The sequence below is a fragment of the Parasteatoda tepidariorum genome, chromosome 10 (genome assembly GCF_982258835.1).
Source record: "Parasteatoda tepidariorum strain Cologne lab strain chromosome 10, Ptep-v5.0, whole genome shotgun sequence".
Lineage (NCBI taxonomy): Eukaryota > Metazoa > Arthropoda > Arachnida > Araneae > Theridiidae > Parasteatoda > Parasteatoda tepidariorum.
In genome coordinates, this window is record NC_141764.1 from 22937040 (window position 1) to 23081218 (window position 144179).

The 144179-nt window shown below is 28.8% G+C and overlaps 6 protein-coding genes across 11 annotated transcripts in view; 4 read left to right on the forward strand and 2 right to left on the reverse strand.

Moving 5' to 3' along the window:
• Window positions 1–3408: 3408 nt before the first annotated feature.
• Window positions 3409–12123, forward strand: LOC147802443 (uncharacterized). Its single transcript, XM_087152693.1, has 3 exons — window positions 3409–4839; window positions 5056–6907; window positions 11336–12123. The coding sequence occupies exons 1-3, from the start codon at window positions 3409–3411 to the stop codon at window positions 12121–12123; spliced, it is 4071 nt and encodes a 1356-aa protein (XP_087008819.1).
• Window positions 12124–14276: 2153 nt separating this feature from the next.
• Window positions 14277–53424, forward strand: LOC107449760 (apoptotic protease-activating factor 1). Of its 3 annotated transcripts, none has more exons than XM_087154111.1 (17): window positions 14277–14415; window positions 18191–18338; window positions 21867–22695; window positions 24525–24784; window positions 27249–27419; window positions 31100–31354; window positions 33319–33488; window positions 33905–34025; window positions 35407–35557; window positions 37831–38009; window positions 38086–38718; window positions 43637–43762; window positions 45291–45416; window positions 45525–45644; window positions 46957–47088; window positions 51206–51343; window positions 52814–53424. In XM_087154111.1, the coding sequence occupies exons 2-17, from the start codon at window positions 18213–18215 to the stop codon at window positions 53081–53083; spliced, it is 3807 nt and encodes a 1268-aa protein (XP_087010237.1). In that variant the 5' UTR covers window positions 14277–14415; window positions 18191–18212; the 3' UTR covers window positions 53084–53424. The 3 variants fall into 3 exon arrangements, with proteins under 3 accessions (XP_087010237.1, XP_042911801.1, XP_087010238.1); XM_043055867.3 differs by having other exon boundaries at window positions 14387–14660; XM_087154112.1 differs by lacking the exon at window positions 14277–14415 and adding an exon at window positions 14541–14660 and having other exon boundaries at window positions 18195–18338.
• A 9190-nt stretch (window positions 53425–62614) lies between these two features.
• On the forward strand, window positions 62615–67786 carry LOC107456494 (uncharacterized). The gene is made up of 3 exons (XM_071184421.2): window positions 62615–62938; window positions 64644–65312; window positions 67259–67786. The coding sequence occupies exons 2-3, from the start codon at window positions 64686–64688 to the stop codon at window positions 67733–67735; spliced, it is 1104 nt and encodes a 367-aa protein (XP_071040522.2). The 5' UTR covers window positions 62615–62938; window positions 64644–64685; the 3' UTR covers window positions 67736–67786.
• Window positions 67787–78457: 10671 nt separating this feature from the next.
• On the reverse strand, window positions 78458–136877 carry LOC107456488 (homeodomain-interacting protein kinase 3). 2 transcript variants are annotated; one of them, XM_087153154.1, is made up of 24 exons: window positions 136600–136877; window positions 117417–117490; window positions 116304–116473; window positions 114459–114740; window positions 112603–112737; window positions 110319–110495; window positions 107341–107495; window positions 107132–107255; window positions 105575–105694; window positions 105387–105473; window positions 102589–102773; window positions 100591–100744; window positions 99526–99745; window positions 99353–99444; window positions 97405–97470; window positions 97150–97326; window positions 95697–95917; window positions 94112–94291; window positions 92757–92888; window positions 89500–89624; window positions 87910–88090; window positions 86509–86854; window positions 82045–82178; window positions 78458–81966 (listed from the first exon to the last, which is right to left on the reverse strand). In XM_087153154.1, exons 6-24 carry the CDS (start codon window positions 110430–110432, stop codon window positions 81555–81557), a joined length of 3225 nt encoding a protein of 1074 aa, XP_087009280.1. In that variant the 5' UTR covers window positions 110433–110495; window positions 112603–112737; window positions 114459–114740; window positions 116304–116473; window positions 117417–117490; window positions 136600–136877; the 3' UTR covers window positions 78458–81554. The 2 variants fall into 2 exon arrangements, with proteins under 2 accessions (XP_087009280.1, XP_087009279.1); XM_087153153.1 differs by having other exon boundaries at window positions 89491–89624.
• Window positions 136862–144179, forward strand: part of c12.1 (spliceosome-associated protein CWC15) — a 29583-nt gene continuing 22265 nt past the window's right edge. Inside the window, exon 1 of one of the 3 annotated variants that reach the window (XM_071184425.2) lies at window positions 136862–136931. The gene's annotated coding sequence lies outside the window, so the exon portion shown is untranslated. Of the gene's footprint in view, window positions 137245–144179 lie in introns of all 3 variants that reach the window. The other 2 variants (XM_071184423.2, XM_071184424.2) reach the window with 2 other exon arrangements.
• Window positions 140777–141610, reverse strand: LOC147802444 (uncharacterized). Its single transcript, XM_087152694.1, has one exon. It carries the CDS (start codon window positions 141608–141610, stop codon window positions 140777–140779), a length of 834 nt encoding a protein of 277 aa, XP_087008820.1.

The window sequence follows — 144179 nt, forward strand, 5'->3', positions numbered from 1 at the left end:
ATATTATAGTTCGTACACGAAATTAATTAATTTAGTTAGCTTACGATTTTATTGTTTATTGATCATTCTATTTTTAACTCCTTTTTGTTGTTATTATGTGTTTAAAGTTAATAAGGCTTCTCAATTTTTTCATTAATAAGGCTTTTAAATTTCCTGATTAAAGTCGAAGCAATTTCTTAAAGTTATAAATCGAAACTATATATAAAAATTTGACAGCTTTGTTTTTATTTTAATAGTGTGCATTTAATTTAATGAAATAAAAATAAATAAAGAAGTGGAAAAAATGTAAATAAATGACTGAATAAAATAAAAAAACTTCGTTGTCATATCATCTTTTGAATAATTTGAGTATTAATAAGTTATATAAAAATAAGCAAATTTTTAGTTTAAAAGGTAAAAAAAAAATTTGATTTGTTAAAAGGTAATTATGCTCCATCATTCTATCATGAGACTATTTAATATCTGTTCCTAAGGATCAGAATTCTTTTTCATTTCACTTTATTGTAAAAATGATATATACTTAATATTTTCATGTGATATGCTGCAGTTTTAAATACCTAAGAGATGATTGAAATTGTTAATTCAAAAATCAACTAATATTTAAACAATTAATACGTAAAAAAATAATTGTCGCAAGCAAATTAATATTAAGTAAGAAGGAAACAAAAATGATATCAATATATGCTGAATCACTAGTGAGACAGGTGGGATGAACGACATCGAAACCAATTTGATTGAATAGTAAAACTAGAAGGTGTTTCTAAAATCCGGAAATCAATCAAGCTTCAATTTTTTTTTCTTTTTTTTGTCACGAAATTTATCAGGGGCTATTCGTTAGATTTCAATATGTGTTATGTTTTTTCATAGATTAAATATTAAACATTAACAAATATTTGTCTTTTAAAACCTTTCACTCCATAATAATTATTAATTCTATAATAATCTTATAATAATTATTCTGTAATTGTAATTCTAATACTAATTGATATAAAGCGTTAGTGTGTATATATTAAATGTCTTCCATCGGCGGAACCCCGACATTACGATTAAAGTTAATTAAGGTAATTACGAATATTATAACCTAAAAACAGACTATTTTTAAAATATTTAATTCGAGGAATGTAGATTTTTCCTCGTTTTACCATTTTCAATCTTAAATAAGGTTTTAGATCCGACAGTTAAGTTTGCAGTCCTTGAGTTATATCTAATCTAGTTTTGAATAATTTTTGGTGTATATACATAAGCTGAAAATGAATAAGATAAGCCGAATTATGGTTTACTTCTAAATGAACTGATCAATTTGGAAAGCATTTTTCAAGAATGTTAAGTATCCAAATGACTTAATTTATTGAATTTAAAAAAAAAATTTAAAAAATATCCGCAAGGCAGGTTTGTATATTTGGGGCTGATGATTATGAAATCTAACACAAAACTGTGAGATCGGGGGCTCTATTCCAGCTGATGGCAGTTTTTAATTATTATTTCTTAATACTGAAAAATGTTTTTCGTATTTTTTTAAGTATGCATGTTACTAACTAGTAATTTAACAATTATTTAAAGAACTGGAAGGCTCCGCTACCTGTTCATTTTGCTCACTAACCCTCGTGGTTGCTTCTGCATTCATTTCTGGTTTAGAGGAAAAACGGTTTATTTCCCTTTTTTTCTACAAAAATTACGATTGAATTACCATTTACATTTTGAAGGTGATTAAATTTAAGTAAATCAATAAAATTGGTACCAATCAATAAAATTGGAAAATTGGTACCTGCCGCAGAGTTAGTACTCAATAAAGTTGGACTCAAGGGATAGAGCATTCTCCTCCGAATGAGGTGCACCGAGTTCGAATCCCAGTGATGGCTGAGTGATATGAATTCCACACCCGGCTTTTACCGACCACAGTGCTGACGTGAAATATCCTCAGTGGTAAGCGGATCATTTCTTAGAGTTCCCTTGGTATCAGACTAACCGTAGGAGGATTTCGTGGGTTTCCTCTCCATGTAACTCAATCGCGGGCTATCAAAACGTCCTCCACGAATGCAAAAATTTCTTCCACTACTTGATCCTGGAGTTCTCTTGTCTGCTGGATTAGGTTCAAAATTACAAGGCTACGGAATTAAACATTAGTAGTAGTAAGCTCGAATTTTTGGAATTTTTTCTAGTTGTGCATAAATTTTTTATTGTTTGAGTTGCATTGTTTGAGTAGAATATTTAATTGAGAACACTGTAGAATCTTATGATGGATGTGCATATATTGTTTATTTATTCAGATATCACTTTTATATTTTTTCTTTGTTAATATTTGAATCATGATAAATTTTTTATCAGAACAAATATGTCTATGTCATATTAATTATTTTTCGTATATTAAAAATTATTGCTTATTTTCAAAATTATCTTAGCCCCCCTGTCGGGGCATTGCTGACCCCCTGTCGGGCTAAGTCTAGCGCCACTCTTGCAAGTCCCCAATTAGGGGAACCTTTCCCATTTTTTTGGTTTTGATGGAATTGGACGATTTAAATCAACAGCCGGCACACTGGACAGGTGTTGTGATTTGAAGAATGTTTCCATCTGAGGTAGCAAACCTCATGGAAACGATGTCCACAATTTGCCTATAGGCTCTGGTATGATTTCCTCTTAGCAGATTAATACTTCGTCAAAAAACCATCTTCCAAGCGGCTGCGAAAGACAAAAGTTTCGTATTTCATCAGCCATTCTGATGCTTAGTTCTTCAGTCATTCTGTAGACGTCGGAAATATTGCTTTTTGATAATATTCTCCAGCTAGTCGATTCCAAACGATCAAAATGCCACTTACTGATTCATCATATTCTATATTAAGTCATAATCTGTAAAGACATATTTATACAGAAAAACAAGTTATAAAATATAAAAAATAGGGTTAAAGAAAACTTCATTGTCAAAAATTAATGATATTGGGCAGTTGAAAATGATGGGATGAGCAGAAATAATTGAAATAATTAAAAAAAAAATTACAATATATATACATAAGTATGTGTTGTTAGTGTTCCTCTGCTAGCACAGCGACCTGGCTGTCCTGGTGATTACCGCTCGTACCGGATTGCTCACCCAGTGTTGGCGCCTCTATCGGCTTTGGCTTCGTTTATCTTTTCTTTTGGCGAAAAGAAGAGCTCTTGTTGTTTTTGTTTTTGATATCGTCGGACGTCTTCAAATGGCGTCATTCATCGTTTCGTTAATAAATTGTTAAATAGTTATCGTTTGTACTTAATCATTCGTAATATACAGTCCGCATATCGATCCCCTCAACATGTTCCTGTCTACCCGGAATTCAAACCTGATATAATTTCGAAAATAACAATTTTGATCAACTTTCGTTTTCGTTTCGTCATAACTTCGTTTTGATTTCGTTTGATACATTTTGATTTGCAAAAATGACTGATACTGAGGAACAATATGAAAAGAGCTTAAAACAATTGAATCGTCGTCGTGGTAGCTCTAAAAGCAAAATAACTAGGTTGGAAAGCTTTATTTCTACAAATGGAAATGAGGCTGATTGTCTCGAACTGCAATCTCGTATCGATAGCATAGGATTAATTCTTCAAGAAATTGAAGTTTTAAAACTGGATTATTATTCAATTTTGAAGGATGAAGAATTAGAAGCTTATCAATCCCATTTTGATGAAATGGAAGAACAGATAGAATCTTGCAAGGTAAGCTTACAAAGACTTTTTCATTCAAGAAGTTCTAATATTTCTCATTTGCATAACAATGAACAATTAAGTAATAGTAAAATAAATGTTAAATTGCCAGATATTTGCTTGCCTTGTTTTGATGGAAAAATCGAAAATTGGAATAACTTTAAGCTTCAATTTGATAGTTTGATAACTGAAAATCAGTCTTTAAATAGCATGCAGAAATTGTTTTATTTGCGTTCAGCTTTAAAAGGTGACGCTAAATATATTGAAACACCAGAAGATACTTTTGAATCCTTGATGAAAATCCTAAAAGAAAGATTTGAAAATACTCGTTTAATTGTAAACAATTATATCTCGAACATTTTGAATTTTGAAAAAATTTCTGTTGAATCTTATAAAGAATTGAGACATTTAATTGATACTTTAAATAAAAGTTTAAGAGGTTTAAAATTAATGAAATTGGAAAGTAATGATCTTGTTGAACAATTAATAATTAACATAACTGTTCAAAAATTGGATAAGGAAAGTCGCAAACAGTATGAAATGAGTTTAACTTCTACTGAACTTCCAAAATTCAATACATTTATGGAATTTATTCAAAAAAGATGTCAAACATTAGAAAATCTTCAGGGAAACTTTTTTGTGAACAAAGCTAAGAATATTCAACATCAAAACAAAGCACGCAACTTTGTTGTGAAATCGAATTGCAATAAATGCCATTTGTGTTCAAAGGACCATTTAATTTACAACTGTCCCTCTTTTTTAAAAATGTCACCAATTCTCAGATTTGATGTTGTTAAGAAAAATAATCTGTGCATTAATTGTTTAAATGCATCACATAAACTGAATTCCTGTCCATCGAAATTTACATGCAAATTCTGTCAAGCTAAGCATAATTCCTTATTGCATCGCAAGGAAAATAATTTTCGCCAAACGGAGATTAATTCGGGATCTCTAATAGAGCAAGAATCGCAGGTGCCAGTCTGTAATCCAACTTCTCAGGACATAAATAATGTTTCAAATGATAATTTAATATCTCATGTGTTCGCTACTACAAACACTTGTAGAAATAAAAACATAATTCTCGCAACGGCTCTAGCTTGGATATGGAATCCTGTGAGTAACTGTTTCGTTCAAGGACGTTTATTGTTGGATAGTGGAAGTATGGTAAACATTATGACTTCGGATTTCGCAAACAAAATCGAATTGAAAAAAGAAAGAATAAATATTCTAATAAGTGGGTTAGGAGGAAATGAAACAAATGTTAAATATAAATTGAATGCTCTTGTTTCTAATAAAAATTCATCGTTTTCGCTTCGCACTGAATTTTTAGTAATCAATAAAATGACGGATTTAATTCCATCTAACACTTTGAATTTACAGAACATTATTATTCCCAATCATTTAATATTAGCTGATCCCTCTTTCGCTAAGGCAGGAAAAATTGATATGATCTTAGGTGCTGAACATTTTTTTGAAATCATTAAAGAAAATAAATATCGCACTTCAGAAAACTTAACATTTCAAGATTCTGTTTTTGGTTTTATTGCTGGTGGTTCATATGAATCCAAAAACCCCAAACATTATTGTAATTTAGTTTATCGTGCAGAAAACATTGAAAATAGCATTAAGAAATTTTGGGAAATTGAAGAAATAGATAATTCCCGAAATTTGAGTGATGAAGAAGCATTTTGCGAAAGTCACTTTCAAAAGAATCATAAAAGAGTAGAAAGCGGTCGTTACATGGTCAAAATGCCTATTCGTGAGGAAGCGCTGGAAACTATAGGCGAATCTCGTTATTTAGCTCAGAAACGCTTGAATCAGACCGTGAGAAGATTGAACACCAATCCTGAAATGAAGAAACTTTATTGTGAATTCATAAATGAATACGAAAATTTAAATCATATGGAAAAGGTTATAGATGAAGTTTCACCTTCTTTATCATATTATATGCCACATCATGGCATTTTTCGCCCCGACAAAACTTCTACAAAACTAAGAGTCGTATTTAATGCCTCTACGCCTACATCGACAGGACAAAGCTTAAATGACATATTGCTAACCGGAGAAGTGAGAGAAAACGTTTTTGATTTGATTGTTCGATTTAGAAAACACAAGATTGCCTTAACAGCTGATATTAGGAAGATGTTTCGTCAAATATTAATCGATCCGTCTCAAAGAGATTTATTGAGAATTTTGTGGAAAACTCAAGAAGACGAAGTGCCTACAGTATTCAGAATGAAAACAATTACGTATGGAACAAAAAACGCTCCATTTCTGGCCATCAGAACATTGAAGCAGTTAGCAATGGATGAACAGTTGAATTACCCTCTTGCTTCAGAAGTTGTTCTTTCTGATTTATACATGGACGATGTAGTTACTGGATCAACAGATCTTGAATCGGCTTTAGAGTTAAAGACTCAATTGGTAAAAATGTTTGATAGTTGTGGCATGACCTTGCACAAATGGAACTCGAATTCCAGGGACTTGATCAATGACAGCAACTTTAACGAAGAATTCTCTTTCGAGACTGAAGAATCTACTAAAACACTAGGTATAATTTGGCAACCGGGACAAGACAAGTTCACTTTCAAAGTATGCGTGTCCCAGCAATCAACCTATACCAAACGAGATATATTGTCAGTCATTGCTAGGTTGTATGATCCAATTGGCTTTCTTGGACCCGTCATCAGTAGAGCTAAGATAATGCTTCAAAAACTTTGGACTCAAAACCTTAATTGGGATGACACTTTGCCGGATCACATTGCTCTAGAATGGAATCGTTTTGTCAGTAACCTGAAAGCTTTAGAGAACATTCGAATCGACAGATATGTTCTAACCTCTAAAGTTAAGAAAATTGCTCTCGTTGGATTTGCTGATGCATCCACTTTGGCTTACGGAGCTGTGATATATCTTCATCCTGACAGTTCTAACTCTGCCTTTAAAATCCTAGCCAGTAAATCTAGAATTGCACCTCTAAAAACAATATCCGTACCTCGTTTGGAGTTATGTGCATGCCTTTTACTTGCTAAGTTAGTTCAAAAAGTTATAGCTGCTTTAAGAATGGATATCAAAGAGGTCACTTTATTTTCAGACTCTACCATCGCATTGGCTTGGATTAACTCTTCTCCGCACCAATTAAAAACATTTGTTGGAAATCGTGTATCCAAAATTCAAACACTTTCAAATAATTTTCACTGGAGACATATACCATCTGAGGAGAATCCTGCTCAGGGCCGGATTTACGTATAAGCTAAATAAGCTGTAGCTTGGGGCCCCGAGATGATAAGGGCCCCCAGATCCAACTTTTTCCTTCTTTTTTTAAAGTTTTATTCGGAGCTGGAGCCCTCTGAAGCCTAAATTAATTTTTTTTTCTTTATTACATTGGCAACCGCTTTTTAAAATCTAATAGAAGTGTTTACAAGTATAAAATAATTGTTACTTTTTTAACCAAAAGAGCAATAAAAAGGCCTTTTGACTCATAAGAATATCCTGTAGCTTTCGTAGCTACCAGTGATGGGAGTAGACCATGGATCCTTAAAAGCGGTACTCCATGGAGTAGTCAAATAGCCGCCTCAATTTGCACTGTGGGAAAGCTTCTAAGTTTTCAGCTTCTTTAAATTGCTGTGGGCTCTTTTGTCCACAGAAACACCCTTTTGTCTGATTTCTGGGCAAAAAATTTCTAGGGCTATGGGAGAATCTTGTTTAGGGTCACTCTGTTTCGAGATTTCCGTTGTGTCTCATTGTCGTTAAGGTGCTTCTCGTTTAATTTTAACTTTTCTTTTTTGCAAAATATATGTTTTCCAATTTATTACAAAAGCTTTTTTTCCTTTTAATTATCCTAAATGTTTTAACTAGCTTAATTGTTTAATTTACTTAATTATTGTAATTGATTTTAATTTGTTATTTTCCAAATTAATCGTGCATGAATCCGTGAACTCCTTTCTTTATTTATTTAAATGGTGGGCCACCATTCAATTCTCTCTTTGACAGGCCCATCTGCCAAAATTCTTGATTTGGTTTATTTTGGATGAAATTGAGATAACAGATGTGGTAATTTTACTTACTGCTAATAGACAGAAGCAACATGTGATATTGCTTGATAGAGCATTGAAATCAAGTGATCATCAGCTAAACAAATGTTTAAATATATATGTAAAAAATATTGTTCAAACCTCCTGTCTGACCAAATTTTCCATGTATCCCCGAAATATGAATTATGTTTAATTTGTAAAATATGATATTTCGTACACAGAATTCATTTATTTAGTTAGCTTATGCTTTTATTGTTTATTGATCATACTTGTATCTGTTTTTAACTCCCTGATTTTTGTTGTTATTATGTGTTTAAAGTTAATAGGGCATCCAAATTTTTTAATTTATAAGGATTTCAAATTTTTAAAGCAAAGTCGAAATAACTTCTTAAAATTGCAAATTGAAACTACTTATAAAATTTTGGCAGATTTGTTTTTATTTTAAATCTGTGCATTTAACTAAATAAAATAAAAACAAATAAAAAATAAGTTTAAAAAATATAAATAAATGGCTAGATAAAATATAAAACTGTGTTGTCAATGAAAAGGAACATATCTTTTAAACAATTTGAGTATTAATAAATTATTTAAAAATAAACAATTTGAAAAGGTAGAAAAGTTTTTTGATTTGTTTAAAAGGCAAATTTTGTCCCATCATTTGATCAAGAGACTATTTAATATCTGTTTCTAAGAAGCAGTAGGTCATGTGTGGGTGTGTGGATGATGTAAGTAAAAGAGGCATATCAAAAAAGCCAATTTAACTTCAGTTAATGCCCTCGATATTATATTTTTAAACTCCTCGCAAAAATGTAGTAAAAAAGTTATACAAATTAATTGTCGCAAACAAATTAATATTAAGTAAGAACGAATCAAAAATGATATCGAAATATGCTGAATCACTAATGAGACAGGCGGGATGAAAGACATCGAAACCAATTTGATTAAATAGTAAAACTAGAAAGTGTTTAAAAATTCGGACATGTATCAGGCTTCAATATTTTTTTTACTGCCACAAAATTTATCAGGGACAATTCGTTAGATTTCAATTCGGGTTTTTCTTTAATTAAATATTAACTAAAATTTGTCTTTCCAAGCTTTTCATTCTGTAATAACGAATGTCAAGCATTTAAAGCATCCAGTTCAAGAATGTCAAGCATCCAATTAACTTCAGTTATTAAATTAAAAAAAAAAAAATAATAATAAATAAATATCCGCAAGGCAAGTGTGTATATTTGGGGCTGATGATTATGAAATCTAACACAAAACTGTGAGATCGCGGGTTCTATTCCAGCTGATGACAGTTTTTAATTATTATTTCTTAATACTGAAAAATGTATTTCTTATTTTTTTAAAAGTATGATTATGCATGTTAAAAACTAATAATTTAACAAGTATTTAAAAAACTAGAAAGCTACACCCCCTGTTCATTTTGCACACTAACCCTCATGGTTGCGATTGAATTTCTATTTACATTTTGAAAATGACTAAAATTTGGCAAATCAATAAAATTGGTACCTCCTGCAGAGTTATTACCCAGTGAAGATGGACTCAAGGGCACTGAGTTCGAATCCCAGTGTTGACTGGTCGATACGAATTCTACACCCAGCTTACACCAGCCACTGTGCCGAAGTAAAATATCCTCAGTGGTAGACGGATCATAGGTCCCCTTGTTGTCAGACTGACAGTGGAAAGCTTTTGTGGTTTTCCTCATCATGTAACTTAAATGCTGGGCAGTTCCATCAAAACGTCCCCCTCCAAGACGAAAATTTCTTCCAATACTTGATCCTGGAGTTCCCTTGTGTTCTGAATCGAGTTTAAAATTAGAAGTCTAATAAGTTGAACATTAGTAGTCGTAAACTCGAAATTGGGTTGGCTGTTCAATGTCTATTATAAAATAAACTAATAATTTGGCCGGGATAGCCTGGTTGGCAGGGCGTTGAACTCGTGTTTGTGAGAATGGGATTTCGAATCCAGCCGGCCGAAGAATACCCATGCATAAAATGGTGACTGGTGCATGTTAAATCTGCAGTGGTCACAATGTCCTCTAAGTTCTCACCACAAATCAATACCTCTGGGTACTGATTCAATTCTCTTGTCTTCTGGATTGAGTTCAAAATTATAAGGTGATTATTCAATATTATACGGAGTTAAACATTTGTAGTCGTAAGCTCAAATTAAGTCGGTTGTTCAACGGCGGTTATGAAAAAAAATAGAACTAATAATCAAATTGTATTTTCTTCTGTTCTTTCTAACTCCTTGCTTATTTTTGACACAGCTTCATAATTTCATGTTTCTAAGTCATAGAGCAGCAAAGCGAAATGTAACGTTTAAAAAAGAAACAATTTAGAAAAAAAAAAAAAAAAAAAAAAAAATCATTAAAATTTCAAATAACATAGATTCAGAATTTCAAGAAAAAAAATTCTGTTAAACATATAATGGTTCTTCTAACATATCAAATCTTTACTCTGTGCTTATGATGTTCTTAAACTGAGTTTCTGTTTTTTTCCTCGTTCAAAAAATATGTGTAATAATAGAAAGGCTCTACATTATAGTCCCATCACAATCACTATATTTAACAATCAAGCAATATTATCAAATTTTTAATAATATAATGTTAATATTCAGCAATAAAAAATACGACAGTCTACTTTAGGTGTATAGAAATAGAATTGAACTTAAAAAGGGCCCCATCATTTTCAGTAGCTTAGGGCCCCGCCAAGCTTAAATCCGGCCCTGATCCTGCTGACTTGATTTCGCGAGGAATCGATCCTTCCGAATTGGTGTCACTGGACTTGTGGTTTTCTGGACCATCGAGTTTAGACATTCAACCAACAGATCAACAATCCATTGAAATTTTGAACAGTGAACTTTATGAGCGTGAACTTAAAAAATCATCGAATATAACTCTTACTTTGTCTTCCAACTCAGACTTTGTTAATAGTTTTCTCACTTTAAGTAATCATTTTGTAAAACTAATTCGTATTTTGAGTTACATTTATAGGTTCATATCTAATTCTCGGAAACAGGAAAGGCTGTTTGGTCCCATCACTAGAGAGGAACTTCAGCATGCAAAGCTTTCTCTAGTAAAGTTAGTACAGGTAATTGTATTTAGGAAGGAGATACATGCATTAAAAAATAAAAATAGATTAAAGGACAGCCACGTAAGTAATTTAAATCCTTTTCTTGATTCTAATGGTTTGGTTAGAGTAGGGGGCAGAATCAACAATTCGAATTTATCTTATGATCAAAAGCACCCATTGCTAATTCCAAGAGATCATAAAATAACTACTTTAATTTTCCAGTATTTTCATTTAAAAAATTTGCATGTTGGTGCGCAAACTTTGCTTCATTGTGTTAGACAAGAGTTTTGGCCCCTGAATGGTAGGAACACTGCTCGAAAAATCGTTCACGATTGCATAACATGTTTCAAAGCCAAACCTAAAATAGAACAGCAAATTATGGCTTCTTTACCGAAAGAAAGAGTTACCATAAGCCCTCCCTTTTCAAAAACTGGAACCGATGCGGTCCCTTTCTTATTAAATATAAAAATCAGCGGAAGGGAATCTTAAACAAAATCTATGTTGTAATTTTTGTATGTTTAATTACCCGTGCCATTCATTTGGAAATAGTAAGTGATTTGACAGCAGAAGCATTAATTGCCACCCTTAAAAGGTTTTTCGCGAGAAGAGGTCTGCCTTCTATTATATTTTCTGATAATGCCACAAATTATACTGGTGCTCAATCTGAATTGAGAAAATTGCATGATCTTGTTAAAAATTCAGAAAATCTTGCTTCTTATTTATCCCATGAATTCGTTGTTTGGAAATTTATTCCTCCCAGATCGCCAAATTTTGGTGGCATTTGGGAGGCGGGAGTTAAATCTTTTAAGCACCATTTGAAAAGAACTATTGGAAACTCTAAATTAACATTAGAGGAATTTTTAACGGTTATAAACCAAATTGAAGGTGTATTAAACAGTAGACCACTTTTTCCCCTTTCTTCGGACCCCAATGATTTTGAGACCCTAACTCCCAGTCATTTTTTAATTGGGCGACCCATAAACAGTATTCCGGAATTTCCTGTTGTAGACATTCCTGATAATCGACTCTCTCGGTGGCAAAGGATACAAAAAATCAATCAAACTATTTGGAAAAAATGGTCAAGAGATTATCTAAATAATTTACAGCAAAGAAGTAAATGGTTATTCGAAAAAAACAATGTTAAACCAGGAACACTAGTTTTAATTAAAGAAGATAATCTACCCCTTTGTTCATGGATTATTGGTCGTATCCACGAGGTTATCCCAGGAAATGATGGAAAAATTCGAGTTGTTATTGTAAAAACTGCACAAGGTTTCTTTAAACGCAGCATATCAAATATATGCGTTTTACCTATTAATGAGTCTACTAGTAATTAGTTTACATGTTTATTTTTTTTCATTGTTGTCATAAAGAATGTGATTGTGTGCATTTAGTTTGCTTGTGAAAAATATTATGTTATTTGGTTATTTAGTCATTAATTTTAGAACTTTTTTTTATCATTTGCATTATAAATTGTCATTTATTGTTGTGTATGTATTTGTTTGAAATGGATATTTCAAAGCCGGGCGGTATGTTGGCGCCTCTATCGGCTTTGGCTTCGTTTATCTTTTCTTTTGGCGAAAAGAAGAGCTCTTGTTGTTTTTGTTTTTGATATCGTCGGACGTCTTCAAATGGCGTCATTCATCGTTTCGTTAATAAATTGTTAAATAGTTATCGTTTGTACTTAATCATTCGTAATATACAGTCCGCATATCGATCCCCTCAACACCCAGTTCGGACCCTTTCAGGTTACTCCTTCCCCGGCCTCGCCACATCCTGGTGTTATGATTTGTGTGTGTTCGTGTTGTTCATGCTTTAAAATATCTTGATATTATACAGAGTTCAAAAAAGCTGTGACAGGGCTATAGTTAATATTGTCCTTAATAATATCAATGTTAAGCAGGGGGTTAAAATCAGAGGTTGTACATTTGGTTGCTTCACTAAAGAACTTTGTGTTTAACTTAGTGATGAACTCATTTATAATTTCGATTTTTTGGTCTTTCCTAAAAGAGTCGTTGCTAATTGCCCTTGGGGCTCCTAGCATCATTCTTAATATCTTTCCCTCCGCATTGGAAAGCCTTTTTTTCTAATTGTTGGTTATAGTTGTTAAAGCAGGGTACGCATACGTTAGTATGGGTCTTATTGCTTGTAGATATATTAGCCTTTTATTAGCTTAGTTAAGCAGGGAATTTTTGCATGTAATTGAACTTAGACCGAAATAGGCACCTTTGGCTTTTATTATTTCATTGATGTGTTATTGCAGCTCAGCGTGCCGGTCATTTTATACAATCCGCTTGGACCGAGTCCATTCGGACCTGACGTCAGATGAAATGAATTCTTCCAGCACAACATGGTCTCTAAAAAGTGACTGCATGGCCTGATCTCAGTCTAAATGGAATGTTCTAGAACGCTTCGGGGTTTCTAAATGTATTTGAAGGGCCAGTCCCGCAGTGGACAAATCGTTAAGACACGGTTCCCATCAGATCACCGAAGTCAAGCATCACTGGCTGCGGTCAGTGTGCGGGTGGGTGACCACTTGGATCAGTCTGCGTAGGGACCGAGGCTGTGAGGTATTGGTGCTCGTTAAACTGTGCTACCGTAAAGTGCTCGATTTCGCGCGCAGGTCGTCGGGCTACCGAAGCGGGGGTGCTATCCCCTCCGCAGAGGATTAAAATTGTGATGGCATGTCTTCGAATCATCCTCAGGGATGTTTCCCAGACCATCGCAAATAGCCCATTGTGCAGCTCTAGTGCGACGTAAATGAACAACAACAGCATTTGAAGTGCCGAACATCGTACCCCGAAACATCCTGTGAACCGCTCTAGATTTGGAAATCATCACAGGATGTGTTTCCGATCATACGATACTCTGTATCCTGTTGCATGCTTTCTTTGTTGTTGTTGTTGTTGTTGGTGGTGGTGTAGTTCATTTACGTCACACTAGAGCTGCACAATGGGCTATTGGCGATGGTGGTCTACGAAACATCCCTGAGGATGATCCGAAGACATGCCATCACAATTTTGATCCTCTGCAGATGGGATGGCACCCCCGCTTCAGTTGCCCGGTGACCTGCACGCGAAGTCGAGCACTTTACGGTAGAACAGTTTAACGAGGACCAATACCTCACACCCTCGGTCCCTACGCAGACTGATCCAAGTGGTCACCCACCCGCACACTGATCGCAGCCAGTGATGCTTGACTTCGGTGATCTGCTGGGAACCGTGTCTTAACGATCAGTCCACTGCGGGACGGGTCACATTCACACAAAGGAGAAAGAACATAGAACACAGAGAGAGAAAGAAACATCTATGCCCTGAGCAGGATTCGAACTCGCAACCATCGGAGTCCAAGGATGAAAAAACGCAATTTGCAGTGCTTCGGTTTGCGTAAAAGGTTTTATTTTGAAGGTGTCGTAATGCTCAGGTAGTTTTTCGTGTGACTGTAATCCTCGGACCAAACTCAAATCCCTCAATCAAATCCCCCTCCAGCTATCCATCAAGCCTCAACCATAAACTACATTACACATGTATATATTATGTAAATATTTATGGCAATGCATTGCATCAAGTAGATTTTGTTTGTTTATTTAGGCCCCCTCTCCCCATCTTTCTGCTCTACCTTGCGCTGTGGTGAGTAGATTTGTACGATTTCCGAGTGTGTCATATTTTGAATCAGTTATTCATATCACTAATCGCTCTTGTTTTTGAGTGCCATGTAATTTCCAAACTTGATTTAAAAAATGCTACTTGAATCGGTTGAATTTAAGATCCTGACGAAAGTTTTATACTTAGATCTGTTATACTTTCAAAAAGATTTTATTTCAATTTTCTTGGGTATGACAAAATGAAGACGTAACAATAAATATCCCTTTTTCGTAAGAAAACTTATTTGCTTATTGATTATTATATATAAGATTGTAAAAATGAATGAGTTGTTTGACTTTATATCAGGGTTGGCAAGATTTTGCCGCAGGTGGAAAAAACCATGGTAAATACCGGTAAAAACCGTCCTGGTAAAAACAGGTTTTTGTCTAACAAATTGGCAAAAATCTATATTTTCCAAGATGTGAGGACAAAAACACATTTTTGATACAAAATTATTCCTAAAATTGCAATATATACTCTAAATATAAATAATTACAAAAAAATTAACAAAATTATTATTCCATAATTAATTATAATGTAATAATATATCATTTTAGTAGTTTAAAACATTATTGAGTGGAAAATTCGCGATTATTCTCTTTTTTCCAGTGAAATGGACTTATTTTAAATTAATATAACTATAATTTAAAGCATAAAATATCTATCAAGATGTGTAGTTAATTATTGTACAAATAATAATTTTTTATGATAAATAATAATATTTATTTATTTGTAAAAAAACATTTATTTAAGGATTCTAAAATGAAAAGAGGTCAAAAACTTTCAATCTTTTAAAAATTATTGCCTTTATATTAATTATTAATATGTTAAAAATAATTTTTTCATGTAATGTATCAAAATTATTATTCCTTATGATTGATTTAAATTTGTTTCGAGTATTTTGTAATGATATTTAATCAGCAATTTAGATAATTTGGTTTTTGCCGGTTTTTACCAGGTTTTTGCCACGGTCCTGGCAAAAAACCCTTTTTGCCGGCAAAAACTCCAACCCTGCTTTATATGCACTACTCTACAATAATAGAAGAGATTATTTCAGTTTTGGGTATATCTTCATATTTTTCTAGAAATACTTAAAAAGAATAATTTTATAACTTTAGAGGTATTAAGATCATTCAATTTCTCATACGTATCAATAAAGTTTAGAAATTTTAGGAGTTTGCAGAATTTGCAATAAATTACGAACGGAAAAGTGTGTTTTTGAGCTCTATACTGAAAAAAATAGTCACAAGCTTGCAACTTGTATCAATACTTTGGTTTTTATATGCAGTAACTGAAAAAACCTCATAAACTTAGCTTAATAAGGGTAATTTTTAATTAATAATAAATATATCATTTTAAAGTTTGAAAAAAATATGCTAAAATTGTGCAAGTAATTACTGTGCACTAAATTACTGTGTACTAAAATTGTGCAAGTAAGGACATTTAAAGTAATCTGCACAAACACAGAAAACATTTTTAAAAAAAATTCATTGTTTCATTCTAAATTGTATTTGGTAACTTATGAAAAAAGTTCAATTTAAATATTTAGAAAATGTTAAAGGTTTTTGTAATTTTTTACTTTACTAACTCTTTAAAAAATTGCTGTTAAACACTAGAGGTTTTTCACAAATTTCATTTTGTACAATATAAAATAAAATTTTATTATAAATTATAATACCCTGCAATGATTGTTCGTACAAGACAAGGTTGGCAAGTTTCTGCCGCGGTAGTTAAAACCACTGGTAGAAACCGGTTAAAACTGGCATGGCAGAAACCCTTTTCTGCCGCATTTGTGGCAGAAATTCAGAAAATGGTATAAAAGTAAGTACTGAGATTGACATACAATGGATAATTCATAGAAAAAACAATTAAATGTTAAACAAAATACAATTTATTTACAAAATTATCACCATTCAGAATCAAATATTACATTGTTTGCACTCTGCAGTAATCTATAACAAAAGACAAGTTTTGATGCAGTTTCTAAACCTAAACAATTTCTCAATTTGCTATGCACGAACGAGAAATTTGAGAAGATTCTCTCAAGTCCAGCAGAACTAGCAGGCATTGCCATCGAGGAACAAGCAAGATTTGTGAAACTTTCATCTATGGCATGTTTTTTAAAACTGGATCACCATGTAGCAGCCGGGGTAGTTGTCAAAACTTGACTGGAAAAATAAATTTCAGGAAATGGGGCCGATTCGTTTCGCAAAGCTATGACATAAGGTACAAAATCTGGGTTAATATTGGCGAGTAGAATTCTTGCACTTTCTTCGTGAGCACATGATAATTTCAATCCCAAATACTTTGGATGCAGCATATAAATGATAATCAGTAACTGCCTGTTTAAACCTGTATGTCACTTCTTTTTTATAAACAGCCATAAGATTCTCTTTACTTAATTTATTTTTCAGTTTACTTAAACAAAATGTCATTAAGCAATTACTGGAACTAATATAGACGTTTTTTTAGTTTCTGCCAGTTTTTGCCGCTTTTTACCGGCCAACCCTGGTACAAGATAATATTAAGGCATAGGGAAATAAAACGTTTTGGGTTATTATTTAAAAATTACTCTAAAATTTTTTCTTATTTTATTCAATATTTCTACAGTCAAAATAAGAAAATATTAGAAAAAAGAAAGTTTTTTCTTGTAAAAAATTTCATATTTCGACGAATATTGAAGCAAAGTATGTGACATTATATGCCGTAATTACATATAAAAATTATGCTATAATTACATGTAAGGGTAATTCATACAAGTTACAAGCTTGTTTTTATATTTCTTGGCATATGGGTTTCGAAAACACTTGTTTTCATTTGTAATTTATTGCTGATTTTAATTCAAAATTATGAAAAATGATTTTTTTTAATGTTTTCCACTTATACTAAGTATGAAAGTATTGCTTTAAATCCTCACATCTTGCACAATTTTTCATAATTTGAACAAAAATGAATGACATTTTGGTTATTAATTAAAAATTGCAACAAAAGTTGGTCTAATTTTGTTCAATATTTCTGCAGTTACAGTAAGAAAACGCTAAGGGAAAAAGTAGTTTCTTTTATAAAAATGTTCCTATTTCGCTGCATATTTAAGCAAGGTTTACGAAATTTCCTGCTGTAATATGTATATACATTATTATAATTAAGAAAGGTGTTTTATTTAATCAATTTAATATATTATCTGTTTTAGTAAATTGACTAAGTATTGATTTTGCCTTAGTTGCAATATTCAGCCGTATTGAAGACTAAACTTACCAAATAATTTTTTATACCCATTGAATACTTCATTTCATAATTTGTGTATAATTTTCCTCTCTATGTAACTCAAAGGCAGCTTAGTTCCATCAAGAAGTCCTGAACGAAGGCAAATTTCTCTCAATACTTGATACAGGAGTTCCTTTGTTTTCCGGATAAGGTTCAAAATTACAAGGCGAATGAGTTGAACATTGGCAACAAACTCAAAATTGGGTCGGCTGTTCAACAACAATTATAAAGTAAAACAGAATTTATGTAAAAAAATATTTGTACAAAAAAATTTCTTTAGGAAGAAAATTTTTTGTCTTGAGCTTTGTATTGCAATACTTTATATGTAAAATAACAATCAGATGAATAAATCAAATTCAATAAATAAATTTGCTTTTTTTTATGTATCTATAGTTTTAATATAATAATTATGAATTCAAAACTGTTTAATTTGTTTAGTAATATGTATATTCATTATTGTATATTCTTGACTTATGTACTTATTTTCTTATTTCAGATAGTAAGTGACCTTAATAATCATGCAGGACTTTTCAGCTGCAGATAAGCAGGCATTTCTGAATGACCTTAGACCAAAATATATTTTGTCATCGCTTTTGATAAAAAGAGTAATAACTCGTGAAGAGACAAAAGAAATAATGAATGCTGTAAGTATAATGACATCCTTAATTAATGAGAAAACTTATTTTTTGCTTTCGATGTAAGCAATAGTTTGAAATGATATGTAAAGGGTACTTACCCCTTTCTTTGGTACTTTTGACGCCGGGGTCTGTGAAAGATTTCTTAACAAAATAAACGATCTGGAAAAACATAGATATATATTTATTAACACAAGTAAATTACAGAAAAAAGATAAGCCACTAGAAGACAACTGACATGCTGCCTTTTTTAAGTGTGTGAAGACAACAACTCCTAACGCACATGCATTAGGAAAGTTCTATTTTTGGCGTTGCATTTCCAACACTTATATTTCCTTTAAGCTTATAAATTTTTTTTTTTTTAATACATGTGCTGCAACAAAAATTTAATTTTCACTACTATCACAAGCTCTGTTTTATTATGATTTTATTCTAGTGGTGAGAATCTCTTCACTACCCAACCCTCATAATTGTGTCTTAATCATTTTTGTTTCTTGTTAAAAAACAGCATTTATTCTATTGTTACCTATGACTCGTTATGGTTTTTTCTACTTATAAATATACAATTGTTAATTGGCAACGAAACTAACTTATCTTGTTTAAAACAATGTCAGAATCACACCACATTTATGTATATAAAATTTAGTCAGTATTTAGTAATCATGTCGGAGAAATACTGTAGTTCGTGAGTATGGATTTATTGAATAAACTCCAAAATTATACTTAACAACATTTATTGAAAATTAGGAAAACAAAACAGACAAATTATCTTAAGCCGGACAACCTCACTCGTTGCTGGTAAAAATATATTAATGACTCCTTTTAGGAAGGAGGTAACTCCCAAAAGCAATGTGATGGCAGCGCCGTCTCTAAATTAACACAAATATTAGGCAAAATGATAAATTCTGATATTACAGCTACTTTTTGAAGATAGATTCAAGTTAAACATCTTTCTTAGTCTTTCTCCTACACTATTCTTATTTATCTAGTTCAGGGATGGGCAAATGTTTTTAGGTCGAGGGCTAAAAATCGCAAAAAAAAAAAAGTTTGGTGGGCCGAGTAAAACCTTCTAAAATAAAATGAACGCATGGCATCAACTTTACATCTTTTAGTTGCCATTTTTGGGTAAGGAAAAACTACCAATTACTCAAAAGAGCAAGAGCCATTTTATGCATTTAATAATTTCACCATTATTTACAATGACGTTGTTCGTGTGCAATCTTTCCATATGCAGTAAGTGATGTTAGAACTCGCGTCGGCAGAAAAATTCGTTTGTTGGAGCTTAAAATTCGCAGTCTGCAACATGTGAAGTACAATTCGCCTATATCACATTCCATGTGTCTGCTCCTCGAGAAAGACAAATGCTCGTTGGAGCCAATCTACGGCTATTCTATAAAGAACTTCTGCTTCCAACATTTTACCAATTGAAACTGTCTGTGCTAACTATTTCCATCAATTTATGTTTTTCAGAACAAAAATAGAGAAAGTAAAAAGGTCATCAGTACTTTGTTAAAAAAGAAAGAACAAAAATAGCTCTAAACAAAGTAGACAAGAAAATGGATAGATTATGTATATTGTTTATATTCGCCACGGATTGGCAAGTTCAATTCTGTCAGCGGGCCGGATAAAACCTTCTGGCGGGCCGTAGTTTTCCCACCCCTGATCTAGTTTAACACCTTTCTAATCAGCCTAATTTTCCAATACACTCAGCATATTAAGTCTGTTATTGAAAAGAGTTGATTAGTATATTTTTTTAGCTAATTTTGTAAGTACAAATAAATTTCAGAAATGTTGTTAGACCGATTTTTAAAAGCTGGAAGAAAGTTCAATTCTCGAGTGATGTAGTTTTTACTATTTTTTTCTTAAATATTTAATTTTCATTTTTTGATACTTTGTTTTTAGAAGCAAGCACTTTGGTGATGCAATACACAGTGAAACCTCTAAGAATGGCCTCCTCTATTTGCAACCACTTTTTGAATTTTTTCCTTAAACTTTATGTTAAAGAAAACCTTTAGGAAAGACCATCAAAACTTTGACTGGGGAAGCCTCTGCACTAAATGAGGAAACACGAAAATAAAATATTAAAATTAAAAATATTAACAAAAAAGTAGATTCAAATGTATTCAAAATATTTGTAAGTGGCTCTTATTTAGAGAGCTGTTTTTAATAATCCCTAAAGGAGATCAACCACCTCATTTTGCAGTCAGAGTGCACTAAAAACTATGCTATCAATGATTTAGTTTTAGAGTTGAAAGTTAAATTAGAAAAAAAGTTATTTTAGAGAAAACTAATCATCTCAAACAAACCTCTTCTCATTTTTTAAAGCTAACTAATTTTTATGATAGAACTTAAACAAAAAAACATGATTGTTTATTTATTTCAAATAGTTCTATCTAATAATATTTTATCTAATAATAGTTCTATTCTAATGTTGTTTTTACACATAATTATATCAGTGAAGGTCATTTTTATTAATTCTAAATTTTATTCATCAATCTGGTTTTCATGATGCAAACAAGTCTCATTTTTGCACCAAGAAAATGGCATTGGGTAAAATTAAAATTACTTGCAAAAAAACTTATAACCTTCGATAACATTTTAGAGGTGATGAAGATAACTCCTAAGAGTGACCAATCTCTATCAACGATCATTTTACCGTGGAATGGAGAGTGATCGCACTTGAGAGGTTTCACTGTATATAGTAATTCTTATCAAAAGCAACGCTCCAAATTAATCCTGATCCAAGTTCACTTAAATCATATTTGGATTGATATGAAATAATGAACAATTGTCCCTCTGGGCAAAGACTGTCAACAAAGGGATGATATGTGCATTTGGTTATTTAATTTTATTGTCTCTTGTTTTGAAATGTGTTCCAGTTGCAAAATCTTTGATTTGTTAAATCTTGATTTTTATTAGTTCATTTTTTAAATTTTAAGTTCATCAAAGAAGTGTTTTTATGGAGTAAAAATCCTGTAAGGTAATTAAATTTTCTTCTTTCTCTTGCCACAAAGAATAAATGATTCAAGCAAAGAGGGAGAAAATTTTTTCTAAAATTGCAAAAAATAAAATTTTATAAGTTTTTGCGCAAATTATAATTTTAAAAAGAAGTATGAATGTTGAATTTATCAATAAAAATAGCTCTTTCAGCACATCAAATTTCAACATTGTAGCTGTATTTTTCTGGATTGCAGAATGGTTTGCTTGATATATTTTATTACATGTTTAACCATTTATAATTCTCCAACTAGTTACAAGTTGTTAAATATTCTGAGAAGTACATTTTCTCAAAATCATCTGCCAAAAATAGTCTTCATTTTCCTAAAAAATGACCCAAATTGTTGTGCTGCAACGAACACTTAAGAAAATTTCTTTTCATAAGCTTTCACCAGTAAATCTATATCTTAATGTGTTAAATGGGTTGTTCTCTTATCACTTTTTGAAATAATGTCATGTGATTTGCATCTGAATTGTATCTTTTCTTAAAAATAGCATTTTATGCTTTGAATTAATTCAATATTTTACATTATATTCCAGGGTGAAACAACTGCACAAGTTGAAAAACTTTTTAAAATTTTAGTTGAAAAAACACCTGATGCCATGCACGAATTTATAAAAGTTCTGAAAAAAGATGAAGATGGATGTGAAACATACCCATGGCTGGCAGAAAGATTAGAAGTGCATTTTAACCAGCTAACTAATGTTCTAAATGAGACGTTAGCAAACGGAGGTGTGCCGTTTCAAGTTAATTATCACCTTTTACGTGAAACGAAAGTTGTCAGAGTTCGTACAGAATTAAAGCAAGCAGTTATAAAAGCGAAGCTAAATGAAAATCGTCATTGGATTGTAATGTTTGGCCCTGTCGGATCTGGAAAAACCGTTTTAGCAGCTGACGCTCTAAGAAACTTAAAGTTGTTAGAAAATGAGTTTCCTGATGGTATTTTTTGGATTCAAGTTGGTTATCTTGATAGTGAAGAAGAAGTTAAACTTAAAGTTAAGAAAATGTACAAGTTTTTAGATGCTTATCCTCATATTAAACAAAATGATTCTTATGGAAACGAACATCTGGCTCATGAAAGTTTATTAGAAGATTTAAGAAGGAAAATATCAAAACTCCCCAGAATTCTTCTAATTCTAGATGATGTTAGGTGTTCCAGGATTATTAGGGCATTAGACGTGGGCTGTCCTATTTTAGTAACTACAAGACATAAAAATGTAGTAGATGATGTTTCTTCATATGTTACTTACATAAATTGTCAGGATGACTTGGAAAAAACTGAAATCAAAGAATTATTTTCTCTTCATGTCAAATGCAAACTTGAAGAGCTGCCTGATGTAGTTGATGATATTTGTGAAAAATGTAATGGTTAGTATTTATCGAATTTAGTTTCTTCAAAGTTATTAATAATAACTGTTTTTTTTTTTTTTTTGCTGGAAATTTCTATTCTGATTTATTTTATTTATTTTTATTATTTTTTTCAACAAGGTTTTAATTATTTGCTCCCCAAGCATTTATTATTTTGTTTTAAGTTAACATTTGACCCTGTGTTAGTTTGTAGTCGCAATGAATTCAATTACTATATTAATTGATGACGGGATTTTTAATGCCCAAATGTTTTAAAAAAATAAAAGACAAAGTATTTGCATATCATTTTTAAAATAAAGACCATTTAGAGTTTTTCTTACTTTGTCTTTATTAGTAAAATTAAATTAAAGCTGGTTTTCATTTGAACATTCCCTTTTTCTGTATTAAATTTGTCTGAATACAGGAAGTAAAGTTCCTCATTGTTTCAAAGGCTTTTCTTCGAAACCTGCATCGGTATCACTGCTTAGCTTCAATCATCTCTTGGGCTGATAGCATCACAAATTTCAAAATTTTAATGATATCAAACATGATAAGATATCTGTTTTTTTTCTTCTACAGGGTGCATAGCGTTTTTAAAAAGTGCTTTTTTTGGACCTGCATCGGTATCACTGCTTAGCTTCAATCATCTCTTGGGCTGATAGCATCACAAATTTTTAAATTTTAATGATATCAAACATGATAAGATATCTGTTTTTTTTCTTCTACAGGGTGCGTAGCGTTTTTAAAAAGTGCTTTTTTTCATTGGATGTTTTTAAAAAGTGCTTAATTTTCCCTTTTTTAAAATGAGATTTTTCCTTTACTATGTTGATTTTCGTTTCGAATTATGCAAAAGGACTCAGTTCACATTGTTCTATTCAACGTTTTCATAATTCATTCAACCCCAATCTATTTCGGCGTACCGTCGGTCCTTAGCGTATGAAAACGCCATTCGTTTTATGATTCAAAATTACATGATTTTTGACAATTGTCAAAAACTATGCCTGCAAAACTAAAGTTTTTTTTTTTTGACATGATGGTTAAATCCGGATAAAACCATCAATTGTCAAAAACTTGCCAACCCTGCCTAATTATATATTTTTTTAAAGTTCTTAAAAATATTTTTGAGTGCTTGAAAAATGCTTAAAAGGTGCTTATTTTTTGTTGAATAATTTGGCTACGCACCCTGTTCTCAATTCAATTTTTTTAAAAAATATTTGTAGAATTTCAGAATGATAGACATGAGAATATGTTAGTTTTAAAAAATAATTTTATCGGGTAATATTCTAAGAATAGCATTTTTGGTGGAACCCTTAAAATGAGGTAATATGGACAGGAAAACTAAAAATACTGGGGCAATAGATAAAGGTCTATTGTATATCAGTAAAAAGTAGTTAAATGATGGACGAAAGTGAAATAATATTTTCTACTATGTCAAATATAACACTTTTCAATCTCAATTTGTTTATTTATTTGTTTAACTTTCTAAAGTTTATAAGTTTGACCTTAAATTTCATTTTGTTGATAATTAATATTTCAAAATATTTTAAGTTCTATTTTTAACACTTATGCTAGTCTATGCACGAATTCATAAAAATAGGGCATGCCTGATATTTATGCTATAACTTTTTTTTAAATAATTTTATAACCGCATTGAACAGCCGACCCAATTTTTGGGTTTGCGACTACTAATGTTCCACTTCAAATTTAGGTTATTGCTTTAAAAAAATCTGGAAAACTTGGCAAAATCAGTTTAAAAATAATCAGTCAAAATTTAGCAATTTTTTTGTTTGTAACCACACTGAAAAGATCGCAAAATTTTATTTAAAGTAACAGAAATTTTAACCTTTTAGGATCACCAATGATTGCTAATCTGATTGGAAGTATGATGCAAGATTTTAAAGTGAAGGAGAGTTTTATGGAGCTGAATAAGAAACTCGCTGAGAGTGTCAACAACGCTTTTCGTCAGAGGTCTACCTCTAGAGACAAGTGGGATAAAAATAAAAATATGATTACTTTTTGCATAAATGAGCTTGAAAAATCTCTTCCAGATCTAAAAAAATATTTCTTAGATTTTGCAATATTTTACAGAGATTTCCCTGTTCCTCATTCAGTAAGTAGTAAAAATTTCTCACTGTATGCGAAAAATTTGCATGCAAATTTTTCGCTCGCAAAAGAGAACCTGATTGGTGAAAAATTTTCACCTGTGGTCAAAAATTTTCACACCCCAATCAAGTTCTCATTTGTATTAATTTTGTTTTTTGCATTCAATAAAAATTGCCCATTAAGTTTTAGAAGGTTAAAATTAGTTTTTGATTGGATGTAGGAGAAGTGTTTAAGTGCGCCAAAACCTATAAATTTGAAAATAGTTAAAATAGTACTTAAAACTCAAAATGCAATCTAATTTGCATTATTCTTTTTGTTACTGGTATTTTATTTTAGCTCAGCATCAATTGACATGCCACTATTTCTTGCATTTTAAGATAATTTTAATAAACTTTAAAATACGTAAAACTATAGACATATTACTTATTGACTACATGACTTTTTTACTTAAAAGCTCATAATAGTTTTAAAATATTAAGAAGACAAATTTGTTTTTTATTTATTATCTTTACTTTAAACTTACATTTATTATACAAGAATATATATATTTTTTCTCTTTACCTGTTATAGTTTATTTACCACTGTCTTAGCTATTTATTGTTAGTTAATATTGGATGATTTTACTGTACCTTTTTTATCACCACTTCTATCACTAACTATTTATAACTTAATTGTTTTTATTTAAATTTCTTTTAGATGCCCGAAATCACATTACATAATTGTTTAAGTAATAATTTAATACTGTATTTTAGTGTTATTATCAGTTTTTAAATTTTTTTAGTTTTACTGAAATAACATTTCTACAGAATCTAGTCATGATTGCACAGTTTTGTATAGGAAGGATTTTGACAGTAAAAAGCAAGATTTTTACTGTTCTGTCAAAATCTTTCTGATCTAAACTTCATCTATAAATTTTATATGATTATACCAAAAAGTCAAAAATCTTGCCAGAACTAGTTTTTTTTATTAAAGTTTAAGTTTTTTTTATTTGTTTGTTTATTTATTATTTTAAATGAAGTACAGAAGTATATTATCATAACTTTTTTGTATGCATATATATATATATATATATATATATATATATATATATATATATATATATATATATATATATATATATATATATTTATATATATTCTAAACTAAAGATTTTAGACTAAATTAGCTATATCTGAATATCTGACATGTTCTTAGTTGAAGTACTTAGTTAACTTGATGACAATTTAAATTTCTTAAAAAATGTAACTTATCTTTTTTTAAAGTATCAAATAAATATTTTTTAGTAGTAATAAAGATAAAAATCTTTCATTTTATAAAATTTTACATAAATAAATTTTTGTTGAATTGAGTTTTTTTACTGTTTTAATTTTTTATGAGCAAAATTAAAGGTTATTTGTTGTTTATTATTTTTGTAGCTTAAACTTCTTTCGCATTATACATGCATTATCTTATTATAAGTTTTAAACTTTATTTCATGTCTTACTTCAAAGAAAATTAATTTTTATTTAATCTTATTTAACTTTTTTTTGAATAATTTTCTAAAAGAAGTAAAGTGGAACTCCAATATAAGGAACAGCCTGCAGATTCATCAATAAGTCCACTATAGATGAATATATCCAAATTCTTTACGAAATTACTTTTTAGCACATGACAAATATATTGTTGGAAATAGTGATTATGATAGTTCATAATTTTTTTTATAGATTTTTAACTGGTTAAATATGAATTAAATATTTTAAAAAAATAGTTAATTTTTACATTCTATGAAAAAAGTTAGTGATTTTTGATTGACTACAATTCAATTTTAAGTGCAGTTCAGAAGTAGTAATAAGTCAATAATTTTATAGTTCGGTAAGCTTGGTTGGTCTTCGTTGTTTGCTAAATATTGTTAGTAAAATATTGTGTCACTAAAATTGAAATGATTGAGATGCTTTTTGATAATTTTGTACATAACTAAACGTAGCTAAAATTTTACTAAGCAAATTTAGGATCATTTTCTTCTTATTTTAATAATATAGCAATCACGTTATGTATTTATAATTTATTTGTAATGTAGTGTTACTTTTCAATTTATTTTATTATGCTTTGTTAAATTATTCATAAAAAGTTTTACTGATGTCAGTGTTTATAAGTTCGCAAGCATGAGTGAAGATCATGCAATAATTAGATTTGACCTGATGTCTTAATGTGAAGAAATTCCATCATTTGCAATCGCAACTCCTGCTGTTAAAAAAAATAAAAGTAGCTCTGAGAAAGTAATGCAAATCTGTGGTCCAGTTTAAGAGAACTACCAATTTTTCAGCTGTTCACTATAAGTGTATAAAATACCATTAGTTAGATATAAGCTCTGAAGGGAACACTAAAAAGTTTGCTATATCGCAAGTTCCTTATAGTGAGTTTTGACTGTATTTTAAAATTAATTTTAAACTTTATTTTATGCCTAACAGTAAAGTAAATTCAATTTATTTAAGGTTCTTACTCTTCTTTGGGAAGGCTGTATGAGTCCATTTGAGATCGAAGGTTTTATGAACGAACTATATTCTATGTCTCTCGTTCAGACTGAAAAGGGAAAAAATGGTGATTCCTACAAAATCCAAAGCATTTGTCTCGAGGCCTTAAAAGACATGTGCACGGAAGAGGAAGTAAGTGTCTAGTGTGAAAGTTTTAATAAATTCTTTTGTAAGTCTATTTTCTTATTTTTTTAAATATATATATATAATTCAGTGTTTTCATTACAGAAAAAAAATGAGAGAGAATTTCTCACCCTTTCTCAAAAACAGGGTGAGATCTCAAAAAGTTAAGTGAGATTTCTAAAAATTAAAAAAACGCGAATAGACTTGGAAAAAAAATATTTCTTTAATTATAATACATTTTTAACATCTTCTAATTTTTAAAGCATTGAATATTTTTGCTGCATCGTCATATGGAAAACGTTCTATATCTACTTTTTCATCACCTTTTCTCATTAGAATGGTCAAATGTTTATCAGGCATTTGTATACGATATTTTGTCTTAATTCGATTTTGAGTGCTAAATGACCTTGCAACAGATGCTGAACAATTCGGAATCACTTAGTAAATTTGTAGCATTGAAAAAAATGTAAACGTCTTACATGAAGAAATCTTACCTTCCGTGAACACGTGTTTGCAGAAAAATGTGTTCTGAAAGGTGTTCCGTCATTCGGGGGGGGGGGATTATTCTGCTGTTCGCGCCGGTTCTGAACTATACTGGTAAATAGGGAAGCTAGATAGCAGGGATCCATATTGAAAATAATGAAAGATCAAGGAAGAAAAGTGAAACGGATTTTATTCAAAATAGCAGAAGACGAATTTTTTTCCAAAATTCGCTCATTTTGAAATTGATTAATATAGTGCGCGATCTTCTCGCATTAATAATTTTTTAATGCGAGAAAAGAAAAAAATAAGTGAGATTCTCGCGCTGTAGTGGAAACACTGTAATACTTTGCAACTGGCATTTTCGTTTTTAAGCCATTGCTATTATAGCAAAAGTTCGACTCTCCTGAATCCAAAAGAATTAACAAATTCCGAATCGCAAAAAATTTTAAATGCTCGAGCTTTGAAAATCCTGGTTCTTTTTTTATTTGTTCATGGGAAATTTAACCTTTATAAATGTAAGAAAATAAGAGTAAGTTTTTTTTTTTTTTTTTAACAAAGTTTTGTTAGTGATTATAAAAGATTGTATAATAAATGTAACAATTGCAGAAAAAAAATATCAAATAACATATTTAAAAAAAAGTATTAATGAGGCACAAAAAAATAATTATGATTTTTTTTCAAATTTGCAATAGATTTCAAATTTGAAGTAAAACTATTTAGAATACAAGCCCATCAAAATTTACAATCAAATTTGTAAAGGTTATTACAGGGCTGATTGTGCTCCAGAAAAAATCCGGATTTCCAGAATTTTCGCTAACAGTGATCCGGAAGTTTCCGGAGATCGAAGATCCAGACGTTTCAAAAAATCATTGATCACAGAAGTTTCCGGAAATCAAATTTTCAAAGGTGGAACTTAAAAACACAGTTTATTTTATTTGTTTGTAAGGGAGAGCCAGAGAGATACTTTATAAGCTTATATCCATGATTAATTTTCATTTTTTATCAGTAAATAGTTATTATAATCATGAACTCAAGAAAGAAAGACATGTTTGTAAATTTTAATTACTTCTTCAGGTATATGTAAATGGTATAGGTATGGGTAAAATTTTAAATATTTTTTAAGTAAACCAAGAAACATTGAGAAAAAGGAAAAAAAACTTGCTTAAATATTTTTCTAGTTTTTCAATTTAAATTGTTTTTTTTTTTTTTTTTTTTTTTTTTTTTTTTTTTTTTCTTTAAGCAAGGAATTTTCCGGAATTTTGACTTGGGCTCACAATCACCCCTGTTATTATGAACAATTGATCTGTTTTGTTGAATTGTAATAGTATCTATGTTATTATATAGTCATATTGCAAATTAGTTTCGTTATGAAGTAAAATGTGTTTTGCCTACTATACTAGCTTTCTCATTCAGACGCTTTTCTCCTCCTTACCAAATTCAGCGATCAGAAGAAACAAATTGAAGATGAGAAAAATACTTAGATATGCTTTTAATCATCTTTGCGAATTTTTCAGGGTGGTCACCCATCTGAAAAATCTTGAGAATACCTGAAATTATGTGTTTTTTTTTAAATATTTTTATTCTGGATGAAACCTGGAAAAATCAGAGAATTTTAAAGTAAAACTGACCTATTTTTTCTCAATTTTCTTAATTTTACAATCCTTTATACCCACTTTTTCTAGGTACAGGTTTCTAGTTGAAAAAACAAATAACAAATCTAAACTAGAAGAAAGCATGTGGATAGATAAAAATATAAAAATATTTTAATTTCAAATTGGAAAAAAAAAAAAAAATGAAATTTGAAAAATTTTATCTATTTTTTTAATGGAATGCATAACAAAAAATTTGACAGTTTTGCTTTTGTAACATTCTTTTTTAAATACTTAATATCTCTGTTAATAATAGTGCTACTTCAAAACAAATAACATTATTTAATCATTTGACTTTAGATATTGGTTTAAAGAAAATATGATCAATAAATTTCGCAAAGAGCACTGTTTGCATAAAATACAGTGAAGTGGCTCTATATTTGAATGTAAAAATTGTTAAATTTCAAAACAGAAAGATAAGATATTGATGCAACGATATTAATGGCATGCAAAAACTACTTAAACACATTGCAGTATTGAAGTAACCCGTTGAAATATTTTACATTCAATAAAAACAATATATTTTACGAGCTAAACATATTATTTTCTCCACATCCATCTTAATTTTTTTAATTAAAATTTTGAAAGAGAAAAAGCAAATTCTGACTTAGTTGTCCAACTAATTTAACTTTTTCATGGTTGTATACTAAAAAAATTACATTTTAAATAAAATACTTTAGAATAATGACACTTTTCTTGGGGGTTAAATACCCATTCTATACTTTGTGAGGGGGGAAAAACATGACATAGAAATTTAAAAAATTTTTCCTGAAATAATCAGGGGAATTTTAAACCTAATTTGAGTGACCACCCTGTTTTCTACAAATGGATTGTTGTGAGCTATTTATATATCCTCTTTCCCTTCAGAAAAAGTAAAATATAAAGTTTGTTTAGCCGTTAGTATGTGAGAGAGATTGCAGTCTTTCTATTAGAATTTCTCTAGATTTTTTTTTCCTCACAAAACTATACCCAGACAATTCTGCAGTCAATATTATTTTTAGTATTGTTTTAGATTTTAGAAACATTTATTTCAAAAAAAAATTTTTTTTTTCATTCATTTGTTTTTGTCAGTTTTTACAAAATTAAAGTAAAATTTTGAATAATCTTAAAACAAACTTATAGTATTAGCCAATTATTGATTCGAAATTAGTAACCAAATAATTTTTATTTCTTTAAAGTTTTAAGAAAAAATCTTGCCTTGGGCCAAAAATGATCAAGTATCTTTGCTCACAATCTAATAAAACAAATATATCTTACCTTTTTTTTTCTTTCTTTTATTTGGGTATCATGTTATCAAATAATATAAAAGCATCAGAAGCTTGTTAAGAGCAAAAATTATTAAGAAAAAAGTTACTAACCTTTTTAGAAAATAAGGGAAAATGGCTCTTAAAGATTATTGTTATGTTTAAAGTATAGTAATTAAACTAACATAAAAGTAGAGTTATAATATTAATCAATGAGGTAAGTTTTTATTGTTAAATCCAAAGTTAAAATAATATGTAAACTAATTTTTTCCATTCATCTGTATTGTACTGAGTAATAATTTTTCATTTGCAGATAATAGAACGACACCAGATATTTGTAAACAAAGTAATGAAAAAATGGGTAATTGATGATACAATTGATTTTTCATTGTTAGATGATAAAGACTACATACCTTACACTATTAGTTATCATTTATATAAGGCTGAGAGGTGTGATTTGCTGGAAAAAGTTTATTTTGACTTGAATTTTCTGGAACAGAAAATTCGTAGATTGGATCCTGATTATTTATTTCTGGATTTTCAAAATTATGGAGAATTCTTTCCAAACGTGAGTTTGCATTTTATTTATTTATTTGAAAAGTTTATAACAATGTAAAATATGTTGGAATTTAAAAAAAGTTAGGTATTAATATAATTTCTGTCCTTTTATCTAAAATTTACAAGCTATGATTATTCATATTTCAAAATGCTAAGACCAACTTGCTTTCTAATTAAAAACATACTAATGCAGAGTATTTTTAAATGAGTTCTTATTTGTGCTAACTTTCAAGAACTGGCATTTTTTTTTCTTTCTGGGGAGTAAAAGTAGTGGAGCTGAGAGAAAATTTATTATGTTTTATTTATAAAATGAAATTTCTTAGAACTGGTATTTTTTTGTAAAACCTGCTATAGATATAGCTAGAAACATTTCATATACTTTATTTAGATGATCTGATATATAAATCTTAGATATTATGTGCCTATTTTGCCTAGGGGTGATACTATTATGAAGTGATTGACTACTAGGACTTAATAAATTAAGGGAGCGGCCCCAAATATGCTAATTAATTACTGCAGAGAATATTTTGTGTTACGAAATCAGACACAAAAATGTACTTTCTGTGAATAAACATACCTTTTATTTTTCAACAAATTTGGATTTTAGATCTTCAAAATATCTTATTTAGCCGCAATCTGGAAAATATGAACCGAATAGCTTGTTTAAGTAAGCAGTCGAAAGTTTGGACCCCTCAAAAGTTAATTTTATTTTTTATTTATTTCACCATATTTCGAAAACTTTTTAAGTAAATTGAAACATTTTTACATGCAATTTAAAAATTCATCTAGCCAAAATTAATTACATGCAATAAAAATTTTATTATAGGTTTTTATTTATTTAATAACAGTTAAAAAAAAAATAAGAAAATTAATTGTAAGGTATACAAATTTTTACATAATATTAAAGAGTATAATTTAAAATGGCAAAATACAAACTTTTAACAAAATCAGTAGAGAGAAATTAAAAAGCCAGATCCAAAAATATATTTCAAATTAGATACCAGAGAAATCTAATTTAAAATATAATTTTGGGTGTGAATTCGTAACTCTAAATATCATATGCATGCTTTATCTGCATTAATTTAATAGCATATTTGAAGCCACCCCTTTAAAGATCCTATCATTAGATCAAAAGTTTTCCATATAGATTTATTTTCATGACCTATATTTTTAATTTTTGTTCTCTTTAACTTGAAACTTTTTCTGCAATAAAATTTCTATTTTTTGCTTTTTTATTTATTTGTTTCAAAATTTTCTTTTAAATACAGTCTATTTTATATTTTTTGCTTTTTTTACTCCAAGTAATTGCTTCAGGTGCAAAGAAAAGAAAGGCTTTTTTTTTTGTTTCGACCATAAGAGTTTTTGTTTTAGGCTAATTACTGGAAAAATCTTTCATCTATGACATACTTTTCAATAAGTTCTGCTGTTTGCTTTGCCCATTTCTTCCCAAATCAAAATGTTTCAATACTATTTAGTAAAGTAATATTAAATGTGCATGGGAATTGGCAAATGGGACATATATTTTTAGGGGGAGCACTGTGCAATATATGCCTATATATGGTTTTTGTTTATTTAATTCTAAATTTCTGTTAAAATAGTCCAAAAATAATAAATGTTTGTATTGTTTTAGATTTGCAATATTTCTTTGAAGGATTTTTTTTAATTTGGTTACGCAATTTCTAATTGACCATTAGAAAATAAATAACTTCATAATTCATAAACTTTAATGATTCTTTAATTGTTGTATAGACTTTTAAATTGTGTAATTTTTTTAGTGGGCAACCACTTAAATTACAAAGTTTCCTTTTATAAAAGTTCTGAAAAGTTAATATTTTATCAAGCAATCCTTATATATTATTATTATTATAAGCATCATATATTATATTATATATATATATATTATAAGCTTATTTATACTAATGAATTTCTTTAAAATATCATTGATGTACAATTTAATTGATTCTTATTTTTCAGAAAGATGACATTGAGATGTTTAAATCATTTTTACATCGCTATGCTAATGAAATATGTTCTGTAGAAAGTGACATTGTCCAGTTAGCTCTTTTTGAACCAAATAATTCTGCTGTTTATCAAAAAGCTAAAATAATAGCGCAGAAAAAAGGCAAGCCTTATTATGATTGGTTGTAAGTGGACATACTTTTGTATTATTTTGTTGTTATGTGTACATTGTATTTCTTCTAAAATAAAGATAATTTAATATGTGTTCATATTGAATCTAAATATTTTATTTAAGTACTAAAGGCTTATATTGAATATAAATATTTTATTTAAGTACTAAAGGCTTTGCTTCTGCTCATTATCACTTTTGATAATATTTAGACAGTTTTAAGATGTAAAATTTTGGAAATAAATCTGAGCTTAGAAGAAATTCTTTGGTGTTTGAATGTCTCTGCTGATGATGAAAATAAATATTAAAAAAATGTCCTGTATTATTTGTCTAATTATTATATTAATCCTATATTATTTGTCTGTTGTATTATTTGTCTCTAAGATGTTATTTCTCAAATTAGTATTTTCTTTTTTCAAAATTTGTTTTCAGTAATAAAGAAGAGAGTAAAATGAATTTATTTAATTTCCGTCGCATGCAAGTAGAGAAATTGTCGCACACAACTTACAATTCCAATGCTTCCCTCCTGGCTGTTGTTGGAGACAAGGCTCTGGTAAGTAATACTACTTTTTATTCTAATTAATAGTTTACTTTTATTGTAATTACTGTTTACTTTAATTGTAATTGAAAAATTTGTTATGGTGTATTTAGTAATTTATTCATTACACAGTTTTGTATTTTATAATTTTTATTTATTTTGTACTACTTGTAAACTAAGCACTGTTCAGGCTAAGAAAATGAACATAATGAATTTAAACAATATGTATTTGCAGTTTTTGAATGATTAAATAATGTTTTCAAATTAGTACTTTTTTCGATCTATTTTCAATTAAAAAATTTGGTTATAATGAAACAGAGCAACATGTTACTTAAAGATAAAAAGAGTTTTATTAATTCAAGCAAGCCTTATACTTAAGAAGATGCTATATTGCGAGCGATCCCCTTCGAAACAATTTCTCTTTTACCCTTATGTGTAATTTAAGGTTATCTAAAAATGATTTAAGGTAAATCTAGAGTAAACCAAGTTTCACTTGCTGGAAAAGTTTTTTTTTTTTTTTTTTTTTTTTTTTGCAAAATGCAAACTAATTATGGCAGAATTACTTATGATTAAGCAGTGGGGCACTTATTTTACAATTTAATTAAGATAATCTTGAGGTCTAAATATTTATTTTGTTCGTATTCGTTTGATCCATAGTATGGAACTTTTATTCTAAGTTGATGTGTCGAGTTATTACAATCGATGCATCCACTTAGTATAATGATACAGTGGTTGAATCGGAACTGTATCAATTTTTTTTACGTATCAGTCGCATAGCACACAGCACCATCTATCAGAAATACTTTTCACATTACTCCCCCGATAAATTCTCAGCTCATTGCAAATTATGAACAGTTCAAAACATTAATCAAAATTTCATTTCCAAATGTGAAGTAACAATATTTTTAAACAGAAATTAGATGTTTACATTTTCATATTCTGAAGAAAAAAAAATTAATCATATGAAACTTCATGATTTACAATAGGTTTATCTGAACTCAATTTTTCTCTACTTAAAATTTCGAATTATCAATGGAAATGAAACATTATCTGCCATGGAAAGTTTCTCTGGCGGTATCGTATCCTCTTAAATATTTCAATTATAGGAACATTTCAACTGAGCAAACTTGACATTTTCAACAGTCACATTTCCATATCTGGAAATAATCATTGTGGTGACTGTTGATATCAAGTATTTAATGCTTTCAAATGGAGACTGTATTATTATTAATGTATTAATTCAACTTTTGACACTTAACTCTCATTAGTTTTAATTTGTTTTTTATGAATTGATTTAATTGGTCTATATTTTTCAAACAGTGGTCAGTCTCATACTTCAAAAAAAAAAAAAGAAAATCAAATTTTAAATTCTGTTTCTTAATTTAATTTTTTTTAGATAATATCTACTGAGACCTCTGAGGTTGTGCAAGAGCTATGTGGCCATTCAAGTACTGTAAACTATTGTGCTTTTGATCACAAAAACCTGAAAATAGTTACTGCGTCTGATGATAAGACTGTTAAAGTCTTTGCAATCAATCCTATTGCAGGTAAATAAATTTTCATTTAAATTTCTGAATTATTTAAATTTCTGAATTGTGAAAAGTAAATAGAGTCCAATGAAAGCTGTACTAATGTTAAATAATAAGAAAGTTATTATGTTGAAAAATATCTTTAAAATTTTGATAGTTTCGAAATGTTTCTATTATTTTTCTTTTTATAAATTGAATTTCTGTGCTTAAAATAAGTAACATTAATAGTCAATGCTCAATTATTACCACTCTGATTTGTACTTAAAATACATAATACTATGCATTTAGAGCAATGCTGCAAAATGCAGCAGGGTTAATGATGAACCTCAAAGAAATGAGCTAGTGAAGGCACACATTAATTATAACATATATTGTGGATATATGTTATAATTAATGTGTTGTTTTAATATATATTAATTATAACACACATTAATTATGTATATCATTGGTGAGTTTTTAAATATAGACAAAGCTCAGAATGCATATTTACAAAAATGGACAAAGTTTGGAATGCTTGTTTATGAAAATGAGCATAGCATTTCATTCCTTTTTTCAAACTTTTTTTATGAGTATTTTTCTTTTTTTAAAGAGTAAATTTATGAGTCCAAATAAAGTCATAATGTGATTTTATCCTTTTGCTTTAATCAATTGATATATTTTGTTAAATTAGTTTTGTTTTGAAAATACTTTAAAAGTAAACAGTTGTTTTTACAAAGTTGTTACAGATGCTGTGAATTTATAATAGTAGCTGTAAATTTATGTTGTAGGAATTCAAAGTACTCAAATTCACTTAAGTGCAGTAGTTGGAATTATTTTTGTAGTTTTAACAACTGCAACTTTATTACAAATATAGTTAACTACTGCTACAACTAATTTTTCTTTAAATGTAGTAATTACAAGCTATTTTTGAAATGTAGTTACTACTTCACTACTTTTTTAGAAAACCATAATCTATTATTATACTTATTAAATATTATAAATAAAAATGTGTAAAATTGCAATTTATCATCCAATCTGTTAATTTGTTTAGTTATTAAAAGTAATAATACTAAAACAATTGCGTTATAAAAAGTACTATACTTCAAAAATTCAATTGCTGAGCAACTATTAAACCGATTCCCGTCAAATTTTGTATTTTGTAACGTAAAATTACTTTCTTTAAAATGATGTAAAAAATCGTATACCTTACAATTCAGAATTTTATTAAATAAAATTAGAAAAAGTAATACATATTTACTTGTTATGTGGAATTTTGTTTGGGTGAAGGAATTTTAAAATTGTGTGCAAATTTTTTTTAATTTGCTTAAAAAGTTCTCGAGACATAGAGAAATACGCCAAAAGTAAAATAAACTTATGGAGTCCAACCCTTGGACTGCTCTCCTGACCAAATTATGGGTACCATACAGTGTTTTCACTACAGCGCGAGAACGCGAGAATCTCGCATATTTTTTTCTTTTCTCGCATTAAAAATTGATTACCGCGAGAAATTCGCGCATTCTATAAATCGATTTCAAAATTCGCGAATTTCTCGTATTTTGGAAAAAGCTACAAATTACGCCATTTAGAATAAAATCCGTTTCACTTTTCTTGCTGGATCTTTCATTATTTTCAACATTTGCCCCATTATCTAGCTTCCCTATATACCAGTATTGTTCAGAACCTTTTCGAACAGCAGAACACAACCACGGAACCCCTTTCAGAACACATTTGTCTGCAACCACGCGTTTACCGTAAATCTCACTTAACTTTTTAAAATCTCACCCTGTGTTTGAGAAAGGGTGAGAAATTCTCACCCATTTTTTTTCTATGATCAAAACACTGCCATATTTCTCAGATTGCGGCTATACCTTATATTTTGGTGATCAGAAATTCGAATCCGTCAACAACAAAAAAAAGAAAAAAGGAATGCTTATTCAGAGAATTTCAGTTTTTATGTCTGATTCTGTAACGTAAAATATCATCTGCACCAATTAATTAACATATTGGAAGTCAACTCCTTGAACAATGAAGATTGAGTCCTGGAACATAAAGATCCGATCATTAGATTAAAAGTTATTCAGGGTGTTCCTTTTTTTTTTTTGGTACACTGTACCTAAGTGTTAAATGTTTCTAATAAGATTTCAGTTAAAAAGACTGGCTGGTCTTTTTTGAATAAAGTCAGCCATGCTGCCTTTCTTGCAACTTTAATGGTGATGAAATATCTGTTTCTTCTTAATTCAAACTATATTTATTGATGTTATAACTGTTCTCTTCGATTAATTTAATTTATATCTTTTTATGTATTTTCTTAGGCTTCCAGAGCAAGAAAAGATTGTCTTTAAAATCAAGCCCTAGTCAGGAAAACGGTATAGAATCTCCTGTTGATAAATCTGTGTACACATTTTTGTCGCATGATTCTAGAGTCCTTTGCTGTGCCTTCTCAAACAGTGATACTCACATAATCTCAAGTGATGAAGGTGGATTGATATTTGTAAGTCATGTATCTTCAAATTTTTTCTTAATTTCTTTGAGGGACTTAATTGTTTACCTTAATATCTTCTTTCTAGGTTTGGGAGTTATTATCTAGTGAAGCTAGATTCATCCTGCATTATAAGCATAAAATTTCCGCTGCTTCTAGTTGCAAGTTTGTTGCATTTAGCCCTGATGATTCTGTATTTGCCGCAACTGTTGGAGATACTGTTCATCTTTATAATTTTGAGACTGGCCACTTAACCAAAATGTTATTTCATGATGGCATCTTCGTACAACAGTTTTGTTTCGTTGGCCAAGAATTTCTTATATCTGCACATGACAATACCTTATCAAAATGGAATCTTTCTTCATCAGAGAGAGTTGAAATTAATGACGGTTGGAAGAGGAATGATTTGATTGCTAGCTGCTGCGTATGTGCCAATAGCATCTTGTTGGCTTGTGGCACATCATCTGCTGAAGTTATAATAATAGATCTCCGTTACCAGAAAATTGTTGACTTTTTGCTTGGCCACTGCGATGAGGTTGTCTCTGTTTCATTTTCCAAAGATGATTCTAGGCTGCTGACTGGATCTTTAAACCGATATATCATTTATGATACTTCAACAATCAGAAATACACCATTCACCGCCTTCGAAAACAATTTAAGTGTTCGAAAGATGGCTGAAGAGATATTTATTGCTTCATCTGATTATTTCAACCATGTAGAGGTTAGTTACATTTTTATTTTCTTCAATATTTCACTTATTTATTTTTAAAATTATTGTACAGTTGTAAACATTCAGATGTAAAATATTAAATTTTGTCTTGCCTTGAATAACTAAGCACTCTCTTACGAATTTCTGCCTCACCATAAGAGGGCATTGTAATCACTGACAATAGTTCTGCAATCACTTATGTGGCAGGCAATGGATTGAACTGGATGGCTTATTGGAAGGCCCTAATTTGTACCATCATATTGTTTTACTATTATTAAATTTGTTTGTCATTAAATATGGTTTCTTTATTCAATTCACCCATTCGCCACTGAATCATTCTGCAATACACTGTTCTAATGGACTATCCACTTTTGCCAGTTTAAAAATTGGAAATGTTGCCATAAAGCTTTAGTATTGCAATTATAAATTTTATTTATTTATATATATATATATATATATATATATATATATATATATATATATATATATATATATATATATATATATATATATATATATATATATATATATATATATATATATATATATATATATATATACAGTGAAACCTCCTGTTATGGACACTCCTGCAAAACGGACGCCTCTCAATACGGGCATATTGTTAATTCCCCGGGAATCTTCTATGAATAAACCATTACGTACATTCTCCGCAAAGCGGACACTCCCGTAACCGGACGCGGACAGTCATTTTGATCCTGAAATGTTGTTTTTTATCTCTACAAACTGGACACTACTTTTTCTAAATAAATTACAAGCTAAAAAAATGCAACTTTTCACCATTTTTAAAGCATGTAAATAAAACTTTTTGCCTTATCCATAACTAAAAATATTTGTTAAGCTATTTCACCACCAAAAAATCAATCTTTCTCCTGTCACCTTGCCTTATCTTTGTAAAGAAAGGAGAGAAAATGGTACTGCACTCCTGAAATAATTCTGACATCTTTTGATCTTTTCATCTGGACCACACAGGTTATGAGACCCCTCAAGTTGAAATGACTTCTCTCAATGCTTCTTCCCCATTGAAAATTTCTTTCATTTTCTTATCAATTTGAAGACTGTATTTAACAGAACTGGGGTAAAAAAAAGAGAACAGAAGTACAATCTTTGAGGTGTTTATATAAATGAAACATTTATTTAGACACTTGATGATCAATTGTGAATAATCATCTCCATAGGTCCTCATGACTTACAGGTATGCATTACTTTTTTTTCTGTGAATCATGGGAGGTTTATTTTCCAAGAAGGTATTACCCATGTTCCCTATCAAATCATAAGTAGGTGTAAGGGCATGTGAACCTAATAATTGAAACGGACTGAGGACAGTACGCTCCTATTTGGTATTATATGTCTAACTTGAGTATCTATGCTAATAGGAAAATTATATTTATTTATCTGTAGCTACATCCAGAATTATGTATTTATATCAAACTTTTTTATATATTCTTTTTAATCTTTCTTATTGTTTAAATAAATATTCGTGTAGATATTTACAGTATCCTTGTAGATATTATTTAATTATTTATACATCTTTAAGAATATTCTAGAAACAATTTACGGTGTTAAATTTCGCTATTGGGGTACCCTTCCCGTAAACGGACAACTCTCATAAACGGACAAATTTTTTGGTCCCATGAATGTCCGCTTAACGGAGGTTTCACTGTATATATATATATATATATATATATATATATATACAGGGTGGCCACCCACCTGGAAAACCTTGAAAACCTGGAATTATCAGGGAATTTTTTTATACTGGAAAAAACCTGGAAATATCAGGGAAATTTGGATAAAAACCTGGAAAAATCAGGGATTTTTAAAGAAAAGCTGGAAATTTTTCTTTGATGATTTTTCAAATTTCACTAATTTAAATTATTTGCTAATTTTCTTAATTTAAATTATTTCATCCATTATAAACCCACTTTTTTTTAACGGAAATGTATCGCCAAACAGTTGAAATATCATCAACTTAGCGATACTTTGCTTGCATCAAAATTTGCTCCATTATAGTTCTGTTAAACAAGAATGCCATATAAAATTCTTCCACGGTTGCTAAACAAATGTGCAAACTTTTGGCCGCTATGGGAATTTAGGAAAATTTAGGTAAGATTCTGGTGGAAAAAGGGAATTAGGATATTAGCTTCTGTTTTTAAATTCTGTCCTTGGGCTAAATCCATTTATGGCTCAAGTTTGTTCCGATACTTTGGTGGTTATTTTTTTTCTCTATTTTGACAAAATGTTTTTGTATTTTTAACTTTATAAAATTCTCCAAAAATTAGTTGGTTATAATTTTATGATAATAGATTTTATATCGCACTCTTTTTCTGAAAGCTTTTCTACTCCTATTCAAAGAAATCTGTGAATTATTTTTTCTGAGCAAACCAACCAATCACACATTTTTTTACAATCACTAACAGCAATGTTTGTCGACAAATTTTTACAATTGTTGCATTAATGCTAATTTTTTCTATTTCATTTTAACCTCTTATAACATATTTTAATTTTAAACAAAAAAGGCTCCTTTGTTGGTCAATATATGATTTTTGATTCAAAATTTTGTGCCAAAACATTAAAAAATAAATAAAAAAATCTTGAAAATTGTCAAAATAAATTATTTTTTTCAAGATGATATGTTAAAAAAATAACATTTTGAATAAAATATTTTATAATATAGACACTTTTCTTGTACACATCCTATACTTTATAAGAAAAAAGAAACAAAAACCTGGAAATCTTAAGATTTTTATCTGGAAAACCTGGAAAAATCAGGGAAATTTGAAATCTGATTTGAGTGGCCACCCTGATATATATTTAAGAAAAATAAAAGTATTTACCATGCTGTTATTTCAACATTGAGTTTATATTTAATTATCTAAAGTTAAAAAAAAGTTTCTAACAGATTCTCAGTGTTATTTAGCATTAGCATAGAATCAGTTGAGTTAAAAAACAGTATTAAAAAAATTTTTTTTAGAAAAAAGTTGCAAAATAAAAAATAAAAAAAATTTTGAAAAATTTTTTTGAAAGTAGTTTTCTTGCAAAAGATTTTATTTTTCAGTTGTAGCAAAGTTTTTGCTCAGTTATTTGATATTCAGTATAATAAATTTGATTTAAAATTATTTTAACCACTGTAATTAACTAATTCAAATGTGTTTGATAGCCTTGATAATGACTGTGGTGTTAAGTGTCAGTTAAATCAAAAGTAATTTTGCAGACTGAAATATTTTCATTCTGTTTTTTTACCACTTCTTGAAAAAAAATCTTTAGCAAAACATTAATAAAGTTAACACAGCAATAGTATAGAATGTGTGGAACTGGGAACATTATTAGATGAAGTTATAGAAATATATTTGTAAAAATTTTTAAATTGTTAATATTATATAGAATTTTAGGATTTTTTATAAGATAAAGATTCAAAAAGATTGAAAATAAATTTTAAAAAATGTGAAAAAGTTCTTGTCTGTAATTGTATGAAATACTCAAGGTGTTTCTTTATTGCTGCCTTTAATATATATTTTTATTAGTACGTTTTAAACAATGGTATACTTCAAAACAAATCAAATGACATAGGATTAAATCTGAAAACTTTATGCAGTTTAAAGTGACGGAAAATACAGTAGAGTATATTTTCTTTTTCCCTAAATCTATTTAACACTTATGCATAAAAATGGTTGCTAAATGTCTTATAATATGCAGTTGAAGTTGTTAAAAGCAAAATAAAACTTGTTTTAGCTGTAATTATCTCCATTGATGTTGTTGCTGCGCTATGCCTCTTTAGTTGTTCTGACCTGCTTCAAAATTATATTGTTCAAATTATTACAACTTCTAATTATTCAATATCTGTTTTAACTTTCAAAACTGATATAATTCTTAGCAAGTGGCCGGGATAGCCTGGTTCGTAGGGCACTGTGTCTATGTCCAAGAGCTCGTGGGTTCGATCCCCGCCGGCCGAAGACTCCCTGTGTAGTAAATGGTGACTGGTGCACATTAAATCTGTCGATTCACAAAGCCCTTCATGTTCCCATAACAAATCAATACCTCTGGGGGTACTGATCCAGGAGTTTCTTTGTCTCCTGGATGGGTTCAAAATTGCAAGACTGCGCATTTTGCAATCAACCTTTGCGCAATTGCAAGGTTGAACATTAGTAGTCATAAACCCAAAATTGGGTCGGCTGTTCAACGACAGATATAATATAATATAATTCATAGTACTCATAATGTAGTATAATTCATAGGTCTGGGGTTACTGATCCAGGAGTTTCCTTGTCTTCTGGATGGGTTCGGCTACGGAGTTGAACATTAGTAACATAAACCCAAAATTGGGTCGGCTGTTCAACGACAGATATAATATAATATAATTCATACCAAACATTTTTGAGTGATAGAGCTTTAATCCTTTTTCAATTCATTATTGTGTTGTTTGAAACTGCTAGATATTTTTTGAACTATGTTGCTCTAATCCTGTTCCAATTCTTTCTTCTTTTAAACTTCTGAATACTAATAGTGTTTTTGGAAAATTGTTCAATATCTGTGTCAACTTGATCCATTGCAAGCATTTTTGCATTATGAGACTGTTATCCTACTCCAATTCATCCCCCCGTTTGAAACTGCTAATCATTTTTTTCATCATCTTCCATGTATGAGTTTTTTCACAATAGTGCTCTGATACTGTTCCGTGCCAATTTATTTTTGGTGTGTTTAAAATAGTCATTTTTATATACTTCCACTTGCTCTAAAACAGCAAAATTGTACTAAACTTTCGTTTCCGTTATAAAAGTGTTGAGAAATATTAGTTGATGAGTTTGCATATGAGAAACTGTTTACCCATATTTGAAAAAAAGTTGATTTCTGATTATGATTTCAGCTTGAGAATCATTATTCCGCATAGTCTCAATACATTTCTTTTCTTCAGGTAAGAAAAAGTGAAGTAAATGAGTTAGTTTTCCAGTCTGACCCTGAAGAGTCCGATATCTCAGCATGCTCAATATCTTATGATTGCTCAGAAATTGTTTATGGGATGAAAAATGGACACTTGAAGGTAAGTCTTAAAAATTTAAGTTTGTTTTGCACAAAGTATCTTTATTAAATATTCAATGGCATAATTATTAACCCATTAATTTTCAATTCTACAGTAATATTTTGCATACTTATATCTAATGTTAAATAGGGTGAAATCAATTGGAAAATTGGTAAAGTAATTCCTGCTTGAAAACATTTACTTTTATTTGGAAGAAAAATTGCAGAACTTAAATCAGAATTTCAGAAATTATTGTCATCTAATATAGTGCAAGATTCCAAGAATAGAATTAGTATAAAATAACATTTTTCATCTTTCTATTGCCAAAAGAAATAATTTCCAGTAGGATATTAAAATGTTTCTTTATCTAATAATTGAATTAATGTGCAATTAAATATGCTAATGCACTATCCTAATAGCTTGAAGATTTGACCTCAAATATGCTTATTAATTTCTGAATGCATTGTTTTAAGTCATGAAATCAGACACTAAAATGTAGTTTTACTAAATAAATTTATCCTTTTTCCTACGCATTTGAATTTTTGACCCTCAGAAGATTAATCAATGATCAATGACCCAAACAGCATAAAAACAGAAGTAGACAACCGAATAAAAATGGCAAACAAGTGTTTCTTTGGACTAAAAAAGCAATTAAGATCAAGCCTAATCAGTCGAAAAACCGAAATTAAAATTTATAAGACTCTTATTCTACATGTATTGCTCTATGCAAGTGAATCATGGACACTAAATGCAGATACTCAGCGTACTCTTGGTGTTTTTGAAAGGAAAATCCTTAGAAATATTTTTGGCCCAGTACAGGAAAGAGGCTGTTTGCGAATCAGATACAACTTTGAATTATATAGACTCTATGGACAGCCACAGATAGTGCAGGTCATCCGAAGCAATAGATTAAGATGGCTTGGCCATATCTGGAGAGGTCCAGAAAACAATGCAGTACGAATCGCCACCTTTTAAAATCATTCTGGATCTCGAGCCAGAGGATGACCTCCAACTAGATGGCTGGATGGCACTACTAAAGATCTCAAAGTAATAAAGATTAACAACTGGAAAAAAGTCGCCATGGATAGGAGGCTACGCATGGTTGAGGCAGCCAAGGCCTGTAAGGGGCTGTCGTGCTAAAGAAGAAGAAGAAAGATTAATACAGTAGTTTTTATCTCCAATCAATCTGTAAAATATGGTCTCTATAGTTTTGTCAGGAGAGTGGTCGCAAATTTATAACTTTAACTTCTTACCTATTCTGCCATATCTTTAAAACTTTTTGGTCGATCAAAAAACTTACAAACATTTTTAAAACTCGTTTATGCTAAGTTAACTTCATATTAAATTCATTTTTTTAGATTATTATTGTTATAGGTATATTAGCTTTTACCTCATTTTAAATTATGTAATTTTAAAATATAACGTTTGATAGTAAATGAAAAGTCAAACTAAATGAAAGTTATTAAAGTTTTTATTTTTTTGCACTGTACATTGAATGATTCTTCGTTTCCTTTTTTGTTCACAAATAATGATTGGTTTTTGCTTGCAGATTATTAATTTAGCTACTAATGCTTCAAGATCATTATCCCCTTCTCATTTAAAACAAGTTAATTACATACTACATTCTAAAACTGATCTCACATTTTTTTCATGCTCAGAGGATACAACTATTAAAGTAAGTTTCTTTATCTTTTGTCCCCTTTCACTATAATTCAAATCATTTATATTTTAATTTTGTTCACATTGAAAATAATCATTATTTTGTTATGTAATTGTTTTAAAGGTTTGGAGAAATGGATCTCAATCTCTCATTTTAAAGGGTCACACTCAATCTGTTACAATGTGTGTGGCTTTCAAAACCGCAGATAAATTGCTGTCATGTTCCAAAGATGGTAGTTTAAGGGTTAGTATTATTATTATTTTTGAAGTAATAGACCAGGTCAATCCCTAAATGTTGCTGCAAAAAGTTTATTAATAGGCCGTCTTTTTTAACCTTTCAGATTTCAAATCGAATTTTTATTTTATTGTTATCGTTTTTTAATATGTAGTAAAAATCCAGTATTTCGAAAATTAAAACGATCAACTGTTTTTAAATTGAAATGAATTTTATGTTATTCTGTACCTTAGGAAGTACAAGATATTAATATTATTTTTTCTTTTAGTTGTTATTTTTTCTTTTAATTTATAATTCTTACAATTTTAAAACTATTAGGTTCAATTTGAGTTGCAATGTTGTAAACAAAGAAAGAGAACTAATTCTTAAATTAAATTTATTTTTTATAATTTTTTAATACTTTGGAAAATTGAAAATGTTATGTTATTATCTGTTCTTTTAATTTATAATTATTGGTATCTTTAAACTATTAAATGAAATGAATAAAGTGTCTGCATAGAATTGCAATGTGATTTCAAAACTTTTTTATCATCAAAACATCGTTTTTATTTTTCTCAGAGAAACTAAAGCAATGTCCTTTTTCTACTACATTCACTAATCCAAATTAGTCAATCAAAGTTTCCTGCAAAAAAAAAAAAAAGACCTGGACTTACTGCATTGGCTAAAGAATATAATTTACTGTGGGCTGAAATTTTTTAAAGTCATGAAATAATTATAGCTGAAAAGGTAGCAATGATCACGGAAATAGGGAAAAAAACAATTAAAAAATTGTGAACGTTGAATTCCTTTCAATACATTCCAAGAATAAAGTTAAAACTTTAAGCAACAAAAGAACATGAAAAAACATGAGGAGGAAATATGAAAAGAGTGAAGTGACCTGACAATCCAGATGCTCTTTCAGTTCGTATTCTTAAGTGATTTTGATATGCTTCTGTGTCAACTCCTCGGGTGCAATGTTAATCACTTATTCATTTTTTCTGTATACGAAGCTATGTGTCACTTTCAAATATTTTGAATTTTTTCTCTGGTCAATACAACTTTCAATTATGTAAGTTTTACTATAAGACTTAAAGGTGCAATGTTAATCACTTATTCATTTTTTCTGTATACGAAGCTATGTGTCACTTTCAAATATTTTGAATTTTTTCTCTGGTCAATACAACTTTCAATTATGTAAGTTTTACTATAAGACTTAAAGGTAATTGTTATTTTAGTTATATTATATGTTATATTTTGGTTACAGTATAATAATTTTATTTTCAAATGATATTATTTGTTCTCTTTAAAACATGCAAAATATATTTTTTTTATATATATATAGGTATGGGACACAAACTCTGGTCAGTTATGCTTACCACGCATTGAAGGTCACGGCAACCAGGTTATAACTTTCTGTGATATATCACGTGATGAAAAACTTCTTGCTTCAGCTTGTGTTGACAATACGGTGAAGGTATGGATTGTAATAATAACATTACTTTTTTCAGAACAAGTATTATTTGTATTGACCAAGAGTCCAGAATGAATCCTCATTCCGTTGCTTCTCTTAACAGAAGGTTTCTGCCCATTTTAAAAGTCAAGATATTTTTTACAAAAAAAAGTGCTCAAAAGTTAAGACATGAAAAGTGACAACTTTTTATGGATTTTGAGCTGAAGTTGGTTACCGGAATCGTAAAAAAAAAATAATAATACTACAGTACAGAACCCGTTATCCGGAAATCGGAAAACCAAAAAACCGGAAGGAAATATAATAAATTTTCCTGCCATTTAAAAAAAAAAAAATTTGTTTTCCTCATAAGATTTTAGGATTTTTCTTTTTTTCTTGAAAGATGTTTACCTTACCATCATTTTGGAAATAATCATTAGTGTATAACTTCATCGTTTTTTCTTCTTTTTAAGATTATTTCCAAATATATATATTTTTTTAGTTGGATTTAACTATAAAAAAACGGCTTTTTGTAGCGATTCAGAAAACCGGAAAAATCAGTTATCCGGAATAGCGATGGTCCCGATCGTTCCGGATAATTGGTTCCCTACTGTATTAAATTGCAAACAATATCAATTGTTACATTTTTGCCAAGGATTTGTTATTAATTAGGAAGATACCAAACTTAAATACTTCATGAATTTGCTTCAATTTTCATTCTTGCTGTAGGATGTACAAAAAATTATGAAACTCAAATTTTCTTTTCTCATTTCAGAACCAATAATGTAGTTAGTTGTTACTATTAATAGATATTAAAATTTTAATGTATGGCACTGTAAATTTTTGCAATGTTAATAATTTTGAATGTTATTATGAAACTCAATGTTGTTTTTCAGAATTGATAACTGTAGAATAATTACCCATGTGACTGATGAAAAGCTTTTAGTAGAAATTGTGAAATTTAGAGCTTTGAGAAATTAACTTTTGTCAGCATGAATTTCACGCCCAACTCATTCTATCTCAGTCAATGAAGTGTTTCCTTTCCTTTTTAAAAGTTCCTCAGTTCAATTTTTCAAGTTTCCTGACACTTCAAAATGGTTCCTAGATGTTCAGCCTGTTTGCAATATGCATGTTATGTAAAATGTTTGAATTTAGCTACTGCTTGAAGGAAACTACTCAAGATGCCTTGCTGTTTTAAATTTTTTTTTATTTGATTCTACATTTATAGGTTGAGTACATTGTAGATATAGATAGAAAATAATTTTATGTAAAAGGCAGAAATTTGTATATAGTAGAACCTACTTTATCTGAACCTCTTTATTCTGAATATCATTATTAACTTATGTTGATTCTGAAGTTTGTTTTTAATATAATTGAATAGGTATCACATGCGTTAGTTTTAATTTTTCTCAATTTAAAAAAAAAAATAATAATAACATGTCAATTACGCTTAACTTAAGAACTTGAAAGTAAAAACACACTTTGTACTGTGTCCATAGAATTGAAATATATGTTGTTTCATCAGTCTTTTATTATTATTAGTGTAGTTTAAACATCATGACTTTCACTTCTGCTAAGAGAAAACATGCTACGTAATCTCTGCAAGAAAAATATAATTTAATTTTGTGAATGGAATTGGGAGAAAGTTTTTGAAAGGAATATAAATGTATAAAATCAACTTTAAAAACAATTTCAGAATTAAATATTGCATTTGTTCAGATGGTTTAGTGTAGTTTAAACGTCATGACTTTCACTGCTGCTAAGAGAAAACATGCTATGTAATCTCTGCAAGAAAAATATAATTTAATTGTGTAAATGGAATTGGGAGAAAGTTTTTGAAAGGAATATAAATGTATGAAATCAACTTTAAAAACAATTTCAGAATTAAATATTGCATTTGTTCAGATGGTTTATTCAGAATATGCGCAAAGAAGTACGTATTACTGTTTGAGACAATAGTGCAAATGAACTTTCAAAGAGATTATCTTTTTCATGAAAACCCCATTTAATTAAATGGTCTTATAAAATTTAAATCCTATTTAGCACTTCTATTTTTAAAAAAACTTGATTTACAAAATTTATTTACGAAAATATATTAAAACACAATGTTACCTTTTTAATTCAAAGTTGAATTCCAAACGTAACAGAGGGGACATCACATAAGCACTTTATTCTAAAAAATATATTAAATGTTTTTTTTTTTTAAATTCTACTGGAATATGCTGCTTTAGGGTGCAATGTTTAATTAATTGGCATAAAATAATAAAAGAGCCTCATAATTAAATTGAGAGTTAACAAAAGTACTTGTAACAGAGGAGACAAATAAAATCCCACATTTTTGACATGCAATGTTAATTATGCTAAATTCTGTGATTTGGGCCATCCTAAACATTATCTGTAATTTTTTTAAAATTATCGCATTTAGAGGTAAAATAATATATTATAAGACTTTTAAATTTGCAAACACATTTTTTTAAGTCCAAATAATGCATCGTAACAGAGGGGACATGGAATGTAAGAGAGGGGACGTCTTACAAATTTGACAAAAAAGTTAAAGGAAAATATCACTTAAAAATGACTCTTCGGTTATTTAAAGTTGGGGTTGGCAGCACTGCTATAATTGAAACCCGTGCTACATCTTTCTAGTTAAATTTGAAGGTATTTATTTTACCAAACCCTGTTTTTAAAAAAAGAAAAACAAGTGTATTGTTTGTTTCTTAATCAATTTCAGATATTTGGGCAATAAAATTAAATACCCAATTTTTTCCTAAAACATTTTGCACTTGCAAAACTATCTATCGCAACATCAAAAGAATCCCAGTGTTTTAAATGGTGACTGGTGTACATTAAATATGTCAGGTTAAAATGTCTTCCAAGTTCTCAAAACAAATCAATACCTCTGGGGGTACTGATCGAGGAGTTCCCTTGTCTTCTGGATTGGATTCAAAATTACAAGGCTAGATCATTGGAAGCTGTAAAGAACATTGGAAGCTGTAAACTCATATTCGGGTCGACTGTTCAACGATGTTTATAGAATAAAAAGTCAATTAAGCTATTGTCTTAAGTCGCTATATTTAGTAATTCTATGTAATTATTTGTCAAACAACTGTGATTTTAATAGCAAATGTACATCTTTGTGAATAGCACATGCACATTTTATTTGGTGTTTTACCTACGCATAAAATATGGATAGGTCGTAGTACAGCAAACTTGGATATAATTTTTATATTTGGATGCATCTGCTTTGATACTTGATATGCTCCCATCGAGATGCACATTTAATTAGTATACTTTCTGTCCATTTTCTTTGACAATCATGCACTCAGCTCTACCAGAAGTCTGGTAAGAAAGTTAATCAGATGAGTAAAAATTTATTACAAGCTTTTTTTGTTTCATCAGAAACTTTGTTACTAGGCTATTTCTTTTGTTTTGGTAATAAGGTTACAGATTATGCGTAGAACAGTGCAACGTTTTTTCTGGAGATACAGGCATAGTTGCCAACTCTACTGGATTTTCCAGTAGACTATTGGATTTTGCTAGTTTCTCCTGGTCTACTGATTTATTCAAAATTCTTCCGGTTATTGTGCATTTTAGAAAATTTCCTAAAATTGAGTAAGTTTCCTAAAAAAATCCTTCTTGAAATAAAATTTTTGTACAGATTATTGCTTGAATAATTAAATAAATATTACTACTATATAATGAAGTGAACCTCATTTATAGAAATCAATTCAAAACTTTTTTTGTTCTAAAATGTTGAATTTTCTAATGGAGAGTTATTCAATATTTTTGTGCTGGAAAATTTAACATTTATTATTTTTCTATTCTTTAAGCAACTTTGATTTCTTGCACTTTTTCCCTAAAAAAAATCAAAATATTGAATATATTTCAAAAATGAAAATGATCAATGTAGCTTTGTTTTTACGTACGTCTATTTACAGTTGGGAAATTTTGAGAATGAAAAGTTTTCCAAAACTCTTAAACTGGAATATTTATTCCATTATGTTTCTAATAATTAATTTTAAACTTTATGCTTGCAACATCTATTTCATATTGTTTCTCGCTAAAGTGTAAAAAGCTAAAAAATATCCATTGTGCTCAATTTTCTGTGCATATATGTTTTATTACATGATACCTTCATTTGCAGCTCTGGAATTCTGAGAATGGAGAGCATTTCAAAACTCTTGAGCTATCTCAACCCCCACAAGATCATCATGTTAGATGTTGTAGATTTTCTCCAAACCGTGATATTTTGATCTCTGGTCATGACAATGGTGATGTCATTGTAAGTGTACAATTCTGAACCATTTTAAGTTTTATAAAATTTTAAAAATTGAAATGACTTCAATAAAACTATTCCGTGTCTGCTAGATTGTAATTTATAACTTTTAAATTTTTTTTTTTTAGTTGGCAGTGTTTTATTTTAATTTTTTTATTAACTTTAATGCAATAAAAAATCATGAAAGGATATTAAAATATTTTTATTGAAATCAGTGACTATAATGTTACTTTCTTGGTGGCATATAAGTGTGGTACTTTGGATATTTGAATAAATATTTATTTTGCTACTATAAAAGATATGTCTACTGCTAAACAGCTTTCACCATTATAGTGACTAATTATCAGTAATTTCAAAGCATCTTTTTTTTTTATTGATAATGCTAGATGATTATTTTAAATTTAAATGTTTGCCTTTTTTTTGTTGTTGTCCTTTTTGGACATGAGTAATTTTTTCGATTTAAATTTATTATAAATTATTTTTAAGTAAACTCTTCTTTTAAATTGTGTCAAGTGTTTGTTTTAAGATGCAGCCTTTTTCAATTTACAGTTTGACTTGGAAGGAGTTTTTTGAAATATTAACAGGAGATATTTTTTAATTATTTATTAATTTTTTTTATCTATCTTTAGCAAATATTTTAGTTGATACAATTGTAATATTATTTTTCTTATAATATTCGATTTTTCTTTTGTTATTATTTTTATTAATATATAATAATATATATATATATATATATATATCCGTAAAAAGGAATGCTCCTTTTTACGGATATAATCGTGTGAGCTGGTGAAAAGATTATATCTTTTATATTCCATATTTTTATAAAATTTTTTTCTGGTTTTTATATATATATATATATATATAAATTATATATATATATATATATATATATATATGTGTGTGTGTGTGTGTATGCATGCATGAATGTCACATAAAAAGTTTTATTTAATCTTTTTATGTTATTCCTTTTCTGTAAATCCATTTCTTAATTTATTATTCAAAACAAAACACTGTTTCTCACACTTTAAAAGTCACATCCTATCTATTATTGGTTGAAGTGTGCATTAATTAAAAGTAAGACATTTCCCCCTTTGCTCTTTGTGGGAATCACGCTACCTATTTAATAATCCAATTTCAATTGCTAAGTTTTTCCTTATTCCCTAAAATGAAGTATTTTATGGATTTACTTTGCACGATTTTACCTTACTTTTATTGAAGAGCACAACGATTTCGTCTCCACTTTTATAGCTGTTCTCACTCTGACAATTAATAAAAATTTTTGTACCCTCTTTCCCTGCCTAAGACCTATTTTTATCCTTCCACTCAGCAATGACGTTATATATATATATATATATATATATATATATATATATATATATATATATATATATATATATATATATATATATATATATATATATATATATATATATATATATTTGACATTTCATTCAAAAATTCTGTTTTCAATTTTAGATGTGGATTTTCCAGGACAAGGTTAAACATGTTTCAAAACAACCCCACCAATCTATGATTCATGACATTTTATTTAAAGAAGATGGATCTCAATTTTTGACCATTTCTCAATTTATTAAGATATGTGATGTGGCTTCCGAAGACTATCAGACTCTTGTACTGCCTAGTTCAGTCATGGGAGTCAAACAACCCTGCATTTGGGCATCTGATGACTTCAACATCATCGTTGCTGTTGTTAATTACGTTTTGTACATTCTGAAAAAGATTTAATGAGTGTCTTTTATTTTTATTTTTGTAAAACTTACAAATTTTTAATATATTATTTTTGTGCTTGTTGTTCTTGCCTTCGTGGCAAGAAATAGTGTTTTATCATCAGAATTTGTTGGATTTATACCAAGTAAAGTTGGAGTAGGCCAAGTAAATTTAGTCTGTGTTACAGGAAAATAGCTTTTACTTTAAGAGCTTAACAGTTTTTGTTTGAATCATGAATTAGGCAAATCTTTGAAGCTGCTTTGTTAGAGGCTGTGTCACATGTAGCTGCACATTTGTCACAACCGCAAACTGGATGAAAGCAACAAATTTTTTTAACTATAAACACATTTCTTCTAATCAAAATTATGAAGCTGAGTTGAGAAAACATTGTGGAAAAAAAAAAATTCTATTAGTTGATTGCAGTTTTTTGCTGTACAAAGATTTATTCCACTTTTTTTTAGTAAATAAGTTTAAGCATCATTAAGTTTTATGTATAACTTTTAAATACCTTTATTAATTTTGCTACATATCTGTTAGGTTAAACTGAATTTTTACAATAATCTCAATCTGGGATTGGACAATTTTGATTTATGAAAATTATGCTGCAGATTTATTCCATAAATTCTGCTAGTAAGTTTACTGCTTATGATAAATTCACCTGCAACTCTTATGTGAATGAGCAGCACATCCAACAATTTCTGTGAAACGATCATAGGCTAGTTTTATTTGGCCTACCCTGTATCTTTGCTATCTGCAAAAAGTATGTTAATGTTTTAGCCAAATATTATTCTGTTCTATTTAGATGATCCTACAAAAAAGTTTTATTGTTTTCTTGTTGTATTGTCTGTTGCATATTTTAATGGGGAGTGCAGTATGGGAATGGAAAGTGGGAAATTAATACTCATCTGCTCCCAGATCTAAATTTGGGTAGCGTATTTTGTGCATACTCCAGTATTATTTTTTGATCATCAATAAGGAGAAATCTCTGACCTTATGGGTCAATATGGTAACTGTTACTTTAATAACCAAATGAAAATTTAAATTCGTCTGTAATATTTTTTATTACTTTTCAGAATTTGAAGTTATTGTATGCAACAAGTTTTATATCCTTTGTCTTTAGTTTTTTTAAGTCGTTTTTTTTTCCTTCCATTTAATAAAGTCTCAGTGATTGAACTTTTTTTAAAAAAAATATTAAAGTTTTATTATGATTATTTTGTTAGTAATAAAAAATAAATAATTAAATATTAATACCGGGAGTAGGGGTAAAGAAGAGCTCAGTTATTGAGGGTAGGGGTAAAGAAGAGCTCGGAGGTATTTTCTACTTTTTACCCTTACATGCCCAGCCAGACATGTACCTCAATATTTAGTCAGAAATAAACTAAAATATTTAGTCGTGCCTTAAATATGTGATCCTTAACAAAAACTTATAAAACAAAGTAGCTTAGGCTTTTTTATTTTCTTAATCACTATTCATTCACTTAATCATTATTACATATTTTCATAGTAAAAATTAACTTTAATTGCTGTGCATTAATATTAATAGACAAAAATGTTGAAACTTAAAGTGAGAATATTATTTTAACCCCTTCAAGATCCTGACAAGTGATTCTCCTTTCATGTCTCATGTTATTTTATTGAACCTTTCTAACTAGTAGCACAATTGTGATCTTGATATAGTACTCTTGTATTACATTTCTTGTTAGTAAGTATACCTAATCGTATGTGCAGATAAGTGACCTTTTTTTCTAATTATGCTACTCCTGAAGGGGTTAGCAACTCTAAATTAACATCTGCTTCAAATCTTTTAAGAAATTTGACAGTGTCTGAATAGAGGATTTTTTTATTTATGTTAAGTTTGTTAAAAATTTGTTTCTTCCTAATATGCATAGTTCCTTTTGCTGTTTTGTCTTCCGATAAATAAGGAGGCTTTTGCAAGGATAAGTTTCTTTAAATGAATTGTTACTTTCCTATAGGTAGATTTCGATGTTTTTATTATTATACTTTCGAAAAAAGGTGTTTGGGCTTATAAAAATTTTAAAAACTTACATGCTCGATGTGGCATTTAAGAACTTTAACATTTTTCAAGGTTTAAATTATATTATAAGAAAAACCGGCCAGGTGGCCGAGCAGTTAGCATGCCTGACTGCGAAGCCATAGGCTGCGGATTCAAATCCCGCTCTGGGCATGGATGTTTCTCTCTCTCTTTGTGCTGTCCTCTGTTGTGTGTGAGGTGTGAATGTGGCCCACCCTATAAATGGATTTGTGGCAGTGTGGCGAGGGCAATGTTGCTCGCCTCCGTGACTTTGGTTCACAGGTGCCCACTAGGTAACGCGAAATGAGCAACAATTCTGGCATAGTATAGGCAAAGATTTAAATTCAGTGCCTGCCATTGGAAAAAAAAATATTATAAGAAAAGTTCAACAAATTTCAGAGTTTTTATTTTTTATTATAAGGAATGTACCTCAAATAACTTATGTTTCTATAGTTTATTTATATTACCTATCTTAACAATTCCCATAAGAAAAATTATTTAGTTTCGGAGCTTGGTTTTCTATATACTTTTATCTTGCATTACTTATGGTCATTGTTACACTCAAGTAATAAAAGTTGTGCCAAATTTGTTCATCATTAATCAATGGTGACCTACTGAGATGTTAATGAATGAGTGAGAATGAATTAGTGAATGAACGTTGGGTGTAAAAATGTTGTGTAATATAAAATTTCAAGCAATAATGTCTAATTTTTAAAATGTATTCATTCACTTTTAATTTAGTGTCTTTTTTTCCTTGTAAACATTGTATAGCTAATTGAATTATTTTATATATAAATTTAAATTTCATTTCTTATTTATCCCGACTATTAAAATCATTGATGTATAAATTTTCAAAAACTTTGTCATCAATCTTATTCAAATACAATTATAATGAATAAATTATTATCTTACTGATGTTTTTATCATTTGGTCTAAAAAATTATGTTATTATATATATACATATGTATGAGAAAGTAGAGTGTTTAATTATTCTATATTAATCACCGCTTGCATAAATGCTTTTTTTTATAGGTAAACATGTTGTGCATTGTTCTAATTTTTATTTTTTAAAGTTGTTAAATATTTAGACATACAATTAACATTAATTAGCTTACTTAACATTTTCATCCTAAAGCATTCCTTTGCAAATACATATTTAACTCATTTTTGGCTGCCCAAACTTTCTTGCCTCCAAATTCAATCTGCAACTTGTTAATTTGTTATTTTGAACGCACAAAATAAGTAAATAAATGTACAAAAAATCTTTATACTTATATCATGTTTGTAATAGTAAAATTTTTACTCTTTTAAAATGTAGCCTTCATTTAAGACTGACTTTTTATGTTTTTATACAAACTTTTTTTTCTCTACTAAACATTTATTGCAAAATGGTTCTGCGGTATTTTTTTTTATGGGTTTAATTTTTTGTTAATTTTAAAATTGTTGTGTAATTTTTTTGGAACTTTTCTTTAAATGAGATCTTAAACTTTGTGTGATAGTATTTATAGTAGTATAAGATCTTAAACTTTGTGTGATAGTATTTATAGTAGTATAAGATCTTAAACTTTGTGTGATAGTATTTAAATTCATGTTTAACCTAAATAATTTTTTCTTTTACCTCTAACAAGAATCTTTTGCTGAAAATCAACCTTTTTAGTTCAGGCAAGGGGGATATGGTGTCATACCTCCCTCTTCCTGTAACAAAAAAAAAAATATTGGAAATTTTAGCAAATAATTTTTAATTATTAGCAAGTGTTTATTTTCATGTAAAATAGTTTATATTTCTAATTAAATTGTAAAAATCTTGTAGTGTAATAAAAAATGTAAAGGAACGAAGGGAAAAAAATATAATTTTTTATATTATGCATACAATTGCACAGCAGAATTTTTTTTACTTACTGCCATTAAGTGAGAATTTGTTAATCCTTCAATCATGAAAAATTTTTTAATTAAAGTAATAAAAAAAATTTTGAATTCATATTACTCTTTATTCTTGAATAAATATTTATTACAATACCAGAGATGCCAACTGCTTCGGACGTGCCGAAATAATTTAAAAAGCGGTAAATAACTACAAAGTAAATTTTGCAAATATTTAACTATTTTTGTGTGCTTTTTAAAAGGTATAGCATAACATAAGTACGATAAAGTGGTGAATTATGTAAGCCTACGAATTATTTAGAAATAGTGGTGGATAAAGATCTACTAAAATGAATTTATTAAACCAAGAATCACAATTGATAAACTACAACTTTAAAATATATATTTGCTGTCCGGAGCAAGTTGGCATCTCTGCAATACTATGTACTTAATCAGATATTATTATATTTTATTTCTTATCACAATTTATTATTTATTTTTCTATGCACAGTGTGACAATTATTGAGCTATATGAAATAAGAAAATAAAATTTCCTGAAAAACTGTTTAGCTTAAAAACATTATTGTTCTAACAAATACCAAAATTCTGATATGTCAAAAAAGCAATGATATCCTGAATGGCAGTTTTGAACTCAGCAATGGTTTTGAAGATAATTTGCACATTTTTGTCTTCAATATAGCCTCAAAAAAAAATCCCAAAGGTTTAGAACAGGAGACTAAGAGGGCCAAGCTGGTCCTATTTCAATGGTCTCTGATTACCCAATGGAGAAGGGAATGCATTCAGAAATGCTATTTTAACATTTTCTCAAAAAATATAAATAACATCAAAAATAAAAATGTGCTTGCTTAAAAAAAGAGAAAAAATCCCAATATGCTTTGCATCCAGGCAACAGCAAATTTTTTGCTGAATCTTGCCAAAAGTTATCAAATTTTTTTTTCTCACCTAGCTCAATTAGATTGTTTAATATTGTCAATCATGTATCGATTTCATTTTTAAACTTTTATATTGATATTATTTATAAGTTCACTTATTAAATTAAAAGTTATTATATTTCTAAATAATTTTATATAAAATTAATGTTTGAATAATTAATTAATAATATAATTTACGATCATCTTGTTACTTTCTGATCAAGTTATTGCTTCTTTCTATTACCTAAAAACTATCTTAAACAAGAACAAAATATAACATTCATATTCCAATTTTAATAAACAATAGAAATTCTTGAAGACAAACTATTCTAACTTTTTTAAGTTAAAATTTCACTATTCATCAAGGCTTTAAAAAAAAAGTGCATAACCTTTTTGTATGAATTGTTTGTAAAAAAAATGTATGAATTCTCAACTATTGAGACAATTTTGTGATATAAATATTGTGCAATAATTGTTGTGATATATAAAAATGACCGTTTTCATGTAACGGAATACAGTGGCTTATGTATATGAAAATGCCGTTTTTATGTAATGGAGTACAGTGGCTTATGAATTTAAGTGTTATGTATGGATATCAATGTCTAAAACTAAAACTTTGTGAAGAAGAAAAAAAATTGTCGAAAAAGCATTTTATCATTAAATTTGCTTTTATTTTAGATATATTTACAGATTTCAAAATGCAACCAAATTGCTCATTTTATTTTTGAAACTTTATGTTAATGGTTAAAATATTTTAGACTTGTGTGCTTTTTTTATTTATATAAATGCATGTTTGTAATATTTGTTTTCATTTATTTCTCTTCCAATTGAATTCTATCAAGAAAACATGTTGCAGCATAAACTAGGTTTCCTTGCAGTATCGAGAAAGAAATATCCAAAGAAAAATGTGGATAATGACAAAATTTTATCTTTTTATCCGTACGTGCCCTAGTTTGACAAGTTAACTATTTTTTGATCTCAAACCTACTTTAAATACGCTTTTCAAAAGTAGTATTTTTTAATTCAATACTCTTAACTTTTCTTCAGTAAAGAATTATAGCAGGTTCATGCACCGAGAGGAAGGTAGTGGGTTCGAGTATTGATGTAAAGAAAGTTTCGTTGAAAAATGACCAAATTATAGAAGGTTCTGATATCGATAGAAAGTTAAAGGGTTAAAAGGATAGAAAGTATAGATATTTAATTAAAAAGACTGTTTTCGAAAACTGAGCAATTAATAATGGGTTCGAGTTTTGGACAAAAGAGACAGGTTAAAAACACTCGTCACATTATAGAAGGTTCAAGTATTGAAGAAACTGGTTTTGAAAAGTGAACAATAAATAACAGGTTCGAATACCGATAGATACAGTGGGTTCGAGAACTTATCTGAAAAGAATGGGTTATATTAGATAATAGATTGTGGGTTCGAGTATTGGTTAGAAAACTGATTTTTGGGAAATTGTTCAAATAATAGTCGGCTCTTGTACCGATAGAAAAATAGTGGCTTCAAGTCTTGATCAGAAGAGAGTTGCTTTGAACACTGATGAAATTATAGCAGGTTCGAATGCTGATAGAAAGATAGTGGCTTCGAGTAATGAAAACTGATAAAAGGATAGTACGTACCTGAATCTTCTATAATAATTAGGTCATTTTTCAAAACCTAATTCTATTGACCAATACTCAAACATGTTAATTTTTAACGATTCTCGAATCCGCTATCATTAAATCAGTTTTCGATTCCACTTTTGACCAAAACTCGAACAATATTTTTATCGGTACACGAACCTGCTAATATTTGATTAGTTTTCTAAAATCCAGTCTTCTGACCTATACTCGAACCTATTTCTCTTTACTCAAACCCTCAATGTCTCTATCAGTACTCGAACTTACAATTAATTGTTCATTTTTTTTATCAGTCTCTTCAGTTCACTACTCCAACCCACTATCATTCCATTAATTTTTAAATTGCAGTTTCACTTAACCAAACGCGATCTCTTTTGATCAATGCTTGAACCCATTACTTTCCTCTCATTACTTGAACCTGCTTTAATTTGGACTTTTTCCAAAACCATTCACTTTAGACTAATACTGTAACTTACTAATTATTTCTTATCGGTACTCGAATCCAGTCATGAAAGCAGGTTTTCGAACCCATTCTTTCTATCGGTACTGGTCCCGCAGTGAACTGATCGTTAAAACATGATTCCCAGCAGATCACTGAAGTCAAATATCATTGACTAAGTCTATTTTTACTTATATATGAGCAATTATTATTGAATTTATTAGCATACAAATACTATTTAAAAGCAAATAAAAAAAAAGAATGACAAAACAAATTTCCTACTTCATTTCTTCAAAATGATTAAAGAATGGAATTCTTTAAACGTTAAACGGTGCTACGATTTTCAAAATTCTTTTCTTCACTGAATGTTCGTCTCCCCTTATTTTTTAGGGGAGTTGAATAACTTACCATGTAAACACAAACATTAGATTTGACCCTCTGAATTTTTTGAGGAAAAAAGTCTCAAGAAGTTGATGGTAAAATATAAATAAGAAGAACGAGGCCCGTCGTCAACTGGGGGGGTCATCCCCCTCCCAGCGATTTCATCCTGTCTGCAAATTCAAGTTAAGTCGGAAATTTTTTTTTGTGTGCTTGTATTAGTTGTTCAAGACAAACAGATTACGTTTTGAGAAGGGGATAAAAACAACTTAAAGCTGTATTTATATTCATAGGTTCAATCATAGTCTCAAACCAGCCTAAATCTCGAAACCTTGTCTTTGTGTTGTAAGCTTGATATAAATGGATATAAACGTTGTCAGTATTTCGCAAATGTTACGATTTCATCATGGACCGGCAAATCTTGCTGTGAAATGTGAGTTTTCCAATTGAGTATTTTTTTCTCTCCTCCAAGAGTAAGCATTTATGATAATTCGAAGCAAGATGACCGATAATACATGCCAAAATCTCGAAAACCATTTCTATTGTATTATTATTTCCACGACAACATTCTTAAATTTGAAAAATTTTAATAACCTTAATTTTTAGTTAGCTATAGAAATCTAAAAAACTATATTTTCTTTTTATTATTTTGAATAATTATAGACACCATTTAGTTATCAAAAATACCACATTTATCACCTAATGGTGGCTGCATTAAGTGCTGTAAAAATTATTTTGATGAATAACATTATATTTATAACTAGTCGAAATGATTTCAAAATAAACTTAGGAAGCTCAAGTTTAGTGGCGCATTTGAATTTTTTTTATTGATTTTGTTTTACCTTTGATTATCAAGTTCTAGCCAATTACAAATTGTATATAGTCCCAATTTTATTAGCCCAAACAGATACAAATACGCTGGCAAACAGCCTGCAGTAAGGCGGGAAAATACCACAGCTGCTCTTCTGGGAAAATCTGGAATCAACAGTTTATCCTCAACCAGTGGGGTCCATGGCTTACCAGCAGAGTCACATAATGCTTTCTGCCTTATCCTGATGTTATATCTTCCTTTTATCAGGAGTTTGACTGAAAGAAAAGAAAGGCTTCAACGAGGCGCACCCTGGTTAACATTAAATATGCTACGGCTTTGCCTCCTTCCTCGTGTCTTTGGATTCTTTAAAAATATAATTATATTTCTTTGCTTTATATCTCTTTTCTCTCACAGAAAAAAGAAAAATGCCTCCTACCGATCTGCAGATGTTGGATAGGGAGATGAGGAAAAAGGGGGAACCAGGGGAGCAATATATATCATATCCCCTGTATAGGGGATGAGGATCAGAGGTGAACAATGGGGAATGATAATCAGAGCTAAACAATGGGCCAATAGCTCATTATGCAACGTAAAATAAAGTACTCAGGTTTTGAATTTTTATTTTTTAAATTGTTAAGTTGAAATCTTAAGCCACATTTTTTTAAACGCCAATATCCTCTTTAATATCCTGATTTTTTTTTGTCGCTTCATTAGCAGATGGCAAATCAATCTGAAAATATATATAAATAAAAACTGGGCTCCTGTAATTAATATAAAGTTTGAAAGATATAAGAGTTAGGGTCGTATTAAACAAGACCTATCTGATCAGCGATACAAAGCAGAGCGAGGCGCCCCTTAAAATAAAGTGTACATTGTATTCATAACGAAATATTCCTTTACCCATTCTTTAAATATAATTTCTTTAGTTTATATACATCATAAAATGAATTAATTAAAAATAAAGTGATTTTGAAACGCATGCGAAAGTCATCAGAGGCTGATGTTCTGGGGAATAAATGCAAGATTAGCGCAGAGAGTTCAGTTTGCAAAGTTATCGAAACAGAATTCGCGATCGCAACACTCGAATACGCCATCTGGGGAGAGACCGGTTTCATGCCTTTAGCCCTTCTCCCTTCCCTCTCCTCCTCTTTTCAGTTGTATAGGAATGTACTACGATATTTTCCCTTTTCTTAATATTTCTCCTTTTTATTTAATAAGAATATTTTTTAAAATTTCCATAATAGTTTTCTTTAGAACTATGTTTAATGTTGTTTTCAGTTCCATATAGTTTTTCAAGTTAAGAGATTTCAATCTATATGAAAATCAAGAGAGAAACTAACGTACTTCCTTCCTCTATGACTTTCCACACGCTAATGGGGAAAGCATGTGAAGTGTTGCCATAGGAAAAGAGTTCTGCTCTACGCCACCTGCAGCCCATTTCGATCGCCAATTACGTTATCTGTTTCGAAGGCTCTTAGCTTCTTTTCTTTTTTTACTCAGCCCTGAAATTAATTCTCTTGGCCACCCCGGACTTTTTTTTTTTTTATCAAAACCAAAAGTTTATATCAGTTTTTTTTCTTCATCGTTATCGTAAATGAAACCGAAACTTAAACTCACAACTTCTTTCTACTCATGAAGGAAGGAGGAAGTTTGTTTTATTTACTTTAATTCTTCAGATCTCTTTATTCAGCAGTTTTATTTTTGCTTAATACTTTAACAGAAAAGTAGATATTTATCTATTGATGCCTGCACATGATTTATTAATGTTTGTCTATATTTAATTTTCGTGAAAGTGAATAAAGTAAGTTTCTTTTTATGTATTTTTTTATATTTATTTTCTTACTATGAAATTGTTTATTAGCCCCGATGCTATATTCCTTGCAGTCAATTTTACACTAATAGCAAAATAGTATTGTAATATCCGAAAAATGTGACTGAAATATGAAAAAAAATTTATTATTACCGATCATATTTTGTTTTATACGTGACTATCTTTTTATTATATTCATAGATATTGCAGAAACTTTTATTCAAATTTAATTGTTATTGTATGCTTTATTTTAAACACATTTAGTTATTAAGTGTTGTACAAACACTGAAATTTTGTTATAATATATATATATATATATATTAATTAGGGGACATTCCCCTTTTTCAATCCTGATCACGATTCAGCAGTTTTAATTTATTAAACGTTGCTAAAAAGTAATAAGTGTTCATTTATTCTTAATAAATTTATTTATAGGAAAATATTTAAAAATTATACTAATAATTTTTCATTTTTAATTACTTACGCATCATTGAGTTTATACCTTTCTGAGATGTTTTTTAAATTTCTCCCAGGCTACCACCTGGAAGTCTCCAAAACTTTGCATAGATACTGATACAGAAATCTTCCGGGGGTAACCAATTGACAACTGGGGACACTAAAACTTCGAATCTATTACTATTTTATGAAATAAATTTTATGCACACGAATTTTTGACTCAAACAAAATATTCTATGAAAAATAAATTATGTATCAACTTAATGTAGAAAAGGAATTTGAAATATAAATAAATTTTTTTCTCCCAGAGTTAAATGTATTCCTTTTCTTAGTGACATCTCATCAAAAAGTTTGCCTTGATCATACAAATATGCCATTGCTTACTCATAATGTCTTCTATTTCCAATTAAGATTTTGGTATTAGTATATGCGCCAAAATGTTGACTCATGCAAAATTAAAGATATCAAGGACTTAAAGATAAAATCCAGGGTGCAACTCCTAGCACACCTCTACATGTTTGCGAGTTCATCTATAGAAGTTGAAGAACTCTACGACACCTAGGTACTTTCTGTTGGTATAAACGATTGCCTATATCAAGGAAGCCCCCAGAAATTTTCTCACCAGATATAACTTAGAAAAATATTCATTAAAATATTTAAAAAATTGTGCTTAAATATATTTTTTAAAATTCTAATATTTATGCATTAGAATTTTAATATAACAGTATCAATAATTTATTTTAGCTGCTCGACCATAATTTTTTGCCGCATAGTAACTCAAATTTTTAATCACATAATTTCTTTAAAAAAATCATAAAAATTATCCTTTATCGAATTTTAAACAGGGTGTGGTCAGACAAAAGAGCAAAGTTCCGCTATTTTATTTAATCATTTTATTCATTGTGTATTAAAATAATTTTTATTTTATTTACTTTTTTAGTGAGGTACATGAAGCAAGCACATCAATTCATAATAGTATTGGTAAAACTATTAAATTCTTCAAACCTTATATTCAAATTCTTTTTAGGCTCTCTCAAATCCTAATCATTTGTGGACTTAGTCATCTCAAAAGTTAAAAAAAATAAGGGAAATTTTTTTTAATAGTATATTATATTACTTAAATATTTATTTTACAAATTATCAAGTATATTTTATATTGTAAAGCTAATGCATATTTAATTTAATTATGGCCTTATTAACACACTGATTAAAAAAGACCTATTTACTGTTGATTTTATAGGAATTTGATGTTTGTTTAATCTTCATTCTGAAGTCTGCTGTTATGTTGTCATCAGAATTGTATTCGGCTGTTGTCGAGGAAGAAAAGAAAGGTTTAAGTGAGACTAGTTTACAAAAGGCTGCCAAAAATGTTGGTGCTACTTACAATGTAAAAGCTTTAAAAAATGGCTTAGCTTATCTTGACTATAATAAACCTCAAAACAGATGTGCTTACTTATACAAGTATGCTGTCATCCATACGGGCCTTGTGAATAAATTTTTTCGTAAATTAGCTAAGAAGAAAGTTGTTCGAAATATTCTAATGAGGAAGAAAGATTTAAAAATCATTTGTTTAGGAGGTGGACCTGGTACAGATATCGTTGGTATTTTCAAAGCACTTTCAGTGTTTCCTTTTATGCATCAAAGAGTGAGTCAAGCATCAATTCTAGACTTTTGTGTTGGTTGGCATAATACTTTCAATTACATTATGCAGTATTTAATGAACGGGAAACTAAAAGATGTGCCTCAAACATTTGTTAGAGATGATTTCCAAGCCTATTTCTTGGAGGTAAATTTATTGGAGCCTTTAAGTTCTCAAGCTGCTGAAGCTATTAGAAAGGCTGATATTATATGCATGGTGAAATTTGTTTCAGCGGTTTTAGGAAACAAAAGTTCTCTGAGTGCTTTGAAAGTAAGTTGAATGAAAGTGTTGTAAATGTATAAAGAAAATAATAAAATTTTAGATATTTAGATAAAAAAAAAAGTTTTAATACAATAGGTAGAACAAATTTTCTATTTAAGCATTACAAAAGTTTTTGAAATTTTTCCTCTTTAAATTTTATTCTATAGACATATTTAAATCCATTCTTATTTCTAAATTGTTTCAGAATTTCTTCAGGGTGACTACCCATCTGGAATTATCATATAATTTTTATATATTGAAAAAACCTGGAAAAATCAGTGAAATTTGAAACCTGATTTGAGTGGCCACCTGTTCTTTTCTGTAATGCGAAGGATTTATAGCAAAATTAAATATTTTTTGAAGAGTGTGAATAAAATAATTTATCTCAAAACCAATTTGAACTAAGATAATAATATGGCTTAATAAAATTAATAGTATAAGTTATTAAAAGATATAACTTACCAGGTGCGGATTCAGTTAGTTTTCTTGAGGGGGGGGGGTCATAGACTCTAATTCACCCCCCCCCCCAATAAATTTTTTTTTGGAAAAAAAAACGGGGTTTTAATGCTACTCTTCTCATTGATTTTTCTCATAATGAACATTAGAACAATACATAAATAATTCAAGTATTCAAAATCTTTATATAATAAATAAATACATTTTTTAGAAACTTTGGCAAATCTGTCAATGATTTTTTCAACATCCATATCAATTTCTCGATGAATGTTTAATAATGGAGTCCATTTAATCTTTGGTTTAACCTGTTGAAGCGCGCTTCAACATTATTAATGTTTACAATGAAACTATGACGAATTTCGTTTTAATCTTTTGGATTATGATTCTTGAAACAGTGAACAACATAATTAGATTGAAAAAAAAAAAGATTTTTCAGACCTACCTAGGCGTATATGCCCCCTTAAATAATTTTTAAAATATTTTATTTCTTTTGTAAATTATTGAAAAAATTATTTTTATTTTTCCCCCCAATTTTTTTGGGGGGATTCGCCACTGTAACTTAATTATAACTAGTATAACTTAAATTCTCAAGTGTTGGTATTTTTCTGTAAGAAAAGATAGCAATGTATATTTTCTGGCATAAATATATATATTTTCTGGCTTCCTAATAAAAAAAAAGGAAGAGCAATTGCAAACATAGTAAAAAAACTGGAAAACTTTACAGGTTGATATTACACTTTCATTGCTAAAAGTAAATTTATTATTAGAATTTATGTCATCTAAACAGTTCAAGTTATAATGAAAGTAAGTTAAGAAAATAAGATCATGTCTACCACAATGTAATATTATTAGGGTCAGATCAATAAAGTAAATGAAGGGGAGAAAGTTTTAAAATGAACAACTGAATACTTATTGAAAAAAGGAAAACCTCGTAAATTGAACATTTATATTGTAATTGTACTTACATAATATATAAATTTAATGATCAAAATACTATATAATGTATAACCTCGTGTTTCAAGGTTTGTATTATAAAGACCTTCTAATATATACATGCAGTCACAAACCGCTATATTATGAACTCTAAAGGAGAAACTAAAAATTCTGCAAAGAAATTCCTGAAAAGATCTGCCAGCTGTATTGCAGGCTTACATGACTGCAGGGAGTGACATAAATTTATTAATACAACAAGTAATTCCTTTGAATAATTCTTAGTACATCAATCATATTCCCTTAAATAAAAAGTTTTCTAAAGCATCTTTTCTCATTCTTTAAATGTGACAATAGAAAACATCTTTTAACTTCTCACTTATTGTGTTCTAGTCATACATTCTATCAATCAGTTAAGTTTTGCCATTTTGTACCGACACGCTGTCCATGCAATAAGTATAATTTTTATTTTAAATTAAATACATTTTGTTGAATATTTGTAAAGATTAGAATAAAATTAGTATGTGTTTAAATTCTTAAAAACTGAAACTGTGTTATTTATATTATAGGAAATTGCCCATCTATTTAAAATTGGAGCAGTCATCTTATTTATTGATAATTTTCACAGCAATGTATCAGAATCAGTGCAAGAAATTTCAAAACAAACTGGATTGAAAATAGTTATGGGACCTGAAGTAGAAAGCTTTCGCATGGTATCAAAATCAAATCGAAGTACTTTCGGCTGTAAACCTTTAAGGGACGCTCGTGTTACAGTAATCGGTTTAATAAAAACTGATTTGCCAATAAAAGCCATTTCAAATTGTCTAGATTCAGATGACGATTGGGATACTGAAAGTGAAGAGTCGAATGAAAAGACGTCTAAGGTAGGCCATTGCCATAAATTTACACAAACTGATATGAAAGAAGTGACGTCAGTAAATTTGGAGGAACTTAATGAGTTAGTCAATGCATTAGAAGATTTGATGTCAATTGTGGCTAAATTTAAATCAAGAGAAAACAGATGTTGTAATTGTATTAGACCTTAGGTATATAAAGCTGAAAGGTGTTTTGTGAACATTATCAAAATTATACTTGTACTTATAAACAAAACAAAAAATAAAGCTTTTATGGAAAAAAATATTTTTTTAAACATTTTATTTTTAAGAATATGAGAAGATAATGTGTTTATAGAAACATATACAGCTATTTTAAGTAACTAATTTGTCTTTTTAAAAAATATTTTAAACTAAGTATATCATTCAGCTCTAAATAATAAAATAATGCCCAATACTTAAATATTAAGAAAAATTAAATTTTAAACTTTTCTTATCGAAACTTAACAAATTTAAAATTTGTTAAGTTTCTTGGATGAAAAAAACTAAAGTTTCTTGGGATTGCGAAGATAACGAGTCTCCCTTCAAATAAAATAAAATTTATGCATAGAAATCAAACTAAAACAAAAAAGAAAAAAACATTAATGTTCGTTCAGTTCGGGCGTCATCTGTGGGCATTCAAGTTTAATGTTTCACATACATTATGATATGGATTAAACTCTTCATTTTTACTGGAAGAACTCTAATCCTTTCTACTAATCAGGAAAGAAGTAAAAGATAATAGATATTTGAAATATGTTATTACCAGTTAATTGGTTAGATCCTTGGGCTCAGGGTAGAATTAATCTCTCAGTGGGTCGATAAAATGAATACCAAGCCTGCTTGGGAACTAAACACTGGGGGTTCCGCATTGGGCTGACCACCTAACTGGAACATCTGCTCTTGCATCCTAGAGCCCAAAGATCAAGAAAACTGAGATGGGTACAGTAGGCCTTGGTTCTCTAAGGGTTGTTGCATCACTGAGTTTAGTTTTATTAACTATTAAAAATGTTATCTGTAATAAGCTGTTCTGCCAAAATAGTCAGCCAAGTGTGGTCTTTTCAAGAACTTTCTACCAGGCCACTCTTTGGTTAGCCATAGTTTTCCAATTAATCGCTCTCAGGTTGGCCAAATTCTTTCTAGGTAGTTAACACATTTGTCACGTACCTCTTATATATGTAAGATTGGCGAAAAATATTTTTGTGTTGATCATTCATTGTCTACTCTAACATTTTTAATTTGGATTTTTGTGTGTTTTATGTCAGGTTCTTAGAAGGCACAGTATAGTTCTAGATTTGAGCATCAGGTGCAAAACGCACAGATTTGCATTCCGCCAAAAATAGCTTAGTATTCGCTCATGAACATAGTATTAAGCTAATTCAATTTTCTAAAGTTAAACTTGTACAAAGTTATGCTTGTGGATTGAGTTTTTTACAATTTTATTTTTCAAAGTGATGCTTTATAACATATTAACAGTGAAATTGTTAAAAATTTTGCTTTGTGTTCAGCTATGAATAAAAAATTGCTGTTTAATAAAAAAATCAAAATTTTTTTTTGTAGTTTGCTGAAATGAGGGGGGGGGGGTAATTTAAGGGGATGTCTTTATCAGTTAAAGGCAGGAAAAGCATCTCCGAAAAAGAAAACGTTTAATTAAAAAAAATAATACACTGGAGGTTATGTCGTACTGATCGTTGTAGCTTACCAAAAAATCTAAGAATATTTTTAATACATTTTACATATTACAAGCTTGTAGAAAATGCATTCTCTATAGTATGTCATAGATAATTTTAAATAATTGCCACTGATCAAGCACGTTCCTGGGGTTGAGATTGGCTGGAATAGTGGCCAGACACGGATTATACGGGTAAGGGTTTTACTAACCTAGGTACTTATCCGTGTCTGGAAGGAAAGAAAAGTACCTGATTGAATGAGTAAAATTAAAGAAAAATATGTTAAGCTTTAAAATAATAACAACATTTATGTGCACACAAAGCAATTGTAACATTTATTTATACTCAATGCATAAAAATTACACACAGGCATCTGAAATACTGAATTAAAGTCTACAAAATCTAATTTACATAGTAGCTTTCACACACATATAAGCTCACATATTATCTTTGTAGAAGTGGAAAAATTACTCTGAACTATTTACAGTTGTTTTTACTTTATAGATACATTTTCTTTGAGTTATATGAATAGATAGACATTTATGGTTGGACTGGATAGTGATTTATAAATTGTAAATTTTTACTTCTTGGCATTAATTTAAAAGTAGATGATAATCTTTGATTAGTAAAACTTAATTTTAAATGGATGCTACAATTAATTGAAAGTAAAATTTGTCTTTTTAAATTACTCTCACAGTTCCTTTATCTTGTAACTTCTGATTAAAAACAGGATGAAGAATATTTATTTATTCATTAAGCACATTACAAAAAGTTGTTAATATATTTAAAAAAAAAAAAAAAAAACTAAATTGAATACATGAATTGTTGCTATTCAGATTTATAATCATAAATGTTGAAATACACATCGGAAGATGACTGAGTTTAGTCTGGCATGGCATGTAACATCGAGATGAATATCTGGTGATCTCAGCATACAAATTTGTGTCTAGCTAACACATTTTCACTTGTGGTTGAGTAGCAAAAAATACACACAACATTTTTGTCTATTTATTTCGTTTAAGTTATTAATGAAAAGAAAGAAACTTTTTGTAATGTACTTTACAATTAAATAATATTTTTCATGTTTTATTATCAAAAGTAACAAGCAAAGAAATCATAGAAATCATTTAGTAAAATCTTGTAATTCATGATATTAATAAAAAAAAATTAAAACAGTTGAATTGTTTTTGTTACACTCAATTAATGCCATGAAGTTGTAGTTTATGTTTGAACATAAAATGGCTTAAAACCATTGATATACTGACAAATCAAATTACGTTTAGATTCTAATCTAATGCAAACTATAGTCTAATATATTAATGGACAGAATGTTTTTTTGAATTCAAAATTTAACATGAATAAATCATAAAAAAGTATCCACGATAATTTTTGCTTGTTTGTAATATTCTAAAAAGATATACGAGAGATAATTTATCACAAAATTAATTATTTTAAAGAGTTATTATTCCTTATATGACACTTTGAAAGTCACAGAAGTGTCAGATTTAGTAGAAATAGGCAGAGTAAATTTCGATGAAAGACGCATATATAAAATTAAAGGTGCTTAAAATATACAATTAGAACACAGTGACAAAATCACAAGCTTTTAAAAATTTCAAATAAAATATCAAAGGTGAGATCTTTCTACTATTAAGTTGGTGAATGATTTTAATGTAACACATTAAATACAGTAATAAAAACCTGGGGTTAAACTACCCAGCTAATTGAGCACAAATTAAGATTTATCGTAAATATAATATGTGGCCATCAAACAAATAAATATACATTTTGATTTAGAAAATAATATATTTTTTTAAACCAAAACCAAAGTTTTGGTACTGGTGAAGAATCAATTGAAATATGTGACCTTGCAAAAAAAAAAAAAGAAAAAAAAAAGGTTACTATAATTTTTAAATGATATAGTATATTATATGGAAATAGAGTTAACTTTCTATACATATATAAACTTCCAAAACAAACGTTTTGTAGTTGTAACAATATTTCGTGAAAAGGTTAATAATGCTAAGAGTATTCACACTGTTTAATATTTTATAAAAGGTGGGTTTCTATATTACATACACAGAGAATTGATTGAACATTAAGTCTTAAAGATTACCATTTTGAGTTTCATTGTAAATCACATTTTAAATCTCAACAAAAGGATACTTTTTTTTTCTCGCAAAGATGTGTCGAATAAGTTTAATAGATAATGTTTTAAAAATAATTCATACTTTGAGTTAAAAAGAAATATATGAGCAATAATTACACATCAAAAGTGAAACTTTTTTTTCTATTTTAACCTGTAAATTACTTTCTTGAATTAGATATTTTCCCTCACTTTATTTTCTATAGCATACAATAGAAGTGCACAAACTGCAGCCCATAATGTGGCCCTTGAATGGTTTATATGCAGCCCTATCTATCGAATCAAATCAGTTAAAAAAATTAGACGAAACATGTCAATAATAACAAAGAAATCCTTATCTTATTCACAATTGAAGCATTTATAATTTTAAAACCAAGGATTTGTTTGAAAAATAAAAGGGCTAACCCAAACATAGTAAAAATTATTAAAATTGTAACCGAAAGACAAGCATATTTTCGACTACATAATTTTAAAAAAAAATTCATTTCCTGGATAATATAAATTTTTTTTATGTTATTTTATAAAAGCAAAATACCATTTTGTCTTTGTAATACATAATATGCTGACTCCAAGAAATTTTTAACTTAAGCAGAGACCTGTTCACGCATTTGCATTTAAACAACACTCAAATAAGGATCCATATGCAAACTGCTGTTGGCAAACTAGTGTAAATCATTAGTCTACTAAGCTTTTCTAACTCCCATTTAAAAAGTTTCACTTTAAAAAATATCAGATACCAGTAAAATTAGGCATTTCATAAGCTGTAAATATCCCTAAAAACTGTTTACAATAATAAAAGAAAAAAAAAAACCAACAAATTATTTTTATTTAATGACATTAATAATAGCAATGCGAAAAATACCAAAATGGTAACCTATTAAGAAAAAGTATTAACACACTATTTAAGTATAATTTAACTAGTTTTCTTTTTTGGTCCTGCTAGTTAGTTACAAGTAATGTAATGCAAAATTTACTGAAAAAAAAGGAAGAAATGGCATTAGTAATGAATTAAATATATTAAAAGTTCGTCTTTGTGTATGATCTAAGCTTCACTCTACATAGCACCACTAAATGTGTACATAGCGTAAGTGCTCTCGTAAAGCAAAAGGCCACATTTCAGATTGGGTAAAAAACTTATATAAGAGATGAAAAAGAAAAGTAACTAAGAATTTTGATAATTGTTTGAGAATAAAATCAAAAGCACTCAATCAACAACAAAACTCAGTTCACATAAAGAAATTCGCAATCAAACACAGTTGAGATGAGAAAATTAACAGTCAAATTCATTTCATATGAGAAAATTCATAGACAAACTCAGTTTCATTTTACTCATTAAGAGTAAATTTACAGTCAAACTCAGTTCATACAAGAAAATTCAAGTTTTGATTTTACTCATTAAGAGTAAAATCGAAAACATAGCAAAACTCAGGTCATACTGAAAATATGTTATTTAATATCACACCAGGCCAAAAAAAAAAAAAAAAAAAAAAAAAAAAGCCTTTTTTAAGCATTTAATTAATTGGATAAATATTTACAGCAGCACTAATGGTTCATTTTGCTTAGAATGAATAACAAAATTTTTCAATTAATTCTAATTATCTACATTTCTTTACATAATCAACAGTAGTCACCACTTTATAAATTTATTTATTGTTACTTCTAATTATTAAATTTAAAATCGTTATTTAAAGGAAAATATTTTTTCACAATTAAAAACTAAATAAGTAGACAACAACTTATTAGTTTTTGTAATGATAAAAGCCCTTTATATTAATTTTTAAATAAATAAAAAAACTCCTTAGTATTTCCAAACGAGTGTTGGTTAACTTTCTTTAAACATTTTAAAGATGTCAGTTAAAGTTATATTCTCATATGAAGCAAGTTTGACTGTACTTTATTCTCGTTCTTTATAACAATCACAAATATCCCTTCAGAAAAGTGTTTAATAATCATGCTTACAAACTTAAAAAACATAAATCAATGATATTAATAAGAAAAGGGGAATATAGAAAATTCAAATAATAAATAATCAAACAATTACCACAACAATCATTAAAGCAGAAACAATTTCAATAAGCACACATACACACTTTAAGGCGATAACTTACAAAATACATTCAAGTCTGTTAATTATGAAGAGCGTAAGCGATGTCAACGAGGCTTGCTGTTTGGTATGACACAAAAGAAAACTTTTTTTTAGTTTTCTGTGGCTAATAAATGGTACTTTATTCTAATAGGCAACACAATAAAAAGATAACAGTATATTGATAAGATCGCCTTCTAATTGCAAACCTCATATACCTTGATCTCAAATGCATGAAAAGTTATAATTGCAAACGTGATAGATAATAGCGAAATCTTAAAATTAACACGCAACATGACCCCGAGGGTATGTTAAGGAAAGAAATAAAGCATAATATTTTGATTTGAAAAAAGATATATTGGTTCTTTTTGCTGCTAATTGTTAAGCAAGGAAATAAAATATTAAACAAAAAATATTTTATTCTTTTTTGGTGACGAATATTTAAGTTTCTATGCAACATGACCCTGAGGATATGTTAAGCAAGGAAGTATAGCACTAAAAGAAATAATTTTGGTGCTAAACGTTAAAGTTAATATGTAACATGACCCTGAGGATAGGTTTAAGCATAAAAGTAAACTATAATGTCGAAAAAAAAATTATAGATACTTTCAGTGCTGTCATTGCACAAATGATGCATATACTTTTCTATGTATAAATGGGTAGAAATACACATGAAAACTCATTTTTTTTTACACACGAGATATAATGATAAACATTTAGAATAAATCATCTAATATAGAAACAAATTACATGTGCTAATGTCGGACATAAAACATTATATACTTCTAGTCAAACTAAGCCTTATCTTGAAATAATATACCATTTAGATAACATTTATATTTTGAAATGCTAAGTGCCCCAAACAGTAACAGCCTAACAATTAATAAGTATATCATTATGCATAAGTATACAAGTGGAAATTCTAAGAAAAAACGTTACTAAAATTGGTATTTCTAATACCAGATAATGAAATAACATACCACCAAGTTTTCATAATAATGAGTGTATATATATAAGCATATGTATATATATAATATATATATATATGAATCACATATCAATTGCATTTTGTCATCTGCTGACTACTACTTTATACTTGCTGTATAAAACCCCCAAGGCAACATTCAACATTACCAATGTGATAAATACACAAAGGCAAATCTAAATATAATAGTGATGCACAATAAATACAAATCTATCAGCTACTTGATATAAATCCATTAAACATTACAACAGGTTATATTTATAAGACTAGTAAAGCTAACACCATTAATATCACTATACCAACACATTTTTTGAGTTGGTATGATTTATTACAAGAGTAATAATAAGCTACAGCGAAGTCCTGATAATGCTAGTTTTTCACAAGAATAAGAAACATTCAAGTATTTACTTTCATCTCTTACAGGATTTGAATAGCAGGAGCAAAAAATACAATGCATGTCAGAGATAGCTCTCTATCATTATTTGCCTTCAGAAAAGAAGTGTCATTCACTAGAGGCTTCTTTTCACCAACTAACAACACAAAATCCTAAGATTTTTGATGGGATAACAAGAAAAATTACAGAATAAAATGAATTTCTTTGAAAAAATTTGAAATGCTCAGTTCCAAACCAGCTTGACTTATTTCCACAGGTATTATAGGAAGAAAATACCTTTCATTTAAAGTTTTGATATTGGCTGCTTACAAGTACAGATACTTATGACTTATTTATTATTTCTTTTAAAAAAAAGAAAGAAAAGAGTTTAGAAGCAAGTTAGTTTTATATTAAGCTAGCTTTAATTAAAGTTTATTTTAAGTTGTTGGAATAAAAAAAAACAGCCTTATTTCAAAGGTTATGATTATTTTTTTTGGTAGAGAGGGGGCAAAACAGAGATTGGTATTATCAACGCAAATCCTACTATGAATGAAAAAGATAAAATAAAGATATTGAATGGGTCAATATAACTGCTTATTTGTTTAGAATAAGATAATTAGCTATGCAGGGAAATGAAATAAAGATGGAATTGAAAAGTGATGGCACAAAAAGTGAAGTTTAAGACTGAAAGAGTTTTAAAGAGTTATTAGTTTAACAGTATACAAATAATTTCTTTTATCAAAAAGCTGGAATATTTAAAAGTCTTGGTAAACATTTGGAATCAGAATTAAGAAATTGCACTCTTTAGCCTTTCACCCCTACAGTAGGTCGATAAAATGAGTACCAAGCAGGCTTGAGAACTAAACACTGGGGGTTCCGTGTTAGACTGACCACCCAACCGGAACATCTGCTCTTGCACCCCAGAGCCCAAGGACAAAAAAACTGAGATGGGCACAGTAGGATTTGGCCTTCTATGGGCTGTCACAATACTGAGTTTAGCTTAGTTTAATTGCACTCTTAAAATTATTTTTGTGTACTATATTAACATTAACTAAGTTTACTAACTTCAAAAAGTATTATCACAAAAAATTGGGCCGTGAATTATTTCGTAAGAGAAATGAACAGCGCAGAATTACATTCATAATAGAAATACTAGACTTAAAATGGTTTTTGTAGAGATTAACTAAGATTATCAGGACCCTACTGCAAATTCTAAACACATAACTAATAACTGAATGCACGAAACACAAATCTAAAATGAATTCATAATCGAAAAATCTACGTATAGCGATAATAACAAATAGTAAATATAAAACAATTACGTATAGGAATAATGATCATATATAATAAGACAACACAGAAGTAAGAACAAACCACTATCACAGGGGTTCTTAACCTTTTTTTAGCCACCATTCAAAACCAACAACCAAATCAGTTTTGCAATTGAAGCTCCTTTTGAAAGTTTTTAAAAAAGCTAAATGCATACTCATTATTTTTAGTTCTTATTCAAGTTCAATAATCAAATCGGATTTTAGACCACAAGTTTCTTTTGAAAGTTGTTAAATAAAAAAGCTAAGAACAGATTTATTATAAAACTTTTTTAATTATAATGCTAAATCAGCAAACAAATTAGCTTTGCGACCAAAGCTCTTTAGAAAGTTGTTAAGTTTTCAGGCACTGCAATTAGTTAACTTTCCAATATGAACAAATTTATTAATTTAAGAGAAATTTATGAAGTCACCTAGCCCAGAACCTTCTAAACAGAAGAGTTAGAATTTTTGAGACGATGGAAGCAATCGTCTTTATGAATTATTTACAAAAAATAATTTTTAGAAATTTTTCTTTTTATTTTCGACCTTTATTCATTTATAAGCATATATTAAGCTAATATTTTTTTTACATATCGCAATACATCACATAAGCTTTCAAACTTTTACAATAAACAAAAATTTGAGATACAATTTTTCTTCCAGTTGATTTCAGGAAATTTAATTATACTACATTAATCTTTTTATTGAGGGGGGGGGGGAGGCTCCTCTCAACCGAATTATGGAAAATTTTCCCCACAAGCACCCATTTTCTGCACTTAGCATAATTCAGTTTAGAATAGACTATTAGAACTAGAATTATGATTTTTTTGCTGCAACTGATAGTAATGTCTGAAGATGTGCAATATATATTCTGCTTTTAAAATTTTTTTTTACTAGTAAATAGCAAGCAAGGGTCTTACCTCTAATCCACTTTAATTAAATATGAATAAAAGCTGAAGTATTATTTGTGTTATTAAAAATCCTGTGAAGTGATTGGTTAATAACACGTATTCTTTAACTCACAATTGTGGTGTTATCATCAAGCGGTTTTATTATATTTTAAGGCAAATAAAAAAAAAGTAATAAAAGAGATAATGACTTTCTAAGAAGCTTCTGTAACTTACAGGTTAAGAACCACTGCACTATCATTTAACGTCAATCTGCATAAAAAACATCTATGTGTTTTTAAATTCTGAATGAGTAACTTTTTTTCCATGCTTCAGACAACATGACATGGAGGGCAAATATATCACATTTAGTCTCCACAGCACATAACTATTTTGGATTTATCGCAAAAATCAACCAACTACTAAAAGCAATGAGTTATGTACTTTGTATAAATTTCCTAAAAATTACCATACAAAACACTAATATATGTAAAATCTAAACACTAACTCACAAAAATGTTATACACAGAGATTTTGAACACCAGCTGAATAGACAATTTATAGAAACTAAAATTTTGATGAAAATAAAATAGAGGAAAAAAAAACGAAAAGCTCAAATCTACTCAAAGAGAGATACCAACTTCTTCTGATAAAATTAATCAGTTTTAAAGCAATTTTTCATAAAACAAAAAACATTTATTAGTCATTCCATGTGTAAGACTAATAAATAAATTTATTTTCTACACATAAATGAGTTAGAGTTCTTATATTTAAATTTAGTCAAGAGAGTTTCAAAATACAATTAATGTTATAGGTTGGGAACTAAAATTGTTTGAATAGAAATTTGTTCATTAGGTTAACATGGAGTACACGAATGTAATATATTTTTGAATCTTAAAACTATGAGTATGTATTTGTTTTTTTGGTTTTTAAATTTACAATACTATTTAAAAAAATTTTTTAATGCAAAACTAGTTGTTCAATACCAATACATTTTTAAAATATAGTAAAAGCTCAACTATCTGAAATGCAGGGAAATACGAACATTCTGGATATGTGAAAATTTCACATATTCGAGCAGCCAAAATCTTAATTTTATAAGTTAATTATTTTTTGGGGAAAAAGACAGTGCCTCAATAAATAAAATTAAATCATCACAATTGCTGCTTATAAAAAATTAATATATAAAATAAAAAAGCAACTTTTACATTTATCGATAAAAATTATTAAAGATAAATTAAAAAAAATTTTCAAAACTGAAAGAAAAACAAATGCAGGAGAGAAACATAAAATAAGAATAATTCGTAACTTTTTGCTCTTACTTAAGGTTGAAAAACTAGGTTTTTAATTTTTTCATTTTTACTAAAAATAGTGCTCACAATAGAGAGAAAGAGAAAATTTTTTTTCTTCCTGAATGCCTGTTTTTAGATAGTAGATAGAGATAGAAAGTAGATAGAAAGAAAAGATAAATAGTAGATAGAAAGATAAATAAAAGACTAACAGTTGAAAAATAAATAAAACTGAAATAGCAAAATTAAAAAAAAAATCACAATAAAATTTTTTAAAATTTTCCAAAATTTGGTTCCTTGGATATTGGGTTTTTTACTGTAACTAGCTACTTAATTTTATTACTTCTGGTAACTAATAACATTACTGTGGCTAGGTATTTTAATGAAGTTAATTACATTATTATATGCTGAATAAACAGTTTATTTTCTGATAAAACATTATTTTATAGTGTCATTAGTTTATGTATGGTAGTTTAGTATATAATCATATTGTATTAGTTAATATATAGTCATTTTAGTTTAAGGTAAGATTTTTGAAGAAATTAGAAACATGTTTTACTTATATAGTCGAAGTACAAAAATTTAAATATAAGAACTCTAAAGTGAATCATATCACAATTCTTAACAAGTCACTGTGCATGAAAAATATTTTAAAATAAAATTTGTTGCATAAATAAAATGAAAGTTTAAATAAATATAACGAAGAGTTATTAAATTAAATTATGCGTTTAAATAGAATATTTTAAAATTAAAATTAATCATCAATTAAGAAGTGAAAATTTTGAAAATAATTATTAACTTTTAAGTATTATTTTTACATGGTGCTTTATAAAAATAAAAAAATAATTCATATTAGTTGGCATCCCCAGTAAATTATAACCGCTGACATTGATAGAAAAGTAGAAGAGAATTATGTCAAATTTAGCTTCATAATATAAAATCTAAACATTAAAAAATAACACAAAAGAATTAAAATCAATACTAAATTGTACAATAACAAAAAGTATAACAATGTTAAATCAAGAATAATCTAAAAATAAAATTGAGTTACGTCACTTTAATTGAACTGAGATAAAATTTGAAATACAAATATACATCAATAATTAAATTTTGAAATTAGAGATGAACTTATATTTTAGTAAATATTATAATCGAAATCTTTTATAATTGAGATAAAAAAGGAGTAATTAAATATTTTTTCAAATTAAGAAAATTTAAACATATCTTACTCAAAGAAAAAATAATAAATAAAAAGAAAAGATAACTTTGAATTTTAAGTAGAAAAACTAAGGATATTTATGAATTCTAATCAGAAAAACTAAGGATACTTATTTTCCTTTAGGATTTCCCAAATTACTAGTAAAAACAAACTAGAAATCAGTATTTTGTATTTTACTTTAGTTTAGCTAATAATATTGACATCAAAACATGAAATGTAATTTCATTGATATAACATACAATTAAGGGGGGAAAAAACGTCATTTTAAAAATTTAAGTTTATCAACTACTAAAAAATTATTGTTTTAAATTAACTGCTATATTACAGAAATTAACAAAATTACAAGAAATAAGAATCGATATAAAATAAATATTAACTGATAGAAGTCAAATATTACTCCTCTTAGTGAAAATATTTTAAACATCAGAAGTAATGAGGAAAAAAATAATTTTATTCCCTTCCAAAATTAGAAAATGCATTGTGGATCTACTTGGAATTGAGCGCATTTGTATACTTTTTACAAATTTCAATGGTGGTGTTTAATCTCATTCTACGTAGTTGGCACCTAAAAAACTAGTATAAGCACATATACAAGGCTACAGATATAAAAGAAATTGAATATTTACATGTAGTGAAATGTGGTTTTCAATTTGACATAACTGAGATTTAAATTTTTAATACATAATTAGATAATGATATGCATTTACATAGAACAATAAAATTTTTAAATGACAAACAGTGTTAATACATATTAATGCTTATAATTAATATACAATATGATACAATTAATTAATAAAAATTTATTTAAACATGGCCACTAAATGTAGCACGAAATTCCTAGTAAACCGTAATTAAAACAAACGTGAAAATTTTAAGCTAATTCTAAGAAATAAAAGTAACTTAGTGAAAGATAGAAAAGATTTAATTTAAAAATAGTAAAATGAAATGTACAAAACTACGTTTATTTTTTGCTTTTTAAATAAGCATTAATTTTAAAGTAAATTGGGCAATTTTTTATAAACTGCACAAATTGAAATACATATGTTGCTATGCTAAGATAAAAACGCTCAATAGAGAATTGGTTAAGTACAAAGAAAAAAAATTAAAGACATTTTATATAACATTTAAATGAGCTTAACATGAAAATTTTTGAATATTAATTTAAATAAATTTAAACACAAATATTAAGTTAGAAATAACACAACCGATCACAAACCACACTAAAACTTTGAATCAACAGAAATCATATACAATATTAACAAAGAAATTTTGACTAAAAATAAGTAAATAACAAATGAAGCATGAATTAACACGTATGAAAGTTAAAACTTTTCTTGAAAACCACCTAAAAAATCATTTAGCCAAAATATGCACATATAGTTTAAAGGCATATAAACCAAGCCTTTTTCACATCTATAAGTAGACTAACATGACCATAGAAGTTGACCATTAAAATGGCCATAAGGTGTGTAAAAGTGAGTTATTAAAATCACACAGGTGAATTAAGGACATTGCAAAATGGTAAAAATTCCACACCGCACAAAACATTCCTTTTGTACACTATAAAAATAAAAGAAATCTAGTTTTGCAGTCCTTCAAAATCATAGCTATTTACAAAGGACTGATCGGTATTAAAAGTACACACATTTATATATATATACACGTTATTTACATATGTTTTCATGCAAGCTAATAAACCACACGTCAATCAATAAACAACAAGTGGAACAAACAATGTTGAATTAAAACTAAATATTACAATATGTTTGCTGCACTATGCCCGATTCACTAAAAAATATTATGAGGAAAAAGTAACACCCGATTCATCGAAAATCCAAACCAACATAAGTCACAAACATCACAATTTAGCTACATTATTTGGTCATAAATTCTACTGTGCTGTTTAATAACACAACTGGCACTTTTCCCATCAAGTTAAAAACTCTAAGATAGTCATGACCGTTGCTCTTGTAACCTTCAAAATAGTATATCCGTACAAAATCTTGAACAAGGAGTTCTTATTTGTACTGTTCATTCAGGAAACATTTGATATAAAGGATTATAGGAAGGTTTTGCTGGGCTCAAGGGGTTGAGGCTGTAACTGAAATGCGGGGCAAGGGCCGGAGCACTCGAAAAAGGGGCGATGGATACAGCCGAAGAGGGCAAGACAGCCGCAGCCGGGTTAGAAGATGGTTGAAGGTGCGCTGGAAGGGGGTGGGTTGCACTGTGACCTGCTGTGTATGGAACTGCCGCGGCTATAGAAGAGCGGCTGGAAGTGTGATGATGATGGGCGGGAGGCGGGACTGGCAAAGATGTAGTAGAAAAAGAAGCAGACGATATCTGGCCAGGAGTCAAGACGTACTTTTGAGGTTGGCTAGCTCCAGACAAATATGCTTGATGAGACAAGTTTGAAGTGACATAAACAGCAGGACGACAATAATCTCTGCGAAAATAAGAGAAAGGTATAAGATGCTGGAACAAGGCACTATCAAGTATTTCTAAGTACAAAATTAAGATTCACCTGTATAAATCAGCCTGCGTAGTGAGATACAAAGGCTGACCAATATGTTGTAATGGAGAAAGATGAGCTGATGTAACACTAGGACCATGTCGGCCACCTCTACTACTAATGTTGCAGGGCAAAACAATAGTTTTCTGAAAAGTTCAAAAACATATTCAGGGTATCTGCTACATTTTAGATTTTCAAATTCATGACTTTTCATGATTTTCCATGACTAATTCCAAGAATTTTTCATGACTTAATGAAGTTACTATTTTCTCCGACAAAAACGCAACAATGCATTTAAAAAAGCATTATAATAACATAATAAAAGGCATAACCAAAACTATACTCTGCATCTTCATATTTATAGATTTTAAATTTAAAAAACAGAGTAAAGAAAGAATTGAAACAATAAAATAGCTAGAAAAAAATGCAAAAGCAAATAATTTTTTTTCTGTAGAATTATATTCTAAAGATACTTTTCTTGTTCATCTGAAAGGAAAGAAATACTCCTAATTTTTCTGTTCTCATTTAGGAATTAAAAAAAATTTGCAATGACTGGTTTGCCTCAACTAGAATTTTAAATTGATAAAATTAAATAAAATAAATAATAAGAATTTTTAAATAACAGAAGAGTTTAAAAGATAATTCGATCTAGAAATTATGTTTTTTCTTTCATTTTTTGAAAGAACACCATAATTTTTAAAGAACATGATAAAATCATTTTATATTCTAATAAAATATGCCTGAGTGATGATTTTGTTAGGAATTCAGATGTTTGGAACAGGATGAAATTGGGGGGGGGGGATTCCATTTTAAAAATTAGATTTTTCGGAGACCAGTGGTGCAAGTGGCAAAACATGGTTTTGGAGCATCTTTCGAGCAACACAAAAGCAATTTTGGAGCAGCGAAACAAAGATTTGGAGCATATTTAATAAAAAGAATTAAAACAAGAGTTTTCAACTTTGTTCATTAATGGCATATCTTATTTTTTTCACTTTTTAAAGGTCCCTGCATAAACAAATTAAGTTTCTTTTTGGTAGCTTCCAATTCTGTTAAATATTCTGCTATGCTCGACTTAGCCTCAGATAAGAGGATCTGTCCACTTTCTATAATCGACATGTCTTTATTATTTAACCCATCTTTAATATTTTTTTTCAGCTGTGGCTAAGAGATCTTGAGAAGCCTTCAATTTTTTTAGCAAATCAATTTCAGCAACTTTCAATCTGCTTTCCTCAGTTTCAGTGTTTTCACATTCTTTTTTCACAACCTCTAATCAAGCAGAATAATTTTTAAATGCTGCACGAGTTCCTTTAATCATATCTTTGTCAACTTTAAAGTTATTTAAATCCCCAGTGACACAACTTGTCTCAAATCATTAACACTATGCAAATTTAAACTTGCCCTATTGTCAAGTAGCTTTTTATTCACACATATGAACAAACCTAAAACCTCTCTAGTACTAAAACCTCTTTCAACATCGGCATTCCCATGTGGTATGCACAAAAGAGCTTTAAAAAGCTTTGTTATAAGAGAATATTTGATATTTCCCAAATTATATTTCTTCACAAAATAGTTTTTCCAAAACACATCAATTGGTGCATATTCATTTGAGTCACAAGAATAACCTTCTGGTTCTACACGTAACAGTAACAAACATGCCTCTTCAGGTTTTATAATGAATGGGGTTACTGTTGCCAGATATCTTATTACCTTAATAGAATTCCATTCTCATCACAGGATGCAACAATTTAAGATGGTATAGTAACCTATTTTCAAGAGGCAATGCTTTTAATAACTTTTTTGCATGTGCCATAGACCTGGCACCTAAATACATAGAATTTCTTACTGAAGAAGATAATGATGTCATCGTATTTGTGGTATCTAGTCCAACATCTATTAAATTTGAATTTTGCCAAACTTCTGCGTTTTCTACATCCAAAGATTTTAAGTCCTTTCCTGTCAAACTAAGAAAAGCAGAACTCTTTTAAAAAACGCCCTAACAATGCTTAAACTAGAGACACCATTTTATAATACAGCAAGTGAATCAATGGTGTCTCAGTTTGGAAAAAACATAAACATTTATTTAATATAGGTGAAATATTACTTAAAAAGGAGCTTTTGGCAAAAGCAATTTAAATAAATTCAATATTGAGTGGCTCATACTATTTTTAAAATTAATAATTACTTTATTTAATTCTGTAAAAGGTAATTTAAAACTCTAATTAATTTAACTAATATTTAACGTTATTGAGTATATTTTTCTTAAAATTTAAAAAAATGTTATTTATAATAGTATATTCAATAAAACATTAACAAGATTAATATTGATCATACGGAATTTATAAAAATATGTAAAGAATTAAGCAAACTTTAATAAATTTATATTACAAATGTAAATTAGTGAATGACCCCTAATTTTTTAAAAATTAAAATTGGTTACCAGTACAGTATTTCATTAATGAAATGATTAAAAAAAATAATTTTTAAATGCAAATTCAATGAGCATTGAAGCTATAATAAAATGCAATAAGTATAAAAAAAAATATTAGTAAAAAAAAGTAATAAATGTTTAAAAACAATATGCAATTAGTGGATGGTCCCTCAGAAAAAATTTACACTTAAGAAACTCAATTTTTATTTTTAATAAATTAAATGAATAAAAGGGAGATGGAAATTTTGAGGTTATGAAGCTTTTTGATTCTTGACTGCTCTGAGGATCAACATGAAAATATGTACTTAGTGAATGGTCCCCAAGTTAATTCCAAGATCATGAGTACTATTCTATAAATAGAATAGAGCAAGAAGGCCATAAGCTTGCCATTGACGAAGACGATGGCACATCAATAACAATAAAATTAAACAAGAGAAATAAAATTTTCGTTTGCTATTAAACTTTGGCAATGTTTAGTCGGTCCCCGAAAATTCCTGGGAAGTTTCGGTTCCATTTCAGAGAGTGGAAAATGAAACCTGAAATTGAGAATATCTTGTAAAATGAAGCAGAGTTGTACATGAGAGTGCAAGAATCCTTCCCACTAAATCCAGAGCAACCCTCCACCTGGCAGTAGCTTGGTTGCCGCAAAATTGTGACTTGGCAATACCCAGGGGAAAATATCCCTTTTAGCGCAGATGGGCGCAATTTAAGCCTACTACTTCAATTTGGAGCATATAGGCCCAGGTTTCCACAATTGGCGCAGTACTTGCAACACTGGAATACCAAAATCCATGACTTTCCATGATTTTTTTCAAAAAAACAGCAAAAATCATGACTTTTCATGACAAATTTTGTTCAATACTGAAATTCATGACTTTCCATGATTTTTCATGACTTTCCAGGTGCGCGGATACCCTGCATATTGGTACTTCTATTTGAAGGTATAGAATAGACATAGAATTGAACACTGACATAATGTATAAGTACTACTATTTATAGGCATAGCTCAAAATTCAATTAAAAACTGATATTATTTTATACTACCACTAAAGAGCACTGTGAAAGATCACGAGAAGTAAATTTTAAGGAAATTAGTTTAAGAATGTCTAGAAATATCTGCCAACATTGTAATCTTCATGATCGCTAAATCTGAATTCGCATTTTACTTGACAAAATGTTATTAAAGAACATTCTTACATAAAACTAAAGAATCTGTTATGAAATTTATAAAACATTTACAAATACACTAGTCAACTTTGTAAATGCTGTCATTTTGAAAACATCAAATACACTTTTTAAAAAAATCTCTTTTATTAATCTTGACAAAATTTTTTTTATCAATTACATAATTTTTTTTTAACACTGTGTAATACTTAATCCCAATTTCAAAACTTAATTTCTGAATAAATAAAAATAAGGAAAAATCTAAATGTCAGATTTAATTAAAAACAACTTGCTTTTAATGTTCATACACAGTAGACTTGCTGCTTTTAAAATTTTTTTGTCAAAGGTCTGCTCATAACATCCAATTTGAGTGATTTTATCAATTCACTTAGCATTTCACATTCAATTAACACTTAGAAAAAAAAATTCCTTCACTTTTCCAGACTGATTTTACGCTCTTTCCCTGATTTTTGTAATCAAAAATTTGTGCCATTGATCAATTTTTCAATTAAAACTTGTTCTTATATATATAAATTTTATGTAAGAAAAAACACTTTTACAAACTATTAGAATTGTAATAATTAAAAAAAAAAAAAAAAAAAAAAAAAAAAAAAAAAAAAAAAAAAGGACAATTTTTTTTTATAAAAAAAAATCTTGAACATAAATGCTGCTTAAACATATATTAAAGTCATTTCCCTTAGCTTTTTGGTCATTTTAATTTAATCCCTTGACTTATCCAGATTGATTAAACTCCCAGACTTTTGTGTCCATCCAGATTTTAAGAATTTATAAAGTTCAGCAGATTAATCAACTCAAACATATTAATGAAAACAGTCTGTATTCTAACAATAAAAGTAATTTAATATAATGAAAAGAAAATTCACCTCTTTGTTTCGTAATGGTGAACTGCTACACTTTATGAGCTTTTCACCTTCTAAATTCTGAACTTGTTGCTTAGAATAGTATTGATATGAATCTTTCTCAACACCACTAGAAGCATGTCGAGTAGAAGCTAAATTGCTTGATGATCGGCTAGATGTCACTAAAATGCTATCCGACTGAGGATTCGATGATGAATGGGATTGCTGACAGCAATCATTATCAGCTAAAACTTCTTGCTTGGTTGGCAAAATCAAAGAATTTTGGCTACCAAATTGGGATCGTGCTTCAGCATTCCCTTGCGCTTGAACTTTTTCCAGTAATCTCTTTTTTTGGGAAATAGGTTGGCAACTGTAAGTCACAAAAGAAATTAGTTATGTATTTTAGCACAAAGAAAAATAAATATAATCATATCTTTTTAAAGAGCATGTTAACAAAACTAACTTTAATTATTTAAATTTCAATAAAAATTAATAAAACTAATTTCAATAAAAAATGAATTACTATATCTTGCTTGATTAGTAAATCTCCATGAACTTTACAACCATTCAACCTTTACACCAATAATTTTTTTCTATTGTTTAAAGTTCTTAATTTATAGACATAAAATCAATAAAATTCAAAAACATTTTCAAAGACTTTACATAATCATGATAAAATAGCTAGTTTGTGATAAATATTGCAGAGAAAATTGTAAAAATCATGAATTTTTTTTTTTTTTTTTGTAATTTAGAATGACAATTGATATGGTAAAGAAAATCTCTCTTAAAAATAAAGAAAATTAAGCACTTTTTACAAAGCCTGAATAAAAAAAATGCATCTTTAAGGGCTTTTAAAAAACATAAATAAAAAATAAGCATGCTTAAGCACTTTCTAAAAATGCTACGCACCCTGTATATATTATTTCAGATTCAGCATTATGTTAGACATTTAATCTTGACACACCAAATTGAAGCACTACAAAAATGGAGAAAACCTCCTTAGAGCTGAGCAGGCTAGGAAATCCTTTTTAAATGAATTATCTCGTAGGTGTTTCAAAAATAATTGACAATCTCGAAAAAAAAAATATAACAAAAATACAGTTGGCTGCATTTAGCTTTGGATATCCTTTTTTGCAGTAAATTTGTGAGGAATCTGAGGTGAAAGTTAAAGAATACCTTTGCACATCATGCAAATAGTTTTTCATTTAGCAGTGCCACTTGTTATAGAACTTTGAAATTATTTTTAAAATTAAGTACAGGTTAAGTAATTATTTTTTGAACCAGATTGATTTTTCAAATAATTTACAATTTTCGGGATACCAGGTATCAATTCAATTTGTGCTTAACAATGACAAAGAAGGGAAAAATAAATTATTTGCTGGAGGGCTTAAAAAAAGGAGGAGCGGGAATTGAAATATAACCTACGTTGATTTTTCCTTCTGTGGCTCAGGCTTGATTACTCGACCAATAACTGATGACGTGAAATGAGGAAGTGCTTGCAAAGGACTGTTGTAGCCTTCAGAATCAGAATCTCTCACAGTAACACAGCTAATAACATTTTTCCTGTGCAGCTGACCACCCCCATAGGACATCTTCCCATTTTGATCTATAATAAAAATCACAATTAATATTCAAATCGAAAACTGAATTAACTTGATTGAAACAGAGATAAAAATCACTCAACAGAAAAAACTGATAGTTTTAACAAATATTATTTTAAAGAGGTTAGTCTATAACTAGAAAGCAATAATTAGGATTCAATTATATATGTGGATAGGTTAGGCATGACCTAGAGAACTGAAACAGAAAAAATAACCAAATTTTAAATTTTTTTTTTGTTGTCCTAATTAAGTTACTAAGGATACTACAGAATTTTATTAAAATTATATTTAGAATTAAAAGATAAATTATCTTGGGAAAAAATTATAATACCAAGTTAATATTTTTAAATTAAGGCATTTTCAGGAAAATTCAAAAGTAAATGTATAATTGTAAATTATTTGGTTCTATTTCTAGTTGCAACACATTAATGGACTTCTTTTTAACTTTAAATTAATCAAAGTTCTCGTATCGTAATTTAAAAATTTTCAAGCAAGCACTGATTTCAAATATCCATACCACAGTATTCCTTGCAATTTCAAATGGTAGGTTTTAAGGACACAATCTATATTATATAAAACGCTAATACGTACGTATGTATCAATAAAACCAATGATATTTCTTTTCTCGCGCTGGCAACAGTTTTCATTTTTAATTGATTGGATTCGGCGCGCAAGAGCACGTAGTGAGCAACCAGATAACAATAACCAGAGTGAGCATTATCAGGTTGTTCAATTCAGATTCATGCACTAAAAACATGACAATATTTAATTTAAACTCAATTAGGAATTAATTATTGAAGTGAGAATGCTTTAAAAGGCCGCTGTTGAATTGATATTTTTCTACTGGGAGCTACCTAAAGGTCTAAAAAACGTTTAAGTGTTTGTATTGAATGCATTGAAATTTTTTATATTTCGCGTTTATTTATGCATTGAATTTTCAAGCTTTAAAATGCAGAATATTAGTGAAGTAATATTTGATAATTTATTTTGCTAATGTGTTTCTTATTTAGCTAATGTTTTGATTTTTTCACCATGTACAATCTAAATAGCTAATATACTTTTTTAAAAGCCAATAAGAACATTCTTCTACATAAGTACAATACTATGTCTTTGATGATAAAATACTATGTCTTTGATGATAATATATTATGTCTTTGTGCTAGAATATTGTGTTCATTGGCGAGCGAGCGCAGCGAGCCATGGTTCACGGCGTGAACCACATAGGATTGCGTAGCAATTCTCGGGGGTTGGCGAGCGTTAGCGAGCAGGGCGCGGAGACTCCTAGTATATAAACATTTCTTAAAGTTTCTCAGAGAGAAATCAGTTTGCAATTTTTCATATGGAAAAAAAAAGCTGATTTCGAAATAAAATTATTTTTTAAAAACTTAAAAATAATAATACAAACCATTTTCACCTTCTGGTGTTAAAACCAACACACTGTCACAGTTAGTTGTAGATGATACTTCTGCAGTATTAACATTTAGATGGTTGGAGTTCATTTTATTTGAATCACAAGCTTTACATTTCTTCGTATCACAACTACAAAGCAAAACATGAATTTTTATTTTTACATGAAATCCTAAACACAAATTAACACATTGTTTTGTGTTCTAGGATAAATTTATTATACAGCAATAAAAACTTGCAATTTTTAGCAGAATTACATTCATTCTGAATGAATTCCCAAATTAAAAGATGTCATATAGTGTGTGTTGATAAACATTAAACACAAATGGAATGCTTATTCGAAGAATAAGAAAACAATGTTGCAAACTGATTTTTAATCCTAATACACAGGGATGAGTTTTGTAGAAAACTAAATTTTTTTGCATGCATAGCACATGCGTGTTGATTGAATGTGGGGTTTAGTGGCACAAAGTAAAAAAAAAGGACATACTGCGCCAAGGCACATGCGTGTAGGAAGCATTTCTACACTATTATCAACATTTAATTAAAAAAAAAAATATCACTACAAGATTTTTATGTAACAATTGTGTGAATGTGAATCTTGATATCAGATTTTTAAATAGAGTGAATATGAATCTTAATGTGATATTTTAAATCACATGAATATGAATCCCAATGTGCAATTTTAAACCATGCAAATGCAGATTGATATATAATTTCAATTTAGGTCAACACGAATTACAATTTTAAATTGAGTTAATGTAGCTTTCAATAATATTTACAAAAGTCTAAAAATGGAATCTTTCGGGAATTCAAAAAAGCAGAACTCTTTGAAAAGGAGGAATTTTTTTCATAAAACTGAAAAAAAAAAGTAGAATTCCACCAAAAATTCTTTTTTTTATATAAAATAAATAAATTCCTCTATTAATGATAGAACTTATAAAGAAAATAAAGCTAAAACATAGGGGTAAATTATGGACTATTTTAGGGCTCCCAATATATTTAATGCTAAGAAAAAATGGAAAAGAGAGTCATTTGAAGCTAACTGGAGAATCATTTCTATTTAGGCAGCATAATAAATTTATTCAATAGTTGTCTTAATGAAAATATCAAAAGATCAAATAAAAAAATAATCCTTCTAATACACGATCCTACTAACAAAATAATAAGTTTATTACATTCTAAATTTATTTTAAAACCTGCAAAGTCTTAGGACTTTTTTTTAGAGTTATCAAAAGGAAGATAAGCCTGAAATTAAAAAAAGTAAACAAAAAACAAACCAATTTATGTTTAAGTACTCACAATTTATATATTAGCACATATTTAATAAATTAAATAATAATAGTAAATAAATAAAAGAGTTTATAACACATTGCAACTAATTCAGGTAAGTATATGCACACAGATTAAAACTTAAATACAACTAAAATAAACTTAACTCTTAAAAAACAAACTTTAGAAGGAAAAGAGGACCCCTTTGGGAGACCAGCTTCTCTTGCTTGAAACAATCTTTAGAAGGTTAAAACTTTGAAGCAATACAGTTTTAATAACTTTGAATAAAAGAGGTACAGTAGAGCGCCGATTATCCGAACTGCTTGGGACCGAACATGGTTCGGATAATTAAAAGTTTGGATAATTGGAAAGTTGTTTAAAATCTAGTGTAAATGATTATTATTTATGCACTAACTTCCCTTCACACCTTTTGTAGGCTTAGGACAGGCAGTACTATCTAAAGTAACTCTGTTTAGTATGTTTAATTTTTTTTTTTCAATTTTTAAAATTTCAAATTAATTTTTTTTTCATTTTGAATTATTTTTATCATACATATTTCAGTTTTTTATAATTTTTCTGTCAATTACTGATTTTACCACATTTTTTATTATTTTCCATTGTGAAAGAAATTCATCAAAGATTTCGTTTCAAAGAAGATGCATTTTTTTTTTTTAGCAGTCATATATCCCTTATTCTTTTTAAATAAATCAACTGAACTGGATCAACATCATTTTTGACGTTCTAGCCAATTCATTTTAATATCTAATGAATTGTGTGCAGTTCCGATTTTCATTCAAAATTTCAGCAACAATTTCATCATTTTCATCCAAAAGCTCAACTGGTTCAGAAACTTCAGTTTCGTTTGTTTTTCTGTTAATAATTTTATTCCAAGATTTAAGATTCCAAGCACTGTAAACACTAATAATTAACCATGAGTGACAATTACCCATTCCCCAACTATAGAATTCAGCACTTATCTATTCATTAACTCCTTCTGCATTCCAACCATTGTAGACTATCAAAATGAAGCTCGCATTCTTGGAAGATAATTTTCAGTTGTAAAGGGCTAAAGGGTTATGTAGGTTTAACTGTATCACAATACATGTATGTACGGCTACTACAAGAAAACTGCTAAAAAGGTTGTAAATTAAATATAGAAAAAATAAATCTTCTTAATTTAGAAAAATTGTCGATAGGTTAAAAAGTATTCTAAACTTTAAAAAAAAAAAGAAAAAGAATTCAGACATAGTTCGAATAATAAGGGTTCGGATAATCGGCGCTCTACTGTATATTCAAAGTTTGTTAATTTTGTGTCTGATTTAGTAGAATATCCTGAAAATCTAGATTAAAAGCTATTAAGAATGATAAAAATTAATTTAACCTTTTTTTCTTTCTAAGCATGACTTTTTAATCTAAACAAATATATGATCAATTACCTATACTACATCTGAATAAAGCTCAATAACATGAATGGAACACAAATAATGTCACAAAAGCAGACAAAACAGAAGAACATAATTTTGTCCTTTCTTCCTCAGTGTAAAAACACAAAGGCATATTCTCCAACATTAGCCATACAATCATCAGTAATACTTACATTTTAATATTCACTAAAACTATACATCGTCAACCACAAAACTGTCGACACACAACATACATCTAATTGTTATAACAAAACAACAAAAAATACATTTTAACAATAACATTTTTACATTATAAACAACTAAATATGAACACAATATCCAGGATCAAAAAATACAATATACAGTAAATATCAAAAGATACATAAAATGAAAAATTTCTAGAACATACTATAGTACATAATTAGTGCAAATGCTTTTTTTGGATGAAAAAAGAAAAAAAATTTAATGAGAAATATTTCAAAGTTAAACCAGAATTGCAGAAATTTACATTAGTTACCAAATATTGAAAATCAGAGGAATTAATAGTAAGACCTTTTTTCCGACAAGTAATAAAGACAATATTCAATACCTGATTGTTGAATCTATTTCTTCTTCAGAATCTGAACTGATGGTGATGACACTTACAACCGGACTAGGAGTATCGTGTATAACTATAGTTGGCCTCTGGTGAACCTTGTCCGATCTAGCTGGTACTCGATTTCTATAAAAAAATTTCATACAATCAAACACAGTTGTTTAAACATCAAGTGAATAGAAATTAATATAAATTTTTTGAATAATAAAATTTTTATAGATTTATAAATAACACTAAAAGGGAAAATAAAAAATAAACTAATTCAATAAAAGCATGAACCTTCTCCTCTTTGTGTATTTACAAACTCAAGTATATGAAATTAACTTCCACGTTCAGCTTAAACTTTTTATATTTATGTGAATTTTAAATTCTAAGTTTATAACAAATAAGAAAAAAGTATTAACTTAACGTTAGATAATTCTTTATCTTGAGATGGTTAAGAAAGGTAATAATTAATTTCTTCATTAAAAAAAGAATAATTACCCTAAGTTAATACAAAAAAGTGAAAAAGATAAATATGGTAATTAAGTTTTAATTCTTCTTGTCATTATATCAAAATCAGTCGATACTTAAACAAATTGCAAAATATTATGTGTATATATACGCATAAAAAAAAGGAAAACTTAAAACTTGCTGAAAATGTGCCGTGTTATATTTAATACAGAAAAATTAGAAAAACAAAAAAGCCTAATAATCAGGGCTAGGATGCTGTTGATAAATGTGTTTCGGTTGACCATATTTTTAAGGGGCATTATTCAAAATTCTGGGATATTTTTTTTATTATTTTTTATGAATTTCGAATAACAGTTATAATTTTAAGAGCAGTTTACTTGTGAACTAATAATTTTCTTTATAAATTATGTCAAATTTTGTGTTAAGTGTAAGTTTCTTTCTGAAATTTCAAATTAATTTTTGCAAACCATTCTAAATCTTTCGATTAACAGAACACAAAAAAAAAAAAAAAAAAAATTATAATACAATGGAATTCTGATGCTTTTCAAGATAGTAACTAAAGAATAATAAATACTAAAAAATTTTTTCAATCAGGTATTTATTTTTAAATTATATATTTAACTCTTTAATAAATTTATAAACATAAGTTACAATAATTAAAAAAAAAAAAAAAAAAGCTAATGTAATAATTTTTTAGATAGTTTTGATGGCATGTAAAGGCTGTCTTAGAATATTTTTTTAAAGAATTTTTTGTTCATCAACATACAATCCCTGCTTATAATACACAAAGAAAAAAAAAGGCAATGAGTAGATACACTTTCCAAAAAAATCCGGCCATTAAGAAAGTCAACAAGTAAATAAAATTGAATTCTCTTAGGCACTCCAATAAGACATACCTTTCATAAGATTTTGAAGAGTGTGTGACATCCCACTGACTGGCTGGTATGCAACAGTTTTGATTGGATTGTATATGATGTGAAGTCAGAGGACTTTCCCATTTGGGTGGAGAGCTCTCTTTAACCCTCTTTTTCACAGGAGACAATTGAGAGTTGCTCATATCCTTCTCCTTTCCAGGCCTAAAAAACAATATGTCTCATTCATTTATCAAGCACTAGAAAAATTTAGTAACTGGTCTGAAGGAGTAAGGTATTATTAGTCTGAACACATTTTCCGTTTATGTGCCACTATTAGCTTTTTGTTTTAATTAATGAAAAACTGAATTGATACGATACGTACAAAGAATACCCAATGTTTAAATTTATAATGAAATAAGCTTTTTTATGACAATGAAAGAAAAAACTGATCAATACCATTCGCTCATATCGATTGCTGATCTGGGGGACCGCTCGATCCGCATAACTGTTTGCTGCTTTTGCTTCGTGAGGCTACACTAATTGTTAAATGACTTATTTTGCATAAGTTTTTGATTTTCAATTACAATTTTCGTTTTAGTAACTGGGAGTTTTAGTTGGTTCTATTTTTCTCTTCGCTTTTTCTTTCACATGTTAACGATAGAAAAGGTTTTCCTCTAATTCGTTTGATTAGACATCAAATTCCAAGTGACGAGACTGCAAATGTATTTCTTGGGTGACACTGGTTCTAAACAATCCTATGTATCTTAGGCTCAGACCTCTAAAAGCAAGTCCAAATTCATCTCGTGTGAACTAGGGTAAAAATTGTAAATATAATTTTAATCTTTCTTACATAGTCTTGGAATGTAATTAAATGGGTGCTACTATAAAAAACATTTTTTTGTTTGTTTTTGTCTAATTAATGTAGTCCAGCGTTTTGTTTACAGGATTTTTTTATAAATTAATAGCTTACTGACACGAAAATGTAGTTTTCTTTGATAATAAAATTACAAGTAAGATATGTGATCTAATTGCGACAGTTTTATATTTTTGAACAAAGTAAGGTTCTTTTAATTAAATTATATTTTAATAATTTATTTGAGTTATTTTCAGCAGCTTAATCTCTTGATTTAAAGAAACTGATATTAGTATCTATTAACAAAATGCATTAGCAACTTTTCACGTTTGAATTGCACGCATTTATGTGCAGTTTTGAAAAGTTATTATGAAATTTATTGAACTGATTTAAAGTAAGATGGCATACATTCATTCATTGTATATTGAATAGTTATTTTAATAATTTTTTAATCTTTTAATCACCTATTTTATTTATAATTATTATTTGTAACAGATGCTTTAACTCAGCAAGAAATTGTTGATACCGTCAAATTTTGAGCACCTTATTTCATGCCTTTTAAAATTAAGAGCTTTCTCTCTTAAGTCGAATTTTGCTGGGGCGGCATATCTTCGTGAAATTAACGTAACACATGAAAAGAAAATGTTTCTTTTTCTTGAAAACTCATAAAGTCAAAAGACTTCTGGTGGTAAAGTGCATCAAAAACATGACAATTTGCTATTTATAAAATCTAAATATTTTTTTATCTTTAAAAATAACTATTGTATATCCTACCTTAGTTTTGTTTGGCGTTTTGTCGATGTACTGTTACTACTAGAGGATTTTGAGCCATTAGAAGAGTGATGCAATCTTGTTGGTATTAAATTACAGTGGGATGAATTAGAGGCTACAACACCCCATGCTTGCTGAACACTAGGTGCCAAGGCTTGAGGTAAAAGATGGTTTAAATGAGTCCGGTCTCTAAGATGTTCGTAGACAGCAGAGTCATGGAGTTCCTAAAATACAAAGATTTCTTCATAAATCATCAAAAATATATTAATATTTAATTAAAACAGAAAAATTTTATCATTTACAGTTTTGTGACTGCATATTGAACAGTTTCTATTCAGAAAGTCTAATATTCGCTGTTTAACTAAAATCCCTTTTACAACAGAGCAATCACAAGTCACATGTTTTAAATGTATAGATGGACGGGTCCCACTCTAAAAAAATTTAAAGACTGAATTTATTTTTTGACTAATTAACACATTCCAGTGTTGTTTATTAGAATTTACAGAAATTTATAGCTATCTGACATCAAAATGCACTTTTCCATGATAATGGCTCATATAGTATATCAATAATTTCTTTATTTCTTCTAAAAAAATAAACAATATTTTTCTTTACAGCAAACAAAACAAAAATAGTTAACATAGTATACTTTTTTACACTAATCACTGAGTAAAACAGTGATATAAACCACTGACTTTTTCGTAAAGCAATTAATTTTCCATTTCACCATTATCATTCATCTTAGCTTAATAGATTTCCTTTCTTAAAAAATAAATAATTGTAATTTAACTATAAAGAGACGGGAGAAAGCGTTAACTAAAACAGAATTTATATTCAACAATAGTAGAAAATTTATTTTCGCAAGTAAATGTTGAAATTCAACCAATAATATTCTTTCGTTGTGGAGTGACATTATTACCCGATTATTTAGCAATAAATATTAAAATAATAACGTTTTTGCTAAAATTTAATTTAAAAAACAATTGGGAAAGAGATATTGATGGAACTTAGTCCACTGATTTTTTAAGACTGATTTCAGTTTCCAGGACTAAAGAGTGGCACATCTTTGAAAAGCTTTTGCTAAGGAAAAAAAATAGCTAACGTTTCGGAGCACTAAACTTGAAGCAAAGCTGCATGCTTAAATTTTAAATTTCTTTTTGAAGAGTTATCTGGACTTAAACCCTTTAACTTAACAATTATCTTACGCTTACTTATCTCTGGATTTTAAGTCAAGGGGTTAAATATTAATGCTACTATGATATAAGGGTGTTTTTCAATAAAGAGATAATGTTTGCCTTGAATTAAAATTTAACTTGAATTAAAGATCTATTTTTATATTATATATATTATTCTAAATGGTCAATTAGTTCAAAAATTTAAAAAAGAATTATTTAATCATCAAAGAGCAGTAACAAAAGAGAGGATAAGAAAAGCTTTAAAAGACAATAATACATACAACTGGTATGACTGCTGGTTGATCTGACAATAGAGCTGCTCTTTCTAACACTAAAGAACGACTCCACGTTTCTGAGTCTGAGAGTAATGGTTGCTGAATCGCTCGTTGTGAAGGAAGTTGTTGCCATGATGGTACAAACATTTGTCGACTAGTAGGCCAACCAGACTGGATAGCATTCTACAAAAATAAATGGAAATTAAGCAAATAATACAAAATATCTCAAGACTTTTGAGATATAATTGTCAAACACTTTACCGTCAAAAGCATCTGGCGACCATTTTGTTCTACAACTGAAACAGGGACATACTGTTGTGCACCAACCTAGAATACAATCATGAAACATTAAGAGCTAAAACAGACCTATTTTAATACTTAATCATATTTAATTAAAAATGTTTCACAATTTTTCTTGAGAACTTTTTTAACCTTGACATACAAATTTAAGCAAATTGGATTGGAAACAAAATCACTTATTTTCATGTTATGCAATATGGAAATCAATCTAATGATGGGGTCTGTTATTTTGGACTAGGTACTAAGCATGTTTTCTTTATAAGGATTGTTATGAATGTTCTAAAGATTGTTTTAGCAACTGTCTAAATATTTTATAAAAAAAATCTTTATTTTTGAAACTGGTTACATAATTGACTAAAAAGGCACTTTGAACTAAGAAAGTATTGTTAAAGTTCAATTATGTAGATAAAATTTTCAGATATTGCTCACTGTTATTACTAAAGTAATGGCATACTTTAATGATGACAAATTAATGAACTACTTAATGACAAATTGAATAAACTATTTAACTAATACAAAACAAATAAAAAAAATTTGTTTCGTTATTTGACAAATTTTATTTAGAATTCAACTTCTAAGTGAATTTATTATAAGTAATCTTGCTTTTATAATTACAGCAATCGTTGATACAAATAACCAGATATCATTAATTTCCTTCAATTATCAAAACAAAATAAGCAGACCACATCAGTAAGATGCATAAAAAATGAAAATAACAAACTTTAACGTCAGACCAATAGGCACTCAAAGAAAAAGCAAACTGAATTTAAGATGGTTAGATGGCTTGGAAAAATATCTTGTACAGTAGACAAAAAACTTACAGGTGAAAGATTAGGTTGGGCTCAATGCCACGTTGTCGAGCTAATAAAGAAGATTATAACAATACTATGAAATCTTTTTAAAGTGTTACTGGTCCACAAGAAGTTTTAACACTGAAACATATGTTTTAAAGTTATAGTAACAACAACAGCATGATGAGGGCAATGTGGTTAGCATTGCATAGCGATAGTGTTTACATCTAAGATAAGCTGATACATATTGATCTGAAGCTGGGTGGTTTCAAGTTGCCATTGATGAAAGGACAAAATCCTAGTCTTTCACAACATCTCATGTGCCTTAACCAATGGGCAATTGAAGCTCAATGAAGTTCTTTTAGTTGCAAACATACTATAAGCTCAGTGCACATTAGTGGACTGACTCGCACATTTTGGGTTTGAAAGGCGAAAATTTTTTTTAATACATAAACGCACACACATATAAATATTTGTTCTATATATGTCTATTTTTTATAGATGCACTACAAAATTTCATTCCTCGATGCTTGCTTACTCGCAAAGTCTATTTTTCAGACATTTTTTAACAATCAAAATAAAGAACACTTTGTTTCCTTTATCAAAAAAATCATTATCTTTTAATCTTACATAGATCTTTTAAAAAAATTTATCATCATTTTTTATTTCTTCTTGCTGTTTTTTCAATATCTACATTTATTCCGTCTCAATAACGATGAAAGGATTGTTGAAAAGAAAAGAGCAGTAAAAGAAAACAAACTTCATGGAAAAATAAACTATGAACACTTATTAAGCTGAATATTAATAGTGTTTGAAAAAACCAGACAATAGTATTTAAACGTTCCCAAGGTTTAACGATTCTGGATATGGGACTTTCAACTGTATGCATATTATATATATACATTAGGGGGACCAGAATATAATGTTGTTTCGGAGCATTAAATATTCGTTAATCTTAAAGACCAATTAATTTTTTTCGATCCGGTATTGAAAGGTTGTTGCTAATGAGGGTGAATACATAATTGATTAAAAACAAAATCTTGGTAAGAAATATCAAATGCACAGAAACAACATTACTTTCCGGCCCCCCAAAATATATATACATAACATTTAATTACCTGTGTTAAAAGCGATGGTTGAATATGAAGAGCCTGTGGCTGAGCAGACTGTGCTACAACAGGTACTACATGCTTTGCTGGAGAATTTAAACCTAAAATATTATAAAATCGAAAATTAAATGTTTTACAAAAAGTATACACCACTTAAGCAAACAACAGAATGAAAGCATTACCTGGATAAGAAGGGCATAAAATGGAGGAAACGCAAAGAGACTGAGCTGCATGCTGGAAAGGATCTACACGAGCAGCTGCGGCCGCTGCTGCAGCAGCAGCATACTGGTTCGTTGCTACAGCTGCAACTCGAGGTTGACTTTGAGTTTGGGATATATTCACCCTTGCAGGGGCTGTTAATTGATGAGCTGGTTGATAGAAACTTGCTGACTGCAATTGATACTACAGAAAAAAAAGACATTTAAATAAATTGATAGAAAACAAAAGAACAAACTTACAGCTGAGAGCAATTGAAACTAAGAAAAAAAAACAATTAAATGAATAAATATCGAATATAGGAATTGATAACAATGAATGACACTATAAAAAATTATAATTTAATGGAGTTTCTATTTAGTTTGAGAAATAAAGTTCAATGACCTTGTTTCCAAGTAATTTGGCAAAATTTAAACATAATTTCGTACCATCATTTATCTCTACCTTGAAATTTTGTTCATACTATTTTATTACAAAATACTTCTTTTTAATCATTTATTGTATCAAATATTAGATCTAGAGAAAAACATGACATCGCTAAATTAACAGTTGCATTACAGTGAAATAAGAACAACTGTTTTATTTCACTGTAATGCAATTTTTTTTAAAGAAATAATTATATTATACGTTAAAAATCTTTACCTTGAATCTAAAAACCTGATATTTGTCACCAATAATTTTAAGATTGGTAATATTCTAGGCATGTCAGAGACTTTTTAATTAAATTTTTTTTCTTCCAGCAATCTTCTAATGGAAAATCAAATTATCAAATTTCCTGCCAATTTGAAGGTTTTCCTATGAACTGTAATATCCTTTTAAAAATAAACTTAAAATAGAATAAAATAAGCAAATTTTTTGCTGATCTTAACTGTAAAATATGAATAACGCAACTCGATAAAAAAAAACTTTTAAAACGTGAAATATATACAATAAAAATAGCAAGTAAAACTTATACAAAATTCATGTAATGTAGCTTCAATGAAATTTGATGTAAGAAATGAGATAAAAGAGTGAAGAACATAAAAAAATACCTGATTCTGAAGATTATTCAATGTATTATTGAATGCTAAAGCAACATTTGAAGTTGAAGACAAACTGTTCACGATGGATACTTGATTACCATTACTGTCAAATCCTGGACGAATTTTACGACACACATCCATCATGCTTCCAGATGCTTTTACACTAGAGAAAATTTCAAATAAATATTTATTTAAAACTAAGTCATAACTATTTAGTTTTTTTTGACATGTGTGTTAAGTCAGGTCGGTCAATCAATTTAAAATTCTTGCAAAGCTAGGAAAAAAAAAAAAAAAAAACTGAATTTTTGGGTAATAGCCAGAGATATTCTAATTTTAAGCAGAGTTTTGATTTCACCCAACCTGAGAAACTTAGATGGGTTTTTTTTTTGCAGTTTTACTCAGGGTTTATAAAATTCTACCTTGTTGTCACAAACAAGTTTTTTTTTTATACCACAACTCAAGACATTATCAGGGTGTGCAGCCAGATTTTTCAACAAAAAATAAGCACCTTTTAAGTAGTCCACTCAAAAAATATTTTTAATAAATCACTTTCCAAAGCAAGGAGAAAAAAAACTCTTTTTAAAAGATAGAGAATTAAGTTCTTTTTACAAACATCGAATAAAAAAACACCTTTGAGCACTTTTTAAAAACACTATGCTCCCTGATTATATCATAATTAAAATAAAATATAATGCAAACTTCATAATTAAATTACGTAGATTCTTCCACAATTTCTATATTCTACTGTACTAAAGCATAAGAGGTAAATCCTTCAGAACTAATAAAGCCTCAAAAATGTCATCAAAAATATTTTTGCTTATTAACAATACAATTTCGTTAATAAATTTATTGGACTATTAAAAACCACTCATAAATAAATTCATTTTCCATAACTTTCGAGATATTTTAATTAAAGTTGCTAACATTTCCAGATTTATGAAATTCCCTTGCTTTGTGGTTCCTGTGACACTTAGTTGTTTTACAATCCTATTACCATGCATCTCATTGTGTAAGTCAGCCCATTCTTTTTGATTACGAGGAAGCAAATTTTTGGTATGTTGTGTAAAAAAGTAAACTGCAAAATATATATATATATTTATATAAATCTTAGTAATTAGATAATCTTGGACCAAATGGTTGATGGAAAGGGAAAAAATTCTCACAAGCAATTTAACAAGAAACGTCCATGATACTTCTATAGATGTTTTGTTAATTTAAAAAACCAAACAAAAACAACGTGAAAAATGATAAAAAACAACGTGAGCTAGGTAACTTATGTTGATCGATATATTTATTCGATGTCGATCGATATATTGTCTGCAGACTAGTATATATTTAAGTTTTTTTTTGCCTGAAGAGAGCCAACAACTTAGTTTATTAATAATTTTAATGCTGCCATACATAGTGGATAAATACAAATGTTAATTACAATTTTTAGTTCTTGAAAATTGAACTAGCTGTAACAATTGTTTACATCCATCACATTAATTTTTTCTGAGTTGAGACAGTAATAAGCTTAGAAAAAGCGATATAATGATTTTAAATGATACTAGACACGTGGCAAATGAGCATTCAAAAATCTTTTAAAAGTATGAATTCTTTGGATGGGGGTGAAGAATTTTTTTTTTTTTTATTGGAATCAAACATTAAGATTGAAGTTGAATTCATTGCAGAGAAAGAATTGTAGCTTTATGGTATGTTTTGAAAGCTTTCATTGTGTTATATTTTATGAAATATTCCTAAATAATAAATTGCTGAAATAATGTCACTTTAAAAACTTTATATGTAAAGAAAATATGAGAGAAAATTTAGTTGTAGATAAAATTATAAAAATAGTTTTTAAAGGGGTAAATTGACACAGACTTACTAATATCAATCTCAATGTTTACAATGCATCGATATTCCACGATCAACTAATATCCGTCGTTATTACCAGTGTATTAATAGTCAGTGTAGAAAAGTTGACTTATACACTGGAATATACGATAATTAAAATAAACAACTTACTTGCTACAATGAGCATATTCAATGAGGTGGTTTAATGTAACAAAACTGTGGTTAAGAGCTTCACCGGGTGTGATTCGTCGATCTTGATCGAGCGTAAGCATTCTCTTCAAGAGGTCAATAAACTCTCGACGATCAACCTTTTCAGCCAAAAGTTCAGAACCCTCCAAATCATTTGGAACATTAACCTGAGAAAAAAATAATGTACACATTATTAGTATAAGAAATATCTAAACTGTATAATTTCAAGCTACACTATTACTTCGAATATTACAACAATTATTTATAAAATTTACTACTATCCAAGGCATATTTGAGACATTTGATTGTTTTCAAGTATTTAGAACAAGCAGTATATGGCTGCTCAAGGTGGTTATTCCAATTTAGTGGTGAGTGAAGACAGCATCATTGTAGTACTAAGCACATCTTTGGCCGTATGAGATACATTTTAATTTGTTATAAAGAAGAGAAATTCATCCCAAAAAACTGAACAAATTTATTTGAGGAACATTGATTTTTTATTTTGAGAATATGGCCATACTTAAAAATTATGAAATATAGTCCCTAAAAGTGGTCAAGAGATTCATTCTTTTAACATCAAGATTTTCTGTAAAGATAAAAATTCAACAGCTGGGGCTGAGAAGCCAAAGCACCCCAGTCACAACGCCAAGAATTCAAAATAAAAATAGAGTGAACAATTAGGAGCATGGGAAGAGATCTACGGTTGGCCATATATCGAAAGGTAAAATAGCCAAAAACAAAGCAACCGCAATCAATATCAAATTTGAAAATAATTTGGCTATAACTAATTGCCAAAAAGATTGAGAATTAGTATAACCATGTAACTGAAAAATTTTTGTGGTAAAAAATAAAGATTTAGTTGCGCAACAGTGATTTAATGAGTTTTACAGTTGTACTGACATAAAAAGTTAGCCGTTACATTGATTGCCACGAAAAGAAAAACATACCTATATGAGCTTTTCATAAAAATTCAACAATTGGTTTAATTTAATTAAAATTCGATTAAGAATGATTAAAAAAATAAATTTAAGAAATTTTAAAAGTTAGGAAATATGTAATTCCTTTAATGGCATGACTATAAATATATGTAATTTTTTCATACATTTCATCATCTATAAATTCCGTTATGATGCTATTCACAGAAGTACAAACATTTCAAATTAGCTATCAGAAGAATAATTATACACATAACTAGGGATTACAAGCTTCTCCCAAAGTGGAAAAAAAACCAGTGATGGAAAAAAAAGAAAGAATTTTTTTTTTACACATCAAGAAAATTGTAAAAAGTAGCAATTTGTATTACTAAATACAGTCAATTCGCTATAACTCGAAGTACGATAACTCGAATATTACTATAACTCGATTTTTTTATGAGGTCCCGACCCTTTTATCTTCAATTTCATGTTAATTATTCTCGATTACTCGAATTTTACTCCCTTTAACTCGATTTTTTTGGATCTTTTAAAGCAGAAAAAAACAACAACCTTGGAGCTGATATCTTGCCCCTTCCTTCGCAACACACACACAATGTCTTTCGCACTCTTCATGGAGAAGATAAAGCTGTCCCTCTTGAAGTATGTGAACAGTGGTTAAATGAAACGTTACCAAATTTACTTAAAGGATACAATTAAAAATGATGTTTTCAATGTTGATGAAATGGGTTTATTTTTTAAATGTCTTCCAAATAAGACAAGGATGTTAAAGGATGAAAACTGCTCAGGGGGTAAAATGAGCAAGGAACGTTTGACTGTCCTAGTTGGAGGAAATGCGTTTGGGACAGAGAAATTGCCCTTAGTTGTTATCGGAAAATACCGAAATCTCCGATGTTTCAAGAATGCAAAAACGTATCCTTTGGATTACAAGTCTAACAAAAAGTTTTGGAGAACATCAGTTTTACTTGAAGACTATATGTCAGAAAATTGGATCGGAAATTCTTCGCTAAAAAAAGAAAAGTGATACTCTTTATGGATAAATACACAGCGCATAGTGATCTACCTAATTTGAAAGCAGTAAACTTGCAGTTTCTCCCGCCAAACACAACAGCAAAGTTGCAGCCGATGGACCATTGTGTCATAAAGTGCTTCAAACAGTCTTATCGTAAATGGCTTGTCAGAAAATGATCTTAAATATTGTAAGTATTTAGAAGATTTGTAATTAATAAATAAGCATTTATTAAATAATCCGACAGTATTTTGAAAGTCCAAAACCGAAACTAACGATAAGTCGAACTTCCGATATGTCGAAGTTTTTCGTCAGTCCTATCAGATTCGAGTTATCGCGAATTCACTGTAGTAGCAATTCATTACTCAATTGTAACCGTAATTTTAACTACGAAATCGTAATAGCTGTCATCTCTGTATACAGCAGTGACTTTACAGTAAATAATAAAAAAAAAATTAGAATCCCTTTTCCTTAAAGCATTTAGTGTCTTTAACTTTAATTTATAATCTTCTTGGTTTTTTAAAATGTTCTTAGGATGAAGAATTTTAATATATATGAGCGAAAATATTAAAAAAAATACAATAAATATATGAAAATCACTAAATATGTTAGCTAAAAAATATATATTAATTTAAATTAATGTTAAAGTCTTACTTAATTATCGATTAGCCTTACTTTAATTTAATGTTTAAGTCTAAAAAGTTCTAAACAAAATTGAAAAGTTACAAATAAAGAAATAAAATAATTTTCTCCAACACTGGCTGCATGCAGAGACAAAACTTTTACGATAGCTGTGGAATTAATGTGTGCCTGAAAAATTGCATCACAATGCACCTTACCTGAGCCATATCATCCAAACAATTGAAGATGTATTTTCTAGCCTCTTTACTTTTGATATTAGTTTCACTTTCATGTTCTTCTGGAGTCTAAGAATGAAATAGAAATGGGGGAAGAAAAAAAAACAGTATTACTGAATTTGACAAAAATGATATAGACATATTTTTAAATAAACAGAGTCTTATGATACCTTTAGACGCCAAAATGGATAACTACTATCAGTTTCCCGAAAAAAGAAACGAGTTGTTTTTGTGGCGGCATTCAGCATGTGTTCAGCAGGTACGCCTTGTGTTTGACTGATGTAACGAATCTAGGGAAAGTTGAAAAAATTTACTTTGGCTGATTAATTAAATTGATAATTAATACACATTAAAATTGAACTAATTACATAATACACTAAAATATGTCCTAGAAAAACTTTCTCTTTTATGACAACTAATATCTTTCAAAGTTGTATTTTAATACAAAAAAAAAGTATTTAATTTTTTGTCTATTATTTTTCAATAAGATGCAAAATCATTATCCATTACAAACATTTTATTTAATACAAACAAAAATATCTTTTTCAAATGCTTATTGATGGAAAAAAAAATTATAATATGAAACTCATGACAAAATATATCAAAATATTTTTTTGCATACCTGCAACTTATGAACAATATGATCTACTTGTAGCCAATTTAATGCTAAAATATATTTCTCAAGGTTTGAAAAATTTGATTTGAAATTACTTTAAATGCCAACACAAATAATACTTTACATTTGTAATAGCCTGACAGAAATGTAAAAAAAATTGCTGATAACTTTATTTTTTGACCATGCTTTTCCCCTAACGGTAAAAGTTGGTAGCTATGTTGTTGCAGTAGAGGAAGACAAAATTACCTATTTCAAGAAAACCAAAACTTTTAAAACAAGAAACAATGCTCGGTTACAGCTTCTCTTTAGTCTACTTACAAATGGCAATTTTAACTTATGAGATTATTTTTTAATGCATAGTGATTAGAACATTGTCGGCAAGCTTTTGACAAGTGTCAGTTTAAATCAAGGGCAGAAAACCATAATTGAAATCTAAAGAAACTGCACTTATTCATGGTACAAATATTTATTATTATTAATTGTAAAATTAAATTGCTTTTTATCATTTGTGTTTTAAATAGCACATTGCATGCAGTTAAATATTAAATTACTATTTTTTAATAAACTAGCCCATGTTGAAAAAGAAATATCTTTCTATATATATTTATATATAAATCTTCATGAAATAAAGTCCTATCATTTTATATTAACAAAAGATTCACAAGAAGCACCATCGTAGTAAAGTAGTTTTCAAAAGGACAGTCAAATAACAGAAAAAAGAAAACTTAATTCTTATAACAAGACATTGTCAAAAACAAATGTAATAAGATGAAATTTCAAATTTTCTCTTTTTTTAATCTACTTTTTAAGAAATAAATAATAATAAGAAATAAAGTTGATTGCCTTAAGTGGCAATACGAAATAAATATAATTCGATTGAAAATATAACACACAATATTTATTTATTTATAACACTTTAAAATGTTTCAATTTTCCATTAAATTAGACATTTAAGTGGGATAAATAAATTCACTCTATTCTAGAGTATGTATTGCAGTAATAGAACAGTAATGACTAATATATTATAAATCAAATGTTTTCTTCACATGCATGCACATTCATCGATGAAAGTAAGTTTGAGAACATCCAAAATGGGAAAATAATGACATACTTGATCATATTCAGATGATCCAGGATATAAGGGCCAACCAAGAAATAATTCGGCAATTACACAACCCAATGACCACATATCAATCGCCTCACAAAAAGGTAAACCTAAAATAATCTCAGGAGCTCTGCAAGTAGGAAAAAAAAAACTTGTTTTAAAAAAATGACACAAAGGACAGATTAACATATAAGAATAATAAATAATAGTCATGCCTGTAATAACGGGACTGCAAATAAGTAGAACAAACAGCTTTCGAAACGTGACTGGCGGATCCAAAATCTATGACTTTGACACGAAAAGGATTACGGCCAGGTTCAACTAACATTATGTTTTCAGGTTTTAAATCTGCATGAATGAGACCCAGTTGCTGAAAAATAAGATAAATGAACAAGATAAAAAAGAGATTAGACTACATTTTTTACAAATAAATTTATTTTTGTGGCAGGAAGAACTTCTCTTTGATCACATATTTTCCTTTCCTGAATTTAAATTAACTTTCATCCTTAAAGTGTATTAAATAGAAATATTATTAATAAAATACAAGGTTGATAGTACACAGGATCTCGTCTCAAATCAAAGAAATTTCCAACTTATAATATTTAATATGCTGATAAATGGTTTCATTTATGTGTTATTTAAAAATGATTATTTATTCAAATGGATAAGGAAACTTTTGGGATAAATTAAATTTTTAGCAATTAATCAATTAGAAATAAAATATATTGGCAAATGAAATAATAATGAATATAAACTAAATCAAAATACCAGTCGTCTCAATTACCTTTATATTTCATTAATATCTGGCTTATTTATTATTTTTCCTGTTTTAATAACCTGCATACTGTTAGTAAAATTTTATTTAATTTTGCTTTTATCTTTAAAGCAATATAAAGAATTGGTAAGAATAAAGGTGCAATTTTTTTTAAAAACAATGTGAGCAAGGTAACTTATGTCAATCGAAATATTTATTTCTTACACCAGTCATGTTGTCTGCAGAGCAGTATATATTTAAGCTTTTTGGACTGAAGAACCAAGAACTTATTTTATTAATGCAAATGTTAATTATAAGTTTTAGTTAATCAGGGTTGGCAAGGTTTAAGACAGAATGGATTAATCCACGGTTTAAACCATCCTCTCCAAAACCATTTGTCCAAAACTGTCTTAAACTGTCCAAAACCCTTTTACTCAAATTATTTCACAATTTTATCTGAACAATATTTAAGAGGTAAACTAAACATACAACCAATAACATATTGATAATTAAATATACTAGAGAATATTTGTTTTTAAAAGTATAATGTTTTATTAATATTGTTTGACTCTTCAATTTAAACAAAGGAAGATTAATCAGTAATCAAGTTCAATTGGTTCTTCTCATTCAATAGTACATAACTGAAGTTTGGCCTTGCCATACAGGTTAAAATATTAGGGACTAAGTGCTTGGTTTGTCATAAACAGGTTTATTTATTTATTGTACTATTCAAGAATACTTTCATTTCATTCATGTTCAATTCTTTTAGCATAGTGGTGATACATCACCAGTGTCAGTAACTAAATCTGATGTTATGTCCTTCAAAACTGTTAATACATTTTTTAGTTATTTTGTATTTTCAATTTAAACTAGTATATAAATAGAAATTTTTTTTTTTTAAAAATAGATGTCTTTTTTATCATCCTGTAATGCAGATTTTATAAAAAAATTTAAAAAAAATATAGTGAAAAATAAAAGGTGAACAAATTTAGTATTTTTTTTAAGAATTTTTTTTATTTTTAATATTGCCATATTTATCCTTATGCAAAAATATTATTTATCAGTATTAAAAGCATATTTATATTTAAAGGATTAGGTATTCACTTTTGTTGTTCAATGAATTGTGGAGCTTCAAAAATTATAAACATTTTCCTATTATACTATTTTCTTTTAATAAGTTATAGTAAATTGTATAAAAAATATCAAATATTTATTGATACACGCAATTATTATGTGTACAATAGTTACACCTATAAAATTTTTACCTTTTACCAAAGTTCAAGGTTTTGGACACTTTAAGACAGTTTTACCCAGTTTAGGACAGTTTTACCAGTTTAGGACAGTTTTACCCAGTTTAAGACAGGGTTTCCGCTACGGTAGCTTTTTTCGCAAAATGCGAAGACCCCTCAAAAATGCTAAAATTCAACAAAGCATTTTCGCATTTTTGCTAAAGGATTTTACTACATTCCATTAAAAAAAAGCTTACTGATAGATTGGGAGATTTGGATAAAATCGAAATGTTCAATATATTTATACCTAGCAGGATGCCCCATAGTTCGGAAGAATTACAGCATTATGGTGTAAAGGAAATCCGTTGCATTTTCAATTTGTTTTCGGAATCTCCCAGAAAAGATTTTCAGTTTACAGAAACTGAATTACTTTGTGAATGGGGATTATTTAAACACATCTTAATGCAACGATGTAAAAACATGTCATTTAATGAATTACTTTTATTTTTATATACCAATGATGTGTCTGAACAGTACCCATTAATAACTTCTGTTATAGAGTATTGTGCAAAAATACCAATGCACACTGTTGACTGTGAAAGGGGCTTTAGCTGCCTTAATTTGATTATAACTAATATTCGAAACAGGTTGTTAATCAACCATGTAAACAATTTGTTAATGATTAATACTGAGGGCCCTGAAAGTGCATTTAACTTTCAAGAAGCATTTGTAAAGTGGGCAAACATGAAAGAAAGGAAGATTGTTAATTATAAACCAAAATGTTTTGATAAATAATAAATGTGTTTTTTTTTGTTATAGGTATTCTTTTTGATATTCTTGTACATTAAGCTATTCTTTGTCAGATAACTTACAGTACTTGTTTGATATAAAGTAATTTTATAAGCCTAATGGCATTTTAGCATTTTGCTAAAACTTTTTTTCAGATATTAGCTTTTTTGCTAATGAATTTTTAGACTCAGCTTAAACCCTGGTTTAAGACAGTATAAACCCACATGTCCTGTTCAAAACCCCAACCCTGTAGTTAATAACAGAACTAGCTGAAACAATAAATTGTTTACATGAATAACATTTATTTATTTTTTCTTTGATTCATACAGTATTATTATGTTCGGGTTTTACTGCCATGATATCCCAGAAGTAGATGCTTAAATACTATGTTTTGTATAAAGTAAACATTGAAGGTACTCACTTTTAATTTAAGAAGAGCTGTTAAAACTTGTTGCAAAATGGGACGGATACATTTCAATGGCAACGGGCTAAACTTGTTTTGTTTGAGGAAATCATAAAGATTCTGTTCCAGCATCTCGAAAACAAGGCATGTGTGGTTCTTATGATTGAAGCACTCGTATACACGTACAAAGTTGAACTACAAATAAAAATATATAGAGGTCACATTACCAGCATAAAAAACAAATTATTTCATGAAACAGACCATCACATAAGAATTTTTTTCAAAATAGACCACTTAAAGATTAATACTAAATAAATAGAGCCATGCAAATTCTAGAAAGATGCACATCAGGAGAGCTGCATAATTTACTACATAAAACCCGAATATCTACATCACCTCCCCTTACACAAAATTTTTACCCGGTGCAATTTCCTTTGCATGATCTCTCCCACAATATTTTTATCCTGTGCAATTTCATCTTTTTCAATTCTAAGAATTACTTCAATAACTTATTGTAATATTTCAAACATTGCTATTAAGACAAGGAATAAAACGAAAACTGTATATATATATATATATATATATACATATATATATATATATATATATATATATATATATATATATATATATATATATATATATATATATATGTAACATAAAAAGCTTCAATTAATCTTTTTATGTTAGTTTCTTTGCTATAAAACAACTCCTACTTTATTACTAATTAATTATTCTATTTGAAATACTTTCTCACACTTTTAAAAGCCACATCCTGTTTCTAAATCTATTTTTAGCCAAAGTATGCATACATTTAAATAAAGATCTTTTTTCCCTTTTAAGCCGTGGGAATCACTCGAGCAAGTTCATTAACCAATTGTAATTTCTGAGTTTTCCCTCTTTTCCCTAAATAGAGACATTTTAGGATTTTTTGCAAGATTTTCCCTACCAGAAAGACTGTTTGCTGATGGAGTAAACATCACTTCTTCGCTCTCACTCAACTAAGAATGTTCAAATAAAAGTTACTCTGATTTAATTAAAATCCTGTGTCTGTTTTCCTGCTCGGTCCGACTGCAACATTTTACAAGCCGAGCAGGATTTTTAAGAACTGATGAAGCGGGCGCAGGATAATTATTAAAATTTTTGGTTTCTAACTAAGCATTTTTGGCGAGGGGGGATGTAACATAAAAAGCTTCAATTAATCTTTTTATGTTAGTTTCTTTGCTATAAAACAACTCCTACTTTATTACTAATTAATTATTCTATTTGAAATACTTTCTCACACTTTTAAAAGCCACATCCTGTTTCTAAATCTATTTTTAGCCAAAGTATGCATACATTTAAATAAAGATCTTTTTTCCCTTTTAAGCCGTGGGAATCACTCGAGCAAGTTCATTAACCAATTGTAATTTCTGAGTTTTCCCTCTTTTCCCTAAATAGAGACATTTTAGGATTTTTTGCAAGATTTTCCCTACCAGAAAGACTGTTTGCTGATGGAGTAAACATCACTTCTTCGCTCTCACTCAACTAAGAATGTTCAAATAAAAGTTACTCTGATTTAATTAAAATCCTGTGTCTGTTTTCCTGCTCGGTCCGACTGCAACATTTTACTATATATATATATATATATATATATATATATATATATATATATATATATATATATATATATATATATATATATATATATATAAGTTTATTTTAGTCTTTCAGTTGATTTCTGAAACCTATTCCCATAATTTTAAATTGGAGCAATCCTTGATGCATTATTTTTTTTAAACATATCTGCTAAATTTACAGGGCATCACAAAAATAAATAAATAAATAATATAATTGCAGCAAAAGGTGATCTTTATTCTCATTTGCATAACTATTTCATGTATTAAAGAAGCTGCTAATTTAAACTCATTCGTTTTAATAATAAAAATATCAGTTACAATCATCAATATAAAGAACATTTTTAATAAATAATATTAAAATTTTCAAATAAATTCTCTTTAACCATTTCAGCACTAAGCTTTCGTACTAGCATATACAGCATTTTGATTAACATAGAAAATAAAAAAAATTCTGTTTGTCAAATAAGGGGAAAAGAGTAAAAAACCTTTGTAAAACCGCTTTTAGGGAAAACTATGCTTTTTAAAGTAATGATTTGTGATTTATTTTCTAATTTCATTTTATAATATCAATCTCAAATGTTCATGTTCAATTAAAAATAAATAAATAAAGCACGAAAGATGGTATTTGGATTTTAAAATTAGAAGTTCAGCTCCAATAAAGTGAACACTTAAAATTGTTATACCTCGTCAGCATTTTCTTGACTTAATCTGTGAAGAATGCTGACTTCAATTTGACCTTGCCGTGCATACGAAGGATGATTTTTTAATATCTTGATGGCAACAATCTCATTGGTCCCTTTCTTCCAGCACTTAACCACCTGAAATAAATGTAAATATTATAAACAATAAAAAAATATAAGGTTTTTTAAAATCTTTGTTTATCAAAGAATTAAGAGTCATAAATTGTATTGCATAAAATAATAAAAAAAAATTTTTGAGATTAATGTTGCTTTGACACTCAAATTTTACTTGCCACCTAGTATCAATTCCACCAAAATTTTTAAGAACAAATTCTAAACATAACTAATAAACTAGGTTGGATTTTTGCTGTAAAAGAAAATCTGCTCCTCCTGGGATGTTAGGAGAAACTGGATGAAATGGAAAATGACCAATACAGTTGCTTAACAATAAGTTTTGTTAAAAATTCCTCATATTTAAACAAATTAAATTTAATACAGTATCAGGAAGTTAAGCTATTTGTAATTGTGAATTAAATATTTTTCTTCTTATCTTTTAGTAAAGTGCATGTCTAGAACAGAAATTTGTTAATTCAGTTGTTATTAAAATTTGATTATGTTATTTTAACAGTTCTTGATGTAATCATAAAGTAGATTTTAATATACATTATGCAAAAATTTGAAAACTCATAAAGCATAAAATATGCTTAAGAAATTCATTAAATTTCCTCAATAGTTGCTTTTTAGTTTTCAATTAATTAAAGATTGATGCATTAAATAGCTGGAAAATTAAAATTATTAAAATCAGATTTCAATTATATACTGTTTAAAAACTGTTCTAATATTTGAAATTTTCTTTTGAAAAAGGGTTTCTTCCACTTGTGTTGGAAGAAGCTAGTTATTCCTGCAAATGAATAAGTTTTTTTTTATAACATGCATGTTTTAGGAATTTAATTAGGTGTTTTTTCATTTACTGCTAAAAACATTAAGTTAATTTTGTCAAAATTGTTTAACATGTTCTCTCTCATAAAAAGTGAATTTTTAAAAATCGCTAACTGCAATTTTGTATCAAATAAAGTTTCAAATTTATTAGAGCTTTTTACTATGAACTTTCCTTTTTTTAAAAATTTATTACTTAGCTCAAAATTACTTATTCGTTTATTTAATAATAAATACATTTTCAGAGGTAAGAGTTATGCAACAACATTTACCTTAATTTAAATGCAAGAGATTTTTTTGTTTTTTTGTGTGTGTACAGTAAAATTTTTCAACATAGATTAAACTGGTTTTAAAATCGAAAAAATTATTATTTTATAATAAATACAGTATGTTCCATATATAATATGACTATCTTTAGAATATGATTACAAAATCCATGTCAAAAATTAAGTGAAACAAAAGCATATCTTAAAGACCCAACATTAACATTAAAGATATAAAAAAAGAAGAAAAAAAACTATCTTAGAATCAAATAAATCACTACTGAGGAAGACAGTAAGGTAGATATTAAATCTATTTGATTGCCTTAGATCAATCTGCTCAGGTGTAATTTTATATTCAGGTAAGAGATAATAAAGAAATCAGGTAAGAGATAATAAAATATTAGAAAACCTCCAGGCTTAACCAGTCAAAAAGTGGTTTAGGAATTTTCAATACCAACTGTCTCACCAGTTCTTAAGACAGATTTCGGTAGTAGTATCCCCCATCCCCCTGCTTGCTCAATGATTAGTTTGGAACACAATGTATACATGCTTTTTGACAAAGATTCCAAAAATATATAATAATGACTCATTACGGAACAGCATGTGTACATTCCTTATTTCTAAAAAAGATTCTAAATAGAAAGAGGGATATTTATTTACCTGACCAAAGGTGCCCCTGCCAAGGAATTCCAGCACTTCATACTGGTTGGTAGGTGAATATAATACTTCATGTTGTACAAGTTGGTAGTCTCCCTCGCTGTTGGAGGAATTTGATTTTGCTGTGTTTGGCGCCGTGGTGATAAATTTATATACCTCTTATCTTGTTTGGTAGTTGTAGTTGTTGTGCTGTTTTGGGGGTTGATGAGAGTATTTATCAACCACGAGGGAAAGTGCAGAAGCATTGTCCACACCTTAAATGTCGCATATCAGACCACAAGGCACCTGTAAGAAAATTTCACATAAGACACCATCTATTCCAAATTAATTGAAAGAAAATTTTTTAAAATTAGTAGTAGTTGGTAAGTTACATGTCTATAACTCCAACACACATAAAATAACAAAGCAGATAAAGAAAAAAATATATTTTGAGACTAATTAAAAAAAATAATAATAATAATAGCAGAATAATATTTATTTTAACTAAGACAGATAACAAGTTTTTGATTTAAAAAAGAGGTTCCATAATCTAAACTTAGGTTTCTGACAATAAAAATTTGTAAGTTTTTTTAGAACTAGTTGCTAGATTTAGAGGTCTTAACTATCTGATTTTAGGCTTGTTCATTTTTTTTACAGGAAAACAAAAGTTTCAATGATGGATTGGAAAGTGCGTTTGATGATTTTAAAATTTTGTAGCATATGGTTAGCTACAAAAGGATGCAGTACTTCAAGCAGGAGAAATTGTTTACGTTATATCACATGGTTTCCTGTTTGTGGCAGGATTTTGACGCAGTAATTTTTTTCTAATTAATACATCATTTAAATGAAAGGTCGATTGTTTTTGTTGTTTCTAAATAGAAAAAAATGACAACAAATTTTTTTTATTTTCATTTTATTTTGATAACGATATTTGATTGATTTTAGATATCAGGAACATAACAAAACTCTTAATAGTGAGGGGGGGGGGAAGAAAAGAAAAATTGCAAACATTTGGTCAAAAATGTATCAAACATTTAATCAGTATATAATCTGTAAATAGAGTGATAGTCAGAGCTCATTCTAGGCAGGGTAAACAGGGCGCAGCACCCTGCTGCCCTTTTAGTCAAAAGAATCCACCCTGTTGCCCCTGAAGTAAATTAGTGCCCAGATGTGATAGACTCCATACCCTTTTTGCCCTTTCTTTCTTCAACCCTTCTTTATTTTTCCCCCTAATTCTACAATGGATTTCTTAAACTTTTGTTATTTTTAACTCTTTTTATTTAGTTTGTCATTGGTGTCGATACATAGATTTATATGGGAAAGGAAAAATAGCCATCACACTCCCTTGTTGCACTTGTCTTTGAAAGTTTGCAGTTATTTCCACTATCATTAAATCATTGTTATTAATCATTTTAATTATTAAATCGTAATTACAGACACTTAAAAACATACATTTATTATTTTATTAATATATGCATACATTTTTACTAAGCAAATTAGCTCATTAACTCGATATATATGTTAATTTACTAATAAAAATTAGTAATTAATATGATTGCTTTGCTACTTTCAGTAAAGTAAAAAAAAAAAAAACTTTTTTTACCAATTGACAATGTTTTTTAATAGAACGGGTAAAGCCCATAGGAAGAAATTATTGCTTTTTTAGAATAATAATGCCCTTTTTTTTAAACTTTTGCACCCTGCCCTTTTTCAGCCTAGAATGAGCTCTGGTGATAGTTAATAGATTTGTTAATGCTAATTGAAGCTTATAATAAGAACACAAAATAATTGGGAAAGTATTATAGCACATGAAAAAAGCTTGGATTTTTAGCAGTGATGAGAGCAACAAACCAAGAAAGTAGTTCAAACCTCAGAAGTTTCCTCTTGACAAAACAGTCTGGCCATTTTGCTTCGATTGCTCGTACAAAAGTAGTGAACATAACACATTTATGTTGTGTTGTGGGAAAGTGAGTGGAGAATCTTTAGACACAGAAACACTTCAGGTCTCATAGGTAGCAGTACGATTGAGGGACATGACACTACAAGTACAATAAGCAATATTAAACAAAACAATAAGAAACATAACATTATTTTTAGCTTATAAATTTACTATAAAAATAACTTATAATAAAAAATATGATCTATCTTTTTCAGTTATACTTAGTTCTGTTATTGCAAGCCACTATTTTATAAAATTTTTTAGGATTCTAAAAATGGGGGGGGGGGGGAATTGTTAATATAATAAATATTAACAAGGGTATAAGAATAAATTTAGATTTTTAATAAAAAGCAAATAAGTATTTCTAGGAAATTTCTGCCTCCAGAAATAAAAACAGGACTTCACTTGTTACTTATGTATTATTCTTTAATATTTAAAAATAATACATCAGTAGCTCAATTTAGAAACAAGAAATATTAACGTTTGATGAAAGGATAAAAATAATCAAGTTAAATTGATTTTATTTCCCATGAGCAAGAATAACCACTCCAAACTTTACCAACGTTAAGCAATAAACCTGAAAAGTTTTTTTTTTGGAACGGAATTGTTTGTTTATACGCGGGGCACAGCTCATTTAGTACACACACAAAGTAAAAATTTTGACATAAACTAGGAGAGGTAAAAAAAAAGTGCCACACACAGAAAAAAAAAAAACTATCAAATATTATTACGGATACATGTCTGTCAAATCTTAAAAACTTTTTAAATACTCTAATGGATGCTTATTTTTGAGTGCTTGAAATAATCTGATTTTCATTACCATTTTCATATTTTTTGAAGCCAACAATGCTTTGAATCAAGTATAATTCAATTTCAGTTTCTTGGGATTATTTCATATTATTAATTCTACTATTATTTAAACAGTATATTTTATTTAGCAATAACATGCAATTTTGATTAGAAACTAAATAATATTCTTCAGCAAAAAGATTTTTTTTAAAGAAACAAAAACCCAAACAATAGATATAATTAAAATTACTTACTAATAATATTAACGCTCGTTCTTCTTTCTTAATCTCTTGAAAGCTTCATTGCAGTTATGTTAAACTAAAAGAGCCTGAAAAAAAAAAAGTACCATTATAAAAATAACATTCGTTCTTCAATAAATAAGCAAAAAAATAATGGACAATAAAATGGACAAAAGGTTAACATTTTTGTTTAAATGTAGTCAGGGGTCTGTCTAGGTTTTTCTGAGAGGTACCTATTTTGTGAAAATTTAGACATAATTTGAGAAAAATTAAAAATTATATTAAAAAATCAACACAAAAATATGGATTTAACGTTTCTTAAGGGATACAAAAATAAAATTTTAAGAAAAAGAATTTTGTGGAACTACCGTTTTTCCTAAAATTGAATTTGTGAAACTACCATTTTTCCAAAGTTGAATTTGTGAAGGTACCGCTAAACGGTAGTAAATTCGGCCTGGACAGACCCCTGGTAGTACAACATGTAAAGGGTTTTATACAGGAAGCCTGAGATGAAAACTCCTAATTTGTAATGGCTGTAATACAAAACGTATTTGATACATAAAGATATGAGTGCATGAATAAATAATATTAATATTTTTAAAAAAAATTTACTTATGTAAATGTAAATCATATGCACGTTGCTTCTTCTCAACAAAGTCAAACACACACCTGCCACATTGTTGTATCAAAAATAAAGTGGAATGCTCCGAATTAAATTTTCGTTGGACCACTTTAAAACAAGTATTAGTAGTCCCCCAGACCTACAATTGATGATATGCTGTTTCTTTCTCTCTTTTTTGATTTTCGGTTTCATGCTTTGGTTTGCGTTTTTGTCACAAATAGTTTATTGTAATTGAGATATTACACATATTTTGTATTGAAAATTTTTTTAAAATTTAAATTCCCTTTATAAAGAAACCTAAAACAGACATGTAAAAGCACAGGTGAAAATGTGTACGGACTAGCAATACCTTATTGGTTATTAGTGACTGAAGTTTCTTAATTTCTTCTTTGGAGAAAGTTACACAAATAGCAGTAACAGGGTTCCCACTTAATTTCAATGTAAATACAGGCCATATTTCATTATATAACATGCGAATTTTCATTAGAAAACTATGAATTTTAATTTGTATTGATTATTATTATGGGAATATGTGAGCAAAAAATATTATAGAATGGAAACATGGAAAAGTTTTGCTAAAATGTGGAATTTTTAGAAAAAAATAATTGTAATAGATACTCGAATCATTTAACTCGAATCTCAATAACTCAGTGTTTCCCAAAGTGTGGTACACGTACCCCTAGGGGTACGCTCTTGCAACGAGCAAAACCTTTCAAAAAATTTTATTTCAAAACAAAGCTAGCCATAAAAATTTAAGATTACGTATTTTTCTATTGGCTATTTTTTGCAGAGTTAACATTTAATAATTATAATAATTAATGGTGTCAACAGCCAGTAGTGATTTTTAACTTTGGTGTAATTTTTTTACAGTAAAAAATACATTCGTATTTTAATTAGTGGTACACAGCGTTACGAAAAATTTAGAAAGGGTACACAAAAGTCATACGCCTGGGAAACACTGCAATAACTTACTACTGTAACTGACAATTCTAAGAGAGGTTATTGCTAATGATGATGTTTTTCTAGGTTCTTGTAAAAAAATGCCACTTTCCATAACTATTCCCCGCTTTTCAGTGTAAAAATAAAATTCCTTGACAATTCCAGGATATTGTTTCGGACTAACCAGAGGAAGTAGCAGATTTAATAAATAGGTAGAATTTTTTTTTTTAAAGTCACCTTGTTTATTTCCATATTCGTTTAATTTCATTAAACTAAAAATACTACATAATCTTTTTCGTGTCTACAGTTTTTAGAGTTAAAAAGTGTTTAGATTCTTTTTTTCCTTTTGGTTGAGAAGCAGTTAAATTATGCAACTACCTAACATATCAAAAATACTAGCTTTATTATTTTCATGCATTAAAGTCTTAGAAAACAATTTATGATGCACAATTCATTTGTGTTATGTTGTGATTTAGAAACCTGTTGCATTTTGTGTAGTTAATGTACTTTCTTCTTTATTTAGAATAAGTTTAACTTTAATGTTGAAGGAAACAAAAAGAAAATTTAACTCTTTATTTATTTTAGAAAATTTGACATCCCTTTTCTTCAACCTATTATTATTTGTTTTTTTGAAAGAATCAACTGATTTTTCACTTGTCATGTTGGAAGAGAATTTTTTTTTTTTTTTAAACAATAAAACTTTGGCTGAAACCTTGGCAGAAGTCTTATCAAAACTAGTTTAAAATATCTCGCAAAGATTAAAATAATGAAGTAACTACTACACGATTAATACTTTTGCTATTTTGTTCACATATATATAGTTCTTTTTTGGAAAATACAAGTTTATAAAATTAAAATCATGCTATTGCCAAACTTGGTTTAAGCAACATTGAGTATAACAAGTTAGTTTAACCTAAATTAACAAAAAGAGAGAGAAAGATTTTAACTGCAAAATTTAGGTTATAGGGGAAAAAAAAAACATAAAACTTTAAAGTCAAAACATGAAACATCAAATTATGCTTTTAAAATTTTTAATAATTACATAAGACTACATCAGTATCATATTTAAAACGGAATTTTGTGATATTTCATTGAAATTATTTGTCATACAATAAGTTTGTTTCACCTCATATCATTTGAAAGTAAATTATTTCACCGAAAAAAAGAAAGTAATATTATCTTATAGAGATGTCCTAGCCTCAATTAACTGTACAGAACAACTTAATAAAGTGCTATTTGTAATACAAATATAGTTTTACATTCGAACAATAAAAAAATATATTAAAGAAATATCAAAAATCTTTTTATTTTAATTTGTTGCAGTGACTACGATTATGCAAAATTCTTTATTATTCCTTTCATAGACTTGAAGAGAAAACTTTGTAAGCTCTTTATTTTCGAATAGTTCAGAAACATTAATAATGTGACTTTTAACCGTTTCATAGCTTTCGATAGCTATTCTCTTTTACTACGTCATAAATACTGACAATTTAAATCAAACACAACAACAGAACGTAGTAAAATAAACTCATAAGTTTGATTTATGAAGCATTTGATTAAGCTACTGTAAATTCACAATAAAATTCAATCTAAATTATACAAAAAGACAAACATTTATCGCTATTTTTTAATCTGTTCAGAAAATAGTTTTAATTTATAATTAGCGAAAAAATATTGGCATCAAAAATACAAGATTTTCAGTCAGAATTTAGTCCTGTCCTAATCAATAACAATTTTTCTTAAATTCCCTTCATAATCAGATGTGACGCAAATTCTAACAAAAATATTTATAAACCAATACGTTTTTATTCATTTATCATTATTATTTTTTTAATACTCCATCATTCCAAAGAGCATAGTAGAACGGAAAAATACGTTTATCCATCCCTAACAACCAGATAGCGAACTTCCCTTACCCCTTTCCCCACACCTCCAACAGACAACGGCGCAAATCTTGCACTGACACGGGTTTTGTATTTGTATACGAGCAAACTACCAGGAAATGTTGAAATCCAAGGGAAACCACATAGTAGAGGTTATTTCTTTGCTTGGCGGGTTCTAGCTTTTTATTTTTTATCAATTGACTTAGTATGGCTTCGTTACGTAAAAAGTAACTTACCGCGGGCTATAACACACGCCGTTGCGTTTTTTTTTAATGACGAGTCTATTTTTTTTTTTTGTCACGTCTTTATAAGAGAATGTCAAAACATCTAAATCAACTGGATAAATTTGCTCAGAATTATTGCTTCATATGTGAAAAGTTTAGACAAATTAAATAAATAATCGAATAAAAGTTGCATTGTTAATGACAAATGAAAATTCGATTTTAAAAACAATTTTTTACACCACCAATTATTCAAGAGATAAGATTTTCGATTTTTTAAACTAAAATTGTGCATTGTTTAATGGTTATTGATGACTTTTATATGGGAAAGGTGAAATTATACGTTTCATATTAAATTGAAAAAAAAGCTTCATTTCGCAAAAAAAGCAGGAAAAAAAAAAAAAAAACACTGCTGCTTTATAGACAAGAAAAATATTAAGGGTTACATAGCCGAAAAAAGTTGCGAACCGTTTTATAGATCGTTACTGCAGTAAAGCGAAAAAGGAAAATAATAAACAAACGAATAAACATCAGTCTTCATTTTAAAGTACATTTAAAAAGCTGAGCAACGCAATTTTCAAAATTTATAATCACTTGTTGATTGATTAGTGATTATAAAAAATAAAAGTTAAATAGCGGAGAAGTTTCCGCTGCATTTTATAAACCTATTAAGGAAAATCTCTTCGCGCCTTTAGTTAATCTGTCTGTAAAAAGTATTAATTTGTATTTTCCATCACTTATTCCAAATAAGCTGACTCGCTTTATAAAGTATTTAAAATCTAATCTGTTTTTAATTCCTTTGCTTTCATTTATTTATTTATTATTTTTTTTCCGTTTGCTTTAAAATGATACATTATAACAAAAGAGCTAAACGATAGATTATGTTAAGTAGTACATATTTTGATAACACTTAACAGTGGATTAGGAACATATTATGGCCGGTTGTAAGCATATTAAGGTAACATATTTTCACACATAAATGAAAATGTATTTTAAAAATTCTTTATTTTTTAAACACACGTGTAAAAAATAATGTTACATCATAACTGAAAAACATCGTAAGTGGTAAATTTCATTTTGAAAACAAGTTAAGATTGATTGCAATTCGGAACATGTTTATGGCTTACTTTAAGCATAAAACGTTTATTTAATTGCCGGGCATAAAATATATTTTAAAAATTTGCTAAACATACGTAAAACATTGTTGCTTTACAATTGAAGAACAAGTTAAAGGATAAATGGCATAAAATTACAAGGTGTAAGAACATGGCCAGGTGCAAACATAAAATATTAATTTATTCTGCCAAGAACAGCTTCCAAACGTTTTACTAAGGTCGGAGTTATGAAAATTGTTAAAAGATAACTTATTATTCTTCAAAAAATTCAAATTCTTCAATTATATAAGGAGGAAATGAACGAAAGCAGTTATGTTTTGCGAAATTAAGATAGAAGTAAGACGGTTTTTTCTCTCTTTCCAATATAAAATGACATTTTATACTGGAATATTTAAATATTTTTCTAAAAACACTTAACTAAAAGTAGCATCATTAAAATTGTAATATATTTGTTTTTTGAAACATGTTAAATAACATTTCAAAACATAAAAAAGCAATTTCGTTATACATAAGAACAATACGTCGCTATTTTATCAGCTGCGCCATTAAATATTAGTCCTATAAAAAAATTGAAAGTTATGAATGTCTTTAGATTTATTCCATAAAACAATATAACATAATAAAAAGCTTATCAGTAATTAGATAGCAGAAAATACACAACCTTTTAAAAAAAAACATACGAGGAAATTCTTTTTTTTTCTCGAATAAAAATAATGCCTAGAAAAATAGATAATTTCCAACAGGAAGCAAGATTTAACGATATCATTACAATGGACTTTCCCTTACGAAATGGTTTATCGTCTTCTTTGAATACTCGAAGAATCATTCGGATATAGATGGCAGTAAATAAAGATAAAGGGAAACCCCAGGTATTGAATTTTATGTTTGGTAAAAGTTACATAGCATAATTTCAAAGTTGTCTCACAGAGATATTCTTATAGAATTAATTTATTTATATCGTATTCTTAAGATATGATTAAAGCTATGCTTTTGGGAGAAAGAGAGAGGTGGGAGACAAGGTAACTAAATAATATCTTATTTAAGTTCCTAAAAAAAAAATTTGATTAAGAAATTAAGAGGTTTAAAAAATAAATCCATATAAAGTTATGAAATAACACTAAATAGGGGTAACCATACTTTTTATAGATAAATTTTAGTAATGTGGTTCTTACATAATTTCAAATTGACGGAATTCTTTTCTTTCCTTTAACATGCAGATTTGTAAAAGTAGGTTCAGCAAAACCATAACCAGCTTTTCGGGGGAAACAAGATAATTGAGATTTATCCTATTTAATGAAATGATGACACAAGAAATTTTCTTAAATTAATTAAACGGTTACAAAAAACAACACAAAAATGATAACACTAACAATTTTAAGATAGAGGACGTTTTTGATTTTTTGTTATCGCCTTATATTAAAATACATCGAAGAGAAAAAAAAATTATTTTAAACATCTACTAACAATTTTTTTGGGAAAATAAAATAAGCAGCCAGAACTAAAGTCTAAATTTAAAATAAATAAATATATAATAATAATAATGATAAAAAAAAAAAAATATCGTGAGCAAAACTTTACACGCACTGTCAATGGTTAAGATGTGAAACTTTTCGTTGATTCGCAACTCCCTTTAAAACAAAAATTTTTACGCGAGCGTGTTTTGAAAAAAAAAAAAAAAAAAAAAAAAAAAATTCACAATGATTACAAACAAAGACAAGTTTAATCTAACTTTCTCATTTTTATTCTAGAAATTGTATCCAGTACAAAGTGGTTGAGATGACAGAAAAAATGGAAAATATGTTTTTCACAAGATGCAATAGAGGACGTCCTTCACCCCTGAATAAATAATAAATGGCAACACATCAGAGAAAGGGGGGAAGATGGGGAGGAGGAGGAGAGAGAGAAAGACACGTGATTTGTGTTTACATGACCCAGGTGAAATTCAGGGACAAGATAGAGTTGGGCAAAATGAATGGTCAAAAGTTTCGCAACTGATCAATCAAGTTAAATACGAATAGCGCGTGGAATCGGTTAGTTCAAACGCTCGATTCGCAAAACTTAGAATCAGTTCCGAAATAGATCTACGGAATCTATTCATATTTTATGAGATACGAATGGAAAAAAAAATTAGAGTGTAAATATATTATCTAAGTTGAGTCTTCGGAAAAAGTTTAACTAATACCCACACACCCGATGTTTATGGTGCAAGAATCTATGGAATTTCTGGCTGTAATTCAGCAGAAGAAAATTGGTTTAAAAAAATGAATAAATAAACAAAATGAAAAAGCTGGGCGAAATATATACACATATAAGAAAATACCATAATTATTAGTAAAATTCAGTTAAAAATATTCACATTATTTATAATATCGCATCGAATTTTTTTATTAAAAAAATATTACACTTTTAGAAAAAAAAAAATACATAGCTACCGACATGCAAAGGAATAATAATTATGTAGATTTTGCGGAATAATGTCAATGGTGTGTTAAACTATTGCTTAATATCTAAAACGTTTTAAACACAAGAATTTTTCGAATTTTAAAGACAATAAAGTACAAAAACTACATTCCAAATATTAACTAAAATTGACAGGAATTATTTTTACTATTTTATATTTATTTTGGAATTCATTAATTTTAATAACAACAGATATTAAAATCATTTTAGATAGTTATAACATATTTTTCAATTAATTAATTAAATAAATAAAAAATGAAATTGGTGAAAAATGAAAATTTTACAATTACAAGAAAAGCTACAAACTGATTTTTTTAAAATTCGACTAACTTAATTATTTAGCAGTACTATTTATTCAGCTGCTTAAGCAAACAATCAATGAACTGAGTAAAAAATCTATCCCGATTTCTTTTTCTTTCAATTTTAGGGAATTTTCTGAAATAGATCAAAACCAGGAGAATCTTTGATTAAACGAAACTGGTTAAATTAGGTAATCATTTGAAGGAAAAAAAATGGTATTTTTTTTTAAGTACTAGGAGGCTCCGCCCCCTGCTCGCTAACGCTCGCCAACCCCCGAGAATTGCTACACAATCCTATGTGGTTCACGCCGTGAACCATGGCTCGCTACGCTTGCTTGCCAATGAACACAATGTTCTAGCACAAAGACATAATATATTATCATCAAAGACATAGTATTTTATCATCAAAGACATAGTATTGTACTTATGTAGAAGAATTCTACCAATGTTCATAATGGCTTTTAAAAAAGTATATTAGCTATTTAGCTATTTGTACATGGTGAAAAAATCAAAACATTAGCTAAATAAGAAACATATTAGCAAAATAAATTATCAAATATTGCTTCACTAATATTCTGCATTTTAAAGCGTGAAAATTCAATGCATAAATAAACGCGAAATATTAAAAAATTCAATGCATTCAATACAAACACTTAAACGTTTTTTAGACGTTTAGGTAGCTCCCAGTAGAAAAATATGAATTCAACAGCGGCCTTTTAAAGCATTCTCACTTCAATTAATTAATTAATTCCTAATTGAGTTTAAATTAAATATTGTCATGTTTTTAGTGCATGAATCTGAATTGAACAACCTGATAATGCTCACTCTGGTTATTGTTATCTGGTTGCTCACTACGTGCTCTTGCGCGCCGAATCCAATCAATTAAAAATGAAAACTGTTGTGACAAAAGACATGTGATTGGCTGTTGTGAACGGCGGTTATTCTTCATTATTAACTGCAAAATCGTGCTTTAAAACTAAAATAAATAACAATTTAAAATTATGTAAAAGATTTGAATGCCCTAAATGTCTTCCCTGAAAGATTCTGAATGAATTGATTCCTTAATCTTAGATTTTCATCACGTAGTTAAAAAGTTTTTCAGGGGACAAAATTAACTGCAAAAACTTTTTTTTAGAATAGAGAGAAAGGAACGGAGTCAACCACAGTAACGCTATTAAAAAAATAGTATTGATGTAAAATATTTGATATTTCCCAAATTGATTTTTTAAATCAATTTTCAATATGTTTAATCGTATTAAGTTTAACAACCGAACAGATTGCTGAGAAGTTATAATTATTATTTTGGATTTTTCAACAACTAGTAGTATCACATTATTTACAAGAAACCCTTTTTAGTTGTAATCTTTCGCAGCGAATTTTAAATTAAGAGCACTTATATTTTCCATTAGGCTTATAAGTTAGGAGTTATATGAAACAGTTAAAACTTTTTAATCCACAAACAAAAAACCAAATAAAAATCTAGATAGAAATTACTTTATCTTGGCTCAGTTAAAAAAAAAATTACAAAGGAAGTTAAGTATTCTTTCAATACTTGCTTCGGTTGAGCCTATATTTGTACATGAAACAGATCCCTGATGAAACAGACAGTAGCGAAAAAATAGACTTGTTGATATTCATCTTTTTTTTTTTTTGTTAACTAAGAGACGAAATTTTGTAATCACCTTTAATAAAGTCTTTCGATCGAAACCTTAAAAAAAAATCGAATTCGCTAATGAAATGTTAAAAGTATCATTAAAATTAGCCTATATTATGATTACAGTTCTTTTCAACCAAGCAAGGATAAGAAAAAAACTACGCAATGACTCAAATACCCCTTCCACAAATCCCTCTTGTGTTGCCAAAGCACTCAGTTCAGCTTCCTTGGCGACGAAAGTTTCCCGCACCTTCGCTGCAGTGACGTCAACATTCAGTTGTTTAGTTGTTACTAAGGTCACCTCTTTCCTAACGCATTTGCAATGCTTCTTAGCATTTATTTGTTTTATATTTTACTTTTTTAATCAACTTGGAAACAAAAAAAAATCTGGGAGTGTCACTAATACCTTTTTCATCTTTACTATGAATAAAAAAGACGGGGGAAAAAATCAATCTATCTTTGAAAAAATAAAAACATCGAAATCACTAATAAAACAAGTGGTTGTCGCGGGAATCAAGCTAATCGCTTATAGAACATTTAACAAATGTTTGAAAGACGTTTTTATTTTTTAGACGTTTAATTGTTGAGTTAAATTTAATTATAAAAGGAAAATAAAAAGTAGAAAAAAGTTCGTATTAGTTAGAGTACCCGCTTTTTCGGTCAATCACCCAGGTAGACGCTTGCCCACTGGTCGGAATTGGGACAAAGCAGGTACAGGTGAAGTGATGGACAATACACGCTACGAGACCATCACAATCATAGAATTTTATAAATAAATAAGCAGCGAATAAAAATACTGCTCTTTTTTAAAACTTCGTTTAAGACACTGTTTTATTAGAAATTTGGATATGGTCTTCAGCCCCCATCCCCGGAAGTAATTAACACTTTACATTTGGGATATTTAAGAGCATGTAGGAAAAAATAAAATAAAGCGATAATAACTAAATTAAAATAAAAGATATAAACTGCTTAAAAAACAACAAAAATATTAATAAACTAGTGAACAATAACTTACTAGATATTAAAAATCTACCGGGACATGGAATTATTTCGTTAACGAACAAGCAAAATTTATAGATCATTAATAAGGATAGAGCCAATAGAGAACTGATAGATTACTTTTTAATACATTCAGCAGAAGAAAAAAAGTTATACAAGAAAAATAAACGCAATAATTAAAAAATCGCATCAAGCAAAAATAGAATGATAAGAAATAAAATGTCGGGTTACAAGCTATTTTTTGACCGCAAATTAAAAAAAATTAAATTTAAAAAAAAATCAATCTCCGACGAATCTAAACAGCATAGATTTGTTACAAGTAGTTAAGAAAAATTCCTGAAATATATTTGTCAAAATTAAGTCTTATACATATTTATTACCACCATATTTAACTTTTTCGACGAGCAAGCGGGAATAAACAATCAACAAAAACACGTGATTCCGTAACCCATCTCGTTAACCTGAAAAATCCATACTATAAATACTTTAAAACAAACCTATTTATCGTTTTTCCTTTATCGATATAAACTTTTGTTTTAAAATAGGATAGGATATACGTATATATCTTTAAAACCCAAACTAATTTAAAATAATTGAAAAGAGTTAAGGTTATAACGATGGAATTACTTTAAATTTCATACCATTATTGACTTAAGATAGTGTATAAAAAAATTACATGCAAGACATTTTATCTAAATGAACCAATTCAACCGAATTCATCTTTATCTTCGCGATAGTGTATCATTTACACTGTAATGTTCTTTACTTTCTCTCTTCTATTCAACTTATCCCTTCTACCTTTTACCAAAGATCAAAAATGTGAATAGAAGAAAAAAAATAATAACTTCATCTTATCTAGTGCAGTGAAAATTATGTAAAAACGAATTAACCATTCTGGAACATTAGAAGCATGTTATATTTAACTTTTCATTTTCGTAGCATCAAAATTGAAAGAAAGAAAGAAAAAAAAAGCTCCGTTCGAAAGGCTGCCATTAGAAATGACATATTAGAACAACGAATATCTCGATTTAAAATTCGATTAATCAAAAAATATATATATATAAATATATATAAACGTATCAAAGAAACACTTACGCAATTATTATCAATAACTTACGATTATTACTAATAAATAAATAAATAATTAAAATTTAAGAATTAAAAACTGAGACGGAATTTAAAATTGAATGAGCGCGAATACGAAAAAAGGTTGATTGAATTTTCGGAAAACTTACTCCATCGTACGCGTAAAATGGGCAGTATCCTTTTCCTTTATACATTATTAATATACGAACTTTCGTTTAACGCTAAAAAATTCTGCGTTTTTCAAGAGGTTGGGAAACTATCTAAAACTACTACACCATCCGGCTCAGATAGCAGAAAAAAATTTGAGAGCTGTTACTAGTCAGTCAGTGGTCGAAATTTAGATTGACGATCAATTCCCTACAAATAATAAATATCGATATAAACTGCGTTTGCAGCAGGTCGATGAGAAACCTTTATCATTCAGCATAGAGCTCCAATTGAGATTTGATTGCTGGAGTTAGACGGAAAGTAACCGAAATTTGATTGCAAAACAACACCTTACAGACACAAAAGGAAAGTAAATAAAAACACCGTAATAAGAAAGAATGCATTCTTCCAAATTACGTAAAAATTTAAAAAAGAAAAAAAAAGTAACAGTAACGATCTTCCTAAAACACTTTCTGAGAATTGTAGGTAATTTAAGATAAAAACAACCCTTTCACAATTATATAATGTTTTTTTTTTTTTTTTTTAAATATTATTATTTATCTTTGCCTGCTAATTTAGCTTGCCCTTTTATGACAAATACTATTACAGTTGGCAAAAAACAAATATGGGCAGATGTATTTTGCCGCAGACTCAGAAGATTCCGGTTTGCCTGTCATTAGTTTCTTTTCCGCTTACACCCTGCTTCTTTAATGGAAAACGAACACAGCTTCCTGCCGTTTAGCATACTTTATTCTAAGTTGTATATACAATGATAGAACAGGAAATATCAGATTGGTTTGTTAGCTCTACTTTCCTTAGTTTTTTTTTTCTTCTTTTTACCACAACTGAATTTTACCTCTCTCAAATCGACGAATATCCGTTACAACTAAATATATAAATTTAAATTCTAGCATGAAAGTGGAATAAAAGTTTGCTAGCACAAATAAAAAAATTCGTCTTGTTAGTAGTATTTTTATATTCTTGGCTTATAAACAAAACATCAGAAATTATTTTAAAAATAAAATTAAAAAAAAAAAAACTCTTATTGGTGCATAATTTAATTTAGCTATAATATAGAAATAATGTGTATTTCTTTCATTAAAACAACATACCACTACTTGCCAATAAACATGGGTTAATAGTTTTCATCGGAGCATTTCCATTTTCCCCATGGTTTTTACTCGCAAAAATCTTTTAAAAATAAAAACCTAGTTCTTACCATACATTGGAAAAACTGCTTTTTCCCAGCAAAAACCAAACTGAGGATTGCTGCAATCTGAGAGATAGGGTCACACCCAATAAAATTCGTTTATCCAAGGATTTTAACAATTATTTAAAATTTTTGTTTAATAAGCGCCGAAAATTCTTTGAATCGCTAAGCAGGGGTATGTCCAGACATTTTGTGAAAGGTCCGTTTTTGTAAAATTGTTAAAAATTACTAGTAATTTATGAATATAAAATAAACGTTAAGTCAAATTCTTTCAACCAGGGACCTGCTTTTATGAATTTGTGCAAATAAGGTCTGTTATTGCAGAAAGCTTTTCAAGGAACTGTAAACTGTAAAGAGATACAAGATTACGCTAAACACTAAAATTATAATAAAAAAAATTTAAATTTTAAAAAATAAATAGCAATTGCTGCTATTAAATTAGAAATGCAACATACAAATATTTGGTATTTAGCCTTTGCTGAACGCAGAAAATTCATTTCGGACGAATAAAGGAAGAAGCGTCGGTCGTTTACATCTGTCTTTCTTTGCCCCCACCTTTGAGATGAATTCATTCGATTAACAAAACAATAATGAAAATAAACAAATTTGCGAAGGGTTCGATTAAAAGATAAACTATTTTGTGAAGGGTCCGTTTTTAAGTTAAAATATTTTGTGAAGGGTCTGTTCTTAAGAAAATATATTTTGTAAAGGGAAACAGACCCCTGCTAAGGTATACAATTTTTCTCATCGTTTTAAGGAACGTAATTTTAAAAGGCAAAATTTGTATAAAATTGGAAATTTAAAGATTTTTAAAAATTAAATGATGGTAATAGAAGCACGTGTATTTCAAAAAGAAATAAAAAGTTGAAGAGACACTTTGGATTAATCCTTTCAACTACCTATCTAGACATCTTTCACTAAAAAATTTATACAGACATACTTCGCCTATATAGATATTGAAAATATTAAATCTTTTTAAAAAACTAAATATGTATCAGGTATATAAATCAAGTATATATCTGTTGATAGATATACAAACACTCTGCCAATATATTGAAGGCAATTTAAATTTGTAGTGAAGTAGCGATTTACTAAAAGAACTTTAATATAACTCTTTAATTAAGTTTATTACAATCATAAATTTATAATTTTGACTAGTAAAGTTCTTAAATTTATTTTAGGACAGTTTGAGTATATTTTAGAATAATACTAGGCAGGCAAAAAAATGTTCACAATAATGAATTTGTTTCAAATAGGAAAGTTCTTATTTGGAATTTTGAAATGTTTAAAATGAAAGACTAAATGTTTAAAATAAAATTTCTCTGATTCAATTTCCTTAACTTATTTCAGCGTTCTCCCTAAGCGGTTGTAGAAGGGCTGCCATCCTTTGCAAAAATAAATCTCCATCCCTTAAAAACACAGCCTTTTTATTCATATTCTATTTAAAGAAAAAAAAAATGATTTCACTGTTTAAATAATAACTACACAGTAGCCAATTTATCTGTGTTTAAAGGCTTAATTCTGATTACTATTACAATTATTTATTCTGGTTTACTTTTTATACCTTTCACTATTTCATGGGGTATATTAATTAATTTTTAAGTGATTATAAACTTTAAAATTACTTTTTGAATAAATACCTTTTTTACATTAAAAAATGCACCTTTAAATGTCTATTTCTCATAATTCACAGTTTAAATTATAGAAAAAGCTTTTAAACTGTTTACCCACTAATCATTTTTTAAAAAGGAAATTTATGAAATTTAGAGATACAATAAATTTTTTTTTGTTTAATTAAAGGTCAAATGGAAAAATAATTGAAAATTACATTTAGAGATTTTCTTTCATCAAAAGTGAGTTAAAACTAATCTCACCACACTCCTCACTATAATTGTAACTCCAAAATACACGGATTATAATTTCCAGTGTTTATAATTCACAATTTTCATTTGCAGTATTGGACAACTCAATGATGCCTGACATTACATTTTGATAGATTTAAAAAAACAAACATCATATATAGCTTTTTAATAGCCTAATATTATTCTGAATATAGATAAAAATTATAAATATTTAATTTAGAATAAAAATATAAAATGCGACTGACATATGAAAAGGATATGGAGTAAAACATATTTTGAAATTCTTTTCCTATTAAGCAAACATGGGATAATTTTTTTAAAACATATTTTAAAAAATACTTAAAATTAAGAAGACACAATGAAAACACACATGAAATAACATACCAAAAGTGGTAAATAGAGAAAAAGCTCTTGTGACTGACGTTTAGGGTTGGGGGAAAAAACAGTTTTTTTTTTGTTGGTTCATTTAAAACAATATGACAAATAATATTTTAAGCCCTCAACTGAATTTAACTAAACCATTCGAAAGTATTTCATAGTATTTAACAATTCCTCTCAACTATTAATCAATGTTTTTAATAAACAATTAAAAAATATTCACTTTTTATATTAAATATGCAAACCTAATAATAATAATAAAAAAAAACTTAATGTGCGTTTACCTTACTATACAACTACTTAACATGCAAAATAAATACTCAGCATTTGAGTTATTTTATCAATATATGTTAAGAGTGATTAAATCATAACAAATACAATACAATACTTTTTTTTTTTACATTAACAGAATTTTTTTTTCTAAATCTAATATAAAAAGTAAGTGTAAAACTTTAACAAGCATTGTATTTCTGCGTAATTTTAACAAGCATAGAGTTGCCTTTTGCGAAAAAAAAGTTTCTCTAACTTTAACTTTATTACGGAGCTTTCTCTCTAACTTTTTAATTTGCTCAATAACTACATTAGACATTAATACATTATTTGACTAATTTTAAAAGCAATTAGAAAATGGAATCAGTGACGCTTTATTTTATATCAAGCATTCTTAAAAACATTTTGTTCCAATCAGTTTACTTTTACAAGAAAATTATATCTAAGCAGTTAAAATTTATATTTATGTTTATTTAAAGAAATACTGATTCAAATCAGCATTTAAACATAAAATAGGAAAATTTTTATGAGAAAATGTAGTATTTCTTTATTTGGATCTCTCAAAATTAAAGCTATTTATATAAATAATAAAAAATTAAATTCTTAAAAAGTTTATTATATATATATAAAAAAAAAAATTTGGTTTAAACAACCAACGCTGCTGATGTTACAAATACGAGGTATATCAAAATTCTTACAACCCTTTTTTATTATTATTACAAAATATATAATAACTATAATTAGAATTCTTGACTTTGTCTCTAAAATAGTTAATAAAAAAACTAAGTAATTTGTTAATGGAGGGATGTAATTAAATGTCTAAATTTTTTATGCTTTCCTCTGTATCATGCAATTGCCTTGGTATGATTAAAACTGTAGATAGGGTGGCCCGGGGTAATTCATGATCACTCTGTTTCTGGGGCAAATAATGATCACCTAAGTTATATTTAAAAAAAAAAATTTTTTTTTTAAATTTGAGACATGGGCAAGAATGTTTGTACACTTTACTAAAGTATAACTACATTTACTTAATAATAGCTTTTTGTTTTATCTAAAAAAATAAGTATCTTTTAAACTGCTTTCTGTATTTTCAATTTCAAAGATGGGTTTCAAAATGTGCACATTTCTGCAAAGATCCCCCTCCTTCTCTTAATAATAAATATTTTGAGTTACTTTATATTTCTTTGATATAATAATAGTGTAAGCTTTTGTTTAATTGTTTCACATCTACTGTAAACATTATAATTGATTATAGAAAACTATATCAAATGTTGCCCCCTACAGATGGGGTAATTATTGATCACTGGGGTAATTCCTGATCACTGTCATTTCTTCTTATAAATAGTATATAAAATAGCTAATAAATAGCTAATTGTCTTTTCTTAAATAACAGTTCATATTTATTAAGTGGAACAACTATAAAATATATTTTAACTGTCATCACAAAATTTGTTTTTAACGGTATACAAGACTGTATTCTGATTTGCACCATTTCTGGTTTGTCATACCTTGCTTCTATCTTAATTTTATGTGTGTACATTGTTAGAATAATTTTTAAGTTTATAAATTAGCTTAGTATAAATATGGTGAGAAATTATTAGCCTAAAAAGGATACTAAGCTTCTAGAAAGCAAAATTAGAGAATTTCTTTTAATGATTGAAAATGAAAATTTCAATGTGAGAGCTGCTGCCAGAGCTGTTGAGTTGACACACCTTACTTTACTTTACACTTTCACTTAATGAAGTTAAAAAATCCAGCAAAAGTAACCCATGAGGGAACTCTCTTATATTTCAGCAGAACATGAGAATGAGTTGGCTGATTGCCTAAAATGTATGGCATGATGCAATGATTTTTGGAAAATTTAAAGTGTTAATCTTTCTTCTTGCTTTTCAATAAATAGTTTTATTAGCTGCTTAAACATATCTTTTTGGTTTATTTGTTTGATCTTGATGTCTTATTTGTTAATTACCATTATATAATTATTTTTAAACAGCCCCTTTACAATAAAAACTGGTGATCAGTAATTACCCCAGAAGTGATCAGGAATTACCCCAGAAATGATCAAGACCAGGGGTAATTCCTGATCACTAAAAATTTAAAATCTTTTAAATTCTAATTAGATTTTCAAACAAAAGAAGGAGGCATAGGACTCATCTCATATAGCCTCAAACTTCCAGTAAATATTAAAATTCTATCTTCAATAGTTTTTTCACAAAATAGATGTTTGCATTTTTTGATCAGGAATTACCCCAGGTCACCCTATAGGTTAATTTTAAGTAATTGATAACCAAAATAATAGATAAATAACTACATGATCAACAAATAAAAGGAATGAATAACATTGAATATTGATAAATTCTATAGAAATAAATTTCACAAATCACTAAATGTTTTCATTATATTTTAACTAACAGAAACAGACAAAAGGTGTAAAATTTTAGCAGCAAAGTTCTAGAATTATTTTGACTAAATCCTATTTGCTCTGAAATAAAATAAAAAAAACTACTCAAAGACATACTTAATAATGTTTTAATGGTATGGATAATAATTTTTTTGATTTTGCATTATATAAGTCAAATATTCAATTACAAAAAGAAAAAATAAATAAATAAAAATAAACAAAAACAAATTAAACAAAAACTTTAAGGAAATAAATCCTTTAAATTGCAATTCCTACAATTTAATAAAACAAACACTGAAGCAGTGAATTACCATTGTAACCCTTTAATACAAAAATTAAATGGACAAACATAAAGTGATCAATTTTGCTCCCCCCTATGAATCTTCCATACAATAAATAATACATTTAAAAAGTTAATTGTATGCACGTCCTGACATATATTTATTAAGATCAGAAATTTATAAAGACTATTTTAATACGGCAAATTCCTACAATTATTTACCAGGATAAAATTTAACTTATTTGTCAAAAACAATGGTTTACTTGATCACCCCTCATTTCAGTCAAAAGAACATCCCAAAACATACATTAAAAACCATAAAAAAGGTCTCTGGATAATTAACAAATCTCTCAAGAATTGCCCATGAAATTATGGTTTAATATTTGAAAATTAAAAATAAAGACGTAAAGCATAATTTTTTTTATTTTCCATTTATAAGAAAAACCCTCTCTTAGTTATCTCTGTAAAGGAGTGGTCTCATAGAGAAGTATATAATACTTTCAAAACACAGAAGACTGGGAAATTATGAAAATATCCAATCAATTTAGTTAGATTTCCCATCAGAGAAATGCCATTAAAGGGTTAACTTTCTTCTTTTTACTACGTTAAAGTATTTTAAACAAATATTACATGTGTCAGTAACAAATAATTTTATCTAGTAGCAATGTATATAGAACTTAACAAAAATAGAGACAAAGCTTCATGCAAATATATATAAATAACGTATGTACGATAATAAGATGCTGAATTTGATATTATTAAGTAAGATTAAATAAAATTTTACCTCAAATCCTAGAAACTATGTTTGTTACTTCAATTTTATATAAATAATTTGCAGAACGTATTGATTACACGAGCCAAGGTATGAAGCTAATAGCCATGAATTTATGTAAAAAGTAAAACTTAAAAATACAAAAACTATTTATGAAAATTAAAAGCATACTTTTAATTACAGTACTTTTAACACTACTTATATCTTTATAGACATCATTAGCAACTGCAATTAAGTCTTACGCATATGTGCCGTAATAAAAAAAATAAAATCAACAAGTTACGACCAAAAAGGGCAATGACACAACAATACGAAGAATAATCGTAGCATAGAATACCACATCAAATTATAAAATTATGTCGATCAGCATATTTAACAATCATGCGAATTAAAAATTGGATATTTCGACGTACTATCAAAACAATAAAAAACAAACATTTGTAGCGTATGTTAACATTTCACATGTTAATTTAATATATCTTGGCTGCAATAGTGATAATTAGTCTGTTGTATAAGGAACATAATTAACGAATGATCACGTATATTTATTATCCAAGTTTTGTCATAAATGAAGCACGAACAAAATAAACAAAAACTCACCAGTGAACGTCATGGCATTTCCTTTCCGCATAGTCCAAAAATTATACGTTTTTGTTTTACAGATCCTGAGGTAACTTGAATATTATGTTATCCTTATAAAGTATATTTAAAAAAACTCACAAAATCTTCGATGACGGATTTTGACGTCCCTTCATTTTAAGGATTAGTAAATTGGCGCAATATTATTACGAAACGACCCATTTCCCAAATACAGCAATCTTGCATAGAGCCAACAATTCATCGAGTAGAGTTGAGTTGTACAATTTAAGTAGTGTTGTGGACACGCAAAGCGCATGTATGCTGCACCAAAGTCCGCATTACGTTCCAATAATGTAAAAAAATCTAATTAAAAATAAAATATCAACTTCAAAAATTATACAAAATGAGTTAACCATAATTTATTCTAACTTTATCAAATCAGAAAATGATATTTTCCCCATTTTGCTCTTAATTTTTATGTGAGATTTAAGATGTTAATAAAAGCGAAGTGAATTCATCATAATAAGTACTCTGTTTTTGTTTTTTGTAAAAATTTGTTAAACTAAATATTTTTTTGGTTCATATTTTCTTAAGAATATTTTAACATAATCCGTGTGGACAAAGTCATTATTAATCATCTCAAGTGCGTAGACTTGTGGTGCATAAGTAATATTCTCATCCTTTCATTAATTAAAAATTGGTTGAATTATTGTCTGTTCTGCTGTAAGGGAAGGTTTTCTATCTTCCTACTATGTGCGATTTTGGATAAATGAAAACGAAGTAAATTGGAGACATCACAACATTTAATATACACAGTTATTTACAAGTTAATATAAAATATATAAATCCATTAATACTCTTACATCCCAATGTCTGGAACGTCAATATAGTAATTATTATTATTGAGTTGTCTTAGCAACGTTGTTTTTATTTTTCATAAAACTAAATATAAATGCTTGTTATGTTATTGCTCTTGCGCACCACAGCACTCCCCCCCTAGTGAGTTACTCGAACGATGAAGAACCTCATGTGTAACGTGCTGGAAGGCGCACTGTACGGCCAGATCTAGTCACTTGGGGTGGAATAACAAGCTTCACTCTTTTGTTTCCATTGCCTTGCTCTGTAGCAGCTTTAGAAATTGTAGACGATGAAATAGGCATGAAATTCTTTTCAACCAGTAAAGGTGTTTCTGAAGTCTTTTCAGATTCTGTAGAAATGTCCGAAAAATAGGGCTTTATTCTATCTATAGATACATTAACTTCTTTTTGCTTCATTTTAACAGTGAAAATTTTATCGGTTCTCTTTAAAACTTTAAATGGTCCATGATATGGTTGTTGCAAACTATGACGAACACTGTCAGTACGGACAAACACGTGTGAGCAAGTTCTTAAATCTTTGAATATAAATGGTTTCTGCTTCGAGTGATGACGAAATGGGACGGGTTTTAATTTTTCCATGGTGCTTTTTAAATTCTGAATGAATTCTGATTGCGCTTCAATGTTTGAATTTTCAAAAAAGTCATATGGTAGTTTTATATTTTCACCATACAAGAGTTCTGCTGGGGTGGCTTGACAGTCATCTCGCAAGGTTGTGCGTAAACCAAGTAGAATAATCGGAAGTGACTTTGTCCAGCTTGGATTTTCATGACACATTATGCTTGCTTTCAAAGTACGATGCCAACGTTCTACACAGCCATTAGCTTGTGGGTGATATGCAGTAGTTCTATTTCTTTTAAAACCAAGTAATTTCGAAAGTTCTTGGAACAATTGGGACTCAAATTGCGCACCCTGATCAGTTGTAATTACGCTTGGAATACCGTAGCGAGCGATCCAATTTTTCAATAAAGCATCAGAAACTGTCTCTGCTCGAATATCAGGTAAAGGAATGGCTTCTGCCCATCGCGTGTAGCGATCAATTATCGTAAGGCAATAACGAAATCCTTCTGATGATGGCAAAGGTCCAATCAGGTCTAGATTAATGTCTTGAAATCGTTGACCAACTATAGGATATTCTTGTAATGGAGAATGATTATGTTTAGAAATTTTGGATTTCTGGCATTTCAAACAACTCTTGGTCCAATCACGAATGTCTTTATTTATTGATGGCCAAATAAATTTTGATGTAACTAATCGAACAGTCGCTTTAATTCCAGGATGTGAAAGATTGTGCACACTTTTGAATACTTGTCTTCTAAAGTTAATTGGAATAAATGGTCTTTTAAGTTTTGTGGTTGTATCGCAATATAATGAATGATTAGAGCCAAAAATAGGAACTAGCTCAATTTTCAAAGAAGAGTTTTGAGACGTCATTAAATCTTTTAACTCATCGTCGATTTCTTGAGCTTTGGCTAGGGATTCAAAGTCAATTTCGGAAGTAATTCTTATTTCTTCCAATCTTGAAAGAGCGTCAGCAACCATGTTATCTTTTCCAGAAATGTGTTGAATTTCTAATGTGAATTGTCTAATGTACTCCAAATGTCTTTGTTGTCGGGGTGATGCTTTCTCCAAGTTTTGTCGGAAAGCGTATACCAGCGGCTTGTGATCAGTGAATAACGTAAATTCTCGACCCTCCAACAAATATCGGAAATGCTTAATAGACGAATATGCAGCTAGCAGTTCACGATCATAGGTGCTATAATTCTTTTGTGTAGGTGTCAGTCGAACAGAAAAGAAACCTAGCGGTTGCCAATCATTATTGACGAGTTGTTGCACCACTCCACCTATCGCTATATTGGAAGCGTCTACCATAAGGGCAAGTTTAGCAGATGGCACTGGGTGAGACAAAATTGCTGCAGATTTTAGCAATTCTTTGGATTTCGTAAAAGCATTTGAAGCTTCGTCTGACCATTCGATAGTTCGATTATCATTCTTCTTGCTGTTTTTTAAATAATCATATAAGCAAGCTTGGTGTTGAGCCGCTTGAGGAATGAATCTTCTGTAGAAATTTATAACTCCCAAAAATCTTCTAAGTTGTTTGACTGTTTTGGGTTTATTGAAATCTTCAATGACTTTGACTTTTTCTTCTGTTGGACGAATTCCTTTTAGAGAAACATTGTGGCCAACAAAATTCACCTCAGGCTTAGCGAAGTTGCATTTACTGAGATTCAATGTTAATCCAAATTGTTGCAATCTTTCAAAAACTATTCTGAGATGTTGTAGATGTTCCTCTTTAGAGCGCGATGCAATTAATATGTCATCCAGATAGACGAAACAGAATTCTAGACCACGTAGAACGGCGTGCATAAATCTCTGGAATGTCTGCGCTGCGTTACGAAGTCCAAAAGTCATCAAAGGAAATTCGAACAGTCCGAATGGCGTACTAATAGCTGTTTTTTCTATATCTGCTGGTTCCATGGGAATTTGATGATAAGCTCGATGAAGATCTAATGTGGAATATACAGTGCAACCTTCTAATTGGTGTGTAAAATCATGCAGATGTGGTATAGGATATCTATCCGGTAATGTGGCTGCATTTAAAGCACGATAGTCTCCGCACGGTCTCCATTCGCCATTTTTTTTCTTGACCAGATGTAATGGACTAGACCAAGGGCTGCTTGATGGTCGGCATATGCCACGCTCAAGCATGTAGTCAAATTCTGCTTTGGCGATTTTTAGTTTCTCTGGAGCCAATCTACGCACTCTAGATGTTATGGGTGGGCCTTTTGTAACAATGGCATGAGTGACATTATGGTTTAAGTTAACTTTATTCAGTTCTATTTTTTCTGAAGATAAGTTTTTGAATTCTTGCAGTAGAGAATAAATATCTGGATCTAGATTATTACTATCGAGGGGTGTTAAAAATGAAGATGGTCCTTTGATTATTTTAGTTGAGACTGTCAATGATGTTAAAGGATCAAGCAAACGTTTTTGCTTTATGTCTACCAAAAGTCCATGTGCCTTAAGAAAATCTGCGCCAATTATTGGCTTTGAGACGTCTGCTATGATGAAATTCCATTTGAAACGTCTTCTCAAGCCTAAATCTAAACTGATAAGTTGCTTGCCGTAAGTTTTGATTGAACTTGAATTTGCAGCATAAAGTTTAAAATCAGATGGGAGCAGTTTATTGGGTTTTGGCGGTGGAATTACAGACACGTCAGCCCCAGTGTCAATAAGATAGTGCCTTTTGCTTGACTTGTCAAAAAGAAAGAGGCGGCAATTTGGATGGCCGTAGTCGTTGGCCTCTTCAATCGACCGGCCCGTTAGTTTTCCGAAGTATTTGTTGGTTTTTGAAATTGGCAAGGTTTAGCACAGCGATGTGCCTTGTTTCCAAATTTAAAATGATGCCAACATAACGTATAACGAGAAGATTGGGATCTCGAACGGCTACGGTCTCGAGCTGTTACAGATTTATCTTGAGGTCTACTCCTTGTGATGAATGTATCAAATTTCTTAGTTAATTCTGCAATACTAATCTCCAATGAATTAAACTTTTCGTTACGAATGTTATTATGCTCAAAAGTTTTACTGGATACTTTATCAACTGTACATAGCTCTGTTGAGCTAAATATACCAATAATTTTGTCTGCCATCTCTGCCATCTTATCCAAAGAATCAGAGCTAATAGATAATATAGCTTGAACCTGTTGTGGTAGCCTCTGTAGCCAAAGTGATTTTAACAACTCCTCAGAAATGGAATTTTCAGCCAAACCTTTCATTTGTCGCAACAAGTCAGATGGACGCTTATCGCCAAGATTAAGTGTAGTCAGCACCGTTTTTAACCTGGCTTCTTCAGAATCTGTCAATCTACTTAACAATGCATTTTTTAAGGCGTCGTATTTTCCATTCATTGGCGGGTTTAACAAAATATCCTCAACGAAATCTAAGACATTTTCGTCTAATGAGGCAACGACAATGTTATACTTAGTTAAATCACGAGTAATATTGCCGTTAGCAAACTGTGCTTCAAGTTGTAAGAACCATAACTTAGGTTTATGTCGCCAAAAAATTGGTGGTTTAACTGCCACTTTGTTTACTTCTAAATTCACATTATCTTGAGTTGATGAATTTAAATTATCGTTTGTGCTTTCCTCCATGTTTAATATAAAGATAATTATAAAATAATGGTAATGCACAAACCTTTCTTTTATCCAAATAAAATCTTCGCACGGTTAAACTAATCACGTCCTGAGGTCACCAGTTGTAAGGGAAGGTTTTCTATCTTCCTACTATGTGCGATTTTGGATAAATGAAAACGAAGTAAATTGGAGACATCACAACATTTAATATACACAGTTATTTACAAGTTAATATAAAATATATAAATCCATTAATACTCTTACATCCCAATGTCTGGAACGTCAATATAGTAATTATTATTATTGAGTTGTCTTAGCAACGTTGTTTTTATTTTTCATAAAACTAAATATAAATGCTTGTTATGTTATTGCTCTTGCGCACCACACTGCCAACAGTTTAACTTAGCCTTTCTATGTTAATGTATTATTCAGATTGTTTTTGCATTATTCAAAATATCTTTTAAAATAACATCCGTTTAGCGTCTCCTATTAATAAATAAATATAAAAATTGACTGAAAATAACAAGATTTCTTTATATGAAAAGACAACTTTTTTAGCCTAATTAGAATGAACTTCTAAGCAAATATCTCTTTTTAAGTGACGATACTCTGTACTGTGTATTTATGGGGCTAACTTACATTTCTTTAAATTTTCATCCAACAATTATTCTCATTACTTTTTTACAGTCTTTTTATTTGTTTCATAAATAATGTTTGTTTTGGAACATTCACTAAACATTTATATCAGGGTTGGCAAGGTTTAGTACAGAATGGATTAATCCACGGTTTAAACCGTCCTGTCCAAAACCCTTTTACTCAAATTATGTCACAATTTTTTCTGAACAATATTTAAAAAGGTAAAATAAACGTAGAACTAATAACATATTGATAATTAGATCTACTACAGAATATTTGTTTTTAAAAGTATAATGTTTCATTAATATTGTTTGACTCTTCAATTTAAACATTAAACAAAGGAAGATTAAACAGTAATCAAGTTCAATTGGTCCTCTCATTCAATAGTACATAACTGAAGTTGGACCTTGCCATACAGGTTAAGCTATTAGGGTCATAAACAGGTTTATTTACCAATAGTACTATTCAAGAAAACTGTTATTTCATTCATGTTCAATTCTTTTAGCATAGTGGTGATACATCACCAGTGTCAGTAGCTGAAACTGATGTTATGCCCTTCAAAACTGTTAATGCATTTTTCAGTTATTTTGTATTTTCAATTTAAACTAATATATTTATATTTAAAAACAATTTTTTTTAAAAATAAATGTCTTTTTCATCATCCTAAGATGCAGAAATTATAACATTTTTTTAAAAAAACATTGTGAAAAATGAAGGGTTAATTTTTAAACAAATTAAGTATTTTTTTTGAAAAAAATTATTATTTTTTTAATATTGCATTATTTATCCTTATGCAAAAATATTATTTATCAATATTAAAAGCATATTTATATTTAAAGGATTAGGTATTCACTTTTGTTGTTCAATGAATTATGGAGGTTCAAAAATTATAAACCTTTTCCCATTATATTATTTTCTTTTGATAAGTTAAAATAAATTGTATAAAAAATATCAAATATTTATTGATGCATGTAATTATTATGTGTACAATGGTTACACCTATAGAATTTCTACCTTTTACCAAAGTTCAAGCTTTTGGACTGTTTTACTCAGTTTAGGACAGTTTTCCCCAGTTTAAGACAGTAAAACCCACGTGTCCTGTCCAAAACCAGTTAAGGACGTCCAAAACCCCAGCCCTGATTTATATGTTATATTATGTGTTTAACTATTCACTCTATAATCATCAAACTCTTCCTAACCATTCAGGCATTTTAGTTTTTTTCATTCTGATCTTACATTATCAGTGATTTTCCTTATGAGCTATATAACATATTAAATATGTCAAAAATCATTGAAGACACAGGAAAAAAGTTAATGTGTATCCTTTGGGAGCTGCAATGCTCCATCAAGATTACAAAATAATCCATCAGCAGATTTATGCCAGCTGAATTAAACCAAATTTCAGAAGAAATTTTACATTTTCTTATCTTTGCTAGTCTTTCTTATTTAGCATATCTAAGCTAGTGCTTGTTCAGTTCTAGTTAAAAACATGGATTTCGAATGAGTTTTAAAAACTTTCCTTATTTTGAAATTTTCTGCTTTGACTATTAAAAAAAATAATCCTTATTAATGCCAATATTTATAAATGGACAAAAAGATGCAAAATTTGTTCAATTTCACAACTAATTTATTATTGTCTTTTTTTCCCTTCTTGGAAACTATCTTCCCTTTTTCTTATTCTTCAATTTTCTTTTCAAGATTTAAAACATCAATTGAAGTACAAATTAATGTTATTCCGCGAGGAATTTTGTAATTGCAGGAAATTTAAAACATTTTAAGTGATTTTTACTGTATGGATGATGTTTTCTACACTAGGGAACGCTGCAAGCTCGGTACCGCCTAAATTTCCAGGTTACTGTTTCCGTTGTATTTTAAAGCCATTTGGCATCATTGTGTTTTGAGATTCTTGCGAACAATGTATTTGATTACTTATAACTTGTGTTTACAATGC

What these genes read in the sequence shown, in the direction of transcription:
- LOC107456494 (XM_071184421.2), top strand. Translation starts at nt 64,686, where the DNA reads ATGTTGTCATCAGAATTGTATTCGGCTGTTGTCGAGGAAGAAAAGAAA. An exon ending in GTTCTCTGAGTGCTTTGAAA is followed by an intron (nt 65,313 to 67,258) that starts GTAAGTTGAATG and finishes TTTATATTATAG; the next exon opens with GAAATTGCCCATCTATTTAA.
- LOC147802443 (XM_087152693.1), top strand. Translation starts at nt 3,409, where the DNA reads ATGACTGATACTGAGGAACAATATGAAAAGAGCTTAAAACAATTGAAT. An exon ending in TGTTGGATAGTGGAAGTATG is followed by an intron (nt 4,840 to 5,055) that starts GTAAACATTATG and finishes TTGAATTTACAG; the next exon opens with AACATTATTATTCCCAATCA. An exon ending in TGAGGAGAATCCTGCTCAGG is followed by an intron (nt 6,908 to 11,335) that starts GCCGGATTTACG and finishes ATTTGGAAATAG; the next exon opens with TAAGTGATTTGACAGCAGAA.
- LOC107449760 (XM_087154111.1), top strand. Translation starts at nt 18,213, where the DNA reads ATGCAGGACTTTTCAGCTGCAGATAAGCAGGCATTTCTGAATGACCTT. An exon ending in CAAAAGAAATAATGAATGCT is followed by an intron (nt 18,339 to 21,866) that starts GTAAGTATAATG and finishes ATTATATTCCAG; the next exon opens with GGTGAAACAACTGCACAAGT. An exon ending in ATTATTTCAACCATGTAGAG is followed by an intron (nt 38,719 to 43,636) that starts GTTAGTTACATT and finishes TCTTTTCTTCAG; the next exon opens with GTAAGAAAAAGTGAAGTAAA.
- LOC147802444 (XM_087152694.1), bottom strand. Translation starts at nt 141,610, where the DNA reads ATGGAGGAAAGCACAAACGATAATTTAAATTCATCAACTCAAGATAAT.
- LOC107456488 (XM_087153153.1), bottom strand. Translation starts at nt 110,432, where the DNA reads ATGCTGGAACAGAATCTTTATGATTTCCTCAAACAAAACAAGTTTAGC. An exon ending in AACCAGCAGTCATACCAGTT is followed by an intron (nt 95,918 to 97,149) that starts GTATGTATTATT and finishes TTTGTATTTTAG; the next exon opens with GAACTCCATGACTCTGCTGT. An exon ending in GAAATAGATTCAACAATCAG is followed by an intron (nt 89,625 to 92,756) that starts GTATTGAATATT and finishes TTTGCTTTGTAG; the next exon opens with TTGTGATACGAAGAAATGTA.